The 134957-nt window shown below is 56.2% G+C and overlaps 3 protein-coding genes across 7 annotated transcripts; 1 reads left to right on the forward strand and 2 right to left on the reverse strand.

The window, feature by feature from the left end:
- The first annotated feature begins 3786 nt into the window (after nucleotides 1–3786).
- Nucleotides 3787–36555, forward strand: SAMD14 (sterile alpha motif domain containing 14). Of its 3 annotated transcripts, none has more exons than XM_038385647.2 (10): nucleotides 3787–4015; nucleotides 16160–16211; nucleotides 27262–27419; nucleotides 29531–29852; nucleotides 30417–30495; nucleotides 32531–32605; nucleotides 33218–33377; nucleotides 33887–34006; nucleotides 35088–35243; nucleotides 35711–36555. In XM_038385647.2, the coding sequence occupies exons 2-10, from the start codon at nucleotides 16172–16174 to the stop codon at nucleotides 35873–35875; spliced, it is 1275 nt and encodes a 424-aa protein (XP_038241575.1). In that variant the 5' UTR covers nucleotides 3787–4015; nucleotides 16160–16171; the 3' UTR covers nucleotides 35876–36555. The 3 variants fall into 3 exon arrangements, with proteins under 3 accessions (XP_038241575.1, XP_038241576.1, XP_038241574.1); XM_038385648.1 differs by having other exon boundaries at nucleotides 3993–4249; nucleotides 27283–27419; XM_038385646.1 differs by lacking the exon at nucleotides 3787–4015 and adding an exon at nucleotides 4150–4249.
- A 5474-nt stretch (nucleotides 36556–42029) lies between these two features.
- On the reverse strand, nucleotides 42030–62745 carry PDK2 (pyruvate dehydrogenase kinase 2). Of its 2 annotated transcripts, none has more exons than XM_038385472.2 (11): nucleotides 62570–62742; nucleotides 57213–57354; nucleotides 53680–53751; nucleotides 51420–51604; nucleotides 50575–50664; nucleotides 49891–49968; nucleotides 49289–49365; nucleotides 48615–48713; nucleotides 47904–48011; nucleotides 47425–47538; nucleotides 42030–43560 (listed from the first exon to the last, which is right to left on the reverse strand). In XM_038385472.2, exons 1-11 carry the CDS (start codon nucleotides 62688–62690, stop codon nucleotides 43420–43422), a joined length of 1227 nt encoding a protein of 408 aa, XP_038241400.1. In that variant the 5' UTR covers nucleotides 62691–62742; the 3' UTR covers nucleotides 42030–43419. The 2 variants fall into 2 exon arrangements, with proteins under 2 accessions (XP_038241400.1, XP_043359431.1); XM_043503496.1 differs by lacking the exon at nucleotides 42030–43560 and adding an exon at nucleotides 44176–47062 and having other exon boundaries at nucleotides 62570–62745.
- Nucleotides 62746–66515: 3770 nt separating this feature from the next.
- ITGA3 (integrin subunit alpha 3) lies at nucleotides 66516–111244 on the reverse strand. 2 transcript variants are annotated; one of them, XM_038385784.2, is made up of 26 exons: nucleotides 110665–111036; nucleotides 91700–91827; nucleotides 90991–91073; nucleotides 86571–86814; nucleotides 85916–85999; nucleotides 84622–84826; nucleotides 83768–83961; nucleotides 82880–82968; nucleotides 82352–82488; nucleotides 81443–81529; nucleotides 81151–81218; nucleotides 80286–80422; nucleotides 79809–79955; nucleotides 79101–79198; nucleotides 78629–78794; nucleotides 77849–77917; nucleotides 77415–77494; nucleotides 76633–76710; nucleotides 76003–76105; nucleotides 75749–75925; nucleotides 75173–75280; nucleotides 74491–74604; nucleotides 73562–73660; nucleotides 72313–72438; nucleotides 70421–70575; nucleotides 68836–68978 (listed from the first exon to the last, which is right to left on the reverse strand). In XM_038385784.2, exons 1-25 carry the CDS (start codon nucleotides 110907–110909, stop codon nucleotides 70465–70467), a joined length of 3177 nt encoding a protein of 1058 aa, XP_038241712.1. In that variant the 5' UTR covers nucleotides 110910–111036; the 3' UTR covers nucleotides 68836–68978; nucleotides 70421–70464. The 2 variants fall into 2 exon arrangements, with proteins under 2 accessions (XP_038241711.1, XP_038241712.1); XM_038385783.2 differs by lacking the exon at nucleotides 70421–70575 and having other exon boundaries at nucleotides 66516–68978; nucleotides 110665–111244.
- Nucleotides 111245–134957: the final 23713 nt, after the last annotated feature.

The following is a 134957-nucleotide window of genomic DNA, read 5'->3' on the forward strand; positions in this document are numbered from 1 at the left end:
TGCAGGACCCTGCACTTATCCTTATTGAACCTCATTAGATTTCTTTTGGCCCAATCCTCCAATTTGTCTAGGTCCTTCTGTATCCTATCCCTCCCCTCCAGCGTATCTACCACTCCTCCCAGTTTAGTATCATCCGCAAATTTGCTGAGAGTGCAATCCACACCATCCTCCAGATCATTTATGAAGATATTGAACAAAACGGGCCCCAGGACCGACCCCTGGGGCACTCCACTTGACACCGGCTGCCAACTAGACATGGAGCCATTGATCACTACCCGTTGAGCCCGACAATCTAGCCAGCTTTCTACCCACCTTATAGTGCATTCATCCAGCCCATACTTCCTTAACTTGCTGACAAGAATGCGGTGGGAGACCGTGTCAAAAGCTTTGCTAAAGTCAAGAAACAATACATCCACTGCTTTCCCTTCATCCACAGAACCAGTAATCTCATCATAAAAGGCGATTAGATTAGTCAGGCATGACCTTCCCTTGGTGAATCCATGCTGACTGTTCCTGATCACTTTCCTCTCCTCTAAGTGCTTCAGGATTGATTCTTTGAGGACCTGCTCCATGATTTTTCCAGGGACTGAGGTGAGGCTGACTGGCCTGTAGTTCCCAGGATCCTCCTTCTTCCCTTTTTTAAAGATGGGCACTACATTAGCCTTTTTCCAGTCATCTGGGACTTCCCCCGTTCGCCACGAGTTTTCAAAGATAATGGCCAAGGGCTCTGCAATCACAGCCGCCAATTCCTTCAGCACTCTCGGATGCAATTCGTCCGGCCCCATGGACTTGTGCACGTCCAGCTTTTCTAAATAGTCCCTAACCACCTCTATCTCTACAGAGGGCTGGCCATCTCTTCCCCATTTTGTGTTGCCCAGCACAGCAGTCTGGGAGCTGACCTTGTTAGTGAAAACAGAGGCAAAAAAAGCATTGAGTACATTAGCTTTTTCCACATCCTCTGTCACTAGCTTGCCTCCCTCATTCAGTAAGGGGCCCACACTTTCCTTGGCTTTCTTCTTGTTGCCAACATACCTGAAGAAACCCTTCTTGTTACTCTTGACATCTCTTGCTAGCTGCAGCTCCAGGTGCGATTTGGCCCTCCTGATATCTTTCCTACATGCCCGAGCAATATTTTTATACTCTTCCCTGGTCATATGTCCAACCTTCCACTTCTTGTAAGCTTCTTTTTTATGTTTAAGATCCGCTAGGATTTCACCATTAAGCCAAGCTGGTCGCCTGCCATATTTACTATTCTTTCGACTCATCGGGATGGTTTGTCCCTGTAACCTCAACAGGGATTCCTTGAAATACAGCCAGCTCTCATGGACTCCCTTCCCTTTCATGTTAGTCCCCCAGGGGATCCTGGCCATCTGTTCCCTGAGGGAGTCAAAGTCTGCTTTCCTGAAGTCCAGGGTCCGTATCCTGCTGCTTACCTTTCTTCCCTGCGTCAGGATCCTGAACTCAACCAACTCATGGTCACTGCCTCCCAGATTCCCATCCACTTTTGCTTCCCCCACTAATTCTACCCGGTTTGTGAGCAGCAGGTCAAGAAAAGCGCTCCCCCTAGTTGGCTCCCCTAGCACTTGCACCAGGAAATTGTCCCCTACGCTTTCCAAAAACTTCCTGGATTGTCTATGCACCGCTGTATTGCTCTCCCAGCAGATATCAGGAAAATTAAAGTCACCCATGAGAATCAGGGCATGCGATCTAGTAGCTTCCGTGAGTTGCCGGAAGAAAGCCTCATCCACCTCATCCCCCTGGTCCGGTGGCTATAGCAGACTCCCACCATGACATCACTCTTGTTGCACACACTTCTAAACTTAATCCAGAGACACTCAGGTTTTTCCACAGTTTCGTACCGGAGCTCTGAGCAGTCATACTGCTCCCTTACATACAGTGCTACTCCCCCACCTTTTCTGCCCTGCCTGTCCTTCCTGAACAGTTTATAACCATCCATGACTGTACTCCAGTCATGTGAGTTATCCCACCAAGTCTCTGTTATTCCAATCACGTCATAATTCCTTGACATCACCAGGACCTCCAGTTCTCCCTGCTTGTTTCCAAGGCTTTGTGCATTTGTATATAAGCACTTGAGATAACCTGTTGATCGCCCCTCATTCCCAGTATGAGGCAGGAGCCCTCCCCTCACAGACATTCCTGCCTGTGCTTCCTCCCGGTATCCCGCTTTCCCACTTACCTCAGGGCTTTGGTCTCCTTCCCCCGGTGAACCTAGTTTAAAGCCCTCCTCACTAGGTTAGCCAGCCTGCTGGCAAAGATGTTCTTCCCTCTCTTCGTAAGATGGAGCCCGTCTCTGCCCAGCACTCCTCCTTCATGGAACACCATCCCATGGTCAAAGAATCCAAAGCCTTCTCTCCGACACCACCTGCGTAGCCATTCGTTGACCTCCACGATTCGACGGTCCCTACCCAGGCCTTTTCCTTCCACGGGGAGGATGGACGAGAACACCACTTGCGCCTCCAACTCCTTTATCCTTCTTCCCAGAGCCACGTAGTCCGCAGTGATCCGCTCAAGGTCATTCTTGGCAGTATCATTGGTGCCCACGTGGAGAAGCAGGAAGGGGTAGCGATCCGAGGGCTTGATGAGTCTCGGCAGTCTCTCCGTCACATCACGAATCTTAGCCCCTGGCAAGCAGCAGACTTCTCGGTTTTCCCGGTCAGGGCGGCAGATAGATGACTCAGTCCCCCGGAGGAGAGAGTCCCCGACCACCACCACCCGCCTTCTCCTCTTGGGAGTGGTGGTCGTGGAACCCCCAACCTCAGGACATCGCATCTCATGCCTCCCAACCAGCGGGGTCTCCTTCTGCTTTCTCCCCCCAGACATATCATCTGGTCCACTCTCCGCAATGGTACCTGTGGAGAGAACATGAAAGCGGTTAGTTACCTGTGTTACTCCATCTAGGGACCCCCCCGACCTGCCTTTCAAAAACATGCAATTGGCTTGTGATCCGGGGAACACAGTGGGTTGGCAGCCCTGGAAAATAAGCTCTCATGTGAAATCACAGAAGTTTACTGGAGTAGTGGGCAGATTATTGGGGTTCTGTTTCAGATGAAACCCTAAACATTTGGAGATATACCTATTTCATAGAACTGGAAGGGACCTTGAAAGGTCATCAAGTCCAGTCCCTGCCTTCACCGCAGGACCAAGTACCGTCCCTTATTTTTGACCCTAAATGGCCCCCTCCAAGACTGAGCTCACAACCCTGGGTTTAGAAGGCCACTGAGCTAACCCTCCCGCCTTGAAACCCAAGGCCTTTCTCTGCTCCGCCTGGGCAGTAAAGATCCCACAGAGTTTCTTTTTTGTGGGATCAAGGATCCCCCCGCCCCATGGATTTAAGAACAAGCAAACAAAAGAGTCGCCGCCTTCCATTGTTGCAGAACACTGGCTTCTGTGCTCCAGCCCAGAAGTGGCTGCATTTCAGAGATGGGTGATGCCATTGTATCGAGCCCAGAATGCTCAAACTCAGGTACACCAAGTCAGTCACTCAAGTCCATATTGAATCCACCTGATTTCTTCACAGGTGCCGAGCCTCATGTCTCCCCTTGCCTCTGGTGGCAGCTGTGGGTGGCAGCACCTCTGACCATCAGGCTTTGTTTAGGTACCGACATAAAGGAGTTGAGCTGGGGGGCTGCAAGGCTTTCTGGAAAGCTGGGCTCTTTAAACCTCTGTGAGCCTGTGATTTCTCATTCTCTGCCTCTCTCTTCTTCATCTCTTCGCATCTGCCCCCCACCCCCATCTTTCTGGATCTCCCAGCCCCAGGGAATGGCTACGTGGTGCCAGCTCAACAAAGCATCACCCCGTCAGCACCAGTCGGGGGACAGGCAGAAGCCCGGCCAAGCCAGCCGCTGGGAGTTGCAGCCAAGACAGCATCCCTCTTCCCTGACTTCAAGCCAGGTTGCGTGAGCTGCTTCCGGGTTCCTGTGAATCCACCCCCCCCCCCGCCTTTCCCCCTCCCTCCCTCAAGCCCTGGGACCATCCCAGCCTGGAGAAGCCAGAGGTCAGTATGAAATTTCTCTCTGCAGAACCTCCTCCTTGCAGACCTCTCAGGATGCTCCCGCTGCTTCCTTTATCCTCCCCGCTCCCTCCTTGAAAGCTTGTTGGATCCAAATAAGAGGGGGCCTGGGGGGAGGGGGGGAGAAAGGGGAAGGGGCGTGGGGGGAGCCACAAGAGACGCCTCTGGATCCCGGCATGGAGGCAATAGGACGCTGCTGAGGATGCCAGGGTCCCCTCGGTGAGTGTGTGTCAATTTCAGCCTTGCCCATCAGACTTTGTCAGTTTCCTTCTCCTCCGCGGCTTGTTTGGGTGGCGGTGGTGGTTGTTGTTGGTTTGTTTTTTTGGGGGGGGGGGGGTCCGTGTTGGTTTATTTCCAGCCCTGCCTGCATCGAAGCTGCATGGATCGCAGCGGCTTGCAAAGCTGCAGCCCCGATCCAAATAGTCTCTCCCCCGCCCCCCCAAACCTTGCGTGTTTTGAGGCAACCAGGGGGGAGGACAGCGGCATATTTTGGTGTTTTCCTGTCGGCCCGCTCCGGGTGGAAACGGAGCGATGGGGGGCGGGGAGGGGGTTAATGATGGTGAAAAGTGTCTTCAACTGAGGGTGTTTATAAACGTACCTGAAAGACGGTGGGGGGGGGGTTGGTGGGGTAGATAAATGCAAACCCAGTTCGCTGTGCTTGGTAGAATCCAACGCACCCCCCAGGTTTGAACCCCCCTTGGGTTATTCAGACCCCCCCTCCCAGCATGAGGCTAGCCACACTTTAAACATTAATAAGCTGCCCTCTCTCTCTCTTTCCCTCCCCTCCTGTTTTCGATCAATAAATTAATAACCATTAAAAAAAACAACAACCCGGCTCCTCTCTGCTGAGCCAGCGCTCAGCAGCCGCCAGGGATTTCATTTTAACCCTCCGGCCTGGGCTTCTGGAAAGGGGACGGGGGTCTAAAACCCAGGCTGCTGTTCAGATTTGAGCCTCTCTGCTCTGGAGCATAGTGGGGGCTGTATTTCTCCACGGTAGGGAGAGCCCCCCCCGCCCCCGCATAGCGAGCTGGCTGAAGCAGTGGCCTTCCCTCGATGGGGCTGTGCAAGGGGATCTGCAGCCCCACAAGCCTGGCTGGGTTCCTGAGCTTGTTTGGGTTCAGTGGGATTGGCTACCCCCTGGGCTGGGTTTGGAGAGCTAGGCCTTGGGCAGGGTCCCTGCCTGTTTCCCACCTTCTCCCCTTGGTTTGTTTTCTCTCTGGGACTCGCTACGTCCACCCTGCCTCCATTCTGCCCTTCATTCCCTGGCTGCCCCATGCATCCCTTCTCGCTCCCTCTCCCTCTCCTCTTTTACAGTCTTCCTTTCCTGCAGCCCTGCTCTCCTCCATAGACCTGATTTCTTCCCTCTTTTCTCCTCTCCCCACTTTCTTCCTCCAGGATCTCTCTCCGTCTTCTCCCCCAACACACACACACTCTTCCCCTCCCATCTATCTTCCTCGTTCCCTCCTTTCCACATAGGATCTCAAGCCTTTTCTTTCCTCATTCAATCTGAGCACTAGGCCCACATTGGTTTAGATTTTTCTGCCCTTCAGAGGCGTTGGATCTATGGCTAAAATGGACAGACCTCTCCCCTCCCCCTCCGCCACATGTGCACCCCTCCCCTCTCCGCTTGAACTGAAATTGACCCCTGGAGAGGACCCTTGCTAATGCTCTGGCCTCTATCTCAGATCTGACGGGGTGGGGGGGTGTCTCTAACACCCTCGTGTTCATTACGGCTGGAAGGAGTTCTCCCCTAGAGTGTGAGTGTAGGTGTCGGGTGATTCATTTGCAGCACAATCCTGGGAAGGGCCTCTGAAAGAGAAGGACAATTGCCTCTCAGAGCAACAGACCCCTCTCCAGATCCATTATTTTGCATTGGCTTTGGACTCCCGCCTCCCCAGCTCTGCCCCCTTAGGCTGGGAGCTTGTTCTGGGAAGCAGTTAGCTGGATGAGGGAAATCTAAGGTGCTGCAGGTAGCGGTGATTCAGCAGGGGGTGCTCTCTCCCCCACCCCCAAGTCTGCACTGACCCCAACGCCCCGGCTGGGGGCTCTGGTCACTGCTGCTGGGGGTACTGACTTTCATGTGAGACACAACCCGGGTCCTGAGCCTCTCTGTTTGCATTAGAGATCCCCTGGGGATTTCCATGGCAGTCAAGGAGGCTAGCCCCAGGGTCCCTGGGCAAACAGCATTCTGCTTCCTTACATGTGCACTGCAGCTTTCCGCTGGATCTAGTATTCTTCACTTCCCATCTTCAACTGCTGGGCAAGCCTAGCCGTGCCGCTGTTTAAAACAGCGGCCGCGCCCCCACCCCAGAGGTGGCCGCATTTCAGTGGCAGATGAAGCGGCTCCATTTGCGAAGCACTTTGACGCTAAAGGGAGCTGTCTGAGATCGATATGAATCGCTGCCAAAGCAGACGTATGAGCCACTGGGCTGTAATTTTCTGTCTTTCTGTCTCCCGACTGCTCTTTCTGGGGACTGAAAATCCATAGGCATAGAAAGGTTGCTTCTCCCATTGGCATGCCTCCCAGTAACGGCGATGGGAGCAATGCAGACCCCACGTGGCATTAGATGCTTCCCTTCTGATAACACCAAGGAGCACAGACCCGGGCCTAACTTCCATCCCTCTCCAGTGGCTCCTAGGGGGCTTTTAGGGCTGTCGAATCACGGGAGCACAGGTCAACCCCGGCCATGCTTCCAACCCACCTAGAATGGCCCCAGAATCCCACTGTTGCCTGCTCACCCCCGGCTTACCCCTACACTCGGGGCTGCTGCAGAACCTGGCAGAGTCTTCCTCTGTACCTGGCGGTAATGGGGTCTGGGGCCCTCCCTTCTACCTCAGAGCCCCCGTGTACCACCCTCACGGGGCAATGGGCAGCATGAATTCAGCCTCTCATGTCTAGGGAGTTTTGGGAGCATTTTATTCTAACGCCCATCTTATTTTGGTTCTTTGTGGTGCAGCCAGCTCTGTGAGCCTCATCAATCTTGCCCCTCAAGCCCAAGGAGGGTTTCCCAGATATTAGCTGGAAGGCCCTTTCATCAGAGAAAAGAATTGGCCACTTTGTCTGGCTAAGAGGAACTTCTCTTGGAGGAGTTTGACATCCTTTATAAATATGACTGCATTACATCTCCTAATCCCTGCCCCGGGGAGGGGAGATCTTTCATAGATTCATAGATATCAAGGTCAGAAGGGACCATCATGATCATCTAGTCTGACCTCCTGCACAATGCAGGCCACAGAATCTCACCCACCCACTCCTGCGGTAAACCTCTCACCTATGTCTGAGCTATTGAAGTCCTCGAATAGTGGTTTAAAAGACTTCAAGGTGCAGAGAATCCTCCAGCAAGTGGACCTGTGCCCCATGCTACAGAGGCTTGGCACATTTCGATCTTTATTTTTTTTATCATTGATGGATATATCGATTTTTTTATTAATTTAAGTGTTCAGTTGGGGAAATTAGGGGGGGTCAGATGATGATTTAATGTTGAGATTCAAAAAGTTTAAAGCTCTCTAACCATTCCTACACAAACGGTCAGCATCCCATGGCGAAATGTCTGAAGTAAATATCAGTAAATGAAATGCTAATACGTTCTCAAGCCGTGTTTTCCCTACTTTGCCTAGCTGTACACTTTGATTATTAGCAACGGAAATATTGGGTGTGTCTGCAGTGAAATCTGACATTTACTGATAAAAATCTAATCCTTCCAAGCCTATTATATCCATTAAACCAGTGGTTTTCAACGTGTGGTCTGCGGACCCCTGGGGATCTGCAGATTATTTCTAATGGGTTTGCAAAAGGTGGTTGTTCACATAGAACAGTGGTTTTCAACATGTGGTCTGCACAGCTTGTGCCTAAGATTTACGAAGGGATCCGTACCTCCACTCAAAATTTGTTAGGGGTCTGCAAATGAAAAAAGGCTGAAAACCGCTGCATCAAACCGATGGGAAATGGAGAGGCCCAATGACTTGCCCAGTGTCACACAGTGAACTGGGGCAGAGCCTGGAATGAAATTCAGGAGTCCCAACTCCAGGCCCTGCCCTACCAGCAGTCCACATGAGCTGGGAGAGCCGCAGAGTCCAGACTCCCAGTCCCCGGCTCTCACCACTAGACACATTGAACGTTCAGTGTAATGCAGGTTTGTTGATCCAGAGGGGGCCCTTAGGAGCAGCATCCTCCCGAGGCAGATAAATCTCCCTGTGGCTGGATGCTTCCCACCCCCCGTGACAGCCCGAGTACCCCGTGGCTCAGCTGTGCTGGGGATCTCGCTTCTGGAAGGCAGGTAACTCATCTGTGAGCGTTCGCTCCAGGCTGGGACATGGCAGTTGAAGTCCGAAGCCAAGGATGGTCTGGTCCACACCTTTTCCACCAGCGTGGCAGTGGGACTGGCTGGCTTGGAGGGTCGCTAAGAGACTGTGGGTACGGCTACACTGTGATTCAACCCCCATGCCTGGCCCGATCAGCTGACTCAGGCTCATGGGGGATCAGGCTGCGAGGCTGTAAAATTGCAGTGTAGACGTTCAGGCTCGGGCTGGAGCCTGTGCTCCGGGACTCTCCCCCATCACATGGTCCCAGGACCCGGGCTCCATCCCGAACCGGATTGTCCCACAGCAATTTTACAGCACCAGAGCCTGAGTCAGCTGACATGGGCCTGCCCAGTTGAGGGTATTTAATTATAGTGTAGACATAACCCCTAAGCGACCTTCACCTCTAGGTCCCCAGGGTTCAAACTCAGCTCAGCAGGGGTTTAAAGCCGATGGGAGGGGGAGCTGCGGGAGGCCAGTAGGGGATGATTTGATGGGTGCCTGTCAGTTTCCTAGCAGGCAGGTATCTCTCCCATAAAGACCATTGTCTGTCTTGATGCTGATTATCCCCTTGTTATCAGCTCTAGGATTAACGGTACAGGGACATCTCCTTTGTCACGTCCTTCCAGGCACGGGGCAGCTGCCTTGGGAACTTGTCGAAGTACCAGGATGCTAGGGTAACTCCATTCAACCCCACTGAAATCGACAGAGGAGCTCCCAGGCAAAGTTGGCCCATTGACCGTCCCTGGCTCTAGCTGTTGCTTGTCATAATTACTAGCATTCCTCTCCAGAGGGTACAGTGGAGACTGAAACCTCATTATGCTGGGGACAGCGAGAGACAGTCTGGGCCCAAGGGGTTAGACCTCATTAGCCAAAGAGTGGGGAGGGGAAACCGAGGCACAGAGAGGCAAAACAGCTTGCCCGAGATCATGCTGCAGTTCAGAATCCAGGTGGTCCCAGTCACCAGACTACACGGCCCCTCGCTTCTGTCTGCTCTTCGGCAGAGCCGTCAGTGGTGACCGTATGGAGGGCTGGGACGCTGGCCTAGCAACCCCCCTCTTCACTCCATCCCTGGTCTGACAGGCTTCGAGGTGGTATTAAAGATGGGAATTACTGTCCAATGTGGGGGAAAGTGAGGCTGGCTGAGATGGGCTGGAGCTGGGGCAGTTGCTGCTGCTATTAGTCTGATCCGGCTTCCTTAAGTGAACCCACGTGAAGGGGGTAGAGACGACCAGCTTGCGTCTCTTGCTGACTCTTACTTGCAGCCTGGCTGGGGCGGGGAGACACAGAGTGCATGGTGCGATCAGTCCACTCTGGGGCCTGGCAAACTCATACCTGTGTCAGGCAGTTCAGGGCATGGCATTTCGCAGCATTTCCGGTCACGGGCTCGCTGCGGTGTTGTGAAAGGAGCAGGCTCGCCCAGCTAAGGCAGACCCTAAACAGAAGGCAAGAGAAAAAATTAGGGTGGGAAAGGAAAAGGGCCCGCAATGGGGGGCCGGGCAGTAGGAATCGGTCTCCCCTCCCAGGTGGCACTCAGGAGCCAGTAGGGGGGCGATATGATCTGTCTCCCTTCTCTGGGCCAGGCGCTCTGACTTCCCTTTCAAGCCAGCCTTTGGATTCATTCGTCATTGCTCCCCTGTGGCCCTCGTCTGGTACCCAGCAGCCCCTGTCCCCGGGGCAGCTGCCTGCTGCGCTGTGTCTCCATGTGCTGGAAAACCTTGCTGCCCCGCTGCAGGGGAAAGGCCAGGCTCATGTGGCCAAGTGCCTCTTCAGCGTGTTGTCCCATTTCAAAGAGCTTAGCTCCCTGTCCCAGCCAGGGTGCAACCTGCAGCCTTTTCTCCTGGCCCCTAGGAGAGTTTTACTGCTGACTTCCTGGCGATCAGGATCTGGCCCACGGGTGCAGTGGAGGGGGGATGTAGGGATGCCAAGCAGAGTGACCCAAGTGGAGACAGGGCACCAGGACTCTCCTGTGGATTTTTGCTGACCTGAAAAATGCCCCTTTGTGCCCTGTTGGGGTGATGTCCAAGGGACGGGTCCTGGCCTATGCTCCTGCAGAATCTGTGGGCTGTGACTCTCGATTCGCAGCCTGTAACGCTGATCTGTAGACGAGGGGCGTAAAGCGGTAAGGCTCTCTTGATTTCAATGCGGTGCCGATGAACGGTGGCTTGAGGCACCTGGTTTTAGCCATCTCCTTGGCTATGCATGGCTCTCCGCAGGGCTCTCCAAATACTGGGTGGTCTGCTGCACTGAATGGTTTATGCTTAAAAAAAACCCGATATGGCTGAGTGGCTCACGAATCCAGCTGCGGTCATTCTGAGACTGAGCCGCTGGGTTACCTTGGGCAAGTCACTTCTCTGTGCCTCGGTTTCCCATCTTTACCATGAGATGATGACCCTGAGCTGCCTCTACAAAGTGTATTGATAAAATGGAGAGGGTTCAGAGAAGAGCCCTGAGAATAATTACAGGATTAGGAAACATAGTGACAGACTCACAGAGCTCAGTCTGCTTAGCTTACCAAAGAGACAGTTAAGGGGTAACTTCATTACAGTGAATAAGTATCTACAGAGGGAACAAATATTTAATAATGGGCTCTGTGCTCTAGCAGTGAAAGGAATAACATGAGCCAATGGCTGGAAGTTGAAGCTAGACAAATTCAACAGCAAATAAGGTGTACGTTTTAAACCGTGGAAGCGTTTATCCCCTGGAACAACTTACCAAGCAGGGTGGTGGATTCCCCGTCACTGACAATTGTTCAATTAAGATCAGAGGTTTATTCTAAGACATCCGCTCTAGGGGCATGGGCGGTGGGTGAACCCTGGGCTCAGTGAGGCTAGTCCCTGGCCCATCCCTTCTGCCCGAGGCACCCCTCCCTTGTCCTGCCATCCCAGCCCCGGCCTGCCCAAGCATCCCCAGCCCTGGAGCGTGGGGCGAGCGGTGCGGGCCCAGCACTGGGTAGCATGCCCCCCCATCCCTCAGCCCCAGAGCACTGGGCAGAATCCCTGGCTGCAGGCTGGCCCCGATAGCCCCAGCCATGGCCCCGGCCATGGGGGAAGAGCCAGCAGTACCAGGGGGCTGGGGACGGAGCATAGGCAGGGTCACACAGGGCTGTTTGGGGAGGCCTTTGATGCCTGCTGCCCATGTCTAGGGGTTATTTTGGGGAAATCCTCTGGCTTGTGTTATCCAGGGGATCAGACTAGATGATCACAATGGGCCCTTGGAGTCTAAGACTCTAAACCTTGGCTGGAGACCGTGTAAACGCTACGTAGGGTTATCAAGAACTGAGTTTAGCCCTGAGTTTACTGAGTACAGTCAGTCACATTCCACCATCTCTTTGCTGGCCCATGACTTCCTATAATCAGGTAGCTCCAGCCTCCAGGCCCTGACTGTCTACATGGGGAAACTGACCTGACTAGTTAGTGTGGAACAAAGCGTTCCCTGATACCTAGTCCAGACCAGCTCCCCATGTGGCCGCTCTTTTGGAATAAATGTGAGGGATGAGGGGAGGGATAGCTCAGTGGTTTGAGCATTGGCCTGCTAACCCAGCGTTGTGAGTTCAGTCCTTGAGGGGGCCATTTAGGGATCTGGGGCAAAAATTGGGGGTTGGTACTGCTTTGAGCAGGGGGTTGGACTGATGACCTCCAGAGGTCCCTTCCAACCCTGAGATTCTGTGACTAGACCGTCCGCGTGGGGAGCAATTCCCGAGCAGCTGTTGCAGTCGGCTTCCCCCTAAGACAAGCCCCCGGCGTGTCACCATTCCTTGAAAAGCTGACGCCCCTTGGCTCATTGCACAGCAGCTGCTCTGTCCTCAAAGGCGCTGGGCCGTTAGGAGTCTTTTCTCTGCCGGCGCCCTTAGTCAGCTGGCGCGCCCCACGTGGGGGTGGCTGACTTTGCAGGAGAGACCTGGGTTTGAATTAGGGAGGAGGGAGGGGCCCTTGGTGCGTGGCTGCACCGTGTGGCGCATGTCAAAGGCGAACAGGAGCTGAGTGCTGGAGGAGGAGAGGGAGGCAGGTTACCAAGCTGCTTCGGGGGGTGGCCCTGGGGAAACATTTTCAGCCATTAAAGCATCTCTCTCTGCTGCTGCATGGTTCCAGCACCAATGAGGCTGCTTTGGGGCCTCCAGGGAATGCCCCAGCTCTGGCATCCCAGCCATAACAGCAGGGAAAGTGCCACATAGCAGCTAATCCAGATAAAGGCTCTACTGCAGGAGTGGAGACAGCAGTGGCTGTAACCCTCACCCTGGCCTGGATTTGAACCCTTGACTGTCTGCCCAACCCCCTTGCCCCTTGAGCTAAAGAAGCAGCACCATAGCGGTTAGCAGTAGCAGGCTGCTATCCTCTAGCAGACATGGGCACGCGACACACGTTGTCAGGCTAAGCATGGTGCATGCGCATAGTAAACACTCCCTGCCCTAAAGATCTTACAGTCTAAAGAGAGCTGGCCCGTGCCTCAGTTTCCCACACTGAAAATCGGGGATGTTGCTGCTGATCCCCTTGCAGAGGCACCCAATGGCTTTGTAAATTCCTTGGGGACCGCATGGTGTGAGGTGCTGCCCTACTCCTCATTCACCCTCATGCGAGCGAGAGAATCTGGCCCAGGGCTGGTATATTTAGGGTGACCAGACAGCAAATGTGAAAAACCGGGATGGGGGGGGAGGGGGAATACAAGCCTATATAAGAAAAAGACCCAAAAATTGGGACTGTCCCTATAAAATCGGGCCATCTGGTCACCCTAGGTGTATTCCTGACTGGGATCGGCTGGGGGCAGTACAATAATGTCCTATTCCTAGAGATGGGGAAGAAAAACACACCCACTTATTAAATCACCTTTTCCCCCGTGACACTGTCCCTTCGCTTTCCTGGTTCAGGGCTATCAAGCCAGATGTGTCATTTTCTTTCCAGTTCTAAACTCAAGGCTGCTGGGAGCAAAGTGAAGCTCCCCAATCTGGTTTGACAGGAGTTCTGCCTGGGGTAGGGGGAGTGTACCACCCCAAGGGGAGCAGTGGGGATACCTGGGGATCCCCCAGTGAGGTGGGGGAATACATCTTCTCCTATACCTCTTTCTGCGACACTCCTTGCTCCCCCCTGCATGCTGGTCCTAGTGCCTTACAGGCTCCCCAGTTTGGTATCCCATGTGCTCCCCGTCAGTCTGCCTGCATGTGGAGGGGGGGGGCAGAAAAGGCCATCATAGAATATCAGGGTTGGAAGGGACCTCAGGAGGTCATCTAGTCCAACCCCCTGCTCAAAGCAGGACCAATCCCCAATTTTTGCCCCAGATCCCTAAATGGCCCCCTCAAGGATTGAACTTACAACCCTAGGTGAAGAAGGCCAATGCTCAAACCACTGAGCTATCCCTCCCCATCCCACCTCCAGTCCCTGCCCTGCGCCCCCATGCTTGGCAAGTGGCAGATTTTACGGCGGGAGAGGGAACTGCTGCTGTTTGGAGAGCGTGGGCCAAACACAGAGGAGGGAAAGCAAACAAACCCATGACAAGTGGCCAAAAGTGAGATCGCCCAGCCAGAGACTGTGCCAGGCAGAGATGCTGCCAGCCTTTCCCATGTGAGAGCCACGTGTTGCCCTCTGCCCGGCACTGATGGGAGGGTGGCGGGGGAGGCAGTCCCCAAACGCCTCCCCATTGGAGCCCACTCCTCGCTCTGCCCCAGCAGAAATTCACACCAAATAGTTGACCCTGGGGGCCCAATTCTGCAGTCTCAGGGAGTGTTGGCAGAGTAAAGCTGGCAGGATCAGGTCCAGCGGTATTAGTGCTGTGGTTTATATTTAGTGCATCTTTCTCTGCCCAGGCAGGATGGTTTTCTGCAAAGAGGCCTGGGAGTCAGGACTCCTGGGTTCTCTGCCTAGCTGTGTAACTGAGCCAGTCACGTCAGTCCAGCGGCTTCCCTGTCTGCAAAACTGGGGGTCGCACCCACCTTCTCGCCCCTGGGTGCTGTGGGTCTGGGCTCATTGTTTTCAAAGCGCTTTGAGATCTTTGGAGGGAAAGGGCTGGATAAGATCAAAGGATTTGGGGAGAATATTACCATTGTCACATGGAAAGGGGAACTGGAATGCTAGATCAGATCATCCTGCCTGGTATCATTGCTCCAAAAGTGGCTGGCCTCAGTGGCCCCAAAGGAAGCTGAAAGAAACCCTGCAGTGGGCAGTTATGGGATAATCTGCCCTGTGACAAGTTACTTCCTGACCCCAATGGTTGGCATGCCCTGAAGCCTGAGGGTTTATACCCCTCCCTCAAAGCTTAGATTTTTACATTTTTTCTATTATAAGCCGGGATACTCTTGTTCTCCACAGAAATGCCCAGTCCCCTTTTGAGTCCTGCTCAGCTCTTGGCCTCAATGAAACATAGTGGCGCTGAGTTCCACAGGCTAATTGGCGGTTGTATGGAAAAAGTATTTCCTCTTATCAGATTGATCCAGTTCTAAAACCCCTGAGTGACTGACATTTCCTCCATGTCCCTTAAGTACGTCCTTCACACTGCCAATCAGGAAAAATACCAGCTGTGGGCCGGTGTCTCCTCTATCTAACCTGAGGGAGTTCTATGGCGGGGAAGGGAGAGGCGAATCGGGCCTCCTGTCTCTTTAAATGGATGGACAATAGTAGGCGATTAATCAATGTCCATGTCTTCTATTGCATCATCCATCCTGATTCCTTTTGTAGAGCAATGGGGTGGTGGGGTAAGGGAGAAGGGGACAGCTGGACTGGGGGAAAGGGAGGAGAGTAGTGTGTGATAAGGGGGATCTTGCTATACTGCTAGGTCCCTCTACCGCCCTCCCCCACACTCTGCCCCCAGGATCCAGCGGGCTTGGTCCAGCTCCAGAGCCCGGCTATCTCCAGGGTACTTCCGTGGGGCTCCTACAGGCGCCATTTATCTGTGCAAAGGGTCCCACTGCTGCAGCTCCATGCTCCGGACACGTCCGGCTCGACCCCGTGTAAGAGCTCGGGCTGGGCTTCCACCCGGGGTGCCTGTGAGCTGACCGGGTCCGGTTCGAGTCTGCAGCTCTGGGGGAAGCCAAGCAGTGGGACGGCTCCGCCAAGCGGCTGGGTGACGGGCAGCCTCAGCGTGACCCTGACCGGCTGCCCCGTTCCCCTCTGTAACACAGGGCCCGCTGTGTAGGCAGCTGAGACACCATTGCGGGGGAGAGAATCTGGCTTTAAGATTCTACTCGATAAGTTTATGGAGGAGATGGTATGATGGGATAATGGGATTTTGGTAAATAATTGATCTTTAAATATTCAGGGTAAATAGGCCAAATCCCCTGAGATGGGATATTAGATGGATGGGATCTGAGTTACTATAGAAAATTCTTTCCTGGGTATCTGGCTGGTGAATCTTGCCCATATGCTCAGGGTTTAGCTGATTGCCATATTTTGGGTCGGGAAGGAATTTTCCTCCAGGGCAGATTGGAGAGGCCCTGGAGGTTTTTCGCCTTCCTCTGTAGCATGGGGCATGGATGACTTGAGGGAGGCTTCTCTGCTCCTTGAAGTCTTTGAACCATGATTTAAGGACTTCAATAGCTCAGACATAGGTGAGGTTTTTCATAGGAGTGGGTGGGTGAGATTCTGTGGCCTGCGCTGTGCAGGAGGTCGGACTAGATGGTCAGAATGGTCCCTTCTGACCTTAGTATCTATGAATCTATGAATCTATGAGAGTACAACCAGGGCCAGGCCCAGGTGGCCCCCACTGGCCCTCCCCAGAGCTCTCTCGCGCTCCAGATGGAGAGGGGTGCTCTCCGGTGGGTGCTTTGAGACCCCAGGGCCTCCCCATAGATACCCGTGCCAGCTGCTTGGCTTTGGATCTGACCCTACCTCCTTCTCTCCGCAGAGCTGCCCTGCCATGTCGTCCTCCAGACGCCAAGACACGGACGAGGTTTTCGGTAAGTCCGCTGCCCGATCTCCACCCTCTTCCCGCCCACCCTGGTCTCTCTGAGCCCACGTCCCCTAGCACCCGCACGCTCGCCCCTGGCGTCGCCAGCCAAGGGAGACGTTCACCAGCCTGCAGAGCCAGCCAGGGACGGCGCAGACCCAAGCTGGGGGGAATGTGGGGCTTGGGGAAGGAAGGTCTGGTGGGAGGGGGGTATTAGGGCCTGGCAGTTGGGGGCCGGTGAGCTAGGGCGTGGATGGGTTGGGGAGCCGGGGCATAGGGGTGGGTGTGAGGGAGGGGGGAATTTGAGAGCTAGGACCTGACTGGGGGGGCGGGCGAGACCAGCAAGCGCAGGGGCCCAGGTCGGGTCTGGAACTGGGAATCCCCATCCCGCCCCTGAAAGCCGAGATCTGTTCGCCCGCCCCTCTCGTCTATGGGGCTCCCTGGCCCAGCGGGGCCTGGATCCTCGGGAGATGGACTGGGACAGCTGACCTGAGCTTCTGTCCCCTCGACTCCGTCCTCCAGCCCTGGGCTGGATTCATCCCTGGTGGGAGCTCCTGCCGCTGCCCTCCGGGGGCGCTGTACTGGGGAAGGGCAGCACCTGCTGAATCAGCGCCCGGCCCTCTGGCTCCTGGGCCTCCCGGCAGCGGGGAACCGGGGCGCAGCTTGCACGGACACCGCCTCTCTCGCACACGCCTAAGTCAGACGGTGCCTTCCTGGGAGCCGGGAGCAAGTGGGGCCCTAGGTGTGCGAGGCCCCCTAGCATGTACACGTGGGGCTCTGCCTCCACACAGGTGCCTCTCCCCACTTGCTCATTCAGCCACCTATGGAGACCCCCAAAACACACACACCCACCCCTCCCTCTTGTCTCCAGCTGGTCTCCCGTCCACTTTCTCTCTCATCCCTTGCTGCTTTCTTTCCCTGGTCCCTCGGTGGCCAGGTGCTGCAGCGCCCACGCCAGAATCCATTCCTACTTTGCCTCGATTTCCCATCCACCTTCTTTGGGGGTCAAAGATCTGCCCTGCTCCCCCTCCTCGGGGCCTGATCCTGCCTCTTTTGGCAGCCTGAGACTCTCAGGCAGGATGAGGAGGGCTTGGTGCACAGAAGGAAAAAGGTTAGGCCCCTCATGTGTTTGCACACGTGGACCTCCTAACCTAGGCGGTTGTGCAAAGCAAGGTGGTTGTGCAAAGCACGGCTGGCTCTGGTGCAGCTAGGCCCAGCTGGGGACGATAGCGTGATCCTGTCTTATGCGGGTGCAGCGCGTCCACAGGGGTTTGTACTGTGGTAGCTGACCCGGTGCCAGCCAAACCCAGTATAGACAGGGCTTTGTCAGAATCTCTCCCTCCCAGTGTGCATCTGCCTCTCTCATTGGCTGATGGCGATAAGCACCCAGGCCGGTGTGCGATCATGAGCGTGTCCACCCTCGCACACGTGTGCGCGTATGGTGCCTGTGATTAACAGGAGCCTGAGCCGTGCCCTACTGCAAAGGTCACTGCCTCGATTCCCCGGGGGCTGGAGTTGAAAGACCACGTGCCAGCTGCAGACGGCCAATGCTGGGAGTGGTTCCCATCTGCAGCTGGAGGAAAAAATGTCACCCTAAAAATAACCACGCAGGAGGGCGGAGGAAGCAGCTGGCAAGTGAAGGGGTGAGTGGCCCCAAGGCACAGCTCTGATTTTCCCCTGCTTGGGTTGGCACCCACCTGGCATGCCCTATTTATCATGAATGAGCTGGGATGAGCAGTGCGTCGCAAAGACAACCCAGGGAAGGCTGGAGACAGGCAGCATGGTGAGTTACATCCTCATTACGGCCGGGGCGTGATGACTGTGTACCGCACGGGAAGGGAAGCGGTGACTGTTTGAAGAAGATGGTCATCTAGTCCAGTCCCCGGCAGGACAAAGTCAAAGCTAGACTGTTCCTGAAGGTGTCTGCCTAACCCACGGGTTCTCAAACTTCATTGCACTGCGACCCCCTTCTGACAACAAAAATTGCTGCACGACCCCAGGAAGGGGAGACCAAAGCCTGAGCCCACCTGAGCCCCACTGACCCGAGCGGGAAGGGGTCAAAACCAAAGCCCAAGGGCCCCAGCCCGGGGGCCTGTAGCCCTGCCGCCCAGGGCTCAATCCCTCCGGCTTTGGCTCGGGCCCCGAGCCCCAGCAAGGCTAAGCCAACCCTGGCAACCCCACTGGCGATCCCAACCCACACTTTTGAAAACCACTGGCTCAAACCTGTTCTTAAAAACGTCCAAGGACGGATTCCATGCATACACATAGGCACAAGTGCCCACAAATATACCTGCACCCGTGCAACGCAACAAATATACCTGCACCTGTGCAACGCACATGCACTTGTGCCAATATTGGTGTGCATACATGGTGGCACAGACAAACACAACACAATGTCCCAATAGGCCACACGCACATGGCGTGCGAGGTGCACGAAAGCGTCAGGAGTTGCTGCTCTGTTTCTCGTTACCCAGAGGCTTCTGCTGGAAGCATCTAGCTCTGGGGAGGGGCGGGTTGGACAGTCAGCTGGTGAATGCCGGAGAGCATGAGCCCGGAGCATGCAGGGTGATTGCCTTAGTTCCTAGATATAAATATGGGACTGCAGTAACTGACGTGATGAGGAAATGGGACCATAACAGAGGACCCATAGAGCAGTGGTTCTCAAACGTTGTGTTTTTTTTCTGCGGGCCACTTGAAAGTTGCTGAGGGTCTCGGCGGACCACTTAATGATCTTTCCAAATGTCGCGTGTACCATTAGCTAAGTATTGTAAAGCACTTTGGTTAAAAGTGATATATAAAAAAAAATCCCTTAATAATAATTAAGGTTTTTTTGTTCTACAAATAAAAGCACACAACTCATATTTTAATATCAATAGGCTTATCTTTCTAATGCGATGGATGTGCCCTCTCTCCCCCACCGCGGCAGCCCCCGAGCTAGGGCTGGGAAGGAGGGGAGTCTCTCCAGGTGCGCACTTTAGAGGGAACTATCCGTGGACCATCTGAATGGCGCTCAGTCCACGGACCCCAGTTTGAAAACCTCTGCAGCAGAGCACAGGAGTTGGTGGCTGTTGTAGGAATGGCTTTGCAGCATTGGATTTTGTGATGTGCGGCGAGCACTGTACCCGAGCCTCTGTAGAGGCAAGGTGAGCTGGGTGGTTCCTGGCGGCATCGCTACCGGCTCTGCCTATAATCCAGATTGTCCGAAATGGTCCATTATAAGACTGTTTCCAGTTGCTTAGAACTTTTTCAGCACAACCGGTTCAAGGTTGGCAATTTCCCCTGCCTCAAACTGAATTTGGAAAAGATGTGTGTATGTGTGTGTCGGGGGGGGTGTTTCAGTAAAAACTATTTGACCATTTCTGAGAACGGGGTGAGGAGAAAACACATTGTTTTGCCCAGGTTAACAATCATTCTTGGGTCCATTTCTTTGAGACTCTCTAGCGCCCCCAGGCTTTGGTGCAGGGAGTTGAAATTGGACAAGGGGGAGAGTTTCAAGGTGTCAGCCAAGCCCCAGCCGCACTGGGCTTGGGGCGGTATGAACATCTCCTAAGAGCCCTCTCCACACCCAATCTAATAGATAAGGCAGCCGAAGGCTGGGAGAGGCAGGGAGCTGGAGTGGCTTGTCCAACATCACACAGCAGATCAGCGGCAGAGCCAGAAATCAAATCATGTGCCTCATGCCCTACCCCCTAGGTCATACTGCCCCTCGCGTTTTTGAGGCAAGGCACCTTCTTTCGGTGCCTAAATGGGAGTGGAGCGCCTTGGAAAAGCTCACCCCCCCCCCGTGCGCATGCTGAGCCCTTGCAAATCAAGCCTTAGGCTCTTTAGAAAACTTCCTTTGTGCCTTCTAATAAAGTATCAGAAGCCAGTCTCCCCTGCCAAAGAAGGGGAGCGCTCCCTCCGCCCCTGGGGCTGGTCACTAAGTCACTCTCCCTTGGGGGAGTAGGTATTTTGGGGCAGTTCTCTGGCCTGTGTGATACTAGAGGATTCTAATAGTCCCTCCTGGCCTTGGGGATTTGAAATGGGCAGAATGTCTGATTCCACCCCCCCGGCCACCCGCCCCCGCCGTGAGATTTTCTGGTTTTTCACAGCATTTATGGTCCTTTTCACATTTCCTGGGAAATCCAGGATGGCTGGGAATCACAGGGGCAGGTGGCTGGGGACCAACGCAGGGTCCGGGGAGCTCTGCGTGCAAGCGGAAATGTCCATCCGGCGGAGAGGGGCGCGCACGACGGTCGCACCGAGCCGGCTCAGCCGTCCCTGCCTGCTAGGCATTTTCCATCTCCGGCCTTTAAAGCTCACGAGCATTAGCGCGGTGGGGGCTGGGCACGGCCAGCAGCCTCCCTGGATTCAGGGAAATGTTGTTTGCTGCTAATGTGAAGCGTGGAAAGTGCGTCCAGATGCTATTGGGCCACCGTCCCTCGTGACGGGGAAGGGGCAGCGCTTGGCTGCGCGCCCTGAGAGGGGGGGATCTGGGCAGAGGCTGCTGGACGCACGCAGGCCCCGTGATTCTCTCCAGCGAGCGGCTACCCTTGTGCCACTGATCTTCAACTCTCCCCTTCCAGGGCCCCGAGGAGCCAGGCCGTAGGCTCCTGGCCGCCAGCGTCCCCACCTCTGAAGCATCCAGCGTTGGCAGCTGTGGGAGGCGGGATACTGGCCGTGCTGGGCCAGCGCTGGTCTGATCCGCTCCAGCGAAGGGGACACGGGGGAGGTTGGAGCCCAGCACTGCTGTGGGAATGGGGATCCCCCGCACCCCCTTCTGTCTGGTGTGCAAAGAGGCTAGCCTAGGCGTTAATCTCTCCCACGCTCTCAGACATAATGCCTGGTGCTCAGAGCAAAGCAACTTACAAAGAAAGCTGCCTCCGTCTCTCCAGAGCAAACTTTGCCAGTCACGTTCCAGATCAGTGTCCCGAGACCGCAATGAGCCCTCAGCATCTGGGACAACCCTCGGCTCAGGCTATTTGCCTCTCTTGTATGCCCCCCCTGGCATCTGCCCCCTCTCTGGGGCTCTGCCGTGGGCAGACACCAGGCGGGTGAGGTGATCTGTCTTGTTGGACCAATGGCTGGTGGCTGAAGGGCCGTGCCGCCAGAAGTTGGTCCAGGAACAGATATTACCTCACCCATCTTGTACCCGGGGCGCGACACGGGTCCTCGACTGGTGCAAACTATGTCCAGAGCAGTCTTGTAGGGCAAACCTCTGTGCGTTCCCAGCATCTCTTCGGCCTTGTCTGTGCCAGGGAGGTTGGCCTGGCTGATCCCTGTCTCAGCCCGTATTGTGCATCCGGCGCCCGTGTGCAGAGCGGTCTCTGCACCACACGGCTTGGGCCTGCTCTGGGCAAGGCTCGGCTGTGCCCATCTGCATCGGCTTTTCTCCTGTCCGTCCCCCTCCTGCTCACTCCCCGTTCTCATGAGCCACGCGTCTCCTTCCCTCCCACTCCCCGCTGGAGTCAGCTGAGCGGCAGCTGATTCTGAGCTCCTGGAAGGCTCCAGCGTGCACATGTGTGCACACACACACACGCGCGCGCGCATGCACGCACGCCTGATTAAGTATTCATGACCTCCCGAAGGCAGCTCCCTGCTCTGTATTCAGGGAAGGCAGAGGAGGCTGGGATGAGAGATGGGGGAGCTCTTTGTGAGTGAACGTGTGTATGTGTATAACTGTGTGCGCGTGTGTAGGGGTGTTTGTAGCAGTGGGGTGTGTGTGGAGCAGTATGTTTTTTAGTAGTGAGTGTGTGTGTGTGTGTGTGTGTGTGTTAACCCTTTGAGGACAAAACACACCCAGAGTAATTAACCCCCCCAGGGTCCCAGCCCTTTTGGAGTATTACCCAGCCGGTGCACTAGGATAGGGGAAACTGAGGCACAGGAAGACTTGACCACTGGAGATCCTGGTTCTGTCTGGTGTGGCTACCCACCCTCCCCCTGGTAATCTCTGCTCCATTTGCCTCCCCATCCCCAATTTAGGAATTGTCCATTGACTCAGCTTCCCTCAGGGTGGGGGAACTGAAGCTGGCTAATCACTGACACCTCAGGGTGACAGACCAAGCATCCAAGAGCTCTGGGTTATGGGGTGAGCTCCCATGGTGCCGGATTGGGAGGGGGGACTAATCTTTGGCAGGTGCCCCTAGGTGAGGACCCTGCCTGATGCGGCTCTCAGAGGAAGTGGGGTATGCCAGTGGGACAGGGGGAATCCCTCCCCAAACATCTGCACAGCAACCTCCTGTTGGCACACAGGTGAATGAGCGTGCCAGTGTGTGCAGGTGTGGGTGTGCAAACATACCTTGGTGCAACTGGATAGGTGACCTGCACGTGTGATGGGGGGGACGGTAAAAGCCACCAGCCGTGCAGCACTGTCTGCAGTGTCCCCCAGGGCCTGCAGGCTCCAGAGTGACCCCCAGTGCAGTGCTGACCCATACACCCCCGAATGCTGGCAGTGCCATCTATAGTACCTCCCAGCACTGGCAGTACCCCTCCGCCCCTGCATTGACAGTGCAGTGCCATCTGCTGTGACCTCCAGCACTGGCGGTGCGGTACTGGGCCAAGCGCCCCCTGGTGCTGGCAGTGCAGTACTACCCCAGGTGGTCCCCCCATCCGCCCCCCAGCACTGGCAGTAAGTACAGTGCTGTCCCATGAGCCCAAGTGCTGTCAGTGAAAATCTGGCCATCAGTATCACAATAGGAGCTGCCGGGGACACGGGGCAATCTGTCCCTCGCTGAGGTGCCAGCCTGGCCGCTGGCTCCACATCTTCACTGTCCAACATTTCAGACATTTCATTTCCAAAATGCCCCCCCCGCCGCTTTGTGAGACTCAGTTTCTCCAGGCCCTGCCCCTATAAGATCCTGCACTGCCCAGGCGATGGGGGTGGGGCCCAGGACAGAGGCTTAGGGTAGCAGGTGTGTTTTGGCTTTGATGTGGGGAGTGGGCAGGCCTGGCTAAAACCCCATAAGCCCCTTAGGAAAGGGAGCTCTGGGAAGAGCCCCTCTCAGCTGCGAGGGATGGAAGAGAGCTTCCCCCATTAGCAGCAGGCTCTAGCTCCTTTCCCCTGGGGACGACGGGTTTATGGGCTATAATGAATGGACCAAGACCGCGGCTGCTTTGTAAATTGGATCGTCAGCCGGGGCGGGAGGGGGCCGGGATGGATTTATCGAGCAGTACAAGGAGCAATGCTTTATAGAGCGTCATCTCTGTACGTGTGCGCACATGGGTGGGCCTATACCGTTGTGCATGGCGTTTGCAAGTCCCTGCCACTGGGTGCCATGGGGCTGAGAGTCCCCGGCGTGGAACAGCATAGGTGTGAGCGAAGGGGTGTGGCTGCACACTTCTTGGGGGTGCAAAGGGGTCATGCTGAAGCGTGCAAATATCTGCATATGTCAGGAGGGTGAAGTGTGAGATGGTATTGGGGGTGTTAACGGGGGTGCTTCTTTGTGGGAGTGGATTTCTAGGTGTGTCTCTGGGGCCTGATTCTCTGTCCCTGTGTGACCATTTACACAGTGCAATGGGCATATAAATCCTCCAGAACCAGAGTGATAGCAGTCTCGCCCACTGGGCGCTGGTGTGAGTGCCTGGCCATGGTGCAGGGCAAGGGAGAGCCAGGCCTAGTGGGTGGGTGTACACCTGCTTGTGCTGCGCCTGTCCCCAGACACACTCAGTGCTTTACAAGCATTAGCTAACCCCTGTGGGAGACAGTATTAGCCCCATTTCACAAATGGGGAAACTGAGGCACAGAGCAATGTAAGCAACTTGCCCGGAATCGTGCGGAGGGCCATTGGCAGAGCTGGGACTACAACCCAGGAGTCCTGACTCCCAGCCCCCCTCACTTGAACCACTGGCCCAAATCGCCTCTGAACGGTGAAGCCTTTCTTTGCTGGAGATGGGGTAGATTCTTGCCCAGCGCTGGGTCTGGGAGCTCAGGGAACCTCTAAGGATCAGAAAACCTCCAAGGATGGCGGGATCTCGTGGGCACTGGCCTGTTACCCCTGCTTCCTGAGAAGGCATCAGGATGCTTGGGCCAGGTCATCAACTCCCCCAGCCCTAAAACATCGCCCTGGCTATACAGCTCTCTCTAGTGACTGACCCACTGGTTTCTCTTACTGATACAAAACCCAGTAGATCCAGATTGGGCACCACATGCCCCCCCTGGGCTGGCGGGTGCCAGGACAGATGCCAGGCAATTTGCTCTTCCCTGAGGCTAACTGGCCCCCAGGAGGGGCTTGGCAGGGTGCAGAATGACTGGAGCAAGCATCACCTTGACCACGACCCCTCCCTCCTCTGCCCGGTGTCTGTTCTACCCTCAGTACCCTGCTTCGGAGCTGGTTCTGCCCCCAGATGCGACCCCCTTCCCAGTGCCCTGGTACTTCCCCAACATGCCTCATGTGCCCATCTAGCTGGCACAAAGGGGCTGCCGGGTGGCACAGGAGGGGGCCCTCTGTGTTAACAGTAACGGGTCGGGCATCCTCTGTAACCATAAGGATTTCCAGGCAGCCCTGACCACTGGGAGATTTGCTAAATCCATCATTTCTGCCCACAAACCAGTGCCCCCCAACCCAAGCCCCAGCTCTCAGCTCGCTTGCTGGGGGGGGGGGGAAATGCCTTCAGATTAACTCGTCATTTCCATGGCTTTGAACTGACAGGGTTGGAGGGTGCTTCTGCCCCTGAGGATGAGGGCGGTCGCTGGGCAGGGTTGGCAGCCCCGCTGCCAGGGCTAAACGTGACTTCGGTTGGATTTAAACTCATTCCAGGTCCCCGTTTAACTCCCTATCGTAGAATATCAGGGTTGGAAGGGACCTCAGGAGGTCATCTAGTCCCACCCCCTGCTCAAAGCAGGACCAATCCCCAGTTTTTGCCCCAGATCCCTAAATGGATCCCTCAAGGATTGAACTCACAACCCTGGGTTCAGGAGCCAAATGCCCAAACCACTGAGCTCTCCCTCGCTCTCCCTGAGCAACTGGAGATGTGCCTGCTTAGTATCCTGGGATAGGCAGAGTGGCTGCAGGGCCTAGGTGTGAACCGTGAGCGTGCGGGAGTGAAAGTACGAGTGTGTGCATATGAGTGCATCCACGTGTGTGTCTGTGGGTGAGTGCATTTAGGTGTGCGTATCTTAGAATGCATGCAAGGGTGTACATTTTCATGCCTGAGTCCATTGACATGTGTGTCTGAGGGGGGAGGCATGTTAGTGCATTTACTCGTGTGAGTGTGTGCGTGTCCGTTACACGTAAGTGCATTTATGTGTGTGCATATGAGTGTGCCCGAGTGCATTTACGTGAGGGTGCATGTGAGTGTGCATGTGTGTGTATCTCGGGATGTCCATGAGCTTGTGTGTGTGTAAATGTGCACGTGCCTGAGTGTGCGAATGCACATGCATAAGACTCTACAAGTACCAGTGGGAGACCTCGGGCCGGTGTCCATGTGAGAGAGGGAGGAAAAACCTGGGGGGGGGGATCAAGGCCGGACGAGGAGCCCTGGGAGGAGGCCGTGCGGGCGTGAAGGCTGGTGGCTCCTCCACCAGCTCTTGCCCTGATTTCAGCAGGATCCTGTCCCCCGCGTGCTGCCGTGGGGAGGCGTTTCCTGGACGGGCTCTAACACAAGGAGGCAAACTGGCTTGGGGACCTCACCTGAGTCAGGCCTGGGTGCCCTCGAAGAGGCACAGCCTGGTCGTAGTGCATCCGAAGCTGATCTGAATGCTGGAACGCTGGTGCTTCTCCTTGGGGCTCTGGGTTCCATGTGCAGCTCTGGCAGGGGAGTGCGGTCTAGTGGTTATAACAGGGGCCACTGGGAGGCAGGACTCCTGGGTTCCATATGCGGCTCTGGCAGGGGAGTGCGGTCTAGTGGTTAGAACGGGGGCCACTGGGAGGCAGGACTCCTGGGTTGCACTCCCCCATTCTGCCCAAGCCCCCGCCTTTGTGATTTGGGGCGAGCCCCTTCCGTCCCTCTGTGCCGCCAGCTGCAAAGCGTATTGGTTACCCCAAACGATTTGCAGATTCCTCTCTTGAATCAGCCTGGGGAGCGAGGGCCATGCACGCGGGAGCTGGTCTGGCTCGCTGGGAGGGCACCCGCGCAAGCAGTGGGCGTGCAGGGCCATGAGGAACCCGGCCTGGCGTGGCCGGGCACCAGCAGTCGCCCCTGTAGAAAGCAAATACGAGAGGGGCCTCATCGCAGCCGAGTCAGATCGCCCGTCGCAGCCTTCACCCAGCTCTGCTCTTCGCTCCCTGCCTGGGCACAGCCTGCAGTGCCCGGTGCCCCCACATGGTCCCCCGAGGCACCGAGCTGCCAAGAGGCCATGCCACCCTTTTGCAGGGAAATCAGAGAAGCCCTGTGAACTGGGAGGCACGGGGGCTGTGGGCTTTGATGGAGGTGATGGAGGGAGGGCTTTGGTGGCAACGAAAGGCGAGTCATTGGGAGAGTCCGTCAGCTGTGTCCCCAGACAAAGAGCAGCGAGGGCAGCAGCAGCTGGGGGTGGGAGGTGGATGGGCAGCAATTTCCCTGCCCCGGGGATCAGCCACTCTGCAAACCATGGCAGGGTAGCCCTGTGCAATGGGGCAGGCTGCTTCCCCACTGGGGGTGCTAATGTCCACATCTCAGAGGAGCTCGGCAACCCTCCACCCACGCAGCTGGATTCTCCAGAGTGCTCAGACCCCAATATCCCTGAGCTCGGGGTGGAGGGGGGGAACCCCAGCCCCACATGTCTAGGGCAGCTTGGGCCAAGCGGTTCCCAGCTGCAGCAGTGGGGAGAGCGTGAGATGAGCCTGTGGATTTGGGGGGGGGGGGGGCTGAAATGGACATTGGTGTGTGTCTCTTCTCTGAACACTCTCTTTCTCCCCCTGTTCCACCCTCTCCCTCCTCTTTGTCCCTGGCTGGGACCCTGCCCCTCCGTTCCTTTGTCTTCCATTCCTTCCTTCTCTCTTCCTTTCCTCCTCCCTGCTCTGTCCCATTCGCTCTCTCCCAACCCCCTGTGCTCCTTGTCCCTCTGTGCGTCCCCCACCGCCCTGTCCGTCTGTCTGCGTTCTCTCTCTCTCTCTTGCTCTCTCTCCCACTTCTCCGCCCCCCGTTCTCTCTTTCACTCCCAGATTTTAATGATGTGATTCCAGAGACCCAGAGGCTGGACAGCAGTTTGCAGAAGGCCCGAGCCCAGCTGTCGGCCAAGGGTAGGCGGCACCGCCCATCCCGGTCCCGCTTGAGAGACAGCGTCAGCTCGGCGGAAGGGGACGAGAGCCTGGAGAGGAAGGTGAGCCCGGGCTCGGGCGGGGGGCCGGCTGCGTTGTTCCACGCGAGGCGAACCGGGCGTTCACGAGCTGACTGTCGCTCCGGGTCGAAGGAGACCATCCCCAAGCCCTGCACCCAGAATGGCTGCTCCCGCTCCTCTCTCTTGGGCTCAGGGCCTGTGCCACAGGAACTCGGCATCTGCCCCGCTGGATCGGACCATGGGTCCATCAAATCCTCCATCCCGCCGGGTGCTGGCCCGCCCGGTGGGGTCTCCTGCCCCCTGCTCCCAGCAGGCCAGACTCTGGTGCAGTAGCCAATGGCCAGTGACTAATGCTCCAGCGGGGTGGCCCATGAGCCTGTACAAGCCCAGAGCTTGGCAGGACCCCGGACGGGACCTGGATCCGGAGAACAAGACTCTGCAGAGTGACTGGGAGGGGCTATAAACCATCCTGCTTCAGGGCAGGAGCTGAGCTCAAGCAGATGGGGGTCAGGAGGGAAGAGTCCTGAAGGGGGGCAGGCTGCTCCAGAACCGGTTTCTGCGCCGGGCTGCGGCTGCAGGCAGGAGACTGGGTTTGATCAACCAATGGCCCGATCCAGTGGGGAGTGAGAGGGGTTATTAGATGAGATGGACCAGTGCTCTGATCCAGTGGGGCAGGGAAGGGAGGGGGATACCAGCAATGGCCTGATCCAGTGCAGCAGGTGGAAGGGGATACCAGCAATGGTCTGATCCAATGTAGCAGAAAATGGGATACCAGGTGAGATGGACCAATGCTCTGATCCCACATGGCAGGTGGAGGGGGATACCAGCAATGGTCTAATCCAACATGGCAGGTGGATGGGGCTCTGGGCTGGGGCCAAGGGGTTCAGAGCGGGAGAGGGGGCTCAGGGCTGGGGCAGGGGGTTGGGGTGCAGGAGGGAATGAAGGGTGTGGGCTCCAGCCAGGCGGCACTTACCTCGGGCGGCTCCCAGAAGTGGCTGGCATGTCCGGCTCCTAAGCTCAGGATTGGCCAGGCGGCTCTGCATGCTGCACCTACCTGCAGGCACCGCCCCTGCAGCTTCTATTGGCCACAGATCCCAGCCAATGGGAGCCATGGCATCAACACTCGGGGGGGGGCAGTGCACGGAGAACCATAGCTGCCCCTGTGCCTAGGAGCTGGACATGCCGGCCGTTTCCTGGAGCTGTGCGGAACCAGGGCCGGTAGGCAGCCTGCCTTAGCCCCGCCGACCGGACTTTGTCCTATTAAAATCTCCCAGTTTTAATGGTCACCAGGAGGTTGAGGCCGATTCCGGGAGACTCCTGGCCAATCCAGCAATGGTTTGATGCAATGGGGCAGGAGGAGGGGATACCAGCAATGGTCTGATCCAGTGGAGCAGGAGCGGGGATACCAGCCTAGATGCCCAGTGGCCTGTTCTGTGGTGGCAAGCCCTGTGCACCTGGGTGCTACATAGGGTTGCCAACTTTCTAATGGCCGAAAACAATATCCTTGTCCCGCTCCCGGCCCCACCTCTTCCCCGGGGCCCTACCCCCTCCCTCCTCTCCACCCCAGGACTCACCTGCTGGGTGCAGAGTCAGGCTGGGAGGAGCTGATGCGGAGCCTGCCCAATCGGGGCAGAGTGGGGGTCGGTCCCCATAGTTAGGGGCCGAGCAATTGCGGCACGGTGGAGCAGAAGGAGGGTGGCCAAGATCCATGCCCCCCTTGCAGCCAGGTCTGGAAGCCAGCCACCGCTGTCTGTCCAGCATCGCCAGTGGAGCAGAGACCCGCCCCTCCACGTGGCTCCAGCCGCCCCCACTTCCCTTCCCACCCCACCCCCGGTGGCAAAGTCCGGTTACCGCAGCCAACCAGACGTTCAGCCAGGTTCCCTTTCTCCACCGGACGTTCTGGTCGAAAACCGGACACCTGGCAACTGCTGTGGAAGGCGAGGCCCGTGGAGGCTCAGCTCCCTGATCAGCCCATAGCGATGGTCCCTGGGGTCCGGGATGGAGCAGCCTGGGAGCAGCTCGCCCTGTCCCTGCACCAGCACTGCGTATAAATAGGGGGCATCACTGTTGTGTGTCCGTCAATGCAGCAGATCCCAGGGGCGGGGGTTCCCAGGGTCTTTCCTGTTGCTGACTCCCCTGCCTCCCACCCACAGGTGGCTGATAAATCTAGCAGCCCACGGCACCGTATGAGATCCCCGCTGCACGCCACCCTGCAGGTCTCCTCTCCCCTCTCCGGCTCCTCCCCCTTCCTCCGTGCCACCGAGTTCTCCTTCGACGCCTCCGTGGTCAGGCGGACGCAGGAGGAGGACGAGCAGCCTTCGTCCCCGCTGATCCGCTACCGGCCCTTGACCAACGCTTCCTCCCAGGAGGCCTTGGGATGCACCCCCACCAGCTCGCCCCCCAAGTCCTGCCACAGCTCAGACAGCTCGCCCATCTACACCCGGAGGGATCGCCGGGCAGAGCGGCACAGCGAAGGTAATGGCTGGATGGGGAAGCCACATCCACACACGAAACCCTTCCATAGCGTTACCTGCCCTGCTCCCTACAGCACCTGCTGCTGGGAGAGGCTGGGGCTGCAGTAGCTGGCAACTCTCCCCACAGCCAGGGCCCCTGTACCTTTCTCTGGAGCAGGGCTGTGCAATGCCCTAGCTAACAGCGCGGCCCCTCTAGGTTGGGTCATGGGCTGCAGTGCCAAGTCCCAGTTGGTTCCCGGTAGTTTTGCCAGGCAGCACTGAGGTTCAGGCCCATCCAGTGGCCCTGGCAGGGCTGGGGCTCAGGTAGCCCATTTTAACCCGGTTAAAGAGAGAGCTGGGCCTTGCCTATGCTCAGGAAGGAAAAACATCTTCTCGCTGAGCTGGCAAACACCCCACGGCCCAGGTCTCCCAGGCTTTCCCTTAAACTGGCCTGGGAGCTCCCTTGGCAGGACCCTGCTGGGGGGCCGCTGCCAACCTCCGAGGCATCCCCGGGGCCTATCCCCACCAGCCCGGGGTACATTCTCCCAGCTCCTTTGATCTCTCCCAGCATGTTTCTCTGCCCCAGATGATACAAGCCCGCCAGAGCCCGCCAGCCCCACCATTGGGCTTGACAAGAAGACCCGGAGGAAGTTCCTGGATTTGGGGTGAGTCCCACAAACTCTGGAGGGGAAGCCCCGGCTCTCTGGGTAGGACTTATGTTACCATTGGTTCCCTGGCTGCCTAAGCTCCATGTTGCTGTCCTCAATATGCTTCATGAACCCCAACATCACCTGGGGACCTGGGGAGGTCGAGGTGCGGTGGATGGATAGATAGAAGGGCATGTATGGGGAGGGACAGACAGACAGACAGATGGCTGGCTGGCTGGCTGGCTGGATAGATAGAAGGGTATGTATGGGGATGGATGGATGGATGGATAGAGGTGAGTGGGAGGATAGACAGACGGATGGATGAAACGTGTGTATGGGGACAGACAGACAGATGGAGGCATGAGTATGGGGACAAATGGATGGTGTGACACGCTATACCTCAGGGGAGTGCCCTGTAACCCCATATTCCTCTCTTATATATAATTGTGATCTTGCATATAAAGCATGCCAGGAAAGGTATCAGGGAAAAGGTTATGATCTGCTGAAAGTCACTGTTCTGTCTAAATATGTATATCATTAGCACATGTGAAGTTATGAGATTGTGTCGCATGGTTGTCAGTAAAACATGCCGTAAATTGGGGAATCGGCCAGATATTAACTCCCCAGAGACAACAGCCAGGAAAGTAACCAATGCCTGGGCGGGTATCAAACAACCATCACCAGCTATTGTCCAGCAAGGGAGCTACAATGCAATGATTCACCTGCATGAGGCCACACCAAGGGAATTGCTGGACCTTGGGTGGAGAGATTCAGCAGTGTCCCCAGACATGCCTGGACTTATGTTCTCCCAGCACATGGACTAAGAGTATAAAACAGAATACAGGGGCCCCATGCTTGACCTTTTCTCCTGCCCCCACCTATGCTGCAAGCAACAAGGATACTCAGAAGACTTAAGACTCCAAGAGAGGAAACTGGCCCAGGTTTCAAGGAACCTGTGTACTATGAACTGCAATATCCAGTGAGGTGAGGAAAACTGCTCCATCTAGATGTTGCCCAGTCTAACAGGGTTGAGAGCGTAGACTGCGGGCTTATATTTTCTTTTCTTTTGGTAACAAACTGACTTTTTGCCTATCACTTATAATCACTTAAAATCTACCTTTTGTAGTCAATAAACTTGTTTTACTGTTTATCTTTACCAATGAGTTTGCCTGAAGAGTCTGATAAATCTGCTCAGGTTTTCAAAGGCTGGTGTATGTCCACTTTCCATTGATGAAGTGGGGAACCAATTAATAAACTTGCACTGCTCATCTTGAGCAATGCAAGACAGTGTATTCCTGAGGTACAAGACTGGGAGCGGGAGGGGGATTTGGCTGGTGCCTTTCTCTGTGAGAGTCATGAGTGGCTCTGGGAGCATTCATGCCATCTAGCTGGGTGGGGGGCTCCACATGCTGTTGTGCTGAGTGATCACAGCATCTGGAGGGTTTGCTGCTTGTCACTAGCAAGGCATTGTGAGAGACCGCCCGGGCTGGAGAGTTAAGGGGGTACAGCGGTCCCACAATCCCAGGCTGCACCGCGGGGTTCCCATCACAGATGGATAGAAGGATGTGTATGAGGAAGGATGGATAGAGGAGTGTGTATGGGAATAGATAGATAGATAGATAGAGGGGTGTGTATGGGGATGGATGGATGGATGGATAGAGGTGTGTGTGGGGACAGACGGATGCATAGAGGGGTGTGTATGGGGCTGGATGGATAGATAGAGGTGTGGGGACGGACCGACCGACAGACAGTTGGATAGAGGGGTGTATATGGGGTTTGGATGGATGGATAGAGGTGTGGGGGGACAGACAAATGGATGGATAGAGGGGTGTATATAGGATGGATGGACGGATAGAGGGGTGTGTATGGGGTTTGGATGGATAGATTCTCTGCTGTATGTCTGAATTTTTCTTTTCATCCTGCTGCCCTGTCCTCACCCTCCTCTGATCTGCCCCCCATGTTGCTTCCTAGTGCCCGGTGCCCATCTCTCCCCAGACCACAGTCCCTCCTGCCCTCCCATCACACCTCTAACGAGCCTCTCTCTCTGCCACAGGGTGACCCTGAGACGAGCCTCTTCCAGCAAAAGCAGGAAAGAGAAGGGGAGCAACCGGTTGTCCATGGGCAGCAGGTGCGGAGCTGCCAGCCTCCCCCGAATCCTGAGAGTCTCACAAGTCACAGCCAAGCAACATCTCCCTGAATCCTATGATCACCCCCACCACTGCCTGCCCCACCTTTCTCAGTTTGTCCCATTCACCCACTTGGCTTTTCTATAGCCAGGGGCACTCGGCCCTCCCGAGGAGTGCACCCACCCCTCTACCCTGGAGATCAAGGAACTCAGCCTGGTCTCCAAAGACCCGGGTGACTTGTTAAGGGGCCTGGTGCAGCTGAGACCCAGAGAGAGCCGGGAGAGCAAGGTGCAGATGGGATAATGGGTTCATGGTCAATGAAGGAGCTGGGGTGCACGGAGCCAAGGAGATGGACGGAGAGCGCTAGATACGCTCGAGACAGAGAGAGAAGAGACTGGCAGAGAGGCGAGATGAAGGAAGCAGGGAGATAGAGGACTGCAGGGTTGGTCTGGGTGCCCTGGGTAGATCCAGACCTCGGCTGGGTCCTGCTGCGGTTCTGTTCAGTGGGGTGGAGTCTGGCCATGTCTGGCGGCTCGGATGCTCCGGGGAGCGTGGCCCCCATGGTGGGCCGAGGGGAGCGAGGGTGCTAACCCGCCTGCCGGCTCATTCCCCAGGGAGCTGGTGGAGGGCTCCAGCCGCTCGTCCGTGTCCCCGTTCATGCCCTTCTCCTGGTTCACGGACAGTGGGAAGGGCTCAGCCTCGTCCGGCAGCACCATCTCCCCGACCCGCTCGCCCAAGAGGGAGGGCTTAAGCCCCAAGAAATCTGCCTCCCAGGTCAGTACCCATCCCCACCTCACCCTATAGGGCCAGGTGCAGCACTATCCCGGGGGCGGGGCCGATCCCCCTGTAGGGCCGGGGGCAGCGCTGCCCCGGGGGCGGGGCCATAGTCCTGCCATGACCCTTTGTAGGGCAGGCCCCTCATTCACACGTTGGTATTTGACCAGCTTGGCTGGGTTTTTTAATGGATTTGCCAGTGGCCAGAAGAATAATTTAATCTGCTGAGTATTTTGTACATGGTGTAAAGATTTGCATTATTCTCACCATGCGCTGGGCTAGCCAACGGTCAACGTTTCTGGGCCCAGCTAAAGATGCGGCAGGGGTCCCACGGCCGCAGTGTAAGTGAGAAAATGACATTATCCATCTTATCTCCCTGTGTTCTCCCTAGAGACTGTACATGGCTGTTGCGGGGGGTTGTGGAGTTGCCTTCGGGGAGGAGGGTGCCGGGTTTTTTGCATTTCGGAGGTGGTGACCCAACTCATGCCGTGGCCTTTCCCCGCGGGCAGGAATCCACCCTGAGCGACGACTGCACCCCACCCAGCAGCAGCCCCAAGACACTGAGCAGAGGCGCCAGCGAGACAAAATGCTCCTACCCTTACCACACCCTGTCCCAGTCCTCCGACGAGGTGAGCCCACGGGGGTGGTGGAGTGGGGGGGGGCAGCACGGAGCCCCCCACCCCCACCCCGTTGCCAGAACCAGCCTGGAGGAGCCGGTTGGCCAAGTCCAACAATGAGGGGCCGGGGGGGCTTTCGCCGCTCCCCTCCTGGGCCCCAGGGCTGGGGTGACTCTGTCCGTGGGCCCCATGGAGTTGCAGAGCCTTCCCCTCGCTCCCCCATTTTGCCTTAGAACCGGCCTTCCCCAAGCGGGGGGGGGGTCTCAGGGCTGCCAGGTGTTGAAAAGGGAAACTGGCAGCGACACTAGAAGTCCAGTTACCTGCAGTAACCGGCCACTGAGGGGCGGGAAGAGCAGCTGGAGCCTGGAGGGGGGGTCGGCAAGCAGCTGCTGCTCTCCCCGGCCCCCCAGCCTGACGGAGAGAACGCGGAGGGACTGGCGCCATCAAGGGTGTGTGTGTAAACTGTCTGCCCCCCACCCCAGCTGTGCCCCAATTTCCCCACTCCAGCTGCTCATTCCAGGTAACCCCCCCAGCTGTGCCTCAATTTCCCCAGACCGTCACTCTGGGGACCCCCCTCCCCACTGTGCCCCGATTTCCCCACTCCAGCCCTTTGCTCCGGGGAACCCCCCCCCAGCTGTGCCTCAATTTCCCCAGCCCCTCACTCTGCGGACCCCCCTCCCCACCGTGCCCCGATTTCCCCACTCCAGCCCCTCGCTCCGGGGACTGACCCATGCCAGGCCTGGCTGTGCCCTGACTGGGCAGGCTCTGGGTCAGTTCCTCCCAGCCCAGCTCTGCAGGCCGCAGGTGAATCCCGGGAGATGTGGGAGTAAGTGACAGGGGAGGGGGCGGACAGCGAGCAACGGGGGGGAGGGGACAGGCGGGGCAGGGGGCGGGCCCTCAGAGGAAGGGGTGGGGCAGGGGTGGGGCCTTGTAGAGAAGGGGCGGGGCAGAGATGTTCCATTTTCAGGGATTAGAAAGTGGGCCCAGGACTCACCTGCTGGAAGGAATTTCTGAAGGCTCCCTGCTGGGGCACCCCGACGGAGTGGGGTGGGGGACCCCACTGGTGCTCACCCCCCCCTTCTGCCCCCTACAGTTCCTGGATGAGCCCGTCAGCGCTGCCACCAGCTGGAGCAGCCAGCAAGTGGGCCAGTGGCTGGAGAGCCTGAACCTGGAGCAGTATGTGGGCGAGTTCGTGGCCCGCGAGGTGGACGGCCAGCAGCTGCTGCACCTGGATGGAGCGAAGCTGAAGGTAGGGGTGTGGGGGCCTGCCCCGCGGCTGCTGGGTCCTGCTGCGAGTGGGGCTCCGGGGCCGGCCCTTGCGCCCTGCAGAGATCCCTCCGGCAGGGGGTTTTGGGGAGACATTACCTTGCCCCAGCAAGATGGACCAATCCCTTTGATGTACTGGGGGAAGGATTGATCCAGAGGCACCTGGCCTGATGCACTGGGGCGGGAGGGGGGATGCTGGACTGGGGGCCCTGATGGTCCAAAGGATACTGAGCTAGACGGGCCAGCCGTGCATCCCACCGGGCTACTCGACGCAGGGGCTGGGGATGGAGTTCATCCATTTCCCCCTTCGTCAGCGTCCCATTCAGGAGTCCCCGGCACCCTCTCCTGGAGCCCGTCTCTCCCCAGCCGGGTGCTGCTGTCCAGGCGGATGCGGGTGGGAAGGGCCGTGGTTGTAACCATGAGGCACACCCGCCCCATTGCCTCCTCCAGGCCCTGGGCGTCAGCAGCTCCACTGACCGGGCCCTGCTGAAGCGGAAGCTGAAGGACCTGAGCGTGGCGGTGGAGAAGGAGCGGAAAGCCCAGGAGAAGGTGGAGAAGCAGAGGGAGAAGCAGAAACAGAAGAAGAAAGAGCAGGAGCAGCAACGGCGGAGTTAGGGAGGGCGAGTTGGCACACGGCTCCCGGCGCGGGGAGGGACAGAAGGAGACCGCCCCTGCCCAGGCGAGGGGGAATCAGGGGCGCGTGGACCGGGAGAGACACTGGACCCCATAGGGGTTTAGCCTAGGTGCCAGTCTTTGGCTTGGGGCGGCACCACCACGGAGCCCGGACCTTCCAGCGGCCTCCTGGATCCCTGCTGGCCCCAGTAGACAAGCAAAGCCCTCCCCCACTCTGCCCATCCACGCCGCTGCGCACGGGGCTCCTGGCACTGCTGGGCTTGGCCCCACAGTTGGCGCGGCTTTCCCCTCCTGGCTTCCCCGCTGACCTCCGTCTGCTCCCGATCGGTTCCAGTCACCAAGACGCCTTCCTGCTCCATGCTGATCGGCTGTCCTACCTCACCGGCCCCGTTGCCATTAGCCCATTGGCACCACTGCTGCTCCCCACTCACTCCCGAAAACGACGGCTCGGCCCCAACTGGCCCGCAGGATGAAGATAGTGCATGGCGTTACCCCTCCCCCCACCCACGAGCGATCCTGGGTTGCGCTCAGGGGCCCCGGGCACCCTCCAGGGGCCAGGATCGACACAGCCCGGACTAGCAGGGCCCGGCCTATTTACTCCGAGAGCACACACACCGACCCAGGGAGAAACCACGAAGGAAATAAAACCGATTGCAACCAGCCCCCCCTGGGGTCCGCTCTGCGCCACGCAACACCCCCTCCCCCCCCGCCGCGTTCCGCAGGCTGGGGGCCGGGAATGGGGCGGGGAGGGGCCTGGAGGGGCGATCTGCCCTGGGAAGCAAATTAGGCCCTTGTTTGCTTCTCTAGGGCGGCCGAAGAGTGCAGGGAGGAAGTGGGTGAGGCTAGATTCTCAGGGGCAGGAGCATCCACCACCCCTAGGGGGGTGCTTCTCCCTGCTTCTGCTCTGCTTGTGGGAACACTGGGGTCCAGTCGAAGCACTAGGAGGCTGGAGAACTAGCGGGAGCCAGGCCTATGAAGCCCAGGTAGTTGAGAAGGGATTTTTAGTCAGGCTCTTTGAATAACTGTTATTTCCTCCCTAGCCTCTAGTAACTCCAATGCCTACCCCACCTTGGGGAGAAAGGATTTCTTTGTTAATGTGCGGCACCTCCCAACCCCTCCAGCTAAGGTAGCAGAACTCCTGGTAGAGGGCAGCCGTGGCGTGTCAGCCCCTAACCTCTGGTGCTTGTGCTACCAGAAACAAAACATGGTCCCCGCCCCGAGGCGCTGCCTGGCGAAGTGTAAGACAAGAGGTGCACAGAGACCGGGCAGTGTAAGTCAGCCGTGGGCAGCAGGCCAGGCGTTGGTCTCAGGGCACCAGCAGCCTGACCCTTGTGAGTGCCCAGGGGAATTTTAAGGCGGGGAATGGTGCAGCGTTGTGGCTGTCGATGGGACGTGCCACCCAAACGGGGGGGGGGGGGGGCAGCGTGGCAGCAAGGGGCTGGTTTGACAGTTCAGCTGGTGGGCGCCGGAGGCTGGGCTGATCTGAGGGGGTGGAGAAGGAGAGATGCCAGAGGGGAAGCAGGCAGGCTCTTGACACTGAGAAAAAGGAGCAGCTGGTGGTTATGATGGTGAAGGGGTAGCCAGGGGCTCCATTGCAGGGGCAGAGGGGCTGCTCGCGGGGGGGAGGGTTGCGCTGTGCCAGCTGGTTCCCACCCCTCCCATGAAGAGAGCAAAGCCCCTGGAGGGGGATGGAGTGTGTGTGTGACCTGGCCCTTCAGAGATGGGGGCACAAAGAGGTCTAATATTCAACCCCCCCCCACCAGGCTAGGTAGTCCTCTGCCATGGCTTGGGGCCATTCAGCATCCCCACCCCAGGGTGAAGGGCCCTGCTGCCAGCATGGGGGTTGCAAAGGGCCAGATCCCACTCCGCAAACCCCTGCTTAATCCCATGCAGTGGGCCAGCCTCCTCCATCTCCCTGGGGGGTGGGGGAGGGCAGGGAAGGGCAGCCCCCGCCAGGATGTGTGGATGGGTTGGCCTTGGGGGCCCACGCACCCCTCCCACTGTGCCGTGGCCATGAGCAGCGATTATGGAAGAGGGTGGGGTGGGGTTTCATTCTTGCTGGAGCAAGCAGGGCACTCCTGAGCTGCCCAGCTAGGTGGGGAGGGGGGGGGCCCTTGAGCCCTGGGGTGGGGGGCATTTGTCAAGGTGCTTAACTAATGGTGTGTAGGGAGGGAGGTAATTCACCCCTGCAAGGATGGGGGCTAAGGCAGATGTGCCCACCCCGGGGGGTGTGTGTGTGTGTGTGAATGGGCAGCTTCATTTTCCAGCACCCAGAGGCCACCACTCTGATAGCAGTTACCTGGGTTTGCTCGTCCTCCGGCCGTTTATTAACACGCTCCTGGGCCCCACTAGTGGCACCAGCAGCCATACTTTGGGGTGGCCCTTCCCTCATGCACAAAGGTGGCGGGGGGGGGTCCCAAGGGCTGGGCCAGGGTGCGTCTCTCCGCTGCCTGCTGCTGGCGGCACACGGGCCAGGGGTGGGGGAGAGCAGGAGCCCCTCTCCCGTGCACCCTGAGGGGGTGGCGGGAACCAGCCGCGGCCTTGACCCGGCCCTGCAGCCTCCTGCTCCGGGTGGCTGCTGTGTCTGCCCCCGGGGGCTGGCGCGGCCAGAGCGAGGGGAGTTAGAGGGGAATCGGGGCTTTCAGCAGCATCCGGGGGCAGGTGGGTAAGGAGGAAGCAGGGCCAGGGATGGGGGCGGGGGGGGGGGCATCAGCGCTGCAGCGGCCTGGCTGCATTTCAATAGCAGCCCTTCACCCCCCCACCCCCCCCCGCCAAGGCCAACTCCACCGAGCTAAAATACTCATGGACCAGTGACTTTAAAGCAAGCTGGTCTCTAGGCCTAGCAGGGGGGCCTGCAGGACCCCACACCCACCACGAGAGGGCGGGGCGCACTCAGCAAAGCTGAGCAAAAACACAGGCACCTCTAAAGCCATGTAATTAGGATCTGCCTGGGGGGGTAGGGTGCAGGCCCCTCCCCACCAGTCAGGGCCCGGCTCCCCCTTGTGCCCAAAGGGGCAGCCAGTGCCCATTAAATAAAAGAAGTGTTGCTGTGGGGAATGCAGGCAGCAGTGACCCCCCCAACACTGCAGCCTTGTGCTGGGGTCCAAGAGCCCTGGTAAGAACGGGGGCGGGGGTGTGGGGCGGCAGGACACCTGGGTTCTATTCCTGGCCCCGGGCAGGAGTGTGGTCTACTGGTCAGAGCAAAGGGAACCGGGTTTTTTTTTTTTTTTTCCCTAGAAATCAGGACTCCTGGGTTCTTTTCACAACCTCCCCTCCCCCCCCCCGGCTGCGCACCTGTCCCTTTTCGGAGCCCGCGCTGCCCTTGCTGGCAAAGGGGGCTAAGGCTTTCCAGAGGGGCGCGTTCAACACCTGAGCAGTGAAAAGCTTTGGGCTAACTGAAGCCTTTGGCTTAAAACAGAGGCCGGCAGGGGAGCACTCACGCCCGCCTGCGAGAGACAGCAGGGCCAGCTAGAGATGCTGTAATGGGCCTTCTGGGGCTGTAAACCCTCGGACAGCAGGGGAGGTGGGGGGCTCATGTTTATTAAGCCCACCGCGGTCCTTAAATCCTGTGCACAGGCCGGGGCCATGTTACTCACTGGGGAGCTGTGGTTCTGCTCCCCTGAAACACCACAATTTGTTGTTAGTACCTCATCTCAGCCGCCAAAAGCCCCAAGCTGGACCGGACCCTTTGAACTGCCCCCCCCGCCACTGCTGGCCTTCTGCAGGGCCAGCCATGGTCCCTTGAAACCCCCTGCGCCTGGTGCCAGGCTCTCCCAACGCAGGCGCACAATGCCCCACTTATTTTAGCAAAAAAGAACAGGAGGACTTGTGGCACCTTAGAGACTAACACATTTATTTGAGCATAAGCTTTCGTGAGCTACAGCTCACTTCATCGGATGCATCCCACTTATTTTAGGAAACTCTGCCTGGAGATTGCAGCCGGGCCCACGCCCGGCTTTAGCAATAAGCAGCCTTTGGCCTAGTGGGCGCCGCTCCAAACCCGGGCGGGGTGGGGGCTGCCGGCTGCTCTTTCCCTTCTTAGGACGGTGACTCAAGGCTGCATTCTCACCCAGCTGTAACCTCCATCCCTAACACCGGGGGGGGGTGCGTGTGTGTGTGTGTGTGTGTGTGTGTGTGTGAGAGAGAGAGACTGCGGACCCCCACCCCAGACTCAGCTGCTCCGTTCTGCCAGGGGTAGCAGGAGCCACCCCACTCAGCCGGGGCTGTAAAGGGGATTTTAAGTCTTTTAGATAAAATAAGGGCACACTTAGGTTGCGACGCCCTTCCCACCAGCGAGAGCAGTGGCTGGGGGCGCTTCCACAGCCCCTCAAGAGAAGGGGGAGAGCCCAAGATCCAATCCCCCCTCTAAGGCATTCAGCCAGGGCTGCGCTACACACAAGCTGGGACTCTTTAACTGTACAACTTTCATTACAGCAATTTGCCGCCCCTGCCCCCCCGGACAGGGTGGTGCTGATCCAGTGCTGTAAAGGAGCTTTAGCCTGGTACACGTGGCAGGCACGACGCAATACTGGAATGAGGCACCTTGAGGCCTGTATAACTGCACCCACACTAGCCTAGTAATAAAAATCTCACAGGCTAGGTACGAGTTTGGGGGGGTGGGCCAGGCCCCCGTGCATATCAGGGCCCAACAGGAGTGAAGGGAAACCCGCCACAGCCAGCGGAGCTGGTCCCAGGGACGGGGCTCAGCTTCGCTCCCCCCACACCCCTCCCGCCGGCTGGTAAGCCCGAGGCTGCGCTCAACTGCCCGTAGCAGGCGACTGCCAAGAAGGGGCCCGAGATGAAACCCGACCTGGGAGCCTGCCGCCACATTTTAGGGCCGGGCGCTGGCTGTTCTATGGTCAATCCCTTGATTGAAGGTCACCCGCTGGGCTGATCTGCGGAGCGGGGCATTGGGGGGGAGAGAGCCCTTCTCCCCAAAGAAGCTGGGTCCAGGGAGGCCAATGGGGAGAGGATGCAGAGCATCTGGCTTGTACACGGCCCTGCTCACGTGCAGCCCAACTTGGGGGTCCAGGAGTCAGTAGGTCTGCAGATGCAGAGCCTGCCAGCCCTCCCTCCCGCTCTGCCATTGGGTGACTGATCACACAGTACATGCCACCTTCCGGCTCCCAGGGTTTCCCCTCCCGCCCGGCTGGGCAGGAATCCTCTCAAGGACACAGAGGAGGTGGTTTCCAGGGTTTGAAAGACAGAGTCAGCTCCCCGGAGCTTTGCATCAACACGGCAGCTGCGCGCTGGGCGAGGGAATCCATGCTCTCTGCTGCTCCAGATTCAGGCCTCGGCTCTTTCCCCTCCCACCCGGCTGCTTGGGCCCAGCCAGGGGGTTGCCAGAAGCAGAAGCGCTAGTGTGGGACCCTGCAGCGGCAGGATAAACAAGGCCCTGGAGCGCTCTGCAGAGCCAGATAGCCCAGGACCAAGCAGACAGGGAAACCTGACCTACAGGTCAGTGCCCTGCAGAGAGCAGCACACGGCCACAGCCTGCGCAGTGCCGCTCAGGGAAGCGGGACTCCTGGGTTCCATTCCCAGCTCTGCCCGCGATGCCCAGTGTCCCCTTGGGAATATCGTTCCATGCTTGCTAGGAAAAAGGTCCCTTTGGCCAGGGGATCTCAAAGCACTATGGGAAGCTGAGTGTCATCATACTGATGGTAAACTGAGGCAGAGATCGGGTCAGTGACTTATCCGTGGTCACACAGTAAGTCAGTGACCGAGCTGGGGACCCAGGAGTCCTGGTAGAATTATACTTCAGCAGCATTGAGGTCCCATTGTGCTGGGAGCTGCATAGACCCTGCTCTGAAGAGCTTACAATCTAAACAGACAGATAAGGTGGGAGGGGAAACTGAGGCACAGGGCAGCAATATGATTTGCCCAAGCTCACCCAGCAGTGCTGCGAATAGAACCCAGGCCTCCTGCTCCATCCATTGGGAAAGACTACTTACCTTACAGATATTTGAAAGGGCTAATTGTCTGGAGAGCTGATGGGATCCAGTTTTAACACTCAACTTACTAAGTGGGTTGGGCCCATGCAGAAGGCAGGATGCGAAATCCACTGCCAGGGGGGTGGTGTTCGCTGTACGCCGGGAAAACACAAAGTGCAAAGAGACCACCACCAACGCCAGGCCGGTTTTGGTCAATGTCATCTTTATGGATCAACAATGGGATGAACGCCATGACTTAACCCATCGTGTCTGGGGCAGAAACAGGGTTCTGCCCACAGCATAAAAATATACATGTACCTGTGCAGATTCTTTCCAGAGTACATAAAAAGCATGCCTTGGAAATCAGTCACACGTGGGACGTGCAGGGCAGTGGTGTGAAAACACAGGGAGCAGCTGGTGCCGAGGGGAGCTCCCCAGAAAGGACAGAGACACCTAACAGGTCAGGAAAGCGGGCGAGAGGTGGGCAGAGAGAACAGGGCACCTCCAGAGCCCAGGCTTCAGACAACACTGAAAAAGTTATAATCCCTCTGACCCTCACCAGATCAGCACCTGCCTTTGCCTTGCAGAGCAAACTCATCCAGCTCACCTCAGACCGTTCCGTCTTCCAGCCAGCGCCAAGCAGCAGGTGTGGCAGTAAGTGGGAACGGGTCCCGAGTTCTGACAGACCCGGACAGCAGCTCTGAGCTGGAAAGAGGCACCGTAATGCCTAGTGTTTAAACACAGCCGAGAGAGAGAGAGATGGCTGCTGAACCCCATCTGAGGGGACCCCACTGCGAACTCCTCTCCCAGCCAACAAGGGGAACTGTTCTTGCCCCAGGTGGCTGTTCTAATGCCTACCCCGACCCAAGCAGGGGAGCACTGAGGACAGCCTCCTCCCTTTCCCTTTGATGCCATCCCACTGTCCCAGCTCAGAAAAGGGCAACCCTGGCTCCTCCCAGCAGCCCCCTGGGCCACACGCCCCTGAGCATGAAGGCCCCCTCACTCCTTGCCCCTCCCCCGCCCCACTCACGACACACCTGACTCTCCTCACACCTCCCCCCACAGGTGCTCCAGCCCTGGCTCCCAACTCCCCCAGCCGAACAGACCGAGTCTGAGCCCGTGGCCCTCTTGGCTCTCTCTACAGGGCCCCTGTCCACCCCACACCTGAACCTACAAGGCTTCCCCACCTGCCGCCTTCTCTCTCCCCATATTTGAAACTCTTCGGCCTGAGGACTGGTTTCCCCCGTAACCATAAAAGCCGTCTCCACAGCCTGACTCCTGTCGTCCCCCTCCCAGGGGCAAGCAGAGGCAAAGAACTGATCTATGGTGAATAAAAGGATTATGGGTAAAACCCCCAACAACGGGTGATGCCTGGAGCCTGCCCGGCTCTCTTTAGTGTGAAGATGGGGGAGCCCAGCAGATGCCAGGCAGTGGTGGGCAGGGCTACTGCACGCTACATACCGTAAAAAGAAATCATTCACGCCCTGGGCAGAGCGCTAGCCAGACTGGTCAATAGGAAGAGTCCATCACTCGAGTTCTCCTAATGTGGTTTTTGTGATGTGGATAGATTCTCCGTCTCCAAGTGCGCCCAGGGGCCTAGGTCACCCGGTAGGTGGAGGTGTTCTTTGGTTCCGTACTTGGCACGCACCAGTCATCTGCCTCCTGGATGGTCTGGTAGTGGCGCCAGGCTGACTTGTTATAGACTGGCAGCCTCTCCACAGACTCTGTCGACAAGGCCTGTGGGTAACCGCATGTCAGTGGACAGGAGAAGTGCTCTCTCTGCAGTGAATCCTAGCCCCAAGACCCCATGGCCTCCAAGCATCCTCCCAATGGCACAGCCAGCAACTAGGAAGTTTCCCTAGGAGACGTCTGGTAGAATCTGGACAATGGTTCAAGATCAACCTCTGCTGTTTCCCGCCTGGTCCCTATTCAAGGCAGATTTCATGCCACATGTTAGCCTGTAAAGTGCTTTGGAATCCTTCCGGACACAGGGCATCAGCAACGTTCTGTCCTCTTCTGTAGCCTTCCATCCAAGAAACCCAGGAGTCCTGGTTCCCAGGCTCCTGCTCTGACTACTAGGCTCCCTTCATGATACAGGAGTTTGATATCAAAGACTGCTAATGAAACCCTGTGATTCTTTGCTTCCATTTCCTGGCCACAAAGCAGGGGGAAGTGTGTGTGCTGGAATGCAATTTGCATTCAGAGGGGCAGGCAGGGGGGAAGCAGTCTCTGCAGGTCAGATTTTGCATTTGTTTCCCCAGGGCTTTTAACTGGAGCTGGCTGAGAAAGGGAATCGCTTTCCCATGGACATTTTCACATTTCTGAAAAAGTTTCATCTCACATTAGGATGAAACGTCAAGTCCGTGAAATTTTTCCACACAGAAGGATTTAAAGACAGATTCCATTTTGGGACACCTGAAAGGGAATTTTCCCAGCTTCCCTCAGAGAAGGCTCCTGTTAATTTCACCTGTGAAACTGACAAGAGCCTTCCATGCCCAGCTGCTGGAGGGGCGGAGAGCCAGAGGGCTCTGTCTCTCTGCCAACCCACCAGTTCTGGGAGCCAGCAAGGGGCTGCCTGGCCCCCAGAGCTTCAGGGGTGGGGGAAGAGGCAGTGAAGCCTGCCTATGTTTCAATAAAAGTTTTGTCAAATCTGTAACAGAATCAGTGAAACATTTCACTGAGTTTTGTCAGAAAACTTCCAACCTGCTCTACTTCTACCTCACCTCACCAGCTCCCTCCACAAGGAAGATTTTAATCACGTCTCTGTGGGTTTTTGCACGAGGGTCGGTCTGAGTGCAGTGCTTCTGATCCCCAGCCCATGCACTGGCTATGAACTGAAGCCAGGAGCAGTTGCATCAAGGGAGTGTCTATATACTGAGGTTAGCTACAACTGGGTGAATAAAAACCTCGAGTTTCTTTAGTTGATCTAAACCCCAGTTTTTAAAAATGTTAATCGTTTTTATTTGATGTGTTGCTGGTTCTTTACTTTCCCCCCATTTTAATTGGCTAAAGTGGATGTTTTGTATCTTCCCTTAATTAGCTTCCTGGTTGGTGACAGAATTTCAGGTTTTACAAAGATTTTTTTTTCTACTAAAGTTTCACACACAAAATGTTCATCTGTGCTGAAAAAGACAGCACCAGGGCATCAACAGAGAACTGCAAACTCTGGCACAACAGTGATAAGCAGATACCCCTGACTCTGTTTGCAGCCAATGCCACTTCCAATATATTGAACTCCCACAAGTCAGGAAAGCTGAAATGCTTTAACCAGGCTAATATGCCTTCATCGGGGTTTGAGGTCAATGGGACGTGCGTACTTGAATTACATAGGCTCTGGGATTTTTCCAAAGCACCTAACATTAGGCTCCTCTTCATTTTTGAAAACATTGGCCTATGTGTATAACCGAGTCATTGAGAATATTTGCATTGTATTGAAAGTCGAAATAACTTTTCACAGTTCACACTGCAACAATTTTGTTCTGAACTGACAAAGATTTTGTGCAGTGTTGTTATAGCTTCCCACAGTCCAGGACACACCATCTCAAAGCAGCAGCATCTCTTGCCAGAGCAACACATGCTAAACCTGCAGACATATCTCCATTGCTGATCAATACCCCGCCCTCCACCCCAACACAACTTTCAAGATTCCTGGTCCTACACACTATATGTGGGGTTCCTCATGCAGGGCTTCAAATGTCCCACCAACCACCATGAGGGTTCTGAAACCAAACGATCACTACGCTCTTGAATGAACTCATGCAGAAAAGTGATAAAAGACAAAACTACCATCCTTTCACAAAGCGATCACTTTAGATCTGATCTTTCAATACTCATCCTCAAGGAAAATCTACACAACACCTTCAAAAGGTGAGCCTGCAACCTCAAATTCCTAACTCTGCTAGACACTCAACACCATGGATTCCACAGAGTTTTATGGCTCATTATGACAATTTGTAACTCACCCTACTAGCTGGCTAAACCTTAATTGCCCGCTTCAACCCCCTCAACGCATAACAGCCTAACCCTCAATCGACAACTTCATTTCAAGTGGCCTCTACAACATGGATAACCCCTTACGCTTGACAATCTGTCCCAACTTGTATTTAGGTCAGACTCTCTGATCTCCTTCCCCAGGCCTGAAAAAGAGCTCTGTGTGGCTCTAAAGCATTTACCTTCCATCAACAAAAGCTGGTCTAATAAATGATACTACCTCCCCCACCTCGTCTCGCTCAAAAATGTTATGCCAATAAAATAAAAGTTTAATAAAGATACAATATTAGCCCTGATGTGGTAAGTGCCTAAACATGTGCTTAACTGTAATCCCATTGAAGTCAATGAGACAAGGCATGTGCGTAAAGTTACGTCCCTGCTTAAGCATTCGCAGGATCAGGGTCTTACATTTTCAGATTTTTTTGGCTTATAGACATTTTGTAAAATTCACATGCAATACCCCTAATTGTAGTGGCACTGAAGGAAAACAGTGTTTACAATTTAGCTTGTGATAAAAAAAATGTAAAATTCACAGTTGCAATAGCACACGTTTTCAAATTAGCTTTTACAAAGTCTTCACCCGATTGAAACCTGACTTGAATATGATTATTAATATTTGAAATATTTATATTTAAATGATTTAATAGTAGTGTCACTTAAAAGAGCTACTCACTAAGAGCAAAAAATCCCTGATGCAGACAAGCCCTTAGACTCCAGAGCTAGGAGTGTAAGGAGGAGTCGGTCAGTTACACATCACCTCTCAGCCTGACCCAGCATGTAAATGATATCCCGAGAACCCGCTCCCATACCCATGGGCAGGACCAACTCAGACCCAAGCTCCTGCTCCAGTGGCTACCTAAGTCACCCTGGCTACGTCACTAATCTTAGTCAAGTATTGATCCTGAACAGAGACACGCTTGGCTGAGACACAAGATGAGCCTTTGGGGGTAGCGTGAAGTGGCTAGGAACAGAGTGAAACTGACCCACGTAAGTTTCACCAAGGAGGGACAGGCTCAATGGGGACAAGTCTGTAAGATCTGGAGACTCCACCCACTGTCCGTGACATGGGGCAGCGATCATTTTCTTCTCTGTTACAAAGGAAGAGGAAAAGCCAGGGGCTGGGGACCTTCAGCAAACCCCTCCAGTGTAAGCACTTATCTCTGGTCCCCACTGCAGTAACATCTGCAAGCCTCGCAAGCTCTCATTTATCTTCACTGCCCATACGTGAGGTTGGGCGGTGCCGCCGGCCCTGCGTTACAGATGGCAATGAACTGAGACTCAGAGAGATTAAGGACTTGGCTACATGGGAAAGTTATACTGGAATAAGCCAGTGTCTGAATTTAAACTAATGTAGTTATACTGGTATAACTCCTCATGGGGACACACTTATTCCGGTATAAGAGTGTCCATACAGGGAATTATACCGGTATAGTTCTATTGGCATAGCCAGTAAGACTTTCCTGTGTAGACAAGCCCTAAGGGACTTGCTCAAGGTCACAGGCCTCCCAAGTCCTAGGTAGGCCCACTAACCACTGGGACATCCTTTCTTCTAGATTCCCTGCCTGAACCCGCGGGTTTGAGAAAGAGAGACTCGGGGGGTGATTTACGCACCTTCAAGTAGATGACTGCATCTGTCCCAAAACCCTCCATGGAGAAGAGCTGAAGGTCCCCTTGGAAATACTTGGCATAGAGTCTGGAAATGGGTAGGCCGTAACCAAAGCCAGCCTGGTGGAGCGGGGAGAAGACGACAGGTGATTATGGTTGCAGAGGTCTCAGCAAACTGCCCGACCATCAGACCCTACTTCCCCCAAAATCACCCTACCCAGACATCAGGAACCCCCCAAACCCTCCTCCCACTCCTGGCTGTCAGACGAAGGCCCTCCGCCATCATCACCATGCGATCCAAACAGAGCAGTATATGTGCAGGCTGCTTACTGGAATCCCCTGCACACGGCTCCGGAGGGGGAGGGTGGTTACCCGGAAGGACTTAGGGAATTCCACCCATCTCTTCCACAGCCCCACAAAATCACCCTGACCAACGTGCTACCTGCAAGGACACCCAGGGGGGCCCAACTTGATCCGATACGTACCAGGGGTGTCCCGCCCGAGCCGGGCTGGGGGGTGGGCGCGGTGGAATACATGTAGCTGAAGAGCCGCTCGATCTTCCGCTGCGGAACCCCGCCACCTCTGTCGCTCATCTGTGCGATGGGACATCACGTCAGCAGCCCCTGGCGACTCCTCACATGCCCTGACCAGTGGTGTGTTAGCCATGCCCCCCCCCACACCATGCACTCAGGGAGAAATCCCAGTAGCGCCTGCTGCTGGCTGATATAGAGGAAGCATAAATAGGCCAAGACAGGGTGCTCTGTCCAGCCCTCCTGACAGGAGGAAATACCCCCATGAGGCTGGGGGAGCAGGGAAAACAGCCTCAGGGTTCAAGCTGGAGGCTCCCAAGCAAGGACTGGCTACTGGCATCCCAGACAGCCGCAGAGATGAGCTGCACTGGAGGAGGGAAGCTAGACAACATTTGGGGATGTGGTCTAAATACCCCCCACACACACATGCTCCCTGAAGTCCCAGGTCCAGGGTGACAGCAAGTCAGATAGTCAAACAGAACTCAGGAGGGTCTGCTTGCCCAATCCTCTATTAGCCACTAGACCACATCCACTCAGTCTACCTGCTGCACTGCAGAGAACTCCCAGGACAAAAGTGAGCTCCCTGGGGAATTAGCCTGTGCCCCACAGTACAGCTGATGCTGAGGGTCCCTTTCTATCCCTCGGGCCCTCAGTCAGGCCACCTACCTTGATAGAAAGATCTTCTTTACCCAGTGCTACCATCACCTTGATGGTTGGGAGTCGGAGGCTGGACTCGTGACTCTCCACGGTGGCTCGCATGGCATTCTATGAGGGAACAGAGACAATAAGCAGGTCATCAGGGATTTTATGATAGCCCCTCTAGCCTGGCCCCTGCCTGCCCTGATGCTTGAGGAAGGTACAAAGACTCCCCACGATGCACCTATTTGTGCAGTATTTGTAAGGGTAGGAAGTTCCTTCCTGACCCTGAGCCAGTCATCTGCAGATGTCCTGAAGCACAGAGGCCTGATGGTCCTGGACTTATCATTAGTCGATTCCTTCTTTAAAATGTTTAACTAAAGCTAGTTCCCTAGGCAAAAATCCTGCAGAAATGAGTTCCACAGGTTAACACAGTGGATGAAAAAGTGCTTTCCTTTATTCATCTCTTAACCAGAAGAAAAAGATGACATATTCACAATCCCCTCCTGAAACATGGACTCCCTGGCCTCCACCTCACCCACCGCCAGAGGCAGGAGCTGGAAACTCCGGTGCCTACTACAGGGAACCACCAGTGGGTCAGGCAGACAGGATGCCAAGTTCCACCATGGTTCTCTCCAGCTTCGTCACCTCCTTGCAGAGCAAGGAGTGCTACAGGGGAAGGACCATAGAGCCGGGAGCCTTACCTTGAAGAGCTCAAAGAGCATGTGGTAGAGGTGAGATGGGACGTAGACAATGCGGATCGGCTGCTTGGAATTGTTGGCTACAAGGGAAAGAACACAGCGGCTGTAAGGGAAATGCTCCTGTAAGCTGTTGGCCTGAGTCCCCCAACCCAGGAAGGACTGACGCCCAAGGACGGCTCAGGCCCGTCTTTCAGGGCACGGTTTTGTTCTTCAGACACCAAACTCTCAGCGTAACACATGCAAAGCTACCCGCTGCGCAAAGCGGGCTGCAGCGATCCGAGGCATTTCCTCTGTGTCTCTCGCCCTGCACCATGGGGAACACCTTGCTTCCTGCAGCTCCCTTCCTCAACTGAGCCACTTTAGAGTCACTTCATCAGTCTCAGCAGGGAGGTCGCTGATCAGCTGCAAGCCAGGCTGGGCCCTGCTCCCCGTAAAGGGCCAGCCACCTTGTGACAGCTTCCTTAGAAAGCTCCTCGCCCTCTGCGGCTCCCTACCAACCCCAGCACCCTACAAGCAACTCACTTTCCCGCCAGGCTCAATTGCTACCCCACAAGCATCCCCACCCACTCCCCGTCCCCAGGGGCTATGGGTCCCTCTAGACTCACCGCTGACCTCCTGGATCTCCAGATCGGGTGAGGCCATGTAATACTGGTCACACAGCAGCTTGGCCATGTTGTAGGCATCTGGAGAGCAGGGAGAGGTGGGATCGGCACAGATTCTACCCAAGAGAGTGGAGCTCAGTGCCTGCTTCCCCTTGGGACAGGCTCAGGACTTAGTAAGGGGATGGGAGACAAGGAATTTCAGCATGGACAGCACTGGGAATGACAGACTGGAGCGGGATATTTACTCCCAGAACAATGACAAGCTGGGCATCAGCTGGGTGAACTTCCCCCAGGCTGCCCTGTGCCAGTGTCCCCTGCCTGGCAGGGACCCCCCTTTTAGGGACAAGGGGAGTTCAGTCACTGTGGCCCACCAGTGCTTGGCGTCTCTGGGGTACCCCCAAGGCAGTCTGACATCTGTCACATGAACGATTGTCCACCGGCACCTAGGCTGAGATCCACCGAACTCGTCACACAGAGAAGCTTCCAAACAAATCGTCTTCAGCCCCCGCTGGTCTGGCACGGATCAGAACCGGCTCCCCAGCTGATCTCCCAAGCCAGCTATTGTCCCCTCCGAGCCCCCAGTGCAACCTCATCTTGGTGAGACCCTTTAGCCTGCTTTGCTCCACCACGCAGGGGCCCCCACCCTTTTGTAGGGATGCTTCCTCTCAGCCATTATGGGGCACGGACCTCTCACAACCTCAGACACGTCACAGTGGGGGTCGATGCTGCCAATGTGCTTGGGGTGAGCAGGGTTGGTGCTGCCATCAAAGAGCAGGCCTGCATGGAAAGAGACGGAGGGGAAGACAAAGAGGGGAGATGTGCGTTGGTGGGGAGGACGGACTTCAGCACAGACTGGAACATACAAGTCTGAGGGGGTCCCCAGAAGGATCAAAAACATGCATGACAGTTTCCATCTCTCCTACCCTGTCACACTGTCCCAGTACTCCCCACCCACAAATTTCATCCCTTGGTCCCAGTCCTCTGCTGAAATCTCCCTGCTTGTAGGGTCTATTCCCTGATTCCTTCTAGTCTAGCCCAGAGGTCTTCCTGGGGGTACATCAGCTCATCTAGATATTTGCCTAGTTTTACAACAGGCTACATAAAAAGCTCTAGAGAAGTCAGTACAAACTAAAATTTCATTCACACAGTGACCTGTTTATATGGCTCTATATGTAAGGACAATATTAATATTCCAATTGATTTATTTTATAATTATAGGGTAAAAAGGAGAAAGTCAGCAATTTGTCAGTAATAGTATCCAGTGACTCTTTTGTGGTTTTAGGTCTGATTTTGTAAGGAAGTAGTTTTTAAGGGAGGTGAAACTTGGGGGTATGCAAGACCAATCAGACTCCTGAAGGGGGTCCAGTAGTCTGGAAAGGTTGAGACACACTGGATGTACATTTTCAATCCTGTGCCCATCACCGCAGAATCTGATCCCTGCCTCATTCCACCTCTCCTCTGCAGCCCACCCCTCACTCGGTCCCTTCCGCTCCATGGGAGACAGCAGGCTCGGCTGGGCGGTTGTCACTCACTATGCTGGTTGATCAGCATGCGGATGGAGATGCGGCTCAGGTAGAAGCGGTCCAGGAAGTACTGGATGTTCTGGTTGGACACGGGATCATCCCCGTAGGCCTCCTTGTACTCTATCACCCCCTGCGCCATGGTGGGCACCACGTCATTGTGCCGGTTACGGATGGTGATCAGGGCATCCGTGAATCTGGGAAAAGGAGGAAGGGAAAGCAGAGGGGGTTAGTCCATGTGAGATGTGAGCAGCTCATCATAGAGCTAGGCGAGGATATAGACAGCTTCCCAGAGCCTGGAACCAGAGGGCTACAACAAGGAGGCAGGGGACAGCAAGATCCCCAGTACATTCCAGGGAGGCACAGCAATCCAGTCCAGGTTCCCCTATGGCTGAAGGAGCTCTCTCCCCCATTCTAACCCTAACGCGGGTGCAGCTGCCTGGGAAATCCTGGAGCAGATTCCACCACACAGCTGACATGGATCTCCAGGGCACATGTAACATTAGAGATGGCTGAAGTGCTGTAGCTGGAATTCAGCTCTGGACTGGGGGGCTATGGGGGGGGTGCGGAGGTAGTTGCGATCTGTGATAAAATTTCAGTGACACTCACGCCGAACCCCAGCCCGAGCGGAGGTCCCTGCCAGGATCTGGGAGCCGGAGGTGGGGCAGCAAGAAAGCATGACTGTCCTGTTCAATGCGGCCATACAAAAGGAATCCCTAGTCAGGTATCGGTCCACTGCTAGATGCAGAGGGTAAAAATCATAAATAGCAATACAGAGAAGGCAAAAATGTTCAATAGGGATTCCTGTTGTGTATCTGGAATGAAGCAGGACGACATATCCATCGCATTGGAATAAAAAATTCACCAATTGGAGCAAGGGAGAATGTGAGGGCCCATATAACTGACATCCAAGGGCGTTAAAGGAACCAGCTATATCACAAGTGTTAATTTTTAACCAATCTGGGAAAACAAGAGAAATTCCAAATTGGAGGCCTGCCACTGCAGGGGCAAAGGGATGACTCAGCAAACTATAGATCAGTTAGGCTGATGTGATTCCCCAGCAAATAACAGAGTCTCAGATTAACTGTTCTATCGAAGAATTAGAGACAAACAATACAACTAAAGCCAGTCAGCACGATTTCATGGAAACTAGATCTTATCGAACAACCCTGTTATCTTTTTTTTGTGACAAGATTACAAGTCTGCTTGATAAACTATGCATAGTATCCTTAGATTACTCCAAGGTGTTCGATTTAGTACTAGATGACATTCTGATTAAAAAAAACCTTGTATTTTATGGAACTAACAAGGCACTCATTCGATGGATTGCCAACCGGCTCAGTGACAACGTTGTTGTTAGTGGGGAGATATCACTGAGTAGGGCAAGGTCCCCCAGGTTTCTCACAGGGTCCCCCAGGGACTGGTTCTTGGTCCGGTGCTATTTGACATCTTCTAGATCATTGATAAAAATCATATAAAATTTTTGCTGGTAAGGTTTGCAAGATGACACAAAACCATGTGGAGTAACAGATGATGAGGATAGGTTAACGTTACAGAGCTCTCTGAGTCGCCTGGTCAACTGGTCACAATGTAACACACTCAAATGGACGTTTACTCCTCTGGGATGAAAGAAAAGCAGATTACACCTAAAGGAGGGGAGACTAGATCTTGGGAAGCAAGAACTCACAGGAGGACTTCGGGGTAACGCTGTTGCTAAGGGGCCTAACGTGATGCTGGTGTGTATACAGAGGGATATCAAGCAGAAATAGACAAGTGCACAGCATTGGTAAAACGGCTACTAGAATACTGAGTCCACTTCCGGTCTCCACGCTTAAAGGGGGAGGCGGACATAAGGGAGAGAATTCAACGGCTGCACAAGTAAGCCTGGCAGCAAGAGGCTTAAGGAGCTCCACTTAGTCAGTTTACGGAAGAGCAGGGTGAGAGGTGACTTGGATCACCGTATATAGGCACCTGCGCACGGGAAAGATATTGGCTAGGTGGAGGTGGGGCGTTGATCTTGCTGACACAGGCATAACAAAATCCAATGGCTAGATCCAATTCAACCTTGAAATAAGCTGCATTTTGCTAGCCAGGAGGGTAATTCAGCACGGAGACAGCTCGCCAGGGTGGTGGACTCTCAATCACTGGGAGTGATTCAATCCAGGTTCTGGGGAAAAGCCTTTGGCTTGTGGACACAGGAGGGCAGAGGAGGCGAGTGAAGGGTCCCTCCTGGGCTTAGTCTATTAACCCGTTCAGCCCACACCCAACTTACTGTCCCAGGGTGCCTTGGTCCTCAGGGTCTTTGTCCAGGAACTCCATGATGTCCAGCAGGCTCTGAACATACCTGTAAGGGAGTGGGGACGAAAAGGGATGCAGGTTCCATTTATAATCCATAGCCACATGTTGGGAGTCCCGATCAATGCAGTGTGGCCCCGATCCCTGTCCTTCAACTGGTAGGCACCCTGGAGAGACTGTGTGTGACAGCAATGCCCCACTACCCGCCTCCATGGGAGGGAAGAGGACCCACAGAGTCTAGGCACCGCACTTTACAAACAAGCTCTGGAGAGGGAAGCAGCAGCGCGCACACCCCCCCAAGAGTTTAGGACAGGAAGCGGAGAACACTCTGGGATCCTTAACAGGCAGGATCACTGCTTGGCACCTCCAGCAACATAACCCCCCCATGCAATGCAGCAGCCACCAGTTTAGGGCTGAACTACAGGGAAGGCTGCCTCCTACTGGAGCCACCACCACAGCTTCCAGCAGGCACCTGGGCTTCCTGCAAAGGTCTCCCCTCCAAACACCAACCCAGCCCAGCTTCACCTGACAGGATCTTAACCTGCAGCCATTACAACTTGGGCTAACTGAATCAAGGGCATATTCCAGAGGTCCATCTCTGGGAGCCCAGTCTAGGCAGAGCTGCTCCCTAACCCACGGCCTATCATCCCCTAGAGCATCCCCCAGCCCTCCTCCCTCATAGGGACAGCAGAGACGAGCCTAGCCTAGTGCCTTGCATGATAGGAAGTACAACTGGTGAAGGAGGAGCACATAGAGCAGCAGCTGGGGGCCAGCGACTTCCCGGGCCTGCACCATGCCAGAGGCTTTGGGACAGGCAGCGCACCTTGCCCTCTGCAGCCTCACCTTATCGGGAATGTCTGCCAGTCGAACCGGGAGCAAGCAGCCAGTCAGCACGGTAGCAGCCCATCCCCTCCCCTGGGTTACAGTTTTCCTCCAGACACACAGCTCCTTCCAGAGGGCACCATGACAGCTGCAAACTCCTAAGCAGGCTGGCTGTAAGCGTGGGGATGGAATGGTTTCCCAGGGCTCTGGTATATTTGCTTGGGGATTTAGGTTACAAGGAAGCAGCTGCCAAGGCACCAGTCCTGTGAGATCAGGAAGTTTTGATCACGGGATCCCAAGGGTGCAGGAGGATGAGTACAGGAGCGGTTCAAGTCCAGAGATGACGGGGCAGATCCCACCACCAGTCACAAGGGGATTAGGGGTGTAAGGAGAGTGCTCATTTGGGCCCCATCATCAGAGCCACCATGCAAGGCAGCATGGTGCCAGAGAAGCAAGGACTGGAGTAGCAAGAGGGCCCTGGCCAAGTAGAGAGAAGGCTGGTCTGGAACGGAAGGGATGTTGGGAGGTCAGGGTCCTGAAGCAGTCTAGATATCACCGGAGCACCCAAGCATGTGGGCAGAACTGGGTGTGGGGGGCCTAGGGCTGGAATAGTGGGGGGGGCTTCAAGGAAGGACTGGAGTGCATGGACATAAATGGGGAGCCCAAGGCAGCACGGAAGGGCACTGGCAAAGCTGGGTGTAGGGGGCCCGAGGCTGGTCTAGCAGGTAGCCTGCAAGGGCACTAGCGTAGGGAGGCTCAGAGGGGCGGGAGACGCTGCTCGACAGCAAACCCCGCCGAGCGCCCTAAGGGGTGCTGCAATGGGGGCTCCCATGTGTCTCCGGATCAAGCCCCCTGAGCAGAAGTGACAGACCACAGAGCTTCATGCTGGAGAGGGGTTCAGCCAGGGGACCTCCCAGACCCCTCCGAGCCGGGGCTACTTGAACAGACATTGGGGGGGAAGGAACAGATTGGAGGGCTGAAGACGCACCAACCCACCGGTGACAATCGCACGTGGCAGCTTAACCAGCCACCCTGTACTTCACAGCCCCTCGAATCTCTGGGGAGCTTAGACCTTGCAGATTAATAATAAAGGGGTCAAGGAGCAGCACAGGGTTCAAAGCCACCCCACACACACCCCTGCTGCCATTGGAGCAGGCAGCAAAGGGTTAACGGCCAGTCCCATGGGATCACTGATGCAGGAATGCACCTTCCAGGAGGGCAAATTCCAGGGTGCAGCTTAGCTGCAGGCAAGGGCCAGGTTACTATTAACTCGGGCTCCTGCCCCCCAGCTCCCGGGGGTGCCGTGGGATTCAGCTGGTCTGGGCAGCCTCTGGGGTGAAAAGAGGAAATCGCTGGCTGCACAAACAAGCCCGCACGTGATCTCCAAAGTAGGACAAAGTTCAGGCGGCTGCTGTCTGGTGGGCAGGGGCCGGGTACTGGGGGGGGGGCGGTCTTAAAGGGACATTTCCCATTTCTTCCCCCTCCTGTTGGCCTATGAACCCCCAAACCTATAAGGACCCAGACCAGAGCAGCTGGAGCCTTTGAAATGACAACAATGTGAACCATACCAGTACAAGGGGGAAGAAGAAATCCAAGAATGGGCTGCCGGCCAGCAGGCTTTCAGGGGTTAAATACAGTTGCTGCCCCGAAACCTGCAGTACCCAGGGTGACCTGGCGGGGGCGCCGCAACAGCTGGAGTATCAGGGAGCATGCGCTTCCCCCAAGGGTGGTTTGGAAATCTCCCTGCTCCTCAGCTAAACCCAACTGGGTTCTGCCCAGGGCTGGGCGAAGCGTAAAATGAAAAACCCCAATTGTTATGTGTTGGGCTGATCCTGCTCAGCTGGTCCATTGTCCTGGCACAATTTCATGAGCCCACGTCAAGTCTAGGAAGACATGTTTTTCAGCATGATCCGTCAGCTAGCTGTTCTTTACAGGGGTTAAGCCCTGTCTACACTAGAGGTCAAAATGCAGTAGCTAACTAGTGTACACACAACCTGTTTTCCTCAGCTTGGGCTACACTAGAAAATTGAGTCAGCTTAACTACACCTCTCGGGGCTGTGAAAAAGCCACACCCCTGACCAGCGTAGTTAAGCCAACCTAACCCCCAGTGTAGACAGTGCTAGGGCGATGGGAGAATTCTTCCATCAACTTAGCTACTGCCTGTCGGGGGACATGGAGTACCTACGCCGATGGGAGAACCTCCCATTGGCGTAGGTAAGTCCCTACGCTGAAGCTCGACAGTGGCAAGCTGTGCCATGGTAGCATTTCAAGTGTAGACGAGCCCTAGTCTAGAAGTGGTCTTTTGAGTATAAACTGCCTCAGTCCCCAGTTATCACTGATTTGTCTCCTCCACCCCCTGTGCTATTGCACGCCCCGCACTCAGTATGTCCATTCCAGAGCCCCTCAGCGGGCCGGGTCTTTGAGCTGCCATCCTCATTCATCCTCCTGCATCTGTTACATGTAAACCCAGATCAGGTGAGCAAGGGCTTACTGAGGAGAGTTGGTGGGTGCGGTGGGATATGGGGTCAGACAGGCAAAGGATGGCAGTGTCTCCCTACACACACAAGCTAGTAGTGCCATGCTCCCCCCCCCCGGCTAGCAGTGCCGTGCCCCCCACATACACGCCAATTAGCAATGCTGCCCCGCCCCCCACCCCCACCCCCTTGACTGGCAGTCCATCCTACTCACCAGCTCTGCACCAGCTGCACTGAGGGTGTGCTGATGACCCGGTCTGGCAGCAGGTTGATCTCCTTCATGATGTTGGACAGCCGGACAGGCAGCTCCTGGCGGAGGAAGGTGAAGGAGGTTTTCTCGCAGGCATTGCTGGACCCTAGAGATAGAAGCCCCACCATTAGAAAAGCAGGATCTCAGTGACCCCAAGCCTGACTGGGGGGGAAGTAGGCACCTATCCCTTCAGCAGACACCCACCTGTCCTGCCCCCAATATCAGCTCAGGATGGTATATCAGACCACCAGTTGGACTCCCAGGTGCTCACCCAGAGCATTTACCTGGTTCCTCCAGCCCCTTCCTCCGCTACAGCCCCTTGCATCAGAGGATCTCATGCTGATCCCCAAACATTACACCTCAGACCCTCCATGCTCCCCCACTGAGTACAGCTTTAGCCAATCTAACCACTAGGCCACACTCCCTTGCAACAGGCTGAACTCCATCAGGGTCTTGGGCACAGCTCTCAGGATGGGGAGGGGGAGGAAAGCTGTCCCCATCACTTCACTCCTTCTGCCAGTCGCAGACCAGCCCTTCTCATCTGCTGCTCCCTCCACCAGAGTCACCTCATCCAGCTGCCGAGCTCCAGCAGGGGATAGTGTACAGCAGACTCACAAGCGAGGCCAGGTCGCATGCTGACCCCAGGCTGTAGCCCATTACTGCTCAACTTGCCCTGCCCAAAGTGGGAAATGGGGAGAGTACCCCCATCACTTTGAAGGCATGCCCACGAGGCCAGGGCAGGTGGGGTCATCTAGTGGTTTGAGCAAAAGACTGGAGTCTGTGCCTGGCTCTGCCACTGATTCACAGAGTGACCTCAGGCATGTCATCTAACCTCTCTGTGCCTCGGATCCCTCCATCTGTACACATCATTCCAATCACAGGGCCTCCAAAGAGTCCTCTTTATTTCACCACTGCCTTCCCAGGTTGGGAGTAGGCACGCTGGCTGCCTTCTCCAGGTCCAGGAGCCATTTCTCAGGCTTCCTCTCTGGAATCGAACCCTGGCTCCCTGTTACCCGTGATAGGCACAGAAAGTACCATTGAAAGGTGCCAGGGCAGATGTTCGAATGCATTGCCGCCACCGCGGGGGCATGCGTCCATCTGTACGGTGGGGGTAACAGTAATAGAGAACTCAGCCCTGGGGTCTGAAATTGCAGCGCTGGGTCCTCGTAGCCCCAGGGACCAGCGCCTGGCACACGTGGTATGCGTGGCATTCAGCGCACAACAGTCCTGAAGCTTCGCGGCGTGTTCCTGAACTCTGACGTGTCCCGTGCTTGGCTAAGTACAGCACGGCACAATGGTGGGCTGCCTAAGGAGAGGTCTGCCCTGCCGCGGAATGACAGAGACGCTAGGAGCCTTAATGACCGGGGAACTCCCTGTACTGGCCAGCAGAGAAGGAAACTAACCCGCCCCACTGGCAGCAACTCCAAGTTCTGCAAGGAATCCAACCAACAAACCCACCCACAGTCAAAAGCACCCGAGTGACCGGGACATGGGCCAAGAGGCTCAAGGAGGGTCTGGAGGAGGAAAACAAAATAATAGTGAAAAGAAAAGGAGGACTTGTGGCACCTGAGAGACTAACAAATTTATCTGAGCATAAGCTTTCGTGAGCTACAGCTCACTTCATCGGATGCACGGCCATCCGATGAAGTGAGCTGTAGCTCACGAAAGCTTATGCTCAAATAAATGTGTTAGTCTCTCAGGTGCCACAAGTCCGCCTTTTCTTTGTGTGAATACAGACTAACACGGCTGCTACTCGGAAAAAAAATAGGTGGGTGATGATTAGTGTCAGATCACAGCAGGGCTATAGAGTAGATGCAGGGAGAAGAGAAGAGGTGGGAGGCTGGTAAACAAGGGCATCATTCTGTAGAGAGGAGTAGCAGGGTGTGTGTGTGTACTCACACGCACACAAATGTACAGATGTAACCTGAGCTACTGCAGCGTTCGTACATCCCTGGCAGTTACTAGCTAAACACAGCACAGATTGTTTTGCAGGCAACAAAGGCTATTGACGCAGCACTGAATGAGACCAGGCGAGCCAGACAAGTGGCTAGTGGAAGGAGAGAAACACACACACACACACACACACACACCCAGCATGCGTGTCAGCAGGTTGCCATGCAGCGCCAGCCAGCCAGGGACTTATCTAGCGTTTTGAAAGCCATGGCAGGCCCGTCATTTGTTCTGGAACGAGAAGCCACATGAAAATGGACACGGAGGACAGTGGGGGGGGGCGGGTGGGAGGTGCTTCCAGTGGCAGGAGCCAGCGAATGGTTCTAGGACAAGGCAGAGGGCACCGGCACCCTCCCCCTTTTCAGCACACGTGTAAGGGTGCTGTGGTGCATCTCAAATACTTCACGGCAATAAACCCCTTCGCCTTTTCCTATCTCCTTCAGACCACGGATCTCCATGTACATCAGTGAATCCATCTTCCCAGCCTGCCCTGGGCCGTGGCTTGGTCTCGCTACCCCCCATGCAACTGATGGGGAAATACTGAGGCACACAGCCAGGAGGGAGTCGGCAGGCAGGAACAGAACCCAGGAGCCCCCCTGCTCTAGCTAGTGGGCTGGGAAGCAGCAGGGAGGGGCTGCGGTTGCCTGCAGCTGCTGAGAGGGAGGGTTCTATCTCGAAACCTCAAAGAAAGGCAGCACCTGTTGTTTTGAAAGAGGATTTTCCGGGGGGGGGATCCTTGGAGGGTTTGGTATATCAGAGTCAGACACCCCAGAATACGTGGTGTGGGGGGGATGGACGGAGTGTGTTCCAACGTGCAAAAAACAACCTCTCACCCTCTCCCACAGCTGTCCCTTAGAAGAGCGGAGAGCAAACCTTACAGTAATTCAGGGACAAGAGTAGCCGTCCTCTCCTCCCCCCATAGCTCCTGCTACTGCCTGGGGAGGGGGTCCAATTAAACCCACTCCCTACTCTCCCTCCACTGATTTCATGCACCATCCTACCCACTGATTTCCCCTACATCTTCCACTCCCCAGAGAACAGGATCACATGGGAGGTTTTCCGCTTCCAGCCCCTCCCAGCCCCCACATATCCCACTCTCAGCCCTATAGTCCTTCTAGCCCTTTCCTAGCCCCCTACTTGGTAATGACTCCCTCACATTGCATCACCAGCAGGGCCATCACCAGCAATCTCCGCACCAAAAGCCCAAATCCCGACCCACTGAGCTAGAGGGACAAATCAGCCCCCAGCCCAAGGGGGGAATCCACTTAGCCACTGTGTTAAGCCCACGCCCGTCAGGAATTCAGAACCCTGATCGGGCCACTACTATGGACCTCACCTTCCCTCCAACCCATCACGCCCCCCACAGCACCACTGCCCCATAGCCAGATGTCCCTAAGCCCTGGGAGCAGGAGATAGCTCCAAAATCCCTGAACTGTTCTAGAAAGAGCTGCTCCCCACTCCTACCCCCAATGAACCTCCCTTCTGTCCCCAGGGGGCATTTACCCAGGACTATTCCACAGAGAGAAAGGGAAAGCCAGCCCCCCTGCACCCTCCTGCCCCAGCGGGCGGTTAGTGAACATGAACAGCAGGGAGCCCCTGATCTCCCCGCTCCGTGCCCCCAAGGTGGGTGGAGGGAATGCAACGTTCCACGCTCAGGGCATACTGCCAACGGGGCAGGGAGAAGGCAGCCCTGCCTCCAACCTGCCCCATGGATCCCCTCCCCTGCCACCCAGGGATCTTTTGCCAGGCAGGGAGCGGGGGCATTGATTCCAGTCCCAGAATTGCTCCTTGGGAGTGGGGGAAGAGATTATCCCCCTCCTGCCCCATGGCCCCCCAGCCCCCATTGCCAGGGGGGTAGGTACCCAGGCAATGTGTGTGTGTGTGTGTGTGTGTGTGTGGTGGGGTGTAACTACCACAGTCCAGGAATTGTTTCACAGGGGTAGAGGGGGAGCCTGCCCCTCACAAGCCCCCGGGATACTTACCTGGGGGGGGAGTCTATGCACCGGAGGGGCGGGGGTACGTGGCAGGGACATGGCATGCACCTGGACGGGCGATGGAGGGGGATGGACCCAGGCGGGAGGCAGGGGTGACGTACCCCAGGAAGTGTACACAGGGGAGGAAAGGCCCACCGGGAAGGGGACAGATTTAACCGGAGGTATTTACCCAGCTGGGGGGAGGATATTTACCCGCGATGGAAGCTGTCTGTACCAGACGCTATTTACCTCCACAGGAAAGGCCAAGGGGGGTATTTACCCAGGGAGGGGACATGCCCTGGGGGTATTCATCCGGGAGGGAGGGGCCCGGGGGCATTTACGAGAGGGAGGGGCACCAGGGGTATTTACCCAGGCAGAGGTGGGGCCTGGGAGGGGTATTTCCCCGGGCAGGACCTGTGGGTATTTGATTGGAGGAGGGGGGGGAAGCGGGGGAAGGTCCCAAGGGGTGTTGCTGGGGGCAGTGTCCCCAGTAAAGCAGGGGCCGGGGGGTATTTACCAGGAGGATGTTTGCTGGGGGCAGGGCCCCGGGTGGGGGAGGATCAAGGGGGGGGGCAGTTGCCCGGGTGGGGGCGGGCCAAGGGGTATTTACCAGAGGGGTGTTTGCCGGGGGCAGGGCCCCAGGGGGGACAGTTGCCCTGGGTGGGGGATATTTGCCTGGGTGGGGGTGGAGCCTGGGGGGGTATTTACCTGGAGGGTGTTTGCAGGGGGTGGGGCCCCAGGTGGGGGCAGTTGCCCGGGGGGGGGGTATTTACCCTGGAGGGTGTTTGCTGGGGGTGCGGGCCCCAGGTGGGGGCATTTGCCCGGGGGGGGTATTGCCTGGGTGGGGGGCGGAAGCCGGGGGTGGGTATTTACCAGGAGGGTGCTTGGCGGGGGGCGGGGCCCCGGGTGGGGGAGGGCCGGCGGGTATTTGCCGGGGCGGGGCCCCAGGAGGGGGCAGTTGCCCGGGGGGGGTGATTTACCAGGAGGGTGTTCCCCGGGGGCGGGGCTCCGGGCGGGGTATTTCCCAGGAGGGTGTTGCCCGGGGGCGGGGCCACGGGTGGGGGTAGTTGCCTGGTGGGGGCGGGGCCCGGGGGGTATTTACCAGGAGGGTGCTTGGCGGGGGCGGGGGCCCCGGGGGGGGGGAGGGGGCGGCGGGTATTTGCCGGGGGCGGGGCCCAGGAGGGGGCAGTTGCCAGAGGGTGTATTTGGGGCGGGGGCGGGGCCCCAGGTGGGGGCAGTTGCCCGGGGGGGGGGTATTACCAGGAGGGTGCTTGGCGGGGGCGGGGGCGGGGCCCCGGGTGGGGGAGGGGGCGGCGGGTATTTGCCGGGGGCGGGGCTCCGGGGGGGGGCAGTTGCCCGGGTGGGGGAGGGGTGTTGGCGGGGGGAGGGGGCAGTTACCGAAATCCAGGAACTGCTTCATGGAGAGCGGCGAGGGCGAGAACTTGCTGAAGTGCTCGATGTAGGACGGGGCCCCGGCGGCCCGCGCCGCCTTCCCCAGCAGGGCCCGCAGCAGCCGCATCGCGCCCGGGGCCCCCGAGCCACTGACAGCGGCCTGCGGCCGAGCCCGCGCCGGCCCCGCCCCCCCCCCGCCCCGCCGCCAATCGCCGCTCAAAAACATCCCCCGCGGCCCAATGGGGAGCGCTCCGGCCCACGTGCCCGCCCCGGGCCCCGCCCATTAACCCCTCCCTGCCCGGGGCCCTTCTGTCCGACCCCTCTATCCCCTTAACCCCTCCCCGGCCGGGCCCTACGGCCCCCCCGACTACCCCCCTTAACCCCTCCCCGGCCGGGCCCTACGGCCCCCCCCGCCACCCCCCCTTACACCCTCCCCGACCGGCCCTACGGCCCCCCCGAACCACCCCCCTTAACCCCTCCCCGTCCAGTCCCTACGGCCCCCCCACCCCCATCCCCTAAACCCCTCCTGCCGGGCCCTACGGCCCCCCCCGACCACCCCCCTCAACCCTCCCCGACCGGGCCTACGGCCCCCCCGACCACCCCCCTTAACCCCTCCCCGTCCAGTCCCTACGGCCCCCCCACCCCCATCCCCTTAACCCCTCCCCGGCCAGGCCCTACGGCCCCCCCCGACCACCCTCCTTAACCCCTCCCCGACCGGGCCCTACGGCCCCCCCGACCACCCCTTAACCCCTCCCCGACCGGCCTACGGCCCCCCCGACCACCCCCCTTAACCCCTCCCCGACCGGGCCCTACGGCCCCCCCACCACCTCCTTAACCCCTCCCCGGCCGGCCTACGGCCCCCCCACCCCCATCCCCTTAACCCTCCCCGGCCGGGCCCTACGGCCCCCCGACCACCCTCCTTAACCCCTCCCCGGCCAGGCCCTACGGCCCCCCCCGACCCACCCCCCTTAACCCCTCCCGGCCGGGCCCTACGGCCCCGCCCGACCCCCCCCCTTAACCCCTCCCCGACCGGGCCCTACGGCCCCCCCGACCACCCTCCTTAACCCCTCCCCGGCCGGGCCTACGGCCCCCCCGACCACCCCCCTTAACCCCTCCCCGGCCAGTCCCTACGGCCCCCCCCACCCCCATCCCCTTAACCCCTCCCTGGCCGGGCCCTACGGCCCCCCCACCCCCATCCCCTTAACCCCTCCCCGGCCGGGCCCTACGGCCCCCCCCCCGACCACCCTCCTTAACCCCTCCCTGGCCGGGCCCTACGGCCCCCCCCCGACCACCCCCCTTAACCCCTCCCCGGCCGGGCCCTACGGCCCCCCCGACCACCCCCCTTAACCCCTCCCCGACCGGGCCCTACGGCCCCCCCCGACCACCTCCTTAACCCTCCCCGGCCGTGCCCTAGGCCCCCCCGACCACCCCCTTAACCCCTCCCCGGCCAGGCCCTACGGCCCCCCCCCACCCCATCCCCTTAACCCCTCCCCGGCCGGGCCCTACGGCCCCCCCCGACCACCCCCCTTAACCCCTCCCCGGCCAGGGCCCTACAGACCACCCTAGATCTCCACATTCCCTTAACCCCTTCCTGACCAGGGCCCTGCTGCCCGGCCCAACCTCATTTAACTCCCTTCCCTGCTCGCTACCCCCTCCCCAGCCCCTTCAAAGCACTAATGTCCTTGGGCAAGGCCCTGGTAGGCCCCGGACCACCACGGCCAATTCTGGTCCTGCAAGTTCAAGACCGAGGAATTCAGTCTGAATCAGGGCTGCCAGCTCAATCGGGGAGATGGCAGAGCTGCGCTCGCCCCATGAAGTTAAAGGAGCTTGGCTTGTCCAGCCCAGCGAAGGCTGAGCCGGGAGACGAGCGCTTTCTGGCCCTACGTGAGGTGGCCCCAATGAAGCTTAAGGACAATGTAGGCTCAAGAACAAATGGGGATAAACTCACCAGGAGTAAATTGATGCTGCAGAGGAAAAGGTTTCTAACCCCCAGAGGAGGGCAGCTCTGGAGCAGCCTCCCAACAGCGGGGGTCAACAATGTAAATGTTTGAAACTTGAGACTGATTTATCAACCCCTGTGGTAGCAGGGACTGCACTCAGGGACCCACCCATTCTCCCTCCAACCCAGCAGGCCCACAACCATGAAGGTATTTAGATGCCTAACTCCCATTGAAATCAATTAGTTAGACACCTAGATCGCTCTGAGGATCCGGACCTCGCTCATCAGAGCCCAGAGACCAAGCTCAGGAAACCGCTCCTCCGCCATCAGATACGTCAGAAGCGGGAAGTCTTCCAAACAATCAGGGAGGGCCACTGGATGATCGAGGTGCTTAAGAAGCACTCAAGGAAGACAAGGCCGTTGCGGAGAAGCTAAATGCGTTCTTTGCATCGGTCTTCGCTGCAGGAGATGTGAGGGAAATTCCCGCACCTGAGCCATTCATTTTAGGTGACAAATCTGGGGACCTGTCCCAGACTGAGGTGTCAGTAGGGGAGGTTTTAGCATAAATTGATAAATTAAACAGTAATAAGTCACCAGGACCAGATGGTATTCACCCAAAAGTTCTGAAGGAATGAAATCGTGAATGGCATGGAGAAAGTGTTACTTACTCCGTCACGTAATGCAAGAACAAGGGGTCACCCAAAGAAAGGAATAGGCAGCAGGTTTTAAACAAACCAAAGGAAGCATTTCTTTGCACAACGCAGTTAACCTGTGGAACTCATTGCCAGATGCTGTTAGGAAGGCCAAAACTATAACCAGATTCAAAAAGAGCTAGAGAAGTTCCTGAAAGACGGGTCCATCCATGGCTATTAGCCAAGATGGTCAGGGTTGCAACCCCATGCTCTGGGCGTCTCTAGCCTCTCTTTGCCAGAAGCTGGGAATGGACGACAGGGGACGGATCACCGGGTGGTTGTCTGGTCTCTTCGGTCCCTCTGAAGCATGTGGTACCGGCCGCTGTTGATAGACAGGATACTGGGCTAGCTGGACCCTGGGCCTGACCCAGTGTGGCCATTCTTATGTCTTCTGGGCCAATCTAGCTCACCCCACATCACTGCCCTGAGGGCAGCAACAACCTTCCACAGCTGCAGCCCCCAGCGGGGTTTCCAAATCTCACTACCGCAGCGACATCTGGCGGCCAAAGGAAATATGACAGCTCCTGCGGAGATTCAAACCCAGATCATCACACTGGTATTGGGGCAGCACCTAACAGCCCCCGTCCCGGACCAGGACCGCTGTGTGCTAGGCGCTGTACAAACACAGATTATTAGTTAGATTGCCCCCCCTCCTGCAGCCCAGCCCCCACTGCACCATGCTTTAAAAAATGCATCTTTCCTTTCTAGGTGTTGCGGTTTGCAAATGGGTTAATGTCAGCACCCAGTGGGCCAGGTTTCGTTCCCCAGGCTGCTGGCGAAGTGTATTCCACAATTTGGCTGTAACAAATCCAAAGGAGGGTTCCTTATTGAGGCAGCTGGCCGCTGACGGACCCTGGCGTTCCCTGGTTCCCAGGCTAATCAACAACCCACCTTTGCTGCCCAGTCTTACCATGTACGCCCTAGCCTAGAACCCAGTTCCAAAAGAGGCTGTAAATTAGACACCATTGCTCTGGCTTTGTGCTGGCAGAAGCCAGAGAAGTATCAGACCTGGTGTCCTGAGACCCTCTTTCTGCCAACCTAAAGCTCTATTTATAGTCCAGAAGGTGCTTGGTAGGGATGGGCCGGATAGCCTAATAGGAAGCACCATGAATAAGCACCTAGGAGTGGTGGGTTCTAGTCTCAGCTCTGCTCCTAGCAACTCACCTTCCCTCTCTGTAAAATGGGGTAATGAAACTGACCACCTTTGTAAAGCCTTTGAGATCTACTGATGAAAAGTGCTATGTATGGTGAATACCCGGAGTGTGCCTCTGTGGTTTAACCCTGGGGGGTGGGTGGAAGGTGGACTGTAGGAAACTGCATGTTACAAATCAAGGAGCAATTTTTATTTGACACCATCATAACCGCTCAAGCATATTCACATCAAGGCGCAGTGACTCCAGACCTCCAGTACCATAAAAGAAACGAACTCCAGTGATCAACAGCAAAAAAACCCCAAATATACACTTAATAATTTAACACCCCCAGCCGAGGGCACAGAGGGAGTGTCAGAGAGTGGTCAGCGTAGGAAACTCCCATTCTTGCAGATTCCTTTACTGTAAACCAGGGTGACACCTCCCAATTAAAGCATTGTGTAATGCCTGCAGGAATGCCCCCTAGCAAGAGCACACAAGTGGAACGTGCCCAGTGGCTAGGGAGTGCTGGGAATGAAACGTTTCATGCCCGTGGATCCTTCCAGCTGATGGACCTATAGCATGAAAACTCAGCTGCACGGTTGGGACGGGAAAGGGAGGCCCGGTGATGCCTGCAGCAAGCTGAGGGTGCCACGTGGGGGCAGCAGATTGCTGACTGGGGCAGGATCAGCGGTAACCCTGTGAAAACATCCCATGCCAGGCCTTTCCTGTTGCAGGACCCCTGGGGTCAAGCTCTGTGCTACTCCCTAGGAGTAGCTGGAGTGGAGACCACCGGCTCTAGGCTTAAGCAGATCCAGCCACCAGAAACTGGGGACCATGAAGGGGAGGAAGCTGGTGCTGCAGCTACAAAGAGCTGTGAGGTTCCCCCCACTTAGCAGCACCTCCCTAGACACGGGCAGATTCAGCAGGATGCAGAGCAGACTCTTCTATAGTTGCATCGGCTCCAGCAGGGCTAATGGGGGGGGAGGGGGGAGGTCAGCAGGTGGGGCATAACGCCCCACAGCAATCAAGGTTGCAGTAGACTCAAATCAGCCCCTGCAGTTTAAGGCTCAAAGCGAGATCCCAGCCTGCAGCCTTGTGGGGGAGGGAGTTGGGGTGCACAGGGCCCAGAGTCTGTTCCTTCAGAGGATTCAATAAAGATCAGGCAGTGTTTGACCCCTGCATCCGGCTGATTACACAGCAAAGCCTCGGCTGAAAAGAGCCCTTACCTGTCCCATCCTTGGAAGGGAGCCGAGACCTGCTACTTGCAAGTCAATGGGGAGGGACCATCCCGCAGGGTTGACAAAGCCTGCCCTTGCCTCCCCCCACAACGTCCACCCTTCCCAAACCAAAAGCATGGCTCGCCATGAGCTGTACCCCAGTAACAATCGGAAAACAACGGCTCCTCACCCCAACAAAGAACGTCCAGGGGACAAGCAGGGAAAGGTACCAGTAGCTCTTGCATAAGAAACTCCAGTGGCAAAACATCCAGTGTGGTGCATGGAGGGGGCCGTGATGAGGCTAAGGGATTGCCTTGGCTCATCCCCCTACATGATAAGGGGGTTCCAAGTATGGGAGCCACTTCCCCTCTTCTGTCTGGGTGCAGAACGCCAGGGCCAGTGCCGGCGGCTGAGTGCGGGCGTTGGCGTGTGCCGGGGAGAAGCAGCGACCATGAACGTGCATCAAAGACTGCATGGGTCAGGGCGAGTGCTGTGTACTGCACCGATTCACTCATGTGGCTGTGGATACAAGTGAGTCTGTGCACGAGGGGCCATGCATGCAGACGGATCCAGGAGGAGGAGCATGCTCCATGCACTAGTCATCTGTGGGCAAGCATGGGACAGTAGTGGGAGTGTCATGTGGTTCGTGGGCGTCTCGGGGTCTTGACACAACCCACACCAAAATGCTGTAGGCGTCCAAGTGTGTGCGGGGACTTGATTGCACGAGAGATCATCTCTGCATGTATGGGTGCACGTGTGTGTGTGTGTGTGCATGTGTGTGTGTGGAAAGGGTAGGCAAAGCAATGCTCTGTGCACCCAAGAGCATTGGGTAAGACTCAACCATGTGTGCATAAGTGCACGGCCAAGATCCCGAGGGGATGTGCAAGACCACACACTGTCTGTGCGTAAGGAGGCACATTGCAGTACACGCGAGCGTGACAGAGAATGAGAGAGCTGGGGACGGGGTGAGGGCTGGGGCCCAGACCGAACACACAGCAATTGGGCCCAGGCAGAAGTGTGTCTATATGTGTGAAATAATCCATTTGTGCAAAACAAATAGCCCCTCGTGTTCCCACTGCCAGGTCTCGTGTTGCACAGCTGCTCCCAGGCCCCTCGAGAAAGCTTTGGGGTTGCCGTTCTATGCGGTATAACTTAGGATAAATAACATGTCCCTCGCTGACAGGGGGCTGGTCCCTGGGCTAGTTACACACAACAGCGACGTGGTCATGGTGCAAGCCGAGCAGACGGGGTGGCGGGAGAGGGAGGGAGGGGTCAGTAGTACTTCTCCGACTCCTGCCAGTTTGTTACCCAGTGTTTCTTGTGCTTCCGGGGCAGGAAGCCGTCAGCAGGCCGGTAGCGCTCCTCCTGGCGGATTCGCACCGCGTGGTACTTGGGCATGATCCGGTAATAGCGGGTCCGCTTGAAGAAGTTGCACTGCGCAGAGGGGAGAGGAAAGGGACGGAAGTTAGCATCAAACTTCAATGGCCAGAGAAAGAAATCAGAGCGGGAAAGAGAAATCAGAAAGAGAAATCAGGGACAGAAATCAGAGCGGGAGAGAGAAATCAGAACTAGAAAGAGAAATCAGGGACAGAAATCAGAGCAGGAGAGAGAAATCAGGGACAGAAATCAGAGAAGGAGAGAGAAATCAGAAAGAGAAATCAGGGACAGACATCAGAGAGGTAGAGAGAAATCAATCAGTCAGGGAGCGAGAAATCAGGGACAGAAATCAGAGAAACATCAGAAGGAAATCAGAGAGAGCACGCAAGATCAGAGAGAAAAATGAGCATGAAATCAGAGGGATGAAAGGGAGAAAAAGACCAAAGAAAAGAGAGAAAGAAAAAGATCAGAAAAATAGAAACAACAACAACAAAAGGAACAAGAGCAAATGAGAAAAGAGAGACGGAGACAGACTTTGACTCTTTCCCCAGCAGGAGACACAACAGAATCCAGAGGCTGCTCTGAGAAACATTTGGTCAGTGACGCTGGAAAGGGGGAGACAGACATTAGCGTTAGTTAAACGGCAGGACAGACAGCCACAGCTGGACGGCGTGCGTGGAATTGCTGGTTCTCCTTCCCGTCTGCAGTTCTATCCCCTGGGCAGTCAGCGGCGGTTTGGTCCTTCATGGGAAGACCCCGACTCCCTCATTCGACATCAGCGCCCCCTAGTGTCACAGCAGCATCCTGGGCCACTGTTCTACCCTTCTCTTGATTCGGGTTTCTTCTGACGCTGCCCACTGGTGCCGCTGTCCCACGCACAAGGCTCAGCCCGCACCACCACACAGGTGAGGAATAGTGACGCGTCAGGCACCAGGGTGGCGATGCCCCTTCGGCATCACTAATCCAGCCGTGCAACGCGTGCAAATGGTCACGTGGTGCCACAAATGTGCAGCACCCTCTCCCTCCCCCCCCCCAAGGTCTGGTGCTGTACTCCTCTTTTGCACCATCAGGGCTTATACGGCAGGGCCCTCGGGGCAGATCCCGAGCTAGCAAAGAGCGAGACAATCGCAAATGTGGGTTGGAGCCAACCGAGTGGAACAGTGGATACACACACACACACTCTCACACTCTGCGCCCCGTGGAGCCTGTGCAGAATCCAGCTGCAGTGGAGGGGAGCCAGGGAGAAGCAGAGGGGGATTAGGGTTAGGGGCATGCCAACGAAAGTGCAGTCAGATGATTTGTTCCCTGGCTGCGAGGGTATCAGACCAGACCACACACAGAGATGCAATAGAAACTCAGTGGGCCCCTCAATGGAGAGATGCAGCCCAGACAGGGAAAGGGTTAATAGGGGAAGGCATGACAGAGACAGGGAGGAAGTGAGAAGTCAATATCCCATAGGCCCTGCCCCTTTGTGTGTTGCCCCGCCCCCCGGTCATTACCAAGAGGATGGAGTGGGTTCTCAGGGCAAAGGGGCAGCCCCGAGCTAGTAGTCATCAGTCAGCCGCTCCGTTTCAGACGGCTGGATCTTCATCTCCGCCTTCTGGCCCTTGGCCTCGTACATGGCGCGGGTGCTCGCCCTCCGGAAGAAGCCGCACTACGAGGAAGCAGGTGACACCGGTCAGGGGCAATGGGTGGCGGGGAATCCCTTGGGAGGAAAGGCTCCAGCCCACAGGTGGCTGCTTCTCAGTGGCAGATGGGCTGATCTCTTGCGTGTATCGATTGATAAAGGGCTATGGGAACCCTGCGTAGCAGAGCCTGATGGGGGAGGCGGGTTAGGATATGGACGTACTTCCTAATCAGCTGGGTCATTTCGGCTTCCCATTGAACAAGCTCAATTGAACTCTGCTCTGAGAGACGGCACCTTCTGACTCACCTGATCTGCTCCCCCCGTGATGCCTGAAATACCCATTCGCTCCCGCTAGCCTAGTGGAGTGGAAGAAGCAATCCGGATTCTATTCCAGATCATGCATCATCAATTAAGTTCCTACTGTGCAACTGAAGGGGAAAAAAAAAACAGCTTGACTCTCAGATCCCCAGGTGGCACTTGCAGGGTTAGGAGGGGTCTTCCCCAGGGCCCCCTCCAGAATTTGGAGCAGCCCAGTGGGGTGGGAGTGGAGGCAAAGGTGGCTTTACACCACCTTTTAACCTCCAGGATTCTGGGGCTGGTGGGATAAGGTAGAGCAGCCCATGGGACTGCTCTAATTTACACCCAAAGGGACCATCGTGCAGCCGAGAACAGCTGGAGCTCACGGCAATGCGGCCACACCCAGACCATCCCTGGAGCATGTACCTAGCATATTCTAGTGCTGGGAAGAGAGCAGGGCAGCAGTGTTGGGGGATTCCCCTAGCTGGGGTGATCTCTGGGGTTTCCAGCTCCTCTATGCCGCCCAGAATCAGGGCTGCTATCTTGCAAAGCCATCAGCCGTGATCCCCGAGAGAGGAGAAGCCGCTTTCCAAAACTGAACTGTATTTAAACAATACAGCCGGAACACCAGACGTGCAATCCCACGGGGGAATTCACACAGCTCAACCGGTCCCAGGGGAGACTCACGGCACTCCCTGCTCCGAACGCACGCTGGACAAGCCCCAGAGGCAGCAGGGGTTGAGAGAAGCCCAAAACTTCCTCACCCCCACCCCCAAAAATGGCAGTTTATCCCAATTTGCTAGAACCCAGTCAAGCTAAGCAGGGGTGGAACAGAGAGCTCCAAGGAATAGCTCAGATGCTGCTGCAGGGAGTGATGCTAGTGATTCAATAGGGGGCGCTGTTCTCACTGAGCCCTGGCATAAAGCAGAGGCTCCCGACTACCAACCATTCCATGACGCCTCATATAAGTGGGGCGTTAACCCCACTCCACCTGGGGTAAATACAGTCAGTCTCCCTAAATCCCCTTCTGATGCTCTTCTGCATCCTGTTTGACACCCTAGTTGTGTGCTGTTAAACAGCAGCCACGATCCACCCCAGAGGTGGCTGCATCTCAGTGGCGGGCAAAGAGATCTCTGTGTGTCGTCTGCAAAGGACTCCAGGACCCTTCACGATGAAAGACTGCGGGGTCGCCAGCTCAGCCTGAACCTCTCTAGGCTGAGAATCTCTCGAGAAGCAGCTTTCTAAAGGGCCCTCATGCTGCTGAAATTGGGGGCGTTGGAATGCGTTACGGGTGTAGTCACCGGGTTGCAGGGCTCGTAGTCCACCAGTGCCTTGAGCATGCCAGCCCTCAGCGCTGTTCCCACAGCTCCATCACTCACTCCCAGCGGCTCCATATCAGCCTAGACGGAGGGCAGGAATCCCTCACCCCCCGCCCTGTGCTCCGAAGGGAACTGCAGCCCCTCTCACCTTCCACAGCAGCAGGATGATCAGCCCCAGCAGCAGCAGCCCTGCCCCTACCGCCACCAGCACCAGCCACAGCTCGATCTCCACCGGCTGCTCCTCGACCAGCTCCGAGTCGATGTCCACGAAGAACTGGGAGCCAAACGCAATGAACAGACAGGATGGAACGGCAGCTGCACAACTGTGCACCTGGCTGGGGGGTGGGGAGCTCCTGGTTATTGTCGTCCCAGCCTCTCCCAGCAGGAGGCGCTGTTGGGGGTGGTGCAGGAGAGCTGGCTATGGGGGCTGGGGAACTCCCAGCTACTCCAGTTCCAGCCACTTCCAGCCGGAAGCGCTGTCGGGGACGGTGTAGAAGCACTGGTTATGGGTCGGGGGGGGGGGACTCCAGCTACTCCAGTTCCAGCCACTTCCAGCCGGAGGTGCTGTCAGGGACGGTGCAGAAGCACTGGTTATGGGTGGGTGGGGGGGGGGAACTCCCAGCTTCTCCAGTTCCAGCCACTTCCAGAAGGAGGTGCTGTCAGGGATGGTGTAGAAGCACTGGCTATGGGTGGGGGGGGGAACTCCAGGTACTCCAGTTCCAGCCACTTCCAGCCGGAGGTGCTGTCGGGGACGGTGCAGAAGCACTGGTTATGGGTGGGGGGGGAACTCCCAGCTTCTCCAGTTCCAGCCACTTCCAGAAGGAGGTGCTGTCGGGGATGGTGTAGAAGCACTGGCTATGGGTGGGGGGGGGAACTCCAGGTACTCCAGTTCCAGCCACTTCCAGCCGGAGGTGCTGTCGGGGACGGTGCAGAAGCACTGGTTATGGGTGGGGGGGGGAACTCCCAGCTTCTCCAGTTCCAGCCACTTCCAGAAGGAGGTGCTGTCGGGGATGGTGTAGAAGCACTGGCTATGGGTGGGGGGGGAACTCCAGGTACTCCAGTTCCAGCCACTTCCAGCCGGAGGTGCTGTCGGGGATGGTGTAGAAGCTCTGGTTATGGGCGGGGGGGAACTCCAGCTACTCCAGTTTCAGCCACTTCCAGAAGGAGGCGCTGTTGGGGATGGTGCAGAAGCACTGGCTATGGGCGGGGGGGAACTCCAGCTACTCCAGTTTCAGCCACTTCCAGAAGGAGGCGCTGTTGGGGATGGTGCAGAAACACTGGCTATGGGCGGGGGGGGAACTCCCAGCTACTCCAGTTCCCGCCACTTCCAGCCGGAGGCGCGAGCAGGCAGACACATGCCCTGCACCCAGAGAAGGGAGCAATCCGGGCTGACTCACCCGCACCGTGTGGTTTTTCATGTTGATGGTGGGAACGTTTGTCTTGAGGAACAGGGTCGCCAGCCCATCCACCTTGACACGGTCGAAGTCACTGAACTCCTGTGGAGGCCGGGGGGGGGGACGGGACGAGGGTGGGGAGCGTGAAATGGGGCGGCTTGTAACCTGGGCCAGGAGTGTAGCTCCGCTTTAACACAGCCCCCCCGCATCCTTCCCCCCCCCCACCTTGGTGCAGGGCCCAGCGTTGTCCTTGGAGCAGATACTGCCTGGCCAAGCTTCCCCCAGGGGCCAACCCAGGCAAGAGGCAAGTTAGTTCCTCTGGCTCATTCTGCCCTCGGCCCCGCTGCAGAGATTGCTGGGAATGGGGACGAGCGATGCCAGCTGGAGTACGGGATGGAGGGGTGGCCATTGCCACTAGGAACCCAGTTGAGACCTCCCAACTCATTGCATGCAGTGTCTGGTCACTGCCTACCCTCCATAATATCCCAGCTAGCGGCCTACAGGGGCTTGGCACCACAGGAACCCCGGCAGTGCCGGACCAACCATCCATCCCAGTACCCCATCTCTGACAGCAGCCAGCACCAGCTGCCTCCGGGGAAGGTGCAAGAAACCCCTGCAGCGGGCTGATGTAGAGCAATCTGCCTGCCACCCTGCTCTCATCCTGATTGTGCAAGATTAGCTTAAACCTGAGTTTCTTAGCGTTTATAGGGATACTCCTGCTACCCATATAAATGGCCAAGCCCTCTTGTAATTTTGCTAAATTCTTGGCTCCAATTTTATCTTGTGGCCATGAGTTCCGCTGACTAATGGTGCTTAGTGTGACTCCGTCTTTCATGAATTTTAAATATCTCATCACCGGTTTCCACCCCCCCCCCATTGATAAAATCCACCCTCCCAGAGCAGTAGGGGACCCTGGGCAGTTTGGTGCTGACCTCAATGAAGGTGCTGTTCCACACCCGCGCTCGGACGCTGACGGTCGTCATGTGCCTGGAGTCCTGGATGGGGCACTGGAACCAGATGCAGCGAGACGACCCCTTGGAGCAGCTCTGGGGGCGGGAAACAAAAGAAGCCGGCGTGTTAGTGGGCGGGTCCAGGCGGATGTACATAGGAGGGTCTTCCCAAGGGGAAGCGTCTCCGTGTCAGAGCAGCTCACCCAGACAGTAATGCCCTCTCCAGGCTGGGCTAGGAGCTTGTGAAGAGAAGTTGGGGTGGGGGAGTTTCTGAAATTAATCAGTGCTGAACGATTACGCCCCAACACCATGTGCAGAACATCGATCAATTACAGGCCTGATCAGCTGACACTCTTTGACACCACACCATTGTAACCCATGCAACTGGCTGTGGGAGACAACTGCCCTCTAGTGGGCACAATCAGAACTACTCAACCACGTGTCATAGGTCTCACACTGCCACCAGCTAGCGGAGATTCCCCCTGAGCTCTTAGGCTTCTGGAGCAGGCGGAGCTGGGGTCTATCCCACAGTCATTGTCTCTGGAGTTGGGGTCTGTGAAGGACAGGTTATGGATTGCGCTGGGTGCGTGAATAGTGAGACACTACCAGGGACCCCAGCTCTCCTCTGGGGCCGGGCTGAAGCTGCCACGAGACCAGCACTCACCAGCAATGTTTCCGACTTGGCTTTCTTGGACGTGGCGAGGGTGACGGGGGGATCGGCCTGCGGCACCGTCTCCAGGTCGCGCTTCTGCCGGGCAGAGCCGGAAAGGAGCTGGAAAGGAAGGGAGTTGGTTACACTCCTCCAGGGTCTGCACCTCATGAAGGGCTGAGCACGCTCCCGCACCTGAGGACGCAGGGCAGGGCAGAGGGCGCACGGGTTGGTGACCCCTCACCGGGGCTCAGAGTCCACCTAGCTGGCCCCCCACCTCTCTGGGGCAGAGGACACAGGAACCATTGGCCTGACTCCCTCTGCAGGAGGTCTCCAGGGCAGAGTCTCCAGGGCGGTGTTGGCTGCAGGCCATGCCTTTAACTGCTGCCCACCGACACTTTGGGTTGGCGCTGCTCCCCACGGGGCGGCGGGTGCCGGTGCAGTGCAGCGAAGTGCAGCTGCGGGGTGGGGAGAGGCAGGGCAGGGCAGGGCAGGGCAGGGCAGGGAAGGGCGAGCCAGAGAAGAGGAATGAAAGGCGAGGGAGAGGGCACGCCGGCGGGCAGGGAGCAGGGGCCACCGAGCCTGACTCACGGTGAGGTTGAGGGGATTGATGACGCCCCCTGGTGGCTGGCAGGGCTGGCCCCCGTTGTCGCTCATGAGGATCTCCGTGGGGTAGAGCAGCCACTTGCCGTTGTGGATTTCGTAGGGCCACTCGAAGCCCAGGACGATGGTGCCCAGAGAGCCCAGAGACTCCCCCTTGGTGCTCACCTGCAATGCAAAGCCCAGTTGGGACGGGGCCACCGCCTTCTCCCCCGGCTACACTTCCCCATCGGGAGCCTCCATACCTGGAAATTGAACTTGACCGGGCTCCCCACATCCAGCTCGCTCTTCATGGCAGACTCCCCCATCACCTTCCCGCTGAAGGATGTCTGGAGGGGCGGGGATGTCCTGCCAGGGAGGAGAGCAGCTGGGGTCAGCGGGGCAGGGCAGGGGAGACTCCTGCTGGGGGAGGGGACGTGGGGTGTAGGAAGGGGTGATTTGCTGGGGTCTGCATGAACTAGGTTCAGAGCTGGAAGTTGCAGGCTGGGTTTGCGGGGCCCTGGGCTGGGCTGGGCGTGGGGGAGGCCTTGAGTGGGCCCAAGCTGGGCATAGAGGGCCTAGACCCAAGAGCAGCCCAGGCTGGGTAGATGGGAGCAATGCCTGGGGGTACCCAGGGTCTCTTCATCAATGGGATGCAGCTGTAGAGGAACCACACTCCTGGGCTAGGCCTCTCGGTTCTATGCAGCCCCAACCCCTGCCCAGACTCCTTATGGGGCGCCAGCCCCTGAGCCTGGCGAGATGTGGGGCCCAGCACCCGCAATTCACAGTCCCTGCACCCAGTTCTCACTGGAGACAGAGGTGCCTCCCGGGGGCTGGAATTCGGGGACCCAAGAACCCGCTGAACCGAGTGGGGCATGAGCCCCAGAGATACGCACAGGGTGAGAGACGCCTGGACGGTGTAGTCCACCTGCAGCTCGGCCCACACTGGCTGCAGATCCTCTTGGTAACTCAGCCTGCCGAGACAGGGCAGAAATAACATCATGGGGCAGTTTGTACCTCGCTCCCTGCCCCGGAGCAGAGACACAGACACACACGAGGTTCTTCAGCCAGACCCCATCAGCCTCAGAGCCCGTAGGGGGCGCTCTCTGCCCTGAGCCAATGCTGACCCCAGAGCGGCTCTAAGGGGCGCTGACGCTGCAGGGAACGGTGTGGGTGGCTCAGGAGGGGTCACTCTGCGCGGACTCCAATTCTCCAGCACAGGGATAGGGGACGCTGTAGGTGCAATTTTTCAAAGTTGGTCCTGACTCCTTGTGCTCATTAAGGACCCCATGGCACTTCTGAACACCCCGGTGTCCCGGCATAACTCAGGGAGCTGCATTCCACCTGGCCTGCCGTGTCAGCTGGCTACAGCATTCACTTTCCTTTCCTTTCCGAGACTGTTGCATGATGTTGCTACGCGCTGTTAATTAACTGCCCCGTTCCGCCCCAGAGGTGTCTGCCTTTCTGCAGCAAGCGAAGTAATCCCAGGGCATTGATGGCAAAGTGCTGCGGGGGGCGTGAGGGGGGTTGATTCTTCACTATGGAAAGGCCTGGCCTTGCTTCCTATTTTCTCTCCTGCCAGCTGAGCTGCTTCCCAAGCTGGTTTAACTCACTCATCCAGCACCCCTCCCCCTTGCAGATGGACCCCCCACCCCCTGCGCCCCTCCAGGTGACTCACGTGGAGAGCTGGAGCTGAGCCATGACCTCACGGGTGTCCAGGGTGATGCCGATGGCTTCGAAGGTGATGATCAGCTCTGCCTGCACCAGAGGGGACAGAGCGCTGCAAGGTCAGGTCCCCGTGGGGCCGTGCCTGGCACGGGCTTTACCAACCAGGCTGGGGACCCCCCACCCCCCTGCCACAGACCCCTGGGGTGGCGGAATCTCAGTTCTCATTGAAATGCCCAGTGATCACCCATCATGGGGGCCGTGGACACCTGGCACCCACCCACGCTGCAAGAGTCCCAAGGTGGTCGGTGCCCACAGGCTGCCATGCCCTCCCCCAGGCTTCTTGTCCTAGCCCCATAGGCCACCCCACTTGGCGGTGCCCCCCTGCCCCACCCCCACGGGACTCTGCCCTCTGAGCTGGGGCATGGGGGGCCAGACACCGCTCACCCTCTGGTTCTTCTTGAAGGGGTTTCCCAGATCACACAGCACCGTCTCCTCAAAGGTGCAGGCACCGCTCTGTGGGGCGATCAGGGGAAGGGGGTGTCACCATCCGCTCAGCCCCTGAGCCCAGCCCCGCCACAGAGAAACCTCCCCATCCCCCATCTGAGCGCCTCCTGCCCCATCCCTGTGCCCTGCCAACCCCCACAGCCCAGAAAGACACCCCCCCCAGCTACTTGAGAAGCAGCTGCCCCATCTGGGAGCAGGACTCACCAGAGGGCTGACCCTGGACCTTGATACCCACCAACCCCATCCTGGGAGCAGTGCACTGAGAGAAGGGAACGCCAGCCCCATATCCCACCCCCCAGCCCATACCCAGGGTGTTGGCCTCCAGGCTGCCTGCCCCCCGGCCACAGTGCTAACTGGCCCCAGTTGGGGACACAGGCCCCCTCTCTCCACTGCAGAAACTGATCTGGGGCTCAGATGGACGGACAGACAGGGAGCTCCTCCACCTTCAGGGCTGGGTGGACAGCTGGTGCACCCCCCACCCCTCCGCAACACACACTTTGCATCCTACCCGGCTGGGCCCAGTCCCGAGCTCTCTCTCCTCAGCATGCTCCTGGGTGGGGCACGGCTGCCGGAGGGAAAGGGGGGGTAGGCACAGAGGAGGAAGCGGGGAGAGGGGTTGGCACAGAGGAGGGGAGGGGGGAGGATGCCATGGCAGCAGGGGGAGCGTCCCCCTCAGTGCGGACCGAGCAGGGCGGGCAGCAGGGGAAGGGGGCTCCTTACGGGCCGGACGGAGGAGGGCAGCAGGGCGGGGGGCACGGTGATGTTGAGCAGGGCCTCGTGGGCGTCCTCGCCATTGGTGCCCGTCGAGGGGGCGTTGGTGACGTTGACGCTCAGGTGCAACTTCCGGACGTCACGGCTGTACTGCAGCACCTGGGTCCCATTCAGCCTGCACCGGAGAAGGGACAGCGCTCAGCCCGGGGGCACCAGCTCCCCAGCCACATGGGCAGGGGGTGGCAATCCCCCTACAAGAGGGGAACTTCTCGGGGTCCCACCAGGAAAGAGACCCTCCCCGCCCCTGGGGAGCCACAAAGGAACCCCCCGCCCCGCCAGCAAGCGGGGCTCAGGCAGGGATGCTTTTCCCCCAGTGGGCAGGCCGGGGACTGTTTAGGCAGAGTCAGCCCCCCGCCTTGAGCTGGCTCCGTGTGCCCGGGAAGGGGGCATGGTGCCAGGGCAGGCTCCGCCCGTCTCTCACCGGGGCAGCGGCTGGTTCTGCTCGTTGACGAAGGCGCACCGCAGCTGCAGGTTGCTGTTGCACTTGTTGTCCAGGCCGCATTCTTTCTGGAAGTTAATCTGACAACGGCATTGGTCATTCACTCACGCTGCCCCCAACCAGCACGGGGCAACCCACCCCGCTTGGCGGGCTCTGACCCCAAGACCATCGGCATTAAAGCACAGGACCTCGGCCGCTTGCGCTAAGGGAGGCACTCCATCAACCAGCAGCAGCAGTAGGCCGTTATCCTGTAGTTGTCCTGGCTACTAGCAGGGATGCGGCACACCCCAGCGCTAGTGTGGATTATGGAAATGTGTTTCCATTAGAAACCTCCCCACGAAGGGGCAGGACCTCAGAGAGTTGGGGGCAGGTCGGTCATACCCAAGCGGTTGACGCCTCCCTCCTATTCACATGGAGCCAGTGTCAGAGCCAGGAATGGAACCCAGGAGTCCTGGCACCCAGTCCCCTGCTCAGACCCCACTCACACAGAGCCAGTGCCACAGCTGGGAATGGAACCCAGGAGTCCTGGCTCCCAGTCCCCTGCTCAGACCCATCCCCACAAGCATCCCCCCTCCCACAGCCTGCAGCGGAAACAAGTTCAAAGCCCTTAAAGCAGGCACTGCTTAGGTGCCATTCCCCTCGGCCCGGCCCAGCTTCCCCCTTCCCTGTCGCTCGGCAGCTCTGTCCCACCTCGGTGTGGTTCTCCCGGGGCTGATCCTCATTCAGGATGGGGAAGGCGTTGAGGGAGTGGGGCCCCAGCTCGAAGCGCCTGGGTTTCTCCTCCAGGGAGTAGTTCATGTGCAGAGCTATGGGATGCAGCTTGTCCCGGATGTTCTCCTGCAGGAAGGACGGCAGGTTTCATTGCCGGCAATAATGGTGATCCCGCCCCAGCCAGCGCAGATCAGACCCAGCTACTGGGGCTCCCTGGGGGCCGGATCCTCCAGGCCCCCCCATGCACTCTGAATCCTGATTTAGACTGGAGGTTCTTAGCTTTTCTGCTGTCAGACCCTCCCCTCCCTTGGCTCTTTATTCCCAGATCCTGCAAGGCCCCTCCATGCCCCAGCCCCATGGGACAGCTAGCTCCAGGTACTCAGCTGTCTAGCACCTGTTGCCACATCTTCACACCCTCCCCGGTGCTAAACTCGGTCTGCGCTGCCCTCTGCTCACCAGCAGGAGGAGCTGCAGGTCATGGCACTTGGCGGCTGGCATGGTGAAGATGCCTTTGTAAACAGCGGAGTGCGTCCCGGCAAACCTCACCCGGGCCGGGCGCCGGTCTTTGTCAGCCTCCAGGATGTACAGCAGGTCTGGAGAGAGCAGGCGGGAGAGGGGGCTCAGAGATACCTCCCGCCCGCAGTAGGGCAGCCAGGCCCCATGGAGACACAGGGCAAACGCTGGCCATGCACATACACTGATGCTCACATTGCACAAGGGCACACACATAGACACACACCATTACAAGTACACGTGCACACATGCACCCCCCATTGCATACACACACACACCACTACGTGCACCATTACCAGTGCACGTGCACACAGGTGCAAATGCACCCACACCCATGACTCAGGCACGCAAACGTGCACATGCACCACTGAATACACACACACCAGTGCCCACATGCAAATACACTCACCATTACGCACATGCACACACACCACTGCATGACCTGCACATGTGCACACACATATACACCACTGCAGGCATCCACACACTAGTGCTCCTGTATGAACACACCCGCCATTGCATGCAAGGGAGACACCCACTGCTGCTGCATCCCCCTGCCCCCATGCCTACAGTTCAATGGTGTTGGGGCAGCCCCCTGGATCCTGGGAACCCCTCCCCCAATTGCCTTTTCCCCATGCATCTTGCTGTCCCACCACACCATTGCACATGCACACCATTGCTCACACTGGGCGTGTGCACACACATACAACCCGCTGTTCACTTTGCAGCGCACACCCGCCATTGCTTCTCATTCAGGTGTGTGTGGCCACATACACTCACCCACCCCCTCCCTCCCCAGCCCACTCACTGATTTGCTCCTTGTACTTGGGGTCCCCAGCACTCTGGTTGTAGGAGAAGCAGATCTGCACCTGGATGCTGTGGGGGCGAGAGAGGAGGCCAGGGTCAGTGACAGCAGGATGGGGCAGGATCCCAGACACGTCCCATTCGCTCTGGCCACAGACACAGAGCTCACACAGATGCTACGGGAACAGGGACCGCAGGGCTCTTCCTTGTCCAGGAAGAGCTAGCCCCATGAGGCGCTATTCAGGGGCCCTGCCAATCGGGGGGGGCATGGACGACGATTTTGGGGGGACCCTTACCAGGAGTCTGGGGTGCACTTGGCCGGGTCCACCAGGCTGGGGCTCACCGTGAAGGTTTTGTTCAAGATGTTGATCACAGGTCGAGCTCTGGGCAGGCAGAGAAAGGGAAGAGATCAGCCGAGCCTCCCTCCCACCAGGAACCACCGCTAGCTCTGCCCACCAGCGCCAGGAGCTGCTGGACGCCACCCTGCTCTGCAGCAGCCAGTGCTCCCCAGCAGGGGGTGGGCTTTGGGGGGCACAGTGGAGGGTTTTGGGTGGTGGGATTCTCCTTTCTCATCACACCATTCATGGCTCCTTTTCAGCGCAAGGCTCCTCCGTGGCTCAGGGGACCCAAAATCTTGGGGTACAGGGCTAGACGGCTCAGGGAGCTGGCAGAGGGATATTGAGCCTTTCCCCTGCTTTCAATGCACCCCAAGACAGGAGTGGCTGAAAGAGGCCTGCTGTCTGGTGAGGGGGCCTGGGTGACATGAGCATGGAGGAATTTGGGGCACCAGCCCTGTCCCTGTTAGGACTGATGGTTGGCAAAGGGCTGAATGGGCCATGGAGGCAAACTCCCCACTGGTGCCTCTAGGGGACATTTGTGCAATACCCTCAGTCTCCCTTTTTTGCCACCCCCAGGGCCCCTCTAATTCCACCCCGTACCTACACCTGCTACTGAATCCTGTTCAAGCGGAGCAGCTGGTGCCTCTGCTGAAGGTCCCAGGTTCAATCCCCACTGATGCCACCAGAGCCCCCTCCCCCCCACACACACTACACCCCGTGCTGAGCCCCACACAATCCTCCTGTACTTGTGGGTCCAGAGACCAGCCTCAGAACAGCACCCACCCCTAAGAAGCCAGCCCCGGCCTACCCCTGTGTGGGAAAGGTTGCCCTGGCAGCATGCCCTATCCCAACCCCAAACCCCCTTACCTGAGCAGAGCTATCTGTTCTGACAAGCTCCCCACTAGCAGATCAGGGTAGGAATTTCCGTCTACGTCCAGCCCCCCACTCAGGGAGTACCCGAAGGTCTGGATGCCAGACAGGCCCAGCTCTGCCCCGCTGATCACCTGCAAGGCGGGGGATAGGGGAGGAAAGGGAGTCACCTGTGGCCGCTCCAGGACCACCACCACCACCCCGCACCCCTGGGCCAGCAGTTCAGTGGGGATGGGGCAGGACCCTGGGGCCATCCTGGGAATCCCAACTGCCTTTCCCCCATCCTACCACCCTTCTAGGACCATCCCATCCCACAGCCATCATCCACCCACAGATTAGGGAGGGGAGCATTCTCCAGCCTGTTCCTGATGCTAAAGCTTCCCTGGCTGGGGAGTGGGGAGGGATTGTGCCAAGTGGGGACACCCCACATCTCTCTCCCTGGCCAGAACTTAGCTCTGCCCAATGGAATTCTCCCTTTGCAAAGCACCCCTTAGGGGGGACATGGGGTGCGCAAGGTGCCTTTACCTGCCGGGGCTTGGCCACCAGCCCCCCTGAGCTGCTGTGGTAGATGTAGACCTTGCCAGGGCCCTCGAAGGGAGCCCCAATGGCAATATCTGTGGGGAGAGGCAAAGAGTTAGGACAAGCTCCACCAGAGACCCCAGCTCCTCCAGCCCCATAGAAGCCATCTCCAGCCCCTCACTAAATCCCCACCACTCATGAGCCACCCCAAACTCAGTTCACCCCAGAGGCACTCCATTCCCCCAACCCCACAGACCACCCCAACCCCCACACCAGCCCCTGTGCCACCCCATACCTCCACACCAGCCCCTGAATCCCTCAAACCCCACACAACCCCCTGAGCCACCCATACCCCCCAAACCCCACACCAGCCCCAGTGCCACTCCATGCCCCCCAACCCCATACAAGTTTGAGCCCTCATACCCTGACTAAACCCTATGCCACTCCCAGAGCCCCCCAATGCCACCACACACCCAGACTAAACCCCACACACTCCAGAGCCCCCTGATCCCACCTCAGAGCCAACCCATACCTCCACACCACCCCTGAGCAACCCATACCCCCAAACTCCACACCACCTCCTGAATCCCCCACACTACCCCGAGCCACCCCATAGCTCCCAAGCCCCACACCATCCTGAGCTCCTCCATACCCACACAACCCCCCCACACCAGAGTCCTTTAATCTCACCCCAGAGCCATCTCATACCCCCAGTGCACCCCAAACCCCACTGCACCCCAAACCCTGCAACCACCCCCCCACACCTTCCCAGTTACCGCTTCCAAGAGCCACCCTGATACCTCCCTGGCCCCATGGCACCCCAGTGCCCCCGGACACCCAGTGAGGTCTCCCATCACAAGTCGTCCCCCCGAGTGGGGGGGCAGCCCCACGCACCCTGGAAGCCATCCTGGTTGACGTCCCCGATGCTGGCCACAGCAAAACCGAAGGCCGAGTTGCTGGGTCCCTTCAGAACCAGGCTGGACTGGTTCTGGAAGCGGCCGGCTTCATTCATGTACACGTAGACAGCGCCGCCCACCTCTTGCTTCCTCTCGAAGTAGTAGGGGGCCCCAATCACCAGGTCCTGCCACCTGCCGATGGGGACAGGAAGGGCAGGGTCAGGGCCAAGGGGCAACGGCAGGGCCAGGGGCCAAGGACAACTATGATGGTGGATCAGACCCGGTCAGTGCTCTGGAGACCGCCCCGCCCCAAAGAGATGGGCTATGGAGATCCCCCACCAAAGCTACAGGCTTCAGAGACACCCCCTTAAATCTATGGGCCATGGAGATCCCCCAAAGCTATGGGCCCCCCTCAAAGCTGTGGGCTATGGAGATCTCCCAAAGCTATGGGCCCCCCTCGAAGCTATGGGCTATGGAGAACTCCCAAAGCTATGGGCCCTCCTCAAAGCTATGGAGATCCCCCAAGCTAAGGGCTAAAGAGACCCCCCCCAAAGCTATGGGGATCCCTCTCCTCAAAGCTACAGAGCCCCCCCCAACTCCAAACTCTGGCCCCCCCCCCGAAGCTATGGGCTATGAAGTTCCCCCCCCAAGCTATTGGCTACAGAGACTCCCTCAAAGCTATGGGCCCCCTCCAAGCTATGGGCTGTGGAGATCCCCTCAACACTATGGAGCCCCCTCAAAGCTATGGAGATCCTGGGTTTCCCTGTGGAGTCACCACGCCATGCAGGTCTCCGTCATGCAGAGGAGCCCCTCTCCCCAGGCCGCTCCTGCTCGCGGGGCTGCAGAGCTCACCCATCGTTATCGAGGTCCGCCAGGGCAATGGCGCTCCCGAAGTAGGAGCCCACCTGCTCCCCAGGCAGCACCAGGCTCTTCTCCAGGGTGTTGCGGGTGTCCGTCAGCAGGTACACAGCGCCCGCGTGCTGGTGGCGGGGAGCTCCAGTGACAAGGGTCACCTGGCTCTGGTGCAGGACGGCGCTGGCGGCTTGGACCGTGTAGCCTGGAGCATGGTGGGGACAGGTGTCAGGCCTTAGGAGCTGCAGGGCCCCTCGCTGGGAGGGGCGGTGGGGGATCACCAACCTGGGGGGATCCAGTGCAGGGGGGATCCCAGGCAAAGCACAGCTGGGACGGACCCGAGCTAGCAGCTACGGACAGCTGCATTGCCCAGAGTGTGAGTCTTTGCATGGACAAAGAACCGGTGCCAACCCTGAACGGACCCATGGGAGGACAGGGTTGTGTGGGCCAAAGCACCAAAGCCCCCTGGAGTCTTAAATAGGCTTTAGACCCGCCAGACTGATCCCCTGGCCAGCTGATGCCCTCTCTGTACCACCAGTGCACTTGTAGACTGCCTAGCGGCAGGGCAAGTTGCCCCCCTCGCTCTGACCTAGAGGGACCCACCCTAGGCATGAGCTGTCTCTGGTCCAGGCAGCCCTTGGCCTCCCTGCTGAGGCTGACAGCCAAGGGGACAATTAGCAGCAGTGGGTTTGGCGCTGAGGATGCTGGGAAGCGGACCGAGGCCCAGCACGCTCATGGCACGGAGGCTGCAAATGCCCCCACAAAAGACACCGCCGCCAGCATCCTCCTGGCCCAGGGGGAGATTTCACTGCTAGCCCCAGAGGGTCAGGGAAGCGTCTGGGCTTTAAAGGTGCTTCCCTATTCCAGTTCCCATTTCAGCATCTGACTGTGGGGAAAGGGGCATCAGACCGGGATTCCCTTTGGCTCCCAGCCTGCTAAAAGCAGTGGATGAAGCAACCTGCTAGGCTGGACCTGAGTGGCATGACTCAGATGCCGGGAGTACCTGGGCTTGCCAGCAGGAAGGCCAGGCCCACCGCACCGCATTGGAACTCCCTCGTAGGAACAATGAGGAAACCAGACAGCCAGTTTACACCTGGGGAAACTGAGGCACAGAGTGGCTGTCTGACTTGCCATGGGGTCCTATAGGGAGACAGTGGCAGAACTGGGACTAGAACCCAGGTCTCCTGGGGCCCTGTGCCCTTCTCTATCCCTGCCCACCCCCCCCCCCGTTGTTACATGGGGAGTGCAAGGTGTGGGGGGGAAGGACATCCCTTCCAGACGCAGCGGAAGGTACCTATGTAGATGTTGCCGTTGTCATGGTTGGGATAGGAGAGGTCGACCAGGTCCCAGCTATCTCGCTGCAGCACGTAGTTCGTCCCTGCAGCCGGGGAGGGAAACATGGAATCTCTCCCCATCTCCATCCCCATCCCCATCCCAATCCCCACCCCCAACCCCAGCCGCTTCCTGGCCTGTGCTACCTCCCTGGCACAATCCCTGCCCCTTTCCCTCCCCACCAGCCCTCCACCCCTGGCAGAGCCACTCAATACTTGTGGTGTCGCCGGCTGAGCATCCCTTGGGCAGCTGCAGCCACATCGAGGGTACGTCTACACTGTGATAAAAACCCCGCGGCACCGAGTCTCAGCCTGGATCAGCTAGGTTGGGCTCGGGCTGCGGGAAACTGCAGTGTAGACATTTGGGCTCAGGCTGGAGCTAGGGCTCTGGGCTCTCCAAGCCCAGGCTCCAGCCCAAGTCCACACACCTACACTGCAATTTTACAGCCCCACGGTCCGAGTCAGTTGATCCGGGCCAGCTGCAGCCGTACCGTGGGTCTTTCTAGTGGTGTAGACGTACCCAGAGAGGCCGCGTTGGTCCAGGCAGATGGGCTGGGAGAAGGGCAGTGCCGGGGGGGGGCGGGGGGAAGACCCAAAGCAGCCGGTGGCAGCACGGACCTTGCCAGTTGTAGGCGCCCGGCGCTCCAAAGTAGACAGTGTTGGCAGTGAAGCCGCCGCTGGTGCCCATCTGGCACATGCCAGTCTCTTCGGTGTTGGAGTTGCACATCTCATTGTGGTAGGTCTGCCAGTCGTCAGCCAGCTCCAGCTGCAGGTCATTGCCGCGGACGTAGCACTTCCCCACCATGCGCTGCTGGTCTTCGTTGCCAGACAACAGGACCCTGGTGTATCGGTGAGCGCAGGCCTGGGGAGCCAGGAGCAACCGGGGTGAGTGCCAAGCACGCTGCTGTCTGGGGCTCGTGGGGCACTGGGGCTACCGCATAGGGGTTGGTATCCTGGGTCAGCCCAATGGGCCAGAGCTAGCAACCTCCAGCTACACTAGTCCATATTCCCAGATATCCCACCTCCTACCCAGACCATGGGAGAGCAGCAGTCCATATACCACGGTATCCCAGTCCTGCCACTCCAGGTCAGACCAAGATCAATCTTCTCCAGTTCCCCACCTCTTGCCCTACTGGATTGGAGCAGTTGTCCATTCTCTGCTGTGTCATACTTTGTACTGTACCAGATCAAACCAACAGCACAGCAAACCTGATACCCACCTCCAATCAAACCATAGCTCGGGTCCACCTATTCCAGTGTCCTGCCTCCTGACCCCAGAAATCAGACCAACAGTTCCTCCTGTCTCCTGCCATATCCAATGAGACCCTTGAGTCAAGGCCACCATCTCTTCAAGTGGCCAATACCTCAGAAGACGGCCTAAACCCTCATGAGACTCAGTAATGCTGTACCCTGGGGTAAGGTGGGATCTCTTCCTGATCCCAGCTGGCAATCAGCATGAGCCCTGGAGCCTGGTAATCACCAGGCCCTTGGAATTAATTTATTACTATTATTTGTATTCCCACAGTCCCAGCCACGGACCCGACTGTGCCAGGTCTGCAGCAGAACAAGAAGTGTAACTGCAGACGCTATCCTCATTCAGCCCAATGCATCCTGGGTGGAAGCAAAAGCTGCATTACCCTTCTTCCCCTCTCTGTTGGGCTGGGAAGGGGAAGCACGCGTACACCATGCTAACCCAGCGTGGCCCTTTGTGCTCAAACAGTGCCGGCTCATCCATTTAGATTCCCAGGTTCAAGCCCCGCACCCAGCCAGACGAAGGCACAGAAATCATAGGACCGGAAGGGACCTCGAGAGGTCTTCTAGTCCCGTCCCCTGCACTCAAGGCAGAACTAAGCTAAGCACTGTTACACAGAGTGAGAGATCCAGCCAGAACCAGCAGCGCTGGCAGTCTCTAGCGATCGTACTTACACGACCCTATTAGTGCGTTATCTGAGCAGCTTTGGTCTATTTATCCTTGTGAGGTAGGGCAGCGAAAACCAGAGGAGGACCTGAGAGGCTAAGTGATTTGCCCAAGGTCACACAAATAGTCTGTGGCAGAGAAGGGACATGCCCTCTGGTCTCCCAAGCCCTAACCACTGGCCAGCCTTCCTTTCCTCTCCTCTCCCACCTCATGAGATTGTTTCCTGGCCGCAGCCCCCTCTGGGGTTGGTTGTGGGACATTCTGGATGGAACTGTCTGCTGTTCACTCAGCGTCAGTAGTCGCAGACATCCCCGTTCCGCCCCTCGGGGACCTGCCCTCCCAATCACAGCTATGGAGATATAGCTCCTGTTACCCAAAGTGCCGTCTTGCCTTTCAGCTAATTTAATTGAGGCCTTTTGAACCAATTTTAGACCTGGCAGATGAGGGGGAAGATGGAAACTGCAGCTCCACGAGCCAGGCAAAGATCTGCCTTGTGAGGTGCCGGGGGCAAGGACAGGGGTGTGGGCATGCAAGCTGGGGTGCTCAATGCATATAGCCCCGATATCCCACTCCTACCACTCCATGTCAGAGCAGCAGTCCACATAGCCAGAGACCCCACTGCTTAGAAGCACTGCCAGTGGATGCACGCGCATCGGAGCATGCATGTGCAAGGGGGGATGGGTTGGATGCCAGTGGGCATGGCATAGGTGTGAATGCCCGTGCAAAGATCGGGGTACATGAATACCTAAGCATGCTCACATGCGTGCAGGGAAGTGTGGATGAGCATTGGCTGTGTAGTTGCGAGGATGGCAGCCGCAGCAGGAAAGCCAAGGACGGAAGGACCATGGCGTCTGAACCCGCTTAACATAATTAGTCCCATTTTACAGATGGGCAAATTGAGGCAAGTGATTTGACCATAGTCAAGATCAGGGCAGGAATAGAACCCAGGAGTCCTGATGCACTCCACTGCAGGGGTCTGATTTCCCACTGCCGTGCACCATGTCTTGCCAGTTACACACCTGCTGTGGGGAGAGGGGGGTTGGCACGGAGCCTGCGGGTGAAGCCCACACTCCACTCTGGGTCAGATCTCTCCTGGGGCTCAGTCACCTTTAGGGGAGCGCATGGAGTTATGCCAGGGGTGAACATGGCCCGCTGTGGATACGGCACAGACATCAGGCACCAGGGCCATGACACCTGCCGCAAATGTGCTTTAAAAAAGGCAGATGGGTCTGGAACTAGAATCCCTGGGGAAAGGGGGGACAGAGGCGGTAGGGGGAAGCTTCCAGCAAATGGAGTAGGGGCAGAGGAATAGGAGGAGTCAGGGGAGCCCCCATAATATTTCCATTGAGGGGTCGCTAGCCTCCCCTGACCTCTGCCAGGTCTGCCCCCCATTCCTGAGCCTCTAAGTTGGGGTTTCGGACAAAGAGCGCGAGCTCAGGAGCAGCCTGGGACCCCTGCCAGCAAAGGGATCGGAGAGCGAGTGAATGATCCATAGCCCATCACCGAGGTCACTGGGCCCTTTAGGCATCTATGGGGCTGATTCTCCATCGCCCCACGCCTCAGACGTTAACTACACAGGGCAGAGCGGGTGTCAAATGTTACCACAGAGCAGACGGTGAAGCATCTACCTGGTATAAACAACTGGGCAACGGACGGCCGGACCCACAGATTCCCATAGAGCCCAGTTATCACCGTGATGGGCCATGGATCTCCCAGAGACTGAGCAGAGAGAATTCTGCAGCCAGCCACTTAGCAGAACTGCAACCGGCAACGGTTAAGCCCTGCTCCGCTCTGAATCCCCCAGGGGCTGCCTTCCCCTTTTAGTTCTGGATTGTTTCATGTTCTTTCCCACAGCGGCCTCAGCCAGTGGCCAACAGGCTGAGCAGCTGGCACCGAGGCTGTTGCCGGGGTTTGGTTTCCTCCAGGCTGCCACTGCAAGCTGGAAACCGGACCCTCGCTCGGCAAAAGCCCAGTGAAAGGGAACGGCTGGGAGCGAAGCCAACGAGATGGTGAGGGAGGGGTGGCACAGAGAGAGGGAGGCAGTTGCATGGTTTCAAACCCTAGAGAGAGCTACACCTCTGCAACTAACAGGTAATTGCCTTCACCTTTAACGCAGAGGCGCTGCCCACAGAGCCTACAGATCCCAGCATGCAATGCTCCATGCAGAAGGCCCTCCATAGCAAGTTGGAGCATTGCATGCTGGGACTTGTAGTCTGCATAGGCTGCACCTCTATACTAAGTTTCAGAGTAGCAGCCGTGTTAGTCTGTACTCGCAAAAAGAAAAGGAGTACTTGTGGCACCTTAGAGACTAACAAATTTATTAGAGCATAAGCTTTCATGAGCTACAGCTCACTTCATCCGATGAAGTGAGCTGTAGCTCACGAAAGCTTATGCTCTAATAAATTTGTTAGTCTCTAAGGTGCCACAAGTACTCCTTTTCTCTATACTAAGTGTAATTGCAGCTGCAACCTGCTGCATTACATTGCTCTTCTGCAGCCCCTCCACATCCATTCATTAATTCAACCTCATATTCCCCCGCCCCGTGGGGGCAGTCAGTATCATTAGTCCCATTTTATGCTCATTAAGGCATGCTCACATGCGTGCAGGGAAGCATGGGTGGGCACTGGCTGTGTAGTTGCGAGGATGGCAGCCGCAGCAGGAAAGCCAAGGATGGAAGGACCATGGAGTCTGTAAAATGGGACTAATTATGTTCAGCGTGTTCAGATGGGCAAACTGAGGCAAGTGATTTGACCATAGTCAAGATCAGGGCAGGAATGGAACCTAGGAGTCCTGATGCACAGGGGTCTGATTCCCCATCGCCGTGCACCATATCTTGCCAGTTACACACCTGAGCAAAGTGCCATAAGCGAGTGACCTGGGAGCATTTTCCACCCACTTTGCCTGGGAGTGAAGCCTGACACCAAGGCTGGCAGTGGAGAAGCAGGCCTGGTGTCCCCTGCTCTAAACACTAGGCCACACTTCCTTCCCTCTCATTTTGTATTTGCTTTGCACTGGTGTAAATGCTGTGCAAGACACATGCAATGGTGAATCGTGTCTTAGGTGTGTTGCTCAGGCTCCCCCACCAAAGCCCCTCAAGGTATCCCAGCGGGCCACACTCACCAGCACTCTCCCCGAGGGCTGTCTCTGGCTAGCGATGGTCACCCCCAGCCACATGTCCTCAATGATGTTCTTCCGTGGTTCACCTGGGCACATGGAGCAGAGGAGACAATGACGCACGAGCAGTGACCGCACGAGAATGCGTAGCCCCCTCCCCTGCTCATGCGCCTGCCCTCGAATAATGCAACTGGGGCATGGATCCCTCCAGCAAGAGACTCTCCCGGGCAGGGCTGGAGTCCTCCAGCCCTCTGCAGCGTGTCATTGCCGTGAGTGAGTCACCACAGGAGAGCATGGGACAGTGCATAGGGAAAGCCCAGGACTGGGAAAACATGGGGCTGCCTGCCCAGGAGAGCATGCAACCATGGGGCAGGGCTGAGGGAACAGACGGAGCTTAGGGTGGAGAAGGGGACATGTACGCAGTGAAAAAGGGGTTGTTCTCTCCTCCCTTTTGGAAGCCCTACCCTGGGCAGCCTGTTCTCCAGCTTGGGTTCAGCTCTTAAATGGTTAACAGGACCCTCGCTGCACCCCATGGTTCCCCCGTCTGCCAGTGGAGAGAGGAGGAACAGGGTCAGGTGTCTGAAGAAGCGACATCCCTGGAGGGGGAGCATCACCCAAGACAGGTGGTATTTAACCCCCACCTCCCGAGTTGCTAGGCTGGCTGGGGGTGGGTTGCCCTGGGTGGGGCGTAGGGGGCTGAGAAGCGCTGGCATACTCTTCTCCTTGATGTCCACTCGCTCGCAGTCGTTCATGGAGACACTCAGGGGGCAGGAGTACATGGCCCCCGTCCGCGTGGCGTTCTCTGTCCCCGTTGCCACATCCTGGGGTGCTCCAGCCAGCAGCCTGCCAAAGACGCAAGGGGGCAAAGGAGCTCAGAGGCCTGGGAATCGTGACCCTAGTGCTTTGCACCCTCCCTGGAGCAGCCTTCCCCCCTGGGATCTCACAGTGCTGTGCAAGTGTTAAATCCTTCCTTGCAACACGCCCCACCCACCCAGAGGCAGCAAAAAGAGAATCAACTTCACTCAGCAGCAAAATGCAGCCACCTCTGGGGTGGAACATGGCTGCTGCTTTAACAGCACACAGCAATGTACCATAACAGGCAAGAAGCTTACAGGGGGCCTCGGACCCCCGTTATTATTGTTACTGAAGGCCCTAACTGAGATTGGGCTAGGGACGTACAAACACCTAGCTAGAGACAGGCCTGGTGGGATCACGGCTGCTCACCAACGGGAGAGCTGTTTGTCACAAGGCCGTGCACGCAGGCCCCAAAGCAATCCACGCCAAAGCCCGCCCTGGCCTTTCCCCAGGGCCAGCATACCAGGAGCTAATCCTGAATGCAACCTGCCGCGGGACAGGGCAGCCGGCGCTGCATCGGGCCAACCAGCCTGCTCTGCCCGTTGATCAGCTGGGCAATCTCCTGTCAACAGCTCATCTCTGTGTCAGTCAGACCGTTTGTCACTGAGTGCTCGTCCCCCGAGCCCCATTGCCCCACTGTCAGTCCGACTGTCCGTCATCGGGGGCTTGTTCCCCAAACCTCATTGCCAGTCAGACTGTACGTCACCGAGGGCTTGTTCCTTGACCACACTGCTCTAGTGTCAGACTGTCTATCATCCAGGGCTTGTCCCCCAAATCCCATTGCTCTAGCATCAGTCGGACTCTCAATCACCGAGGGTTCATCCCCTAAACCCATTGCTCCCGTGTCAGTCGGACTGTCTGTCACCAAGCGCTGAGATTACTATTACACTCTAGATCCGTTTACATAATTTCACTCGTTCCCTGTTTCGGCGGGATCAGCAGCAGGAAGCTCTATTGCCATGGATACGTACTATTTATGTGTGTGCGCGTAGGGGTGGGGTGCCAAAGAGCCCGTCTCAATATTAATTCACTGCAGTTAACGTCTCCCTTCCCGCTTCCCGCCGGCTGTGCGCCTTGCCTGCTACCGCTCAGGGAGAGTCAGCCAGGTCACACCTGCGAGCACTTCAGCCGGCCCCTAGGCGCCTCACCGCGATGTCTTCATACAGGACAGGGAGCTGCGCCCCAAAACGTCAACCTTCCTCGCACCCTCCTCCTCCTCAAGGAACAGATCAGGGCAAGCGTTTCCTAGCAGCTACGCTTCCCAGGTGATGCAGGAAGGGGCCGCACTAGGGGAGGTGGCTGGGTGTCACCATGACAAAATTATCTCCCCCCACTACTCAATGTCTCCCCATTAGGAGACTGCATATGCTTTAAAGGGACGATGCATCAGGGAGGGAAGAAGCCGAGATTTGGTCCCATCTGGATTCCTGGGCCCCCCAGACGAGTTCGTTGCCCCTCTGCTGTGCGAGATGGCAGGTGGCATCCATCCACTAGAAGCCAAAGCACACATCCCATCCCACCAGGCACCCCCTAAAGGAGTCGGTGGAATAGCCACGGGCTGGACAGCGAGGGTTTGCACAGACAGGCGCTCTCAGCCCTCCCTGGATCCATTTCTGCACCTCTCTCTCTGAGCTGGCACTAAACCCCGATGCAGCCCAGTCCGTGGGAACAGGATGAGACCCAAGGTCCAGCTAACCCTGTATCCCATCTCTGACAGTGGCCAGTACCAGAGGAAGGTGCAAGATCCACAGAGCAGGCAGCTGTGGGGTAATCTGCCCCACATGAAGGTCTCATCCTGATCTCTAACAGAGATCAGCTGAAGCCCACTAGCCCCACAGTTAGGATCTCTTCCAAACTTTCTGTTGTCAGCCTCCGATGCTCACAGTGGTGGGGCAGATGAGACAGGGTAGGTGGCTGATTTTACCGTCACTTCTCGGGAGGCAGATTTCCACTTTAAAGAGCAAATCACTGCCTAAGTGTTTAGGGCCAGTGCCAGGTTTACAATGGCACCAGCAGCGCCATGGAACCGGGCCCATGCTCAGAAGGGGGCCCCAGCCTGCTCTCCTGGCCCTGTGCCCCGAGACCTCGCCAGCGCACTGGCTCCCCTGCCCCATCGTTTGCTCCTCTCCACCCCCCTGGCCCCACCCCCCAGCTTCTCTCTGCCCCGTGGCTGGACCCCAGGGCACCTCCGGCTCCGGGCTGTCTCTCCTTCCCACCACCTGTGGGGCCCCACCTGTCTCCCCGGAGCTGAGCCACCTGGGACTGGAGCAGAAGCCTGGCCAGTCTCGGCAGTCAGGGGCAAGGGGACAGTGTGGTGGGCTTGGCTGGGCCCTTCCAGGCAAGTGGGTCCTGAGGGAGCCCGGCCGGGGCAGACCCTCGTGCCAGACACAGTTGCCTCCCAGCAGGGCCAGCGAGTGCAGCCAGGAGGCAGGGAGTGGGTAGTCTGGGGGTGGGGGGGGCTGGGCTATAAGGGGGCAGGGAGGATCTGTGTATGCTGGGGCACTAGGGAGTGGGGGCTCTGTGGGGGGTGCTGGGCAATTGTGGGAAGGTCTTGGGGGGATGCTGGGCAGAGCGAGTCCGGGGGGCTCTGGCCATAGGGAGTCAGGGGGGTGTTGGGCTGGGCGGCTGTGTGGCGTGGCATAGGCCCACCACCGGCAGGAAGGGGCATGCTGGCAGCACAGGGCCGGGCAGGACATTGTGCATCTGGCAAAAAAAATAGCGCCCTCGTACTGGGCTGGGCAGAGCGGGGCCACTCCTGCCATACCATGCCCCTGGCCAGCCCCTTGCTCCAGGGACCGATCTCCCCATGCCATGCTCCATAGCCCCCATGGAGGCCCACAAATATATTTGGCGCCGGGCCCACGAAAGGTTAATCCGGCCCTGTTTAGGGCAGGGTGAGACCGCACTGTGGTGAAATTTATGGCCACCCCCCCCCCCCCCCCAGTATTCAACCGTTTTAGCTGCGGCTTTATTTACATTCTTACACAGAAGTAGGCTCCTTCTGCAGCTCGGCTCTCCAGAGGTTCCAGCAACATTCCACCAACTTGGAGGAAGGTGGGAAGACCACACAGCCTGGCCTGGAAGCTGGATGGAGATCAAAAGCCCATGCTAAGAAACCCAGGGTGGTTTGGCTTTTGCAGAATCTCACTCTAGGTTTGCAAGCCCAAAACCAAGTGGGAATTAGATCCGACTCCCATCTTCTCTGGTCCAGCCAAGACCAGGGGAATTTCTCTCTCTCTGTCCAGTTAACTCCATCTCAGTTGTATCTGAGCATCTCCCGAAGCCAGATGGATCAATCCTCACAGCCCCCTTTGTAAGGTAGGAAAATATTACTAGACACGTGCAGAGATGGGGAAACTGAGGCACAGAGTGATTAAGTGACTTGCCTTCGGTCTCATCGGGCGTCTGTGGCAGAATCTGGAGTAGAACCCATGTCTCGCCCATTGCCCGCCTGTCACAGCACACTCATCTACTCCAATCCCACGGCATGGATGGCAGCCAGGGGGTGGGGGGAGGGTAGTTATTGAAATTCTACCTGTCTGTCTAAGGTATTTAGATGGGTCCTGGTGCCATATCATCTGCACCTCACCATCGCCACTGTATGTACCCTCATGACACTCCAAGGAGGCCGGGCATCACTGTTATTGTTTTACAGGCGAGAATCGAGGGAGGCTAACAGAAGTTAAGGGCTGAAATACCTTTGAGGATCTAGGCCCAAGGCTGTAATGGAACAGGAATCTGGGTCTCCCAAGTCCTAGGCTAGGGCCCACTAGCCCATCCTTCCTCTCCGGTCAGTTATATTTGCACGCGTGCCGGCAACGTACGGCATTTAATATCCTAGATGTGTGTGTGTGTGTCTTCCAATTACACCCTGGCTATGTACCACACGTGCTGCCCGGTGTAGATTTGTTTCTCCTTACCACATAGCTGCCAAACAAGAGACGGACGGAGAAAGAGCTGATAATAGCTGCTAGTGGGGGAGGGAGAGGAACCCGTTTCCAGCTGAGATGCAGAGTCAAGGGGGCTGGGAGATATTGGGACGGCCAGCACTGCGGTGGAGAAGGGTCTCAGACCCGCCTTGCTGGAGCGACGGGAAAGAAGCCAGAGGGATTAAGTGACTTGTCCAAGGTCCCACAGGGAGGCTGCGGCAGAGCCTGGAATAGACACCTCCCCCCCACACACATACATCTGCGGTATGAATTTAAACCTTCCCAGAGCACCAGGACTGCGAGGGTGGAAAGCAGCCAAGCCGAGTTAGCTCTGAGTCAGAGCCAGCCGCCTGAGATGGAAGAGGTGAGATCTTCCCCCCCGTTCACCCACCTGCCGTTCCCTTTCATGCGCGAGTCCCGGCGTGTCCATTGTGCATATGGAGCTGCGGACTCGCCGGAAGGCACAGGCAGATAGCAGCGGCCTGCTTATCGAGTGACTCAGGTGCCCACGGCTCAGGAGGGGAAATATTTTCCTGACAAGTCACTCCACTTCCAGCTTCACACACACAGGATGCCAGGGTCAGAGGGGAGTGAGTCAGCTTCCCTGTGCCAGGGCCTCATGCCAACAGGGAGTGCAAAGTGGGGGGGGGCATCCACGGGCAACTGAGTCTTTTCAGATCAGCAGCAGAGAGCCATTTAAGGAAGGTGCCCAGGACACCAGCTGCAGGGGAAATGGACCATCATGACCAGTTCCAAGTCCATAATGAATTTGTTCCATGATGCACCAGTGCAGATCTTGCTTTATTTTTCCCAAGCTAGGTACTTTAGTGCAATATTTGGTATCTGCGCCCGGGAAGGGTCTGTCAGAGTGCCGAGGTGGCCTCCCCAAGAGAGCGAGGCACCATAGGAGGGATTCGGGACGGGCCTGAATCACCCACACCTGCCAAAGGTGAATTTCAGATTCCAAACTCAACTTTGCAAGCTCAGGCAGAGCAAAGAGATTCCGAATCAACAGCCCGGAGGCAGGCCCACGAATGCGGACCCTGCCACCGGACAGCAGCAGGCAAGCTGGGTTCTCCACAGAGATCAGCCCTCCTGGCAGGACAAGTCCATATGCCCGATGCTCTTGGCGGTTACAGGAAACCTGCTGCCATTCAGGGCTAGGAGCTCTAGCCCCAGCTACAAAGGGTTAAACGACCCATCACTTCCCCAGCAGATTCATGTCTCACATAGCCCACATTGGGAGCGACTGCCGGCTGCTCCTGTCTTATGACTCTTGGGTGATAGGAGTTTGGGGGTTCTCAGTCCAACCTGTGCTGGGCCAGTGTCCACATGAACACCCGCCCCCCACCCGCCCCCCGGCTATTGCAGCTGGGATTAATTGCTCCCAGGGAGTCAGGCCCAGGGGAGAGGGCTGAATGGGCTGGGAAACTGAGCCCCCCATCTTGTCCCTGCAGGTTGGGATGAGACATGCTGGTGAAACAAGGGTTGAGGACAGATTTTCCCGTGATGGACCGAGAAACCACTTGGGCACAAAAGGCGAACAGCTGCAGAGAACGGCTACTAGGGCCATTGAAGGAATGGAGAACCAGCCTTAAGAGAGGAGACTTAAGGAGCTTGGCATAACAACACACAGGCTGACAGGGATCTGATCACTCTCTATAAATACATCAGAGGGATAAACACCAGGGAGGGAGAGGAGTTATTTAAGTTAAGAACAAATGGATACAAACTGGCCATCAATAAGTTTAGGCTTAAAATTAGACCAAGGTTTGAGCATCAGAGGAGTGAAGTTCTGGAACAGCCTTTCAAGGGGAGCAATTGGGGCAAAAAAACCAAACAAAAAAAAAAACAACCTAATTTGTTTCAAGATGGAGCTTGATAAGTTTATGGAGGGGATGGTGTGCAGAAGTTGCCTACAATGGTGTACAGCCCATCCATGACTGCTAGTAGCCAATGTGCCATCACTGGCCATTGGAGATACTAGACGGGGAGGGTTCTGAGTTATTACTGTGAATTCTTCCCCGGGTGTCTGGCTGGTGGGTCTCGCCCATGTGCTCAGGGTCTAATTGATCACCCTATTTCAGATCAGGATGGAATTTTCCCCCAGGTCAGATTGGCAGAGACCCTGGGGAGGTTTCGCCTTCTTCTGCAGCATGGGGCCCGGGTCACCTGCTGGTTTGAACGAGAGTAACGGGAAGTCTTTCAATCATGATTTGAGGAGGTCAGCAACTCGGCTTATTGCAGGATTGAGTGGGTGAGGGTCTTCGGCAAGGGTCAGTCTAGCTGACCATGATGCGCCCTGCTGGCCTTAAAGTCTCCGAGTGGTCTGTGTTTGCGCCCCAGAGCGGCATCTGCAGTGAACCCGCTAACACCAGACCCCGCGTCCTCCGTGCATGGAGCACAGGGGAGAGGGCTGGACGGAGCCGCCGCCCAGGCTTCCTGCCCACTGCGGCCAGGGCCCAAACCAAAGGGAGCTCGCTCGGAGCCGAGAGCAGCCCGGGCACCAGCTCCATGACCTTGACGCAGGGAGGGGCCCTGCGGGTAAATGGTTTGGGGCATGCCCAGGAAGGAAGCCCTGGCTGCTGGATGGCGGGGGCGGGGGGGGGGAGAAACGGCAGAGCTGCCAGCGCTCAGGGATCGCACCGTCAGATTCCATCACGCGCCCCAGCCGGGGCTTGGCCCAGCTCAAGGCATCTGGGGAACCTCCTGGCAAGAGGAGCTGCCGGAGGCTTCCATGCAAACCCATCACAGAAATCAGGCTCCCCTTCCCTATCCAGAGGCTCAGCCCAGGCCAGGTGGGCCCAGAAGTGCACCGCCCCTTTCCCTATCTATCAACCCCCGCTCCCCGAGCAGATTCCCTCTACCTCTTCTCCACCCCTGCCCACGGGAATCAGTGCCAGGCTGGCTCAGACCCTGGGGCGGGCCCAGGCACCTCCTGGGGTGGGGGGGAAGGTGGGATGGGGTTTGCAGGAAGGGGGCTGCAATCTTGGAACAGCAGCCTGGGGGAGTGGCTCTACTAAAAGGACAAGTGGCCTGGTGCAGGGCAAGCAGGAGCAAGCAGCCAGGAGGTGCCTGGTCCAAAATACCTGGCCCAGGGGCCCATGCAGAGCCTTCATCCCCCAAGGCCCGGGGGAAGCCATCCCACATGCCAGCTGCCCCCCAGAACGGGAGAAGCGGCCCTCCTGCGCAGCAAGAAGAAAACCAAGCTCCAAGGCAGCTGCTCGGCAGAGCCGGGCTGGAAAGGCTGCCCGGTGCCAGCTAAGCCAAGAGCGAGCTGTTCAAATAAAGCTCTGGAGCCGGGCCAAGCCCTTGGCACAGAAAGAGGAGCTGGGCCGAAGCCTCACTCCAACAGTCGTTAGTTAACAGCGCATCTGCTTGCAGATCAGCCCCACATCTGCTGGGCAAGAGATGCCACCCACCCCCTTCCTGGGGCGAGATGGGAGGTGGCAGCTGGGGAGCAGCTGAGCATGAAGAGAAGGCGAGAGGGCATTTTTGTCCATCTCCAGCTACTTCCAGACCAGGATCTCCTTTGCCGCCATTAAGGAATTCAGCTTCACACACACCCCTCCTCTGTGGGAATTAAGTCATTATTATCCCCATTTTACAGAAAGGGAAACTGAGGCACAGAGAGGGGAAAGGACTCACCCAAGGTCACACAACCAGTCAGAGGCAGAGCTGGGACTAGAACCCAGGGTCCTGGAGTCCCCTGCTCTAACCACTAGACAATGGCCCCTCCCAGAGCCAAAAGCAGAACCCAAGAGTGCAGGGTCCTAGTTACCTGCTCCACTAGCCCCATGCCAGGGCATCGAGGACACGAACATCATCACCACAAGCAGATGGTGGGGTGTTCGTCAGCAGAAGGAGCCGCGGGGCCTAGAGAGCAGCGGCCGTGATGTCAGAGGGGATGGGCACCATCCACGCAGGAACTTGCGGGCACTCGTCTGGCAGGGCAAGATAAAGCAAATCCCCTCCTCCTAGGGTTCATCCACCCGCACACGGCAAAGGACAATAACGACTCCAAACAGGGAATGGGGGCGTGCACATCTCTCAGGCAGCTGAGAGACCAAGAAGGAGGTGGTGTAGGATCCCGGGGGAGCACAGAAGGGGGGCTTTCCAGAGCAGGGACTAGATCCCCTAGGAAAGTGGGGTGGAGAGACAATGCCAATCAAGCCCAAATGCACGTGGATCGCTTCCCGTCCCCAGGAGAAGGTGGCAAGGGTGGAGTTCGGGGGCGAGGTGGGCTGCAGAAACAGGGATTAAACTAACCCTCAACAGACAGCAACTGAAGGAGGAAGGATGGTCCAGTGGTTAGAGCACTAGTCTGGGACTCAGGAGGTCTGGCATCAATTCCCTGCTCTGCCACAGCCACCCAGTTTGACCTTGGGCAAGTTACTCAGTCTCTCTGTCCTCAGCTCCCATCTGTGAAATGGGGGGATGATACCAGCTTTGCCCTGCCCCACAAAGTAGGCTGAGGGATAAATACGTGAAAGCTGGATGGTTTGATGGAGGCCCTAGAATATTGCAGAATAGGTGACCAGGGGGTCCCAATTTTATAGGGACAGCCCCAATATTTGGGGCTTTGTCTTATATGGGTGCCTATTACTCCCCACCCCCCTGATTTTTCCACACTTGCTGTCTGGTCCCCCTACTTCAGCAGAGCCTCTTCATCTTCCCCCAGAGGAAGACAAAACTGAATGCACGTGGATTGCCCCCCAGCCCCAGGAGCAGGGGGCCAGGGTGGAGCTGGGGGTGTCTATCCGTGAAGCAAGACAAAGATAACCTAGGCTGTGGGGTGATCTGGGACCTCTGACTGCTACTGACTCATTGTTTCCTTGATCTGGTTTCAGCCATCTCTGGCGCTGGATCCTTGGGGCAGGGGCTGGCTTTTTGTACAGCGCCTAACACAGAGGGGGCCTGGCTGAGGACGGAGGCTCCCACGTAAGCCTCAAAAGGTCACAAAGAACAAATTCTTCTCCCCCCTTTTCCCCCCCTGAAGAAGGGGTGGGGGAGGGGGCTAGTGAGGTGGAATCGCCAGGCTGCACAAAGGCAGGGACTGACTTCCCCTCGTACCCCGAAGTGGGTGGTCCTGGCTCGGCAGAGGGAGAGTCAGGGGTGGGGGGGGAGAAAATCTAGCACTAAAGCCGCATGAATCCCAGCGTGGAGCGAGCGCATTCCTCCCCGCTGCAGGGCTATCGCCCTCACTCTTCTCCCCACTATAAACATATCCCCCGGCCCACCGGGACGCCGGCACGCGGGAGCAACCGCCTGATCCTTGCCACTGCCACTCGGCCTTCAGGAGAGAGAACTATCCCCTTGCCGCTCCGAGGCCGGCTTCCCCGCCTGCTAGGCCACCTGCCGCTGCAGAGCTGCAGCCCACACGCAGGACAAGGGGCTGAGCCCTGTACAGGCAGAGCAATGCTCACCAGCATTGGGAGGAAGCGGAGGTTTGCTCAGCCAAACTAGCAACCCCCACAGAGCGCTTTGGGGGTGGATGTGGACAGTACGCCCCCACTTCCCCTTTCAGCAGCGCTTCCAGCCTCAGGCTTCCCCCCCCGCCAAGGCAGGCCTGGAGATGCTCTTCCCCTCTGGTCCCGGTGAGGCCGTTCTGGGAAAAATCCAGCCACCTTTCCTTAGGACGGGTGGTTAAAGCTTTGTCCTCCCACCTGCCCCGACCCCAGAAGTTTGTAGGTCTCCTTCCGGGAACGGGGAAGCCTCAGCTGCAGAGTGGGGGTGCAGAGGATGCCGACGGTGGGGAAATGTACGCAGATGACAAGCCCTGATGTAGGAGAGAGAACCCCCTTCAACCTCTGGGCCCCAAGTTCAGAGTTAGGGGTTTTGTTTGATTTCTTCCAAGCAGAAGACTATGAGCCAGGAGAGCTGGGCTCTGTTCCTGGCTGTGGGAGGGGAGTGGGGTCTAGTGGCTAGAGCAGTGGGGACAGAAGCCAGGATGCCAGGGCTCTATTCCTGGCTCTGGAGGTGCGGGACCAATTGAAGAGTTTGGACCCATATCCAATCATTCCAAAAAGCCTTCAATATTTGGGGCGCGGAGGGGGAAGAAAGTGTGTTTCAGTTAGGGTCATCCCCACCGTTCTGGATCCCTGCTCCCCAGGAATTAACAGACCACCTAAAGCGGGCAGGATTCCTGCATGAGCTGCTTTCCCAGGGTGGGTGATGCAGCTGGGAATCCCTCCAGCACCGAGGGACATCAGGGCAGACAAAGCTGGTGGCTTTGTCAGGGTAAACACAGATCCCTCAGGCGGGGAATAATCCTCCTGGATGAAGGCGCCCATTCGGGGAGGCTGCAGAAGGATTCACTGGCCGGGGAGAAGGGGGGTTGCCCATACCCTGAAGCAGGCAGGGTTGCAGCATGCTGGAAGCGGGGGGGGGGGGGAAGGCGGGGGAAGGGAGCAGGCAGGAATGCAAGAGGTCACACACACACACCCCCCGGCTGCCCTGGATCCAGTGTTGGCTGGTACGGCAGGGACCGGTGGTGACTCCCCCACAGGCCCTGGCTGGGGGAGGGGAGCAAGGTGGGGAGGGGATGCAGGCAGAGTGGCTCCCATCTGGCTCCAGCCCCTGGACTTCTCTCCCATCTCTCGCTCAAGGCACGGGCTGGGCGCTGCCCCTGCTCGCCTGGCAGGCCAGCACACGCTTCGACCGCTGACATTCCCCCTAGCTCCCGGCTATAAAAAAAATCCCAAATACCTGACAGCGTCAGGAGCGCCAGACAAGTCAGGAGCACGTGGGCACTGGAGCAGCCAAAGGGGCGTGGATCGTGCCGGCTGTGCTGGCCTCGCTCCTGCAGAAGGACAATGGGCTGGACACGAGGCTCTCCTTGGCCAGGCGGTTGTCATGCCCTGGGCTCTCAGCAGAGCAAGCCGTCTCCACCCAAGGGACCAAGCACTCCCTGCTAATGCTAAGATCCGACCCCCCTAGGGCACCTTTCACCCCAATGCGCTTTACAAACAGCAATCCCACTACCAAGATGCAGCCACCTCTGGGGTGGGACATGGCAGCTTCCTTCGCCAGCATGCAGCTATGCCAGTGCTGTATTCACTCAGAATGACTGGGGAGGGTGGCAGCAAGTGAACCAGCCGGGATTTGGCCTGGACACCCTGATCTGTGCTTTAACTTGTCTTGCTCTCTCTCTCTCTCCTTATCTCCAGCTCCTCTGGGCTGCTAGCCCAGCATCTGCCCACCTGGCAAGAGCCTGGGCCCGGAGGAAAGAGGAAGTGGAGACCGCGCACATGACACAATCCCTGCACTGTGCAGCTCTCACCCTCCACGCACAAGCCAGAGCAAAGCAACTCCTGGTGTCCTGGGCAGACTGGTGCAGGGAAGCACCTCGTGCAGCCTCAGCTCCCACCGGCAGGAAGCCATAGGGCTAAGCGCACAATGGGGCAGGGGGGCCATCCTCATGCAATAGGTCCCGATGGTCCTGCCCTAGCAGTCGTCTGGGCAATTTTCAGTCCCCGTTCAAAGAGGCCTCCAACTACTCTGGACTCTGCTTCCTGCAACCCCGGGTCCAGGTGACTTGTCAGACCTATGTGGCACGTCTCAACAGCTCCTCTTTGCCAAGGGGGCAGAACAGGAATGGGAGGTGGCCCCACTCCGAGCCTCCTTTATCTTTAGTGCCTGCCCATCAAACAGCGCTCAGCTCCCCTTAGGCTCCCAGGATGCGACAGACCTGACCGCACAGGGCAATGAGACAGGCCCTAAATCAGCTTGGTTACAGACTTCCCCCACTGTTGGCCTGGGATCAGATCCAGAGGTCTTGACTTGGGCCCAGCACCCCGTCAAGATCGGGGCCTTGCTGAGCAAATACGCACGGGGTCCCTGCCCCGCGGGGCTGTCAAAGCAATGCAAAACTTCATGCATGCACACACGTTTTTCTTACGTTTGGAACCGGTGCAGATTTACAAGCAGCCTCTGTCCTTCCTGATCCATCCCGGACGCTTTCCCAGGTCCCCAACCCAACTGCTTGGACGAATGTTTCTTCACAGAACCCACCCAGAATCTTGCGTGATTCACCCTGCACCCTGGTTCGTTTTCGCAGCTTCGCGTCTGCCCTCCTGTCACTTTCTAAGGGCTTGTCTACACTTAAAACACTACAGCGGCCCACTTCCATCAACGTAGATAAGTTCCTGGAGGATAGGTCCGTCAAGGGCTATTAGCCAGGGTGGGCAGGGATACAACCCCATACTCTGAGTGTCCCTAGCCTCTATTTGCCAGAAACTGGGAATGACGACAGGGGATGGATCATTTGATGAAGACCTGGTCTGTTCATTCCCTCTGGGGCACCTGGCATTGGCCACTGTCAGAAGACAGGACACTGGGCTGGGCTGTCTGACCCACTATGGCCATTCCTATGTTCTAACCAAGCGATGTCTACACCGCTCAGGGCTGTGGATTGTTCATCCCCCTGAACGTTGTAGTTATGACCACCTAATCTTCTAGTGTAAACCAGGCCTTAGTCTCACCATCCGCGTGCAATAGGACCCCTGTAGCTATCATCCTTCTGGTCCCCGTTATCACAGCACCCTGAGCAGTCCAGGGCTGCTTTACCCATAGAGTTGGCATTTTAGCTTCTCAATTCTTTTTCCTCTCTTACCTGCTGTCCAGACAGTAAGTCCAGACCAACCCCTTCATCCCCAACCCGCACTCTCTTCCTCCTCCCTGAACGCTGTGGCAGATCCGTCCCTGTATTGCAGAGCTTTACTTGGGGCTTTTTACCATCAATCCCGTTAAAGAAACAAACGGATCCACGCTTCTCTAAAAGGAAAAGCATCTTCACAATCCCTTGTCACTATCCCAGAGCAATGATAAAGAGAGTGAATCAGTTTATAGGCTTTGTAATTACTGGAAAGGACGCATTACTAGCCTGCCAGCGAGCCAGGAGATGGCGGGAAGGCAGGCGATAGGCATGTTTTTAAGCACCTAGTGATTTTAGGAAGGGCTCCAGCCCAAGAAGAGGTGGGAGGGGGCAGTGGAAGAGTGAGAAATGGCAGCTAATGACTGACAGCAGCATGAATTCTGGCTATTTGCAAAAGACTTGTAAAAGAATTTCCTGAATTAGCAAAATTCTCTTTGGGGGAGGGGGGACAGGCGGTACCGGAGAAATTAAACAATTGCTGCTACTCCAGATACAAAAAAGAACATCTTTGCGAAGACCAGACACTGCGTCCCCATGCTCACTTTTATTATTTATATTACAGTATCCAGCAGACAATGGGGCCCCAGCATCCCAGGTGCCATACAGAGCCAGAGAAAGAGATGGCCCTGAAGAGCTCACAGGCTGGTGGCTTCCACTTCTGGGCGTCCGTTCTGAGACACCTCATGGTCAAGGCGAGAGGGGGGAGAGCATAGGCACAGAGAGGACAAATGGGTTGTCCAGTGTCTCTCAGCAGAGCCAGGTCTCCTCCACCCCACCGTCTTACCCACTGGGCTACATTGTCTTGCCAGAAGGAACTAATGTCTAAGAGCTTAGCTATTGGACTGGACCAGAGAACTCCACAGCTACTATTAAATTGGGTGTCAATCCTCATGCTTCAGGGCATGGAGTCAGGAAGGAATCCCCCATGCATCCCCTCCCGATGCATTGTACAGGCCAGGCGTGTTAAGGTTTGTGGTTTCTTTGGTGCACCTTCCTTTGTAGCCTCCAGTGTTGGAGACAGGCTGGGATAGATCAGTTGGGCAATTCCTGGATTTCCTTCCCCCCGCCCCAGCCCACAGGCGTAATTTCTCACAGCTTTGGGGTAACAGAGCCAATGCACCCTCCGGATACCAGCCAGGCATCCGCCATGGATAGGGAGTCTCTCCTCTGCATAGGCTGTCATTGCCTTGAGCACCAGGAATGCCAAGAGAGCATCTCTAGGCCCTGCTGTCCAGCTACACATTCCCTGAGAGATGGGCCCTTCCCCACACTTTACTGGCCTAGCACTCACAGAAGCAACCCCCCTGTGCCCTATGCAGTTGGGCACAGGGAAGGACCTACCCTTGCTGCTGCCCGATCTAGTCTTTCAAGGCAGGGCCTGAGGCACACTCAGGGTCAGTGAGACACCCCTTGCTCTGGGCAGGGGAAACAAGGGCCTGATTTGCTGAAGTAGCCTCTTACCTCTGGGCGGCCAGCTTGGGATGCTTAAGGCCTGATCTCCAGAGCGGCTCAGCTCCTGGAGCTCCCATTGACTTCAGCTGCAACTGAAGGGGTGCCTTCAGCACCTCTGAAAATCCAGCCCTAAAATGTCTCAGAGAGGGCGCCCAGAAGTGGACACAACCAGACTTGGTGAATGCATTTGCAAACACAGGCAGAAGAAGTGAGTTACCTAGGGTCACCCAGCAGCTCAGCGGCATGGTTAGAAAGAGAACCGAGGAGTCCTGGATGCCAGCCCAGTGCTTTAAACACAAGACCACTCAAAAACCAAAGCAATCCAGCGATAGGCAGCTGAACTGATCAAAGGAGAGACTGAAAAGGTGAAAAGTAACATTTTCCAGAGTGCCTGAAGTGACTTGGGCCCTTGGGGAACAAACATTTAATAACGCTCTGCACTCCAGCAGAGAAAGGTACAACACACCAGTGACTGGAAGCTGAAGCTAGACAAATTCAGACTGGAAATAAGGCATACATTTTTTTTTTTTAAAGTGAGAGCAATTAGCCATTGGAACAACTTACCAAGGGTCAGCCATGGTAGATTCTCCATCATTGACAATTTTTAAATCCAGATTGGATGTTTTTCCTCAAAGATCTGCTGTAGGAATTATTTTGGGAAGTTCTCTGGCCTGTGCTATACAGATGGTCAGCCGATGATCACAATGGTCCATCCTGGCCTTGGAATCCATGAAAGTCCCTTTCAAAAGTGAGCTTACCGCTACACTTACATGGTTAGTGAAAAATCAGGCTCCTAAACACCAATGTCATTTTTAAAATTAGTTCCCAAATTACTCGGGTGCTTTGGAAAATTTTCCCCGAAAGCTATTTAATGTGGGAATAAAAGAGACATGGCAGCAGTGTCGAAAATAATGGCTGGTGAAGAAAATGCCTGTCAGTTCTACTTTCCCTCTTCCCCAACAAAAGGAAAAGAGGACAGCAGATGAAATTCAAAAGATAAAATGCAAATGGATGAAAGCACATCTTAGCACAGGCCCCAATCCAGCAAGCCACTTAAAACACATGTGAAACGTTAAGTAACGCGAGTTGTCTCATTGACATGAGTTGAGCTAAGACGCATACATGTGTTTAAGTATTTTGCTGGATCAGAGCCATAATGCTCACGCTTCAAGGCATAAACTGGCTGCAAACTGACTGTCCCCTATGGACAGGTTGTTCCATAATTATCCATTATACTGTTTCATCCTCTGAAGCAGCAGCAGGTTTTAACCATGAGACAGGTTATTGGACTAGGTGGACAACTGGTCTGATCTGGCCTGGTGATTGTATGTTCCTGCTAAGCACATAATGAGCTGACTTGGAAATCCAGCTCCTTAATGGTTCAGCTAGCCAGTGCACTCTCTCCCATCTGTGTCACCCTGCTCCCCTGGCAGCCCAGCCCCACCAGCTGCAAAACCAGCTGTCCCTTCCAAGCACTGAATCCAAGCCAGGATTTCAGGAGACCCTATGTGGTGCCAGTGGGCAGTGCAGGCTGGGAGCCAGAGAGACCCACAGGGTCTGTCTGTATCCAAGCATCAGGGAAGAGGACCCAGGTGACCAGTTCGCTTCTTCGCGTAAAGGGGGAAGTGTGTTTGTGTCAGGCAACAGGCGACTAGGCTACTGGAGCGTGGTCAATGCCGGATGCTTCACAGGAAAGCAGTCTGCACTCAAATCCCTCACCAAGTGTGCAATGCAGCAGATGGGGTGCAAACAGCCATCACTGGCCCACCCTTCTGCGGCCCAAGCATGTCCTCTAGCCTGCAATCTGCTCAGTCTTGTTATCCCAAAGCTAACTCAGGTGAGACAGAAAAGCTCAGCCCCAGGGTCAGGCTTGCAAAAGCAGCTGTTGCCCTTCGGACTTTTCCTTGCTGTCTTTCTCTGGAGAGCCCCAGTTACAACACCTCTGTCCTTCCAGAGCCCTCAGTGCCCACTCCCATGGGACTTTCTGGGAGCAGAACACGGAGAAGGCTCTGGTGTCCACCTTCCAAATCCTCACCCTGGGTGAGCCGCGTAAAGGGGGCTGCTTTGGAATCTGGCTTCGGTGCATCACTTTATCCGCAGAAAGGCCTGAGTCGCCAAGGTTTGGGCGTGGCTGAGGATTTGGTGTGATAGAATCGTGGGCAGCATATGGACTCCTAGGGGGAGAGAGGCAGAGAAGAACCTCGCGAGAGTCTGGATTTTAGCTCCGCTCTCGATCCCTCTGGGCTTTTAGCTGTTTCTCAGTACTCACCTGCCCCCCACCCCCTCGCAGTCCTTAATGGATTTCTTCTCCCAGCACCCTGGCATGGCAGAGCAGGGATCAGTGCCCTGAGAGGCGAAGTCCAGATCCACAACAGAGCGAGGTGACTAAATACCTTTGCGGAGCTAGACCTCAGCGACTCACCCAGTGCCACCTAGGCAAGTCTGTGGCAGAGCAGGGAATTGAATTCACCTCTCCCAAGTCATAGGCTGGGGCGCTAACCACTGAGACAGCCTTCCTCTCTAACAACCCCTCCCAAGTGGGGTAGATCCCAGCAATCACCAGGCTTCCTCAACACACTTTGTGAGCCGACATTTCCCAGTGCAGAGCCCGCAATCCGTGCACTCCTCCTCCCCAGCAGCTGTTCTGGAGAGAACCATTTCACTCCCCCTTTAAAAAAAATAAAATAAAAATCCCACACTTCATCAAGAGCATTTCCAATGAATCTTTGGAATGCACAGTGGATGCCTGCAGCCCATGCAGCTGTTGCAGTGAGAGCTCTCCGCAGGGCACCCAATCCCCGCTTGGTGCAATGGAAAGAGACCCTTCAGCTGGCTCCCAACTTCAAAAGCCAAGGGAACCTGACTCCTCGCTGCCCCGCACCTCCTGTGGACATCTACACCGGCGCAAAATTACCCTGCAACGCTATAGAATCAGGGGAGCATTTTGCACTGGTGTCGATGACAGCATAAGGCCACCAGGAGAGTTCAAGGGTGGAGGGGACCCGAATGGGTCATCTAGCCTGACCTCCTGTCTGCCACAGGCCACCACCACCCAGCATCCACGCCCCAAACCCAGCAACTGAAGATAGACCAAGGGATAGCTCAGTGGTTTGAGCATTGGCCTGCTAAACCCAGGATTGTGAGTTCAACCCTTGAGGAGGCCATTTAGGGATATGGGGCAAAAATTGGTTGGATGATTTAATTGGGGATTGGTCCTGCTTTGAGCAGGGGGTTGGAGTAGATGACCTCCTAAGGTCCCTTCCAACCCTGATATTCTATGATACAGGAACCTAGACTGTTATGTGCGACAGGCAGAGATTAGGAAGGAGTGAGGGGCACCAGCGCCCAAGGCCCCCATAATGGCAGAGAACTGATAAAGTGAGATATACCCAGAAATCCTGGCAAGCGACCGTCACCCACACACTGCAGAGGAAGATGACACTCCCCCCCCCCCCCCCAAGATGCAGGCAGGAGTGCTGGAACAGTTTGTGCTGGGAGCCATTGAACCAAAAACTGTAAACCCTGTATATAACAGAAACCACTTCAAGCCAGGGGGTGCAACAGCACCCCCAGTTCCAGCACCTATGGGTGCAGGGCAATCAAGCTGCCACGACTGTACAAAAACACTGTAGCTGGATTCTAGAGCGACTCACAGACTCTAATCAGCCATCCTGATTTACACAGGGATAAAGAAATCAGGCCTTTGAGAGCATGAAATAGAGCTCTCTGAGAGAGCTGGGGGTCCAGGGTAAGGGGGGAGGTAGTTAATCAAGAGAGAATCCACTGACTGAAAAGCTCTTTTGCAAGGGTTTAGTAAAGAATCACAGGAATGTTCAACAGGTCCCTGGGAAATTTTCCTCCCCTCGCCACCAGCCTCTCACCCATTCAAACGTCTCCAGAGGTGCTGGAGGGATTTTTCAGGGTTCATGGCTCTGCAGTTACACTCCAGCACAAGGAGCACAGAGGAAACCATTAAAAAGCTCTATCCACCCTCCCGCTGCCGAGAGATCAGGGACAAACATGATAAAGGCCCAGGACTGCTCCCATGGCAGCTTGGGTTAAAATGGCAACGTGCCAAGATTAGCCGGAGAGCTTTGATTCACCCTCTTGGGCTAGGATGTTCTGGGTGCAGGTCAGACTTCAGCTCCTGTTCATTGCCTTACCCCTGGGAAAGCTTTCTGGAGGGCAAAACTGACTGTGTCCCACTGGGCAGGGCCCGGTCCCCATTAGCAGCCGGTCTCCAGGGACACCCCTGCAGCCAGCTCGCTAAGGCTGATCCTGCAAACCTTACCCAGGTGTGTAAACTTTACTCACGGTGACCCAGGGATTTCAATGAGGAGCGAGTCAAGTTAGCCCCCCCCCCCGTTTGCAAGATTGGGCCCTAGGGCAGCCCCATGCAACCACAGGCTGGAGGTGTAAATTGCAAATAAATAAAATAATAATAATAAAGTCGTGCACCATTGCTCCAGTTAGAAAGTTGGCACCCCCTCTCCCCTCCACCCCCCAACACGCTTCGGATCCCCTTTCAGCCGAGACTTCAAGTTCACAGCCCACCCCCGCCCTCTCCTCCCAAGCAAAGCCAGGGCAGGCAAGCAAAGCAGGTTGAAGGTGGCTGCACCCACCACAGCAGCTGCTCGAATGCAACCCCCCCAGCAATGATCCCCGGCTGCGAATGACCGAGGGGTGGCGGGAGCTGATCCCACCAACATCCCGCCTTTCCCCTAAGCGGGGGGGGGGGGATCCCCACGAGCCAGGGTCGGGGGGCAGGTTTGCCGGCTTGGTACTCACAGGTATCTGTCCAGCCCGTCCGTCTGGTGGTGCAGCGCCACCGAGAAGCCAAAGAAGCTGCCTTGGGTCCCCGCCCGCTTCAGGACCAAGGATTTGGTGTCCAGGTTGAAGGCGGAGCCGCCCGGGCTGCAGAGAGCCCCCCAGATCAGCCACAGCCGCGCCAGCCGGCGCCCCCAGGGCTGCTGCTGGCGGTGCCCGGGGTCAGCCCTGCGGCGGCGGCAAAGCGGCGCTTCCCCAGGAGCCATGATGGGCTCGTCCCCGGCGGCGGCGGGCAAGCTCCGCTGCAACCTCCGCTCGCCCCGGCGCTGGGGGATGAGCGAGTCCCCGGGCTCCAGCCTGCGAGGGCGGGGGACCGGCGAGCCGCCTCCTCCTTCCCCACCTTGCGCGGCCCTTTTCTTCCGGGGAACGGAAACTAATTCTTAAAGGGGCCACGCCACTAGGGAGGGGCGCTGGTTCCTAGGTGGGAGGGGGAGGGCCGGAGGGGGGGGGGGCTGGTCTCCCCCCCCCCATGCTCAGGGGGGCGGATACAGGCGTTTGGAGGCAAACTTTCAGCCCTGGGTGGTCATTGCAAGCGCCTCCTGCTCTATCCCACCACCTGGAGGGATGCCTTGCCGCCCCCCCCCCCACTCCCCCGGTTCAAAGCCCTCAGGCGCCAGTGACAACTCTGGGCCCGAGTCAAGGGCTCGCCGGGTCAGGCCCTCGGGCACCAGCCCACTCGCCCGGTGCGGTTAGTTCAACTCTGCAGTGGCCGGCTTTTGTGGCGAAAGCCGGAGGATGCAGAATTGTTTGAACACCGGACGGTTTATCTTGGCCTGGCGGCCTTGGGGTCAGGTTCACAGCCCTGGAGACACCGAGAATAAATAGAGCTCAGAGAACAAGCGATGGGCACACGATTTCCAACAACGTGCACCCAAGCCTGGCTTAACAGGATAGCCCCTGGGGGCAGGAAGGGAGGTTTGGTACCATTCAGTCCTTGGCCTAGTGCAAGCCACTGAGGGGTGGGCTAATCGAAGCCAGATGTACCGGGGTTTGTGAGAAGGAGGCTGCTGTGCTGAAGATTGAACTGAAACCCCCCAAGTCTCTCTCCCCTACACCATGGAACAGCCCTCAGATGGCAAAAAAAAGTTTTAAAAAAGGAACTAGATAAGTTCCTGGAGGATAGATCCATCAATGGCTATTAGCCAGAGTGGGAGGGATGGTGTCCCTCGCCTCTGTTTGCCAGAAGCTGGGAATGGTCTACAGGGGATGGATCACTTGATGGTGACCTGGTCTGTTCATCCCTCCAGGGCACCTGCATCGGCCACTGTCGGAAGACAGGACACTGGGCCAGATGGACCTTTGGTCGGACCCAATATGGCCACTCCTCCGTTAATAATATTCCATCCGTACTGACCTGAATTCAAATTGGCAGCCCATCAGGGAAGGTCCCCCAAGTTCATCTCCTACCCTGCTGAGCTGGGTGGGAAGCAGTTTTCCAGTCCTGGGAAAAGTTTAAGATTTCAGAAAATGTTTCCCATCCCAGCTCAAGATGAAAAGTCAAAAATCTCAGAAACGTTTGCAAACCAAAAATCTTGGCGGCGGCGGGGGGGGGGGGAGGGGAATTGGTTTGCGTCAATCAATGTTTCATTTAGATAATTTCCACACATTTCATTTTGATTTTGTCCCCCTTTTAAAAATTGTTCTAAAATTAGCTGACATGTCTAAGTAAAAAAACATTTAAAACCAGAAAATCAAAATGTTTCATTCAGAAAATGTAGCCACGGGCAGTTCTGATGGTTTTTTCTTTCACTTTTCCTTTTTTTTTTTTTGAGTTGAGAAATGTGTCAAAGCCAACACTTTCCCGCAAAAAGTCTCAGTTCTCATGAATCAGTGGTTCTGGATGGAAAAGATTTCATCAGACAATTCCCAACCTATTCTACAGCTTCAACAGTTTTGAAAATCTCCCTGGGCAGCTACCTGCAGCTGAGATCTTTGAAAATCAGGTCCTGAGTCCCGTGATCAGCCTGCCAAGCCATGCAGCTTGTTTTGTAATATACCCTATACATCTACAGTGCTGCACTGAAAGCTGATTAATAAATATTAAGTAAGGCAAATTAATGCAAAATTGCATACAAAAGTAGCTCCTCTGTCAACTGATTTCGGGAGACCATTAAGCATGCAAAGTTAATTGCTCAAAAAAGCCAGGAAACACCAAGGCTAAAGTTGCTCACATAACCTTAACTGCACCCCCTGGTGTGTATGTATTATACTACAGTCTTTAATTAAATGATCACATACAATTATTTCCACAGGACCCCAGCCTCCTCCAGTATCCAGGTGGGAGGGTGTGTAGTGAATGGAGCCCCTCCTCAGCCCATCTGCCTAGGCCCCCAGGACCAACACTGAACCCCAAGTAGTTTAAACACACCTTCTTTGACCACCACCCAAAGGCATGGATGTTCTGGGTTACAGTTTAACTTTCTCATAAGGCATGTGGTAGGCGTAGCACGTAACACACTGCGGCACGGCACACAGAATTCTCGCCGTGCTCTTTATTTCATCACCCACGAAGTGCACAGACCCAAATAAAAATAAACCCTACATGCATTGCCTTTCACTCTATCTCACCCATTCCTCGGGGCAGCTCATTTTATGCTGTTGAAAAAAGGCCAAGGTAGAGAAGCAGCAGCTTCCACCCTTTACAGCCTTCCAGTTCCTCTGTCAGCCTCACCAGGTTTTGCCAGCTGATCTTGTTAGGTGAGTTCCTAAGGAGTTCCAAGGAGTTCCTCTGAGCAGGGGCCAGTCTTTTTTTTAAAGCCATTTACATTCCAGTGGATGAGCACTTAAACACAACGACCCTTTCCTGTTAGCCCCTTGCCACCCACTTTCGGAATTCCAGTCCAACACGCAGGCACATGGAGGAGGCAAATGCGAGTTTGCAGCTTGGGAAAGACCGACACAGACAGAGAGTTCACCATCTCGCACAGACCTCTTCAGTTGCACGGATTGCCAAATGGTCACCGCGGGGGTGCGAGTGGCCCAGCGTTGACCAAAGAATGATATGCAAACAATTGTTTCTATTTATGAAAAATCATCAGGAGGGAACTTAATTTCCACAGAATTGATTCTTTCGTACCTGGTGCATAGCGAGACAGCAATCACACTGCGGGCATCTGCCTTCCTCCCTGCTGTTCTACCTCATTCACACCCCTGCCTCATTCAAAGCACCAGGGGAGCTGAAATCTAGCAGTACATCATGTGGTTAGAAACTTGCCCACACACAAGGGGCAGAGTTAAGGGTAAACAGGCAGCATGCCCTGGCTTTTGAACAGTTCACTATGTTGCTTTAGGGCATGAGTGGGTTTAACACCAAGCTTTGAGGAACTGCTGGCGTGTAGTTTTGCCAGGCTAGGGGAAGCACCCAGGGAAAAAATTGTGTTTCGGTGTTTGCCTAGAGACTGTAACTGCACACTGTGATGGCATTACCACAGCACCCTCCTTAGCCCGGAGACGTGACAGCATCTCCTCCACGATAACACAGCTTCTTTGAGTCTCCAGCATTCAGTCACGACTACGTTACCTCGCGTATATTTGCATGCAGCATCCTTGAACAGCCGGTGCTAAGGTACAATTGCATCACATCTGCTCTGCTCCAGACTAGCACATGGGCAGAGTGTCTGGCTCCACTGAAGCGTGCAGTTTGATTGTACAAGTTGATGCGTATTGTTTCAGTGACAGGGATAAAGGTCATGTTTAGTTTGTCACCCCCCCTCTTCTTCCTGCCCTCGCCCTCTGGCCTGTCTCTTGTAAGCATTAGACAATCACAACAGCAGCAGCTACATGGAACAGGACCCAGGAGGGTCTGGTGCTCATGAGAATCCTTCCTGGACCTTTGCCCTGGGTGCCTCATTCTCAGTCTCCCTCAAATCACTGCTGCAAGGCAGCTTTTCTATGACCTGGAAGGACCCGAGCTTGGGTTTATACAGAACCTAGCACAATGCGGGGTCTGGTCCACCACGAGGCCTCGAGGCACTTTGTTAATACAAATAATACATAATAATATTTTGCTAGGAAAAGGGAGCCACATGGGCACAGCTGATCTGTCCTTAATAGTAAGGTAGGCCTGAAACAGAAACGGGGCAAGTTTGGAGCTGAACTTTCCAATCAAGGCCAATCTCTAATAACAGTAACACTGGCTATGGTGCATATGCTTCCACTGCCCTCCACTGGATAGAATCAGAACTGCTCGACTGTGTGTCATATGCCCTATATTGACAGATGTTGATGGAGATTCTCCTTGAGCTCCAGTGTTAGGGGCTCATGCTTTTGGAGCTGAGTTCTACTTCCACTATAGCTCTGAATGTCGTGCCACGACACGTGTCACGTCCTAGATGACCAGGGCTTTGGCTAACCTCTCTAGCCCATTTCAGCCAAGGATTTTAAAGCATTTTGCACCTACCAGTCACGCTTCACAATGTCCGTTGTTGCAGGTGGGGAAACTGAGGCACGGAAGTTAAATAACTTGCCTGAAGCCACTGGTGACAGAGGTAGCACAGCCCTCAGGAGCTGCAGGCTCCAAGCTCCATTCTTTCATTCACTCTTCCCTCCTTCTCTTTGGAGCCACCGCATGGTGTTTCATACACCCGGCCCAACCCTTCGAGTCGCGTCATTAGGGGACAGTTGGAGACTTTGCATTTCCAGCCACAGCCCGGAGGGCCCTTTAGGGCTATGTCTTTATTATCTCTTCCCCGCTTTTCCAAATATTTGTCCATGCCATTGGGTGTGGGAGGGCTGGCTGGCTGGCCCCACCTTTGTGGATTTAAAGCATTGCCCTTGCTTGAATTATGGAGCAAAAAAGGAAGGCAATGTGTGAAGGGGAAGGCAATCCAGCCCCAAGGACGTGAGGCCTGATTCTCAGAATCCTGCAATTCAGCTGGACTTAGGACTCGGCCCCGCTGGGCAGCAGGTCCCTGGAATGATTCCCCAATGCCCTGCACCTTGTTCAGTCATCTATGCCTGTGCAAAGAGCACCTGGCCCTGAACTCACTCTGAACTGGTGTAAATGAGGAGCTGGGCAATGCAGCATCTGCTCTGGCCTGCATGCAGCAGCTCTCTGCCTTCCCAAGTTCAGGCACTGTGGGAATGGCCACAGAGCGTGTTAGCAAGGCAGTGACCCCCCCGCCCCGCCCCGAGCCACACACGGCAAAAAAAATTACAGGCAGGTAAAGATGCCTCAAAGTCTTTGGCCTTGGGATCCTTCCAGGGCTCTAGCAGGAGGCTTAATAACCAATCAAAGCCGGCTTGCATGCTATGGCAGGTATGCTGAGACATGCCAATACAAATAGGCACACTGCCCATTTAATATCCTGCCAGATACCTCAGTGCCCCACCCTGCAACGAATCCATTTCCTCTCTGGCTGCCTAGAAAAGGAAAGTGACGATCCCCAGCATTCTTGGGCCTGTAACAAAGTGACTCACTTCCCTCACTGATCTATCCAGCACCACTCCATCCATACCCCCCCTTTGGAAAGGACAGGCCTGTAATTGCCTGGCAGTGGCTCCCCCCCTCCCCCACCTGCACACAAAGCCCCCCCGCCCCCCCCAGCAAACTCCTGGATGACTTCATGCCCCAGGAAAGAGACGCCCTTCCTGAAATGCATGAGCACCGTGCACCAAGGCTGGGTCTTGAAAGGGGTGTGGCTGTGGTGGGGGTGCTGAGATTAAGGTGGGGGCCTGTGTGTCAAGTGCCAGGGAACAAGGGGTCCTCCATGGAAGCAGATGCTTGGGATCCTGGTCCTGTATTCAATGGGGACCTGAGTGGCGTGGGAGGGAGACAAGAGTCCTGGTTTCCCTCGGGTGAACGCAGCCCAGACCCTGCAGGATTTGCCATGCAGGGTTTGGGCTGTTGATCTATCCAGCCCTGCCTCTCCCCATCTGCCTCCCCTATAAGAGGGCTGGGTCTAGTGCCCCAAAAAAATCCCTGGAATTTCTGGCTCAGGTGAGCATCACATCTTGGGAAGCAAGTTGGGAAAAGGCAGCGATTCCAAACAGGGCTAAACCGTCCCCAGCCAACGTCAGCCAGGACGCACTGGAATGGGGGAGTGTGCTGGGATCTGCTTTGTGGTGCAGGAGCAAAAGCAACGGCTATTTGGGGGTGGGACCCAAGATTCCCTTAATGCCAGCTGACAAGGGCGGGGGGGGGGGTGAGGGTGTCACAGGACTGTCCTGATTCTGGCACGTACATTCTGGTTCAGCCAAGAATGTCATCTCAGGTCTTAAATGAAAGCTTAAGTCACACCGGTCATTAATATCATTGTGAAGTATAAGTACAGAAACTATGTAAGAAGTTTTGTATATATAGTTACAACACACTGGAAAGCCTGTAAAAAAGTCATTGACAAGATGGTTTTCTTTCAAACAGGAGACATTTATTTACCTGTCCCCCCCTGTTGGATGTAAATTAAGCATTGCAAATTAACACAATGGGTGTCCATTTGCACACGACATCAAATGGTCACAAGGAGGTGAGAAGTCAACAGAGGAGCAGCACAGAGAGAAACAAGCCGTGTGGGGATGGGGGGAGGGGGGCTGTCCCGTTTTTGAGCTGAGATAACAAGAGGGTGGGGGGCAGAAGACAAAGAAGACACCCCTCCTCCTCTACCGAGGAAGTAAATAGGCAGTGCGTTTTCATTCATGAGAACAAAACCTTTGCTTGAAGCACGGCGGAAGATGTTGCGGGTGAGATAAAACTTCTTTAGATGGGAGCTTAGCCTACGTTCCGTTTAAGTTGCTAGAAAGCGTGTTATGATTTTGTTTTATATGGAACCTTTTGTTTCCAATAGCCTCACTCACTCCCACTTAGAGCTTGAATCTTTGGGACTAAACTTATCCTTGTTTTCACTATCAATCTATCCAAGTGCTGTGCTAGTGCACAAAGTTCTGGCCCAGAGCTGAATCTTCCAAGCTCCCATGTTTACTGTCCCGTTGGGAGACAGGAGGCCTGGCATGATTGTGAGTAGCCAGTGACAGGGGCTGGATATCAGAGGAACTCGGGGACTGGGGTGCACCTATTGTTAAGCGACAAGGCAAAGTAAGGGCTGGCATAGCCCCGCGGAGAGTGCTGGGGTGGCTGCCAGGCAATAGGTGTCAGGGAGCCATCACCCAACTAAGCACAAGTAGAACTCCCTCATGCTGAAGACAGGGCATAACAAGGTCTCTCAGTCCTGGCTACCCTGAGAAAGAGTCACAGGGGATCTTTGTTATAATCAGCTGCAGGAGGAGATTGCCCTGGGAGAGGCTGGTGGAAGAAATGTGCCCAGGGACTGGTAGGACAAGGAACTGAAAAGAACAAGGGTTCTGTAACTCCATCCGTGAAGCAGGTGCTAGCATGGGGGTGGGCAAACTATGGCCCGTGGGCTGCATCTGGCCCATCAGATGTTTTAATCCAGCCCTCAAGCTCCAGCGGGGAGTGGGGTCAGGGGCTTGCCCCGTTCTGTGCGTGCCGTGGCTCAGTGTGTCTCCTGGAAGCAGCGGCAGCATGTCCCCCCCTCTGGCTCCTATGTGTAGGGGCAGCCAGGGGGCTCTGCACACTGACCCCAACCCAAGTGCTGCCCCCACAACTCTCTTTGGCCAAGAACCACGGCCAATGGGAGCTGCAGGGGCGGCGCCTGCAGACGGGGCAGCCACAGAGCTGCCTGGCCGTGCCTCCATGTAGGAGCTGGAGGGGAACATGCCGCTGCTTCCAGGAGCTGCTTGAGCTAAGCGCTGTCCGGAGCCTGCACCCCGACCTCCTCCATGCCCCTGATCCCCCTCCCGCCCTCCAAACCCCTTGGTCCCAGCCCGGAGCACCCTAATGCACCCCACATTCCCTATCCCCAGCCCCACCCCACAACGTGCACCCCCAGCCAGAGCCCTCCCCCTCCCCCCACACCTCAAACCCCTGCCCCAGCCCGGAGCCCCCTCCCGCACCCTGAACTCTTCATTCCTGGCCCCACTCCAGAGCCCGCACCCCTTCCTGCACCCAAACCTCCAATTTTGTGAGCATTCATGGCCCACCAAACAATTTCCATATCCAGATGTGGCCCTTGGGCCAAAAATTTGCCCACCCCTGTGCTAGCACCCCAAGTGTCCAATTCCAGCAGCCCTGGAGATGCCCTTTAGGACCATCATTGTCTTCTTGGCCTTGAATGCTAAAGAAAGCAGGTTGTACCCTTTGAGTTCCCCTCCCCCTCCTTTGTCCATGGACCATCTGGCACTAGTGGAGACCCCAGCCACCCAACCACTCTAGACAGCCTGGAAGCAGAATTGCACCTGCCCCAAAGCTCTGGAGTAGCCCTGGCTGCAGGGCAGAGAGATGCATCACCCCGGGCCAAAGTATTAAAGGGCCGCTTTATATCTGGTGGATCAACCTTTGTATAAAGTTTTTCAGCAGCCCAGTGGGACTGCAAAATGGCCAGCAACCAGGCTGCAGTCCCATCGGGATAAACCAGGCTTCCTGGATACTGCTCACTTCCATGGCACGGGAGCTGGGAATTGACAGATCTTCCCAGCCTATTGGGAATCATCCCCAGTGCCCCGTCCTGGCATCACTCCCAGCTCCTGTTTCTTATCCTGGGCTCATCTGCAAAGGATATTTACAGTAGCAGCCTCTCCGGGCTGTGTTTATGGAGCGTTCTTGGATGTTACTGAGAATGACAGGAGGGCATGGGACAGGCTGGCGATGGAAAAGTTGAGCTAGTTTCCCTTGGGGGTGGGGGTGCAGGATGAAAGGAAGACGGGGATGGGCTGTGGGAAACACCGAGGGGACGAGGCAATGAAAACCAGCACCACAATGTTGCTGTAGCATTAAATAGCTACTTGCCAGACCCCCATTTAGGGAGTGCCCAATGCACTCTTGTGAACGTTGTGGCCACACCTGTGGCGTGAGGCTCTCCTTTAGCTCAGAGGGCAAGGCCTTGGGCTGCAGAGCAGAAGGACAAGGGGTCTAGCCCCAGCTCCGCTGATGTATAATTCCCAGCAGAGTTAAGGTTGCACCAAGAGTCCGCTATGAGGCAGATTTTGATCCCATGTAAGAGCAGAGAGAGAGAGAGAAGGGGTGGGGGGAGGAAAGGAAAGAAAGACCCTCCCCATGGGACATTCCCAGGGCTGGATCCAACGGTGGCTGGGACAATTCGTGCACAGTTGGAGTAAGCTAAGCGAGAGCTTGCTGAAATTCGGGGCCCAATTCTCACCTGCACAGCTGCTGCTGCCCTTGGGGAAGGGCTGTCAGGGCCCTGCAGAGAACAGCCATAGATCAGTGCACCCAAGACATACCCCTGGGCTCCAGCAGGGCCAACGCAGAGCCCTCCCGCCGGCTTGGGGGCCCTAGGCCCTGTTGGCCTTCTCCATCTCCTTTAACACCATTTGTGCAGCCAGAGTGGATTAAAAGGGCCTGAGAGCAACAGAACTGGGGGGGAAGGGAGGTGGGGGGATTTCAAAATGGATCCTGTTTCTCCCCACCCCAGTGATGGAATATTTCAGCCGCAGCCTCCGGGATCATGCTGGGAGACGGGCATCAGAGGACAATGAAAGCCTCTCACCTGCTTCTTGCTGCTGAACTGGTCCGGCTGGTTAGGCCAGCGACCAGCCTGTGGAGCTGGTTGTCTGTCACCTCTCTGCCCCGTGCTGGTGCTCATGCCCCTGTGCTAGAAGACAGCCTCCGTGCCCCGTGCTGGTGCTCACGCCCCTGTGCTAGAAGACAGCCCCCGTGCTTGTGCTCACGCCCCTGTGCTAGAAGACAGCCCCCGTGCTCGTGCTCACGCCCCTGTGCTAGAAGACAGCCCCCCTGCTTGTGCTCACGCCCCTGTGCTAGAAGACAGCCCCCGTGCTTGTGCTCACGCCCCTGTGCTAGAAGACAGCCTCTGTGCCCCGTGCTCACCTGAGGCCCTCCACTGAGCTGAGCCTGCATGGCATCCAGTCCTGGGGAGGGGGACAGCTGGGCACAGAGCTGCCTGGAAAAACAGGGCTGGGATGTGTCACACGCGGCTGGGGGGAGAAGGATGGATGTTACCTGGAGGAGGCAGAGGGAGAGAAGGCAAGAGGTAGAAGGGAGTGCTGGGGGGGTCCCCCTTCTGAGATGGAGAGACACGGGGTCCCCCAAAACAGCACAGCAGGGACAGATTACTGTCTTTTTCCGCTGCCTCTGTGCATCCCTCCTTTCTCGCGTTTGTCTTCGCTTTCGAGGCCCTTCAAGGCCTGTCCCCAACCCCACCGACCATACCAATAACAATCAGCTGGAGGCCCTTGAGATTGCACAGTGTGGGGGGGGAGATCCCTGAGATGGTACCATCTGGGGAGTGGGGTGGGGGAGCCCCAGGATTGCAGTGCGGCAGGATGCCTGGCTCATCTCTCCTACCCCTCCAGAGAAGGAACCGAAGCCCTGGCTACTGATTAGCTAGGCTGCGGCTGTGTCAACAAGGCATCCTACAGGAACGACCCTGGACTATTGAGTCACCCAGAGGCAGGTTTTGTTTTTACCTGCTGCCAGGGCTGGGATCCAGTCCCAAAGTGAGTCAGAGCTCGGGGGGGGGGGGGGGGGGGGGGGGGAGATTTCTCAGCCAGGAAAAGAAGGGAAGCAGCAGCCATCAGAGCCAGGATGCAGCCCACCACCTCTGCTCTGACCCGCTCGCTTGATTTCTTTCCTGTGCACTGAACGATCAAACAAATCCCTCTATGCCAGGGCCCAGAAACGCCCCTCCCTGGCCTGGTATAAACTAATGGGCCGCAGGCTGTAGAGGTTCAGCGCTGAGGCTCTGGTGTGCTTCCGCCCCTTACGTAAAGGTCTCGGGCCCGATTCTCTTCGAGGCGATGGCATGGCCTTCCCCTGCAGCTGCTCTGATTTGGGACCCGATCCCAAACCCGCTGGACTCCATGGGAATCTGTCCACTGGCTTCCGTGGGCTTTGGAGCCAGCCCTTGACACTGACCCAAGGGAGAGCAGAAACAGGCCCACACAGCCTGACTCAGCTAGTTAGTGGCAGTTTGTTCTCCCCTCCCTCTGCCAACCCCCCCCCCCCCAGGAAACAGCTCATCTCACCCCCACTCCAGACACGTCGGGGCACGGGAAGAGCTGGCAGGTCCCGTCCTGCAGAACAAGCCGGGAGCGCTGAGATCTTTGACAAGGGTAGCGCAGTGGGATGGAGGGATCTGCAAAGGGCGAGCTGCAGCGCTGAGAGGGGGGCATGGCGCCGGGCTTGTTGCACCAGCTGCCCTGTCCCCAGCGCCACTAATGCCCCAGAGCCCTGACCGAGAGCGTGCCACTTATCCCAGCGCTGCTGGCACACCTAGCTGCGCTGTAGCCCCTCCAGCTCTAACGCTGTTTCACTAACACGCATCCACCTTCTCCGTCGCCCACCCCTCCCATCGCCTGAAGGTCACATGGCAAGTCAGTGGTGCGGAGCTGGAGATACAGCAGAGAGACCGTCTTATCCCTACGCGTGTGCACAGCATCTGGCACCACAAGGTCCTGATCCCCAACTGGGGCCTCGAGGCATTATCACGATGCAATTAACAAAATCAAACCCCGGTGTCCAGATGCCGAGTTCCCTGCTCCCTACACCCTTCCCAGCCAGTGATACAGCAGAGATGCTCGCGAAGCCCCCAGCCGGTGCACAGAGGCCTGGGACACTAAATATTAACTGAGAACGCAAAGGAATAAACACTGATTTTAACTCCACTTTGGGAGGTATTTCCTCTTGAGACTAAATCCCCCAGCAGCCTGGAAGGCAGAAGAGAGGCAGCCCCAGGCAGTGCAGGGGAATGGGGGTTTAAGTGCCTGCCCTATGAGGCTCCCAGCTTTTGACACCGACCAAAAGAAGATCCAGGATGCTGTTCACACCCGGCTCTCTAGCAGAGACTATGATTTTCAGAAGCGATTAATGACTCGGGGGGGCCCAATCAGCGCTGCCTTCAAAGGGCCCTGCTTTTCAGGGAGCGGGCACTCAGCCTCCTCTATGAGACGAGACACCTCTCCAGCCCCCCCCAAAACTGAGTCACCCCCAAATCATGACAGGTCTCGGCCGCAGCGCACAGGGCTTGCTGTGCAGAGCGGCGTTTGTGCACTGGGGAGGGCTGCAGGCATAGCCTTACGGGGCGGGAGAGCCACAACCACACATCACAGGATATTAAAGAGCCTTTAAAAATACACCCGAAGCTGGCACCTCCCTTCCCCTGCCCAGGGAGGAAGGTAAGGAATGCGATGGGATGATAAGGCCACTTCCATCCCACCTGGTAGGAGGCTATGCAAGTGCCCCTCCCACCTGATGCCACCTGGTACTAGGCAAGGTGGTGATGCCCCCTCCGCCCCACCCCCGCCGCTTAGCTCTGGTTGAAGGGGAGGTTGCACGGAGTTCGGGTGACAGGGCAGGGATGAGGAAGGGGATGGTTACACAGTAGCCAAGGGGTGTTCAGCCAAGCCTAGGGGCCAAAAGGGACCCATGCCCAGACTGAAGGCACTTGCCTTTGCGATGTCCAGCCTCTCCGTACCTGTTTGGCCCCAGCTTTGTTTAAGCAGAGACCCAGCCATGCCCAGTAGCTGCCGGCTTATTACTGATGAGCCTGGTGTGACAAGCTGGGACAGACCCAATCCTGCAGCCCCGAGCCCCGGAAGCTATCAAATCCAGTGATGCTACTTGTACAGCTGAAGGCTGCAGGATCAGGCCCAAATGCTGCGAGAGGAGCTCCCTGCCGGCTGCCGGAGAGCCGGTGTGCTGCTTCCACAGTAGACAGAGGGCATAGTGGGGGTGGAGCGGCTCCCAGGGGAATTCCCCAGTGCAGGGCAGGCCCGGCATCAGATATTGAGCCCTGCACTGCTGCCTTTGGTGTGAGGGGGAATGGCTGGTGCGCCCTGGGCTGCAGAGCTGGCCAAGACCATTGTAAATTGGAGCAGTCTCGGGGTGGGTCTAACTTACACCCAGGGTTATTGCATTTGGTATGCAGGAGTGGCCTGCAAGATACACGCCAGACTAGACTATCTGATGGTCTCTTCCGGCCTCCAAATCTACAACCAACTCTGGAGCAGCCCAGCATCCAGGGGGCACTCAGGTGATTTAAAGCCACCTTTACCCTCCCCGCTTCCCTGGGCTGTGATTTCTGCATGGCACCTGGCCCAGGAACTCGCAGCTCCGGGGCTGAGAATGAGGTTGGCTGCAGGAGCCTAGAGCCAAAGGCTGGGATCCCACCTGCAGGGGTAGTTATGTTACTGGTTCCAGGACCCGTCAGCCACACAAAGAGCTGAGCGTGGAAAGCGTTGTCAATCCATCAGCTCTGGACCACTGAGAGCTGCAGGGCTGGGGCCCAGCCCGCAGCAGGCTCACCACATATGCTATTGTTCCACACAGCATCCTGGATCTTGCTTGGGAAGGATGGGGTCGGCGGGGGTGTCTGTGAAGGGCTGCGGGGGTGTCTGTGAAGGGCAGAGGGGAAGCCCAGAGACAGCCCCTTCCCAGGGCGTAAGGTCAGCCAAGTTGAAAACTGCCTTCACTCTGCACAGCAGCTGATCCAGGAGTCAAAGTTATGTTGCAACTAGAAAGGGACCTAGCCTGGGATCCAGTCCCAACCACAATCATATTTGCATCCTGGAATAAACTCATTGTCCTGCAAGCCAATGGGCTCACAAGCCAGGCTGCAATAGCTCCTGGCCTCGAAGCTTTCAGGTCTGAGTCCCTGCTCTAGGTCACTAGAGAGCTGGCTGTTCACAGCATCCTCTACTTCCTTGTGACCCCAGCTGGCTCCAGGAAACCTATCCCACAATGCGGGACATTCTGTGCCCCAGTCCGTGCTGAAGGATCTGTTAACTACACAGCGGATCCCCAGAGCACATCCTGCTCTCCTTCCCCGTTGACGTCACCTCTTGGCCTAGGCGTCCCTCAGAGAAGGAGGCTGCATCCCAGAGGCAGGAAGTCTTAGCAAGAAGCATTTACAACAATGCAGCCTTTTGGCATGGCTGGAGACAATGACTTCATGGGACAAATGGCGTGAGCACCTGACCCAGCAGCTGGGACAGTCACCGGCTCGGAGATCTCTGTTGATCAAAGAAGATCAAAGAGTTGGCAGAGGCAAGCCCACCTGGTCTACACTGCATGTTCATCCTAAGTGTTCCCACAGCCGATCCTTTCAGCTCTCCCATGCCAAGTCAGGAAGGAGCCACCCCCTGGCCTAGGAGGAAGGTGTGGAGCTGGTCCCCGTAGGGTTCTTCCCCCATCTGGCCAAGCCATCCGGAGCTGTGCTGAGCCAGTCTCAGTTTGAGTCATTTCCTCCAAGACAACCAGGACGACAGTAAGTTTCCCAGTGGCTTTGCCAGTCTCACCTGGAAGTGGCTCCCGGTAACTCTTACAGGCGACCCGGGCCTCTGATCTGAATGAATGTGTAAAAGGGAGAAATTGAGTCAAGATATAAATCCAGTCTGAGCAGAAGGGCCCTTTGTTGCACAGTTATCAAGTGACATTTGGCGGTGGGTGTAAGCGTCAGTTACAATATTGAGGCTTGTTTTCTGGTTGTCACTTGGTTCCCTGGAGGAATATAAAGCAGGATGATCGGTTCCACTTTCCATTTCTAATCAGTTTCATTTTCCACTTCTCCTCCTTGGACTCAAGGTGGTCTGTTTCCCTGCACGGTCAAGGGTGGGGGTGAGTAGGAGGGGGAAGTTTAGATCCAAACTGATTTTACTAGAATCATGGAAACATTTATAGCTGTTTTTAAGGATGGTTTTACCAAATGTCCCTTAAAATTAAGTGGGGTGATCCTCAAGGTAGGGACTGTGTGTTTGTGCTGCACCTGATACAAAGAGATCCCTGATCCTGTGTAAGGCCAGGACGTGCTACTGTAATACAAATAAACGTAATTTATTTATTTAATTAACACAAATACTGCCTGCCTTTATGGAGTGCTTTTCCTCAGTAGATATCAATGTGCTTTATGAAGATGGGCAATATCCTTATCCCGGGTTTACAGATGGAGAAACTGACACATGAGGAGGTGAAGCGACTTGCCAAAGGTCACCCAGTAGACTAGTGGCAGAGCCAGGATTGGAGTCTGATCACCAGCCTCCTGCTTTATTCACTAGGCCATGCAGCCTCAATTAAATAATATATCAACCTGACACTTTCCCTTTAACTTTCTCTCCCCTCCAACACTGCCACTAAGAGACTTTTCTTGACCCTTTGTTATCGCTCCATCCTTCCCCACTGCCTTTTTAATCCTCTCTCCTTTTCTCTCTGCTGGTTGAGAAAGGATGATTTTGTGATTAAATCACTGAACGAGGAGTCAGGACTCCTGGCTTCTAACTTTGCTGCTAACTTGCTGTGTTACCGTGGGCAAGCCACTTCCCCTCTCTGTGCTGCCCCATCTGTAAAATCCTAACCCGTTGCATGGGGACAGCTGGAGGATTAGAGTCTGTAAAAGTCTTTCAGATCCTTGGATGATTTACCGAAGTGCAAAGCGTTTTTTCTACCGCCCCCTCGTGGCTGCTGTAGCTTCCTACAGATAATTACACCATAGGTTCCTAAAGACAGTACAGTAGTGGATTAATTTAAGAACATCCGAATGGCCCTACTGGGTCAGACCAAGGGTCCATCTAGCCCCGTATCCCGTCTTCTGACAGTGGCCAGTGCCAGGTGCCCCAGAGGGAATGAACAGAACAGGTCATCATCAAGTGATCCATCCCCTGTCGCCCATTCCCCGCTTCTGGCAAACAAATTTAGTCCCAGATGGCCTGAAGTTCTCTGTGGTAATGGCATATTGGGTATGTGAACTTTGAGTTATCACTGTCCCACTCTCAGAGCTCATGGAAAAACGGGTAAAAAATTCTGGGGCAAGTTTCGATATGTTGACATGGTCCTTTTGCAGAGTTTGAGAGTGACCGATCGTTTGTCTCCCTCCAAGACCATTCTCATTTATTTTTTTCCATCTTTTCTTGGTCTTTTTCCACACACCCCCACTCCCCTTTTAATTTTAGAAGAAAAAAAAATGATTGTCAAAGAATGAATAAGAAAAAAAGAAAAACAAGGGATGGAAAAAGAACAGGAGGACTTGTGGCACCTTAGAGACTAACAAATTTATTAGATCATAAGCTTTCGTGAGCTACAGCTCACTTCATCGGATGCATTCAGTGGAAAATACAGTGGGGAGATTTTATATACACAGAGAAAATGAAACAATGGGTGTTACCATACACACTGTAACAAGAGTGACCAGGAAAGGTGAGCTATAACCAGCAGGAGAGTGGGGCGGGGGGGGGGGAACCTTTTGTAGTGATAATTAAGGTGGGCCATTTCCAGCACTTTACAAGAACAGTAGGAGGGGAAATAAACATGGGGAAATAGTTTTACTTTGTGTAATGACACATCCACTCCCAGTCTTTATTCAAGCCTAAATTAATTGTACCTAGTTACCTTTGTTTTTTTAAAAAAATCACAAGATGTTTTGTGAATGGACAATTTTTCATGGTTTGTTTAAAAGACCCTGCCCCCCAAAAAACCACAAAAACTATTGATTTTTTTAATTAAAAGAAGCTCTACCCTTTATATTCCTCTAGCCACTTAACTCTCTGTCTCATCTGTTTGTGTCCATCACCCATTACGTCTCACTCTTGGTTTCCTGACTGTTTCCCTTTTCCTTTACCCCAAACTGCCTCTCTAAAAATATACAAAACCCCTAAAACTAAGTGTTTGTGATTTCACTAAAACAAATCTAGAGTGAGAGAGGGAGATGCCCCATGTCAGCAGCCCACCACCCTCTTGATTCCTTTGGACCTTAGCCTATGATACACTGAGCATCCTCTAATCCACTGATTCCTATGAGCCTACAGGGCACTCAGCACCATGCATGATCAGGCCCTTTGCTTGTATGTAGTATTCTCTCTCACACACGCATACACACCCCCTTTGTCTGTTTAGACCGTGAGCTCTTTGAGGTAGGGGCTGTCTCTTTCCCCAGCTTAGCACGATGGGGCCCCGTCTGCCTTATCCAGGTTTTCGGAGCGACACCCATTAGATCCTGGTACACAGATACCACCTGTAAGAATGTGACTAGAGCAGAAGAGACTAGAACGGCTGGGGCCTTTGGGGCATTACTGCCATAAAGGAATCATCATCAGGCCCAGCTCTAATTGCAATGGAAGAACTGGGCCTTCTGATGAGATTAAAACCTAGACTGGATGATGGGCCCAAACTCAACCAGAGCCCAAACTCCCTAGGCGCCCTGATCGGTTTAAAATACCCTCTGTCTCCCCCTGCCCTCTTGACAACCAATTCCTCAAGCTGCTTTTGAGCCCCCAGCTCCCGCCCTAGGTCTGGAGCAGCGAGACGCTCCGAGAAAGGCTATTTCCAGCCCAGTCTACAGCAGGGAATGCCACAGACCATGAGAACAGCCTGCTTGTGGGACAATCCCAGTCTGATTTTGCAGGCCCTGGAGGCTCGGAGCAAGGATGAGCCCAAGCCACAGAGCTAGGAGGTGAGGTTCTGGTTTGATTTTACTGCTAGCTCTGAGAGGCACCTCCATGCCTCTCTCGTCGCTCGCCGCACGTGGGCAGCTCTCAGCGAAGGGGGCCGATACAGAGCCGTCCCTGGCTTGTGTGGCACCAAAGAGGACACTAGATGGAGCTGGTTCCCCGAGCAACACACAAAACTTAGGCAGAGGGATGCAGTCCCACTTGCCCCGAGCCTGCCAGGGCCTGCCCATCCTCCAGGGATTCCCCATGATCCACAGGCACAAAACTTGCCAGAAGGCAGGATCCCAAGAAAGGCAGATGAGTATCGGGGATTCATAGATTCATAGATACTAAGATCAGAAGGGACCATTCTGATCATCTAGTCCGACCTCCTGCTGGCATCCTATCTGCTCTGGCCCACAGGGACTTGCTCATGGGCGTCTGGCAGCTGGGTCACTGGTGGGAGAGTTACTGAGCTGAGAGATCCCTTTACACCTCAGGGACAGAGAAACAAACAGAGCAGCAGCTGCTTGGACAGAGGGATACAGGGGAAAATCTTTGGGCCAGATCCCCAGCTGGTGAAATCACCGTAGCTCCACTGAAGACAATGGGGCTGGATCCCAGCTGGTATAAATCAGCCATAGCACCAGTGAAGTCATAGAGATCTGCTGGTTTACATTAGCTGAGGACCTGGCTGCTGGCCCTTCGCACAGGGCTCTGGCAGGGTTGTTCTTGCTTTGACTGTACCAGTCATTGACACTGGGGTAAGCAAAGTTACGTTCCCGTTTTATATTACACGGGTGCCTGCGTTCTGTCCTATGGGGATTCAGGCTTGTAGTCAAGGGCCACCGGATCCATCCTGTGCTCCTTTCAAACCCGGATTACGGGACACTCCTTGGCACATGGATTCGCTGCTCCACACCCTGTTTATTTACCTTTAAACTCCGGCTTGACGTTGGAGCTCATGCTAGTGGGGAAGTGGAAGCAGCAATGAAAGCCAGTCTTAGTTCGCGTGTGTGCTGGACAATAGACTTCAGCCCTAACCTGCAACCCCACTGATGTTCTGGTCCTGGGCTGCTCCTCTCCTGGGCTCTCCCCCGCCCCGGCCACAGCTCAGATGAGGCACGTCTCAACCCGCAGCCCCAGCCGGAGGCAGGAAATGCCAGGAGAGTGGGAGATGCAGAGATCCAATCCCAAATCCGTTCCTATTGTACAGGGGAAAGGCTCTACATACCTTTGCGCATCATTGTGAAGTGGCCCATTCATCTCCATGAGAGATTGTCCCCTGACTGAGGACACTTCGTGGAGCTGATAATAGTTCCAAGAAGCTTGGACTTCTCTGTCCATCTCAGGGGGTGGACTCATTCCCCCCTCCCCCAGCCATGATTACAGCACCTGTGGGCTTGTGCCATGCACTGAGTTTGCCCATGCTCGTCTCCTCCCTCTTGTCTCAGCACCGTGTGCTTGGTGCATAGATTCATAGATTCATAGATACTAAGGTCAGAAGGGACCATTCTGATCATCTAGTCCGACCTCCTGCACAACGCAGGCCACAGAATCTCACCCACCCACTCCTACGAAAAACCTCACCTATGTCTGAGCTATTGAAGTCCTCAAATTGTGGTTTAAAGACTTCAAGGAGCAGAGAATCCTCCCTCAAGTGCCCCATGCTACAGAGGAAGGCGAAAAACCTCCAGGGCCTCTCCAATCTGCCCTGGAGGAAAATTCCTTCCCGACCCCAAATATAGCGATCAGCTAAACCCTGAGCATATGGGCAAGATTCACCAGCCAGATACTACAGAAAATTCTTTCCTGGGTAACTCAGATCCCATCCATCTAATATTCCATCTCAGGGGATTAGGCCTATTTACCTTGAATATTTAAAGATCAATTAATTACCAAAATCACATTATCCCATCATACCATCTCCTCCATAAACTTATTGAGTAGTGTTGCAGGTTTGGGATGATTCCCAGTGGCTCCAAAACTTTTGCATGCATAAGGGCACTTTCATGGAACTTTGTGACTTGCTTTCCCCTGCCCTGAAGCGCAAGAATACCAAGATGAGAGCAGCCCTCACAGTTCACAAGCGAGTGGCAATAGCCCTGTGGAAGCTTCCAACGCCAGACAACTACCAGTCAGTTGATAATCAATTTGGAGTGGGCAAATCTACTGTGGGGGTTTCTGTGATGCAAGTAGCCAATGCATGCTTTTAGGGTGCCTGTTCTCAGCTGCCAGCTACGATCTGAGTGCTCTGTACTGTGCCAGGCAGGAAGCATGCCCATTCCTAGCTTCTCACCCTGGTCTCTGCATTGTAGGTCTGTGGCATGCAATGAGCATGCACGCTCTCAGCTCCCCACCCCCTCTTGGCATTGTGTGCTCGGGCCATGTGATACAGACCTGGCTGAGTTCCTCTAGTGGACAGTCACCAGTCTGTTGAAATTGGACCCACCTTGGAGCTCACATGCTTCCAAGCCATCTGAGCAGTTCCAAACATTGTAACTCTGGGCTTCTATGGCACATTTCTGGGGGCAGACCACCTGTCTGGCCCCTTTCCTTGACCAGCTGTCCTAGGCCCTGAAACCAGGGCTTGGACCTCCCAAGCCCCCCTAGTCACTTCTGCATGATCCCCCCAGCATCCCTGGTCTGGTTAATAACTTCACCCTTTGGTGAGCACATAGCAGGCCAGGTAAGGAACACCAGGTTCCTAAAACCACAGGCACTTTGCCTCTCAGAGCATACACAGGAGTTACGGATCTTTAGGTAAAACACCAAAGGCCCCATGTGCTCTGCCCCCTGAGGGAGAAACTACTCACCCCTTCGGCTGAGGAGTTCTGGCCAAGTGTCAGGTAGGAAGCCAGTCCTGCTTCTATCATTGGCTGATGGTTGGCCCTTGAGAGGCAGTGAAGCAGAACGGACCCTTAAATAAAGTTTCAGTCCCCTCTGTCATGTGACACCACTGGTCAGCTTCAGAACCCCAGTCAGGTGGTTTAGCTGGGGGCTGGGTTCCTACTCCTCTCCCCCAAACCCAGACCAAACTGGGAAGTCCAGGTCTTTGCACTGACCATTCCCTGTAGCAGACCCATTGTTCTGAGGATGGATCCCTTTGAATAGATTGTGTATTAGTCCCGTCAGGCTGGCATCTGGCATTACAATGAGCTGCCCCTTGGCATCTCTAGGTAATCACAGTTACATATACGGTTGCCACCTGGCCAATTTTTAACTGGCCTGGCTGGATTTTTTTTTTACGGCCTTGCTGGTCAAAAAATGTAACATGCCGGGTGTTTTTTTGCTGTGCACACATGTGACTACACATGCCGCAGTCTTGTGACTACACATGCCGCAGTCTTGTAACTACTGGCCACGCACATCATGACAGCCCTTGGGCCAGAAAACAGAATTGCTGCTGTCCTATGAGAATGTTTGACTTTTTGAAATGTGTTTCCCTTGTACTCCCCCGTCTGTTTGTATCCACCTGTTGTCTCTTGTCTTATACTTAGATCGTTCGCGCTCTGGAGCAGGGACCATGTCTTTGTTCTGTGTTTGTACAGCGCCAAGTGCAGGGAGCGCCTGGGCCATGACTCGGGCTCTGGGTTGTTACTGCCATACAGAGAATAAAAACTGGAATACAAAGCAGGGGAAAGTGCTTCTGATCCCAGCTAGATGTATTTATCGATGGGCCCATTGTCTAGTCTCACCTTCTGTATAACAAGCCAGAGAATCTCACCTGGTAATTCCTGCATCAGGTCCCTAACTTCCATTTAACCTATAGCATATCGCTAGGCTTGGAGGGACACTCACACAAACTGATGAATTTTTTCCCCCATCAATAATCATTTAAAAGTACAGACAGGCAAAGTAAGAAAAATGCTTCCTAAGAAGTTATTAGGGATTAAAGGATATTTACTTTGTATATTTTGATGCTGTTTTAATGGTTACAAAGTTTTAACTTTCTGAATCTCTGCTACTAAATAATTATTGTTCCCCCCACTCCGCCATTGTCTGACCCCCTCCACCTTTGGTAATTACCGGTGACTGTGAACATTTAAATTGGCCAGAAAAATGCTTATACCCCATAATTTCTCATAGCTGTGAAAATGTAACTAGACCAAAATAAAAAAGGCTTAAAAATAAACATTGATATTAGCCATCAAAGCTATAAAAAAACAAAAATTGAATTCTGCCTAGCCTCCATATTGTTTAGAAAGAGCTCCTGGCTTTATTTAAAGATGGTGAATCCCCCATGTCCCTAGACAAGTTGCTCCAGTGGTTAATTACGCCGTTAAAAACTTGCACTTTATTTCTAGTTGGAATTTGTTTAGCTTCACCTTCCAGCCATAGGCTCTCCTTATGGCTTTTTCTGCTGAACCGGAAAGCCTTTTTCTGCTATTCTCTGTAATCTCTTCCCCGTGGAGTTAGCTGTAGACTAGTGGTTCTCAACAAGGGGGTCTGGGGCCCCCCAGAGGGCCAGGAGCAGGTTTCAGGGGGTCCGCCAACCAGAGAGGGGCCAACCTTAGACTCACTGGGGCCCAGGGCAGAAAGTCAAAGCCTGAGCCCCACCAACCAGGGCTGAAGCTGAAGCCTGAGTAATGTAGCTTCGTGGGACCCCCTGTGGCGTGGGGCCCTGGGCAACTGCCCTGCGTGCTACCCCCTAGTGCCAGTTGTTGTGGCACAGGTAGGTCGTGGAATTTTTATAGCACGTTGGGGGGAGTGGGAGGGTCAGAAAGAAAAAGGTTGAGGACCCCCGCTACAGACCTCAATCACGTCACCTCTTAACTTTCCCTTGGATCAACTAAATACGCCAAGCCCCGGTTTCCGTGCTCATTTGAAGCTCTTATTTAATTCCCATCTCTCTGTTTATTCAATACCTGACACTGGGATAATACATATTGATTACGTGGTGAGAGAGAACAAAAATCCTACGTCCCTGCTAGATTCTTCCTCTGCTCTTTTCTGGTGGTGCTCCTCGCCTGGAGCCTGTGCCACACGCTTGGTTTTTTAACAAGCCAGGACAAAACGGGGGTGGGTTTTGAATTGAGGGGGATACTGTACCTCCCTACTTCCCAGGAGGGTGCGACCTGTTGAGAACAGTGCCCCAGACTGCCCAGAAGGTGGCGGAATTGCACTGTGCATCCTGTACCTTGCAGGGCCAATCCCCAAAAGGAGAGTTTTAGGGAGAGTTTTAGGGAAGGGAAACACAGGTAGAGACAGGTTTCAGAGTAGCAGCCGTGTTAGTCTGTATCTGCAAAAAGAAAAGGAGTACTAGTGGCACCTTAGAGACTAACAAATTTATTTGAGCATAAGCTTTCGTGAGCTACAGCTCACTTCATCAAAATAAATAAATTTATTCATCAAAATAAATTTGGTAGTCTCTAAGGTGCCACAAGTACTCCTTTTCTTTTTACAGGTAAAGACTGAATGTCTGTGTGTGATCGGATGGGAATAGAGAGAAGGACTTTAAAGAAAAAAAAATGGGGAGATGTCTCTGGAAAGAGAAATAAAATGGACCACAAGTGAGTTTCCGAACCGGCCTCCCCCCGGGGCCATTCAGTGTCCGCATGATGAAACAAGGACATGAATTAACAGAGAAACACATTAATTATGTCCCCTCCCCTTTTTAAGAGACAGGGGGATGCAAGGATTTCCCCAAGAGTTCTGACTGCAAAACGAATGTGCCCCTAGCGAGCCAAGGCGTTATAGGAGGAGTACAGCCCATTCAAAGCAGGGCATAGGGAAGGCCGTAGTGAAGCCCACTAGCTCTAGTTTATCTGATTTTGGAGGGGAAAATGAAAGTTCAGATGCCAGATTAGGCCCCACGGTGGTGGGGAGAGACCAAAGGATCCCCAGTCCTGGGAGCGGCAGGACAGGAAGTTTGCCCTTGAAGGATGCTGCAGGGCTTGCAGCAGGGCCTGGGTGAAAGGACTCCAGGAGCAGATGTTCTCATGAGAGGAGCAAACAGGAGCTAGGGGCAAACCCATAGCGGGGCCCAGAAGTACGGCGGCCAGGCTGGCAAGGGGGCACCTGCCTGGGTTGTTGCTGTTGGAAGCTTGGGCACATTTGAGGGATGGGCTAGAGGGTAGGGACAAAGCCTCCCAGAGCTTTAACTACTCGCACCCCGTGGAGGTGGTTACCCTCATCCAGCCCAGCACACACCCTCCCCCAAAACACCTGCCAGATCTATGTCATAGCCCTATGGACACCTCCGCAGACCCCTGTAGACATACTCACCCCCCACAGACCTACACAGCCCCCTACAGACACCCCCACAGACCCCTATAGACATACCCCCCACAGACTTACACAGACCCCCATTGACCTAAGCAGACACCCCATAGACCTACACAGACCCCTACAGGCACCTCTACAGACCTACGCAGACACCCCACAGACCTCTATAGACACCCCCCACTGACCTACGCAGACATCTCACAGACCTACACAGACTCCTATAGACATCCCCGATCTACACAGACCCCTTAGACACCCCCACTGACCTACAGACCCCTACAGACATATTCAGATCTACACAAACCCCTACAGTCTACGCCCCCACAGAATTACACAGACCCCTACAGACACCCCCCCCCCAATCTACACAGACCTCCTATAGACATATGTACATCCCACAGACCTCTCTAGACGCTCCCCAGAGTCCTACACAGACGGACCCCCATGGACACCCCCCACAGACCTACCCAGATGGCTTTAGACATACTCCCCTGCCCCCCACAGACCTACCCAGAGCCCTAGCCACAAAAACCTCACCCCTAAAAACACCCCCCAGATCCACACATACACACACATGCTCTTAGGGACACCCAAAGGACATCCCCCCCCCCACACCCATCTCC

This window comes from Dermochelys coriacea, chromosome 27, assembly GCF_009764565.3.
Source record: "Dermochelys coriacea isolate rDerCor1 chromosome 27, rDerCor1.pri.v4, whole genome shotgun sequence".
NCBI classification, from domain to species: domain Eukaryota; kingdom Metazoa; phylum Chordata; order Testudines; family Dermochelyidae; genus Dermochelys; species Dermochelys coriacea.

Bases quoted from the DNA above. Each gene is read 5' to 3' on its own strand.
- SAMD14 (XM_038385647.2), top strand. From the start codon at position 16,172: ATGTCGTCCTCCAGACGCCAAGACACGGACGAGGTTTTCG. The intron at 32,606-33,217 runs GTGCGGAGCTGC...CTCATTCCCCAG, and splicing joins CGGTTGTCCATGGGCAGCAG to GGAGCTGGTGGAGGGCTCCA. The intron at 33,378-33,886 runs GTCAGTACCCAT...CCCCGCGGGCAG, and splicing joins CCAAGAAATCTGCCTCCCAG to GAATCCACCCTGAGCGACGA.
- PDK2 (XM_038385472.2), bottom strand. From the start codon at position 62,690: ATGCGGCTGCTGCGGGCCCTGCTGGGGAAGGCGGCGCGGGCCGCCGGG. The intron at 53,752-57,212 runs GTGAGTAGGATG...ACTCCCTTACAG, and splicing joins GTGCAGCTGGTGCAGAGCTG to GTATGTTCAGAGCCTGCTGG. The intron at 43,561-47,424 runs GTGCGTAAATCA...GGTTACCCACAG, and splicing joins ATGCAGTCATCTACTTGAAG to GCCTTGTCGACAGAGTCTGT.
- ITGA3 (XM_038385783.2), bottom strand. From the start codon at position 110,909: ATGGCTCCTGGGGAAGCGCCGCTTTGCCGCCGCCGCAGGGCTGACCCC. The intron at 81,530-82,351 runs GTAAGGGGGTTT...CTGCCTGCCCAG, and splicing joins GAACAGATAGCTCTGCTCAG to AGCTCGACCTGTGATCAACA. The intron at 77,495-77,848 runs GTGAGCGGTGTC...CCTCTGGTGCAG, and splicing joins CCTTCAAGAAGAACCAGAGG to GCAGAGCTGATCATCACCTT.